At 40.5% G+C, this 144,179-nt stretch overlaps 1 protein-coding gene across 1 annotated transcript; it reads left to right on the forward strand.

Annotated features, from left to right (window-relative positions):
- The first annotated feature begins 94,031 nt into the window (after positions 1-94,031).
- On the forward strand, positions 94,032-96,084 carry CHRM2 (cholinergic receptor muscarinic 2). The gene is given in 2 exon segments (XM_032592459.1): positions 94,032-94,155; positions 94,158-96,084. Coding segments are annotated over 2 exon segments (1,398 nt in total). The 5' UTR covers positions 94,032-94,076; the 3' UTR covers positions 95,477-96,084.
- Positions 96,085-144,179: the final 48,095 nt, after the last annotated feature.

Below are 144,179 nucleotides of genomic sequence, written 5' to 3' on the forward strand. Positions count from 1 at the left end.
ATATCTTTGATGTATGCTTGTGCATTAATAGAATGGCCTGGTTTACATTAGGAAAGTATTTGGATAGATATGAAATACTCATTAAATTAGACATGTTTTCAGAAGCTTAATGTATTAAAAATGTATTAATTATAAACTTATTATAAATTAATATATTAAAATGCCAGAGAAAGGATAAAACGCGCAGGTAGCAGATCTGGGAGACTGACAGCAAATGTTTCTGTATTTGTTTTTTTTTCCCCATTATAGTTTACTGCCCACTTAAGGTTTATTTCCCGAAACTCATTTCTTTTTTTTTTTTTTTTTTTTTTTTTAAATTTTTTTTTTCAACGTTTATTTATTTTTGGGACAGAGAGAGACGGAGCATGAACGGGGGAGGGGCAGAAGAGAGGGAGACACAGAATCGGAAACAGGTTCCAGGCTCTGAGCCATCAGCCTGACGCGGGGCTCGAACTCACGGACCGCGAGATCGTGACCTGGCTGAAGTCGGACGCTTAACCGACTGCGCCACCCAGGCGCCCCCCGAAACTCATTTCTGAATGCAGAAACTATTTAGATCAGATTGGTAGCACATTGGGCCAAGAACAGTGTCATACTGTTCATTATCTGGTCGTGCATTTAAATGCCATTTCGATATATTGAATGAAAAGTCTAGACCTTTTGCAAAAGATCACACAAACAGTACAAGTGAAACTTGCCTTTAACTCCTTTCCTCTCACGCCTAACGTAATCTCCTGTCTTGCAGGATTCCAAAAATACACATGCAGTTGCTTACCTCCGCTTCCTTGTACTTCTTTTCATTATTGTTCCAGTTGTTACTCTTGTTCCCAGTTGGTGCAGTTTTTTCTCAATTGATTATGCAATCACCGAAGTGGCAACCTCAGACTCACCTACCCTCCAGCTGATGGCGAAGGATTCATAAAACAGCATCTAAAGAAAGGTTATATTTGGAAGAAAAACAATTACAGCTTTCATTTGTTATTGCATATTATAGTGGTTAGTAAAAGAATAAACCCTGTCAGCCTGCTTACTTCAGAAAGGCGGAGCAGGGCTCTTTGGAGGCTGTTGAAGGGCTTTCAGTTTGGAACCCCACCTGGGAATGACTTCACCCTCCCTGAAAGTGGAATCATGAGGAACGTCATGATTCCACTTCTGAAAGCGGAATCATGGAGGAACGTCGTGACTGCACCCGGAGGGGCCCATGAAAGGAATCAGAACAGGCCCCTTTAAAACACGGGAAATGAGGCAGAATTCTACAAGAGGAACATGGTTTTTTGCCGTTTCAGGTCCTACCTTCATAGGGTGTTGGGTAACTCTAATAAGCAGTGGAATTTTAAGCCCCAGTTTTCTCATTGGTAAAATAGAAGTATTAATCAAATGTACCTTATCTCCCATGTAGAACTATCATAGGGGGACAAATGGGATCATGCAAATGACAGGTTTTGGTGAACTGTAAGTTCCATCCAAATGTTTGTTATTATAATGAAGTAGACTCTGCGGAGTGAATGGCAAATTAAGTCCTTGGGTACTTTTAGTTCTTTTAGATAATTGCTGATTTCTTTTCAGAACGAAGAATTAAGATCCTATGTGATGCCCTAGTGGTCCAGGGGGAAGGATTAATGCTCCTACCAAAGCGTCTGCACTATATCCAGAGTATGACTTACAAACTTTTAGGAGTCAGCACCATTAATCAACCTACAGACTTCTATTACAATGCTTAGATCATTCCTGTAAGGAATGTGTTTCGGGGAGAAAAGAGATAAGTGTCGGAAGAGAGATGTATCACTATTGCAGAGCTCATTTTGAGAGTTTAGGGAAAGCTGAATACAAGGAGAGATGCCTTCGTAAAGTTTTATTACTTGCTTAAAGTCATAAAGTACATTCATGCCCTATCAATCTCTGGTTCAATGGGATTAATTAATTGAGGCTGTGCATGCACACCGTAAGATTAATTTACTGAATAATTCACTGAGGAAAGTATGTTCAATTTTCAAGTGCTTGGGACTATAATGAATCATTGATGTGACTAATTTACCTTCCCTGTATTGACTGATAGGTTTTAAATTGAAGTGATCGGTAATTTGGGCACATTGATCGCACTTTCTGTCGCGTATATTATTAAGAATTCCCAAAACTTTTAAAGGACTGGCATGTGTTTTTCTTTATAGGAAGATTGAGGAGTGTCATAACTTGTCAACTGGAATTTCTTCTTTATTTTTTTTTTAATTTTTTTAATGTTTACTTATTTTTGAGAGAGAGAGAGAGACAAAGCATGAGTGGGAGAGGGGCAGAGACAGAGGGAGACACAGAATCCAAAGCAGGCTCCAGGCTCCTAGCTGTCAGCACAGAGCCCGACATGGGGCTTGAACCCACAGACCGCGAGATCATGACCTGAGCCAAAGTCAGATGCTCAACTGACTGAGCCACCCAGTGCCCCGAGGAATTTCTTTTTTAGACTCACCTATGTCAACAAGTTCCAACTTCTCATCACAATTGATAAATCAAGGGAGAAAATTGTGTTGAGAATGATGTGCAAAATTCTCAGGATCTCAGGGAGGAAAGTGGACAAAGAAATGCCTACTGTTCTTTGTGTCAGAATTCTCATCCAAACTGCCAATGAGCAGCCTCTGAGAATTCAGGACAGCGTGACACGAAACAATAGAAAATGTGGCAAGCACAATTATGTTTCCCAAACCAAGAGACATTTCGAAAAGAAGAAACTCTTTTTTTTTTTTTTTTTTTTGGTCCTGTATGATAGCCTAAAATGTGTATTGGAGAATCTTACTCTATTACTTGGAAACAGAAGCCAGGAGGAATTAGATAGATATCCACGTTCATCTATATATAAATTCCGTCCATCTCCCAGCTTGGCCCCTTGTAGGTGCTTATATATTGGATTAATAGTGAAAGGGTCAAAAAAAAAAAAAAAGGAGCAATGAGTAATCTAAATCAGTGGTTTAGGTCCTGTTTATAGGAATCATGACTGTATTACTCTCACTATTTCTTCTGGACTAGGTGCCTCTTATTGGAGGCAGTGGTGTTCTAACTTTCCTTTTACACGATCACTGTAATTCCCATCTTGGTCATTATATCAAAATTCTTATTATTGGGAGCAATGTAAGCATATAAACGAAATCTGATCTGCTTTCTTTAGCGTCTCAATTTGAAAAAACAGCTGCATGGTTTTGAAATTGAATTTGATCTTGAAAAGAACAATAAATTAAAATAAGAACACACTTCACTGGCCTTTTGCCTGTATGTCTTAATGTTTTCCATTCCTCATTTTGGGTACTATACTATCCTCTCCAAAGAAGCATTCACTCTGTAATGGGTCTGCCTTGACTTTATTGAAGACGCTGTATTTTTTTTCAAGTTTTTAAAGAATCTTGTCTATAACGTATCTTTATGATACAGATTCTGAGGACCATGTGACTTAGTTCAACTGATGATTTATTTTATGCATATTCTCTTTTTGTTCTTTGAATGGGTATTGCTACATTTCTAGTTCTCACAATATTTTCTCCCATGTTTTTCTTTTTTTCTCCCCTCTTTACGTACATTCTACATTAAAGCTTTTTTTGGGGGGGGGCTGGGGGGGGTGGTGGGCAGTGCCTGGGTGGCTCAGTTGGTGAAGCGTCTGACTTTGGCTTAGGTCATGATCTCATGGTTTGTGGGTTCAAGCCCTCCACTGGGCTCTGTGCTGACAGCTCAGAGCCTGGAACCTGCTTCGTATTCTGTGTCTCCCTCTCTCTCTGCCCCTCCCCTGCTTGCGCTCTCTCTCTCTCTCTCTCTCTCTCTCTCTCTCTCTCAAAAATAAGTAAAAAACATTTAAAACATTGTAGTTTATTTTTCTTCACATTATCCCCTTTTATCTCCTTTCTCCTTAAATGTTCCTTTTTTAAGTTTTTCTCACGTTCAATATTATAGCATAAAATGTTTCTCTGTGTTTGTAAACAACCACTAAAAATGCTCTTTACTATATTGTATGGGGATCTTCATATAAAGACATAAAGGCTAAATCCCTATTACAATTCAGGATTAAGGGAAATGGACAGTTCCTTACATTGTTCTCTTTCTCGGAGTAAATGTGTGTGTAGGTATAGTTCTCTTGGAAGCTCAAGTTTAGAGTCAAGTTTTGATTTCTGTTGTAGAAGTTTCATTTAAAAAAAAAGATTTTTTTAATGTTTATTTTTGAAAGAGAGAGAGCACGTGCACGCAAGCAAGTTGGGGAGGGGCAGAGAGAGAGGGAGACAGAGGATCCAAAGCAGGCTCTGCACCAGCAGCAGAGGGAACCCCGAGATTATGACGTGATTAGAAGTCGGTCCCTTAACTGACTGACCACCCAGGCGCCCCATCTGCCTCCTTTTTTATGACTCCTGTTTCCTTGACCTGTGTATTGATGGGTCTACTCTATGCCTTTAGTTCATTATAAAACCTCTCCAAGTCCTTTTCAGAAATTGGTATATTATAAATTTAAAAAAAAGTGTCTACATAAAACCCAGTCACAGCTACTCTTTTTAATCTTATTCACATTTCTTTGCTTTCCTTCATATTTTTTTAGGCTTGTCCATTCATTGTCTGCCTTTCTTCTTTTCTTACATCCATTTCTCCTCTCTTCCTTCCTTGGATGTTCAAATCTTTTCTCTGTTCAGCATTTGTCTCCGTATTTTTAATTTCCTTATCCTTTCCCGTGATCTGACCCAGGGAAATAGTGTGTGAATTATAAATTTTATGTGTCTCTTCGCCTCTGATGGGTCCATAACGGTGTGAAAACATATTACTATTTGACCCATGGAAAGGAGAGGCCGGTTGCTGGCTGTCCACAGGCTCAGCATCATAAAAGAGTCCTAACAGATTAATTGGTTATGTTCTGTCTGGTTTCTCTCTGCGTCACAAAACCACAAGAGCTATTTTGCACTCATTTACTCTATTTCACAAAGAGAGAATGAGGTAAGCAAGGGTGGGTAGTAGATTTCTGATAGCTTTTGCCAGGGTTAGTGTACTATCTTCAGCATTAACACCAATTGTGGGTCAATGTCACCATCTTCCTAGAAAATACAGGATCAGATTTGGAAGAGATGTGATGTCAGAGTTTGTTTTTTTTTTTAATTTTTATTTCATCTTCCCAAAGGTTCTTATAAACAACGTTCTTCCTTCCATAATAACTACGTTAGCCAGTAACGTCAGGGTTATTAGCCTATTTAGAATAACTGTGCTTGCTTCTGAGAAGAGGAAGCTTTTAAGCAATGGGGAAAATGAATGGAGGGCACAGGAAACAGAAAGATATCAACACGTGCACGTGGAACACAATGCGCCGTCTTCCCAACGAGATGATAAATTTACTGACGTTGGGCACTGTTCACCTCAAAACGTTGTGTCCTTCAGTGTTTCGGACAGGTTTATTGAGCAAATGAAATGCACAGCAATTGCTAACACCTCAGGAGAGACTAAAGTCGAAATTCACTTAGATCAGCCCACGCATTATGCTCTCTGTTTAACGTATAGATGTTTGATGAAATTTTGCCCTAAAAATGACTAGCTACTAACAACTAGTGTCTTGGTTCCCTAACTTTCTAGAATTGATACCCCCGTGTTACTCCATCTCAGTGTTAATTATCCTCCAACTTTGATGCTCATAGAGTTCGTAATCATTTGGTGAAATCTTCCCCCGAAGTGACGTTGTCCACAAGTTTTGACATCGTCAGCAAGACTGTTGATTCTCAAGGCTGGTGTTACAGAGACATTGCCAGCAACCCAGTGATATATCTTTCTGTGGGACCTAAATGACCCTGTGCTTCATTCCTGGTCAGCGAGAGACTCACAACTTAAAGCAGATCCCGTGGGAAAGGTAACCTAGGCAACAGTCGTACCTCATTTCATTGCTGCCTCAATGATGGATAAACCATTTCCGTTGGTGGTGGTTCCTCCCCGGGAGAGCCATATACCGAGGTACTCTAATGTCATAGCATAATGAGATATGAATATGAGAAAATCATGCTGAGTGGCTTCTTAACCAAGTGGAAATCGGGGTGAATCTGGAGAAATAGCTATTACTAATGGTCCAGATACTTTTCCCAGGCAATGAACATTTATAACTTCTGTATAGCTAGCTATTTCTAAAGTGCAATGTGGCAGAAAACCGTTGGCCATTTCCTCTATATTATGCTGAATGGACAACCTTTTGAAGACCCCTAGGACATGTCATAACATTTTATTTTGCCTGTTCTCAGTTCAAAGCACTGTATGAAAACAGACATTCATCCAGCATTACTGGGGGGGGAAAAGATGTTTTTGTAAGTGAATTCCAAAAAAATGGTATTGTACTCCTTTAAACTCAAAATGTCAAAATAAGGTCATGTTAGGATCAAGAGGCTTTCATTAAAATTTTCAGTCGGGTAGAAAATATTTCTTTAAATGTTCTACATTTCCATACATTCTAAGGCTCTGACGAATATGGTTTACCTTAATTAAAAATCATTATCATACATATCAATTAGTATTAAGTAGGTGATTTCAAATGTCACATTCACATTCGTAATGAAGCTGGTGTGCTCCTTCTAACTTGCGAATCCAGTCAGATGATCCTCCTGCTTAGAATCCTTCCATAATCTCCACTACCTGTAGGAAAAGCCCAAGTCCCAGGAAGTTCTTCAAATCATGTCTCTTCTTACCACCCTGGTTGGTTTTCTGTCTCTCTCCTCACCCCTGATTCTGGAACCCTCGAGCACTGTGTGCCATCCCCCCAGTGGACCACAGCGTTGCACAGCTCTGTGCCACTGATGGCTCCATTTTTCCAGAAAGCCCTTTCTCTCCGTTTCTAACTTGTGACCACCCACTCCACTTTGAAGATCCTGTTTGTTTCACCTCCTGGACTAAGCGTTTCCTGACCCACTGCCCACTTCTACTCCTATTACCCTGGCCCTTTTGGGACTGTCATGTCCTATGCATCCTTTAGTCAAGTGGTCCTCATTCTGTGGATTGCTTATTGGTCTGGGTATTTAACTCATCGCGACTTTGTCACCTTTTTTTGTATTCCTCGGTGTTGCTCGTAAACAACACCAAGCTTAGTTTTCTTTAGTTTTCTAGAGCTTCATACCTGCTTATGGCATCAGTGAAGGCAACAGAGTGAAGCTCCCGGGGCTTTCAGAGACACGGGGGACACCTTGTCCCTAACTAAATGACCCCCGCTATTCCAATAGCTGTGTATTTTGTGACTGAGTTTTATGGCATTTGTTTGTTCTTCTTTTCCCATTTTATCAAGCTCTCGTTCATTCTCACTGCTGTCAGTGTGTACCCTTCGCTAAGATACTGAAACCCACTGCACCTCAGTTCCTTCCCTTTATAGCTGTTCGTAAAATAAGTTGGGGCAGCATCACAGAGTGATTAAACGGTTGACCATAAATGTTGACAAGTGACTCAGACTTTGAACTTAAATGAGACTTCACATCCGTTTACAGAGTGGAGACTGTGGTGTGTTCCTAATCACTATGATGAGCAGCTCATCAGCTCCACATTGTAGACCCATGCTGACCACATCTGGGAGGCTCTGCATAGCGTTTTGAAACTTCAGCTCAGAACGTTTCTGGGGAAGGTGTCCAAGCGCTGCCCCCCTACTGCCTTTTGCCTTCCAGACTAGGATATGCACCCTTCACACACTAAACCCTGAGTGTGCGTAAGCTAGATCTGCATATTAATCATGTCGGGGGAGAATAGAGTCGCCTTAAACTCGTCACATCTTAGATCTCTGTCCCTGTTTCTCAGCAGCCCACGCTGGACTATCCTTTCCCAGCTTAGCTTTCCCTGAGCTCTCGCTCGTGGCGCGCTGTGTTTCCTCTTCCCGGATACAAATGCCTCATCTACCTACTCCTGCCAAGACTTCCCTCTCTCCCCTCCAAAGTTCTCGTTTCCATTCCGAATGACTTTCCTTCCCTACAGCTCCTTCCCTGACACCTTAGTATCCCTTGAGGGCACCGCTTTCCCTGCAGCCATCTCAAACAGAGTATGCTTATCTTCTCACAACCCGGGGACCTCCGGAGCTGGAGGTGGCTGCTGGAATCCTTCAGAGCTTCCAGAATAAAAAAAATTCCTGCTCTCCTGTGGCTCATGCTGCTGCTACACCAACCCTCACTCTTTCCATTACCCTTACCTACCAACTGCCGGCCCACCCTGTCTCCTTCAGTGAAGCTCCAACTGCCCATAGTCTTCATTCCCACTTCAAGCCTCCTAGTCACCCTGGAAGGCTCTAATGTTCACCAATCTAGTAATCTGGTCCCTCAGCCCCTTCTCCTCATTTTCTCCAGTGAGGTCCATGGGGTCACCCGTGTCACGTCACCCAAGCCCACGAGAATGTCATCATCTGGAATGGTTCCGTCACCTCGTAAAATCCGAGACGCAAATATTCCGCTCTGTCTACAAGTTCCTATCCTTCTAGCTCTCTTATTCTAATAGTGTGTACTCCTCACACTATAAGGACCTTCAACAAGGTTCCCCTCCAACTTAGCCATATTACCAGCTTCCTTCTCTCTTCATTTCTCTTCCTTATTGATTTAAATTGCACAACCCATCACTTCCGCACTCTTGTCGTTACTCCAAGTCATTTTCCCTCCTGCCCTCAGCTCATGCTCATTCAGAAATATCCCCTTTTCTAATACAAACAAGTTTGCCTTCTCTGATGCTATATCCTGCCCCTGACTGACAGGTGCTCTAGAAATGTCCCTTCCATGAAGATTGGGGCCACGGGGAAGTCATGGTCTCCAGCCTCAACTGGGCCCTTGGAGATGCTCAGGAGTCTTGTTTCCACAGTCACGGTTGTTATCTGTTCTATATTCTCCTAAACCTCATTTGCTCAATTGCCAACTTTGGCATCATCCTCGACTCTTTGCTTTCTTTTAGGCAGCACATCTCATCAGTAAGAAGTCTTGTGAATTTTACTTCGCAGACAACAATTTACTTCTCCAATCTCTCTGCATTCACACTGCCACTACCTTAGTGCAGTCCTATATCATATTTCCTCTGGATTATCATAAGAACCCTATTGTTTTTCTTTACCAGACTAGCTCTCTGGTTCTGCTCTTCTCCACATAGTAACTAGTTCGATCCACTGACGATGCACCTACATCCACTGGCTTAAAGATGTCCTTCTTGTACTTCTTAGTAAAAAGCCAAGGCTGTTTCATATCACATTGAACATCCCGTGGGATCTTCTGCCATGGATTATTATCCCAGTTTAGGTCTCTCCACCCTCTATACGTCTACACAGTCCATCTACAGCTCTTCACATTCCTGCCCTCCCTGAACTCCACAGCCATCATGTTCTGGCTTCTCTCCGTATCCTGGCTACTCCCCGTTATTCCCTTGGACAGGCTTGGATAATGCCAATGTATCTTTCAGCTGTTGAATTGATGCCATTCCTCTGGGATGCAATCCTTGACTCTGCTCGGCAACTGAGAGCAATTAGAGAGTTGACTGGCACTCCGATTTTATTACCAAAGACCCTGTCTGTTGAGTTGTTTCTTCTTCTCTTGCATTTTTATGCTGAGGTATAGCCTGATTGAAGATCCTTTTGTTTTTGTTGTTTTCCAGAGAAATATACTCTTTACTAAATGATGAAAGTGACTCTTTTGTATACTTGCCAAATCCTTCCAAGCCTCACTTTACTTCTCTATTGAATAGATATTATAAAGGATATGCTAAGAGGAGCAGTGTTATGACCAAGTGATTAAATAAACTATCACATGTTAAATACCTGGGAAATATGAACCCTTACATAAAATGTAATTACATCATTTTGTAGATCGAAAAAAGCAGAGGGTTTTTAGGTCATTATTGCAAATCTGATGCCACATTTTATGTAAGATGCTTCCTTTGAGTGATCTACTAATACATCTGGCAAACACAGAGAAAAATACTAATGCTTCTTACAAAAGCAGAGGTTATAAATGATAAAACAACAACAACAACAACAACAACAACAACACTGAAACAATCATTATAAAGATGTGAGATTTCCAAGCCAGATTTTTGAGTTACGGTAATCACGCCAGGCACATGTGAAGTCCTTACGTCGTTCCAGGAATGTGTTCCTTGTTCTGCCTACGCAAACTGATTGGATAAGTCAGGTGTGGAAATTCCTTGTCAGTCAAGCAATTGGTGAGTTGTTTCCATCTAATCAGTTGTTTGTCTTCGGTCAGCCAAAGTTAGGCCCTGAGAGATGGGTGTCTTCTTCAGAAGAACCAGTCATGAGCAAAGACTCGACACAAAGAGGCTTGCATTCCATGAAGGAACCCCCAAAGCTACATGGTAGGATCTGTGTGCCGACATTTCAGTGAGCATGTGAACATACCATGTGTCCTTCATGATATTTTTACTAGTGTTGCAAATAATTTTTCATGTTGTTACTAAAAAGGGCTTTCATAATTAAAAAAGCTAATAAAAACGAAAGGAATTGCATTTTTCTGGGATTCTCCTCTCCTGCAAATAGGTAGGTTACAAATGGTTTCTCAGTACTCTAGCAAGAGATTCTAGGTTGACGGTTACTCTTAACATGCTGGGATCAGTCACCATAACACTGTAGATTTATCCATGGAATTAACCCCAACAGGTACGTAGGCAGACTCCCCACACAGTGTTGTGCACACCATGCTTGACACTTTGAATGGCAGTTTTGCCTCCGCCCACATTCTGCTTCAGTGGTAATGAAGCTCCTTTGTATGGCAACCCAAATTTTGTTTTTCATCACTTCCCCCCATTGGTCATCTTTCTACTTAATCTTAAGCAGCTTTGTGAAAGTTCGTTGTTGGTAGATCCATAATAGAAAACATGGGTGTTCTGAGAAATAGTCGTTTATGCCCCGCCAGCATCTGCAGGATCCTTTCATTGACCAGGTATTGGGAAGCTTACCATTGGCATTTCCTATAGCTGCAAAAATAGTCAAGGCTTTTTATCTGAGAGAGTTCTTGCTTCACTTTCAGGTCTCCTTGTCTTTGGTTCATTGCATCTCCTTTTCCTGTCTTGATTGCATTCCTGACACTGAATATTTCTTTATCGTGATCTGCAACCTCTACCGACTTCCTCCACACTGATGCTCGCCAGATGTACAAACACCTATTTGCCACCTGGGAGGAAGTCGCCTGCAATGTTTGGATCCCTATTCCAGGCTTTGATCTGGTTCTACCAGCCCCCATTTAAGCTTCAACTCAGATTAATTTATTCGGCGCATATTTTTGAACACGCACTATGTGTCAGACAGGGATAGAGGGCTGTTCACAGACAGGTAAAGTCATAGACACTCGGGTGCCATTACCCAGGATGGAGTACTGAGCAGTATATGTCCCGTTGTGGGAATCCTTGCTTTCTGTCCCGTCACTTAAATCTATCTTTATAGCTGTCGGATCTTGGAGTCTGCACGTCTGAAGCTTGCCAATATAGATATCAAGATATAGATATTAATATAGATATTAATATAGATACTAATGTAGACATTAAGGCAAATAAGTGAAATGAGGAGCCTACTTCTTCCAGGTCTCTTCACTGAGGCAGTGGAGTTCAGATCGCCTGTAAATGTAGCATGACACATTTCCAAGAAAGCATCGGGAATGGATGGTCGGGATGAAAGAAATCAGCTGTTTGTGGAAGAGAACTGAGTCCCAGGAGGCTGTTGTCTCTGCCTCCATTCCTCTGTAGCCTTCGGTCGGTACTGTGCTGTGAGCATCCAGGAACAAGGCTGTTGCTGCCTTTGCAATGCCTCCTGATGGTGTTCCTGCTGCAGCTGTCAGATGTATGGAGACATAATTGATGCAATTCTATTTATACCCCGGGATAAACTTAGAAAACCGAGCCATGCCGCCTAAACTAGCATATTCAGTGGATCCCCTTGCTGCAGTCTCTACCATTCAAGTGACAGTGCTGTACGTTTACTATTTGTCTCAAAGTCGCTAATTGGCTCATACCTTGGAATACACTGATCGTGCCACAGGCGTGCAGCTTCTGAAGTCAGAAGGCCTGGGTTCAAGTTTTGGCTCTGTTCGGGGTCATGATCTGTGGCACGTCTATCAACTGCTTCGTCAGTAAAATGAGAGTAATAAGTAGCGTCCCCTTTACAGTGTTGTCGAGAGGATTAAATAAGCCACGTTGTATTAAGCTCTTAAAACGGTTCCTACATACACAGGAAGAATTCAAAATCAGTTGCTCCTTTTATTCTCATTATTATTTTACCTCCAGTTCAGGCACGGGAGTGGGTATTATGCCAGAAGGTGCCTTGGTTCAGGAACCAGAACACCTGGGTTACAATCTCAGGTGTGCTACTGGTGAACTATGTGACTGTATGACCTTGGAAAAGCCATTGAACTTCTCTGAGCCTCAGTTTCCTCGTGTGTAAATGGGTGTATGTGAGGGGAATGTTACAGTGTCTTGTTTTGTTTTGTTTTGTTTTCGGTACAATGTTTTAAATTTGAAGGTTTCTTTTAGCACCAAAAGCAATCATCCTCACTATCAGTTGATGGGTCCTTAGATAATATAGCTTAAAAAAACAAGAAGATAAATATTATTGAGGAAATTATATTCTTAAAGACTCTTCAAGGGAGAATTAAAGCCTGTAGAAAATACTTATGCTAGAATATTAAATTATAGAGCAAATAATACTACAATGTTACACCTGTGGGTAGTATTTCCAATACTATGAGTATTCCAATACTCTGAGTAGTTTCATCAAATGACAAACTATTTGCTGTCAGTGTGGAGGCAAGATCAATAGAGTTCTATTTCTCAGAAGAATCAGGTAAACCACCCCCCCCACCCTGTCATTCTCATCACTAATGGAAAATTTAACTACAGGTATATGGGTGGAAATTCTAAATTCTGTGCAGAGAATTTCATCATGTCATAGGGATGTTACTTTAAGTTGGTTACTTACTCTAAGAAAGTAGACTCATGATATGAACGCTGAAAATAGGACAATGAATTTTGGAGTATTTCTCTGATATGCTGTAGTGTTTGTGGCACAAAGGATTTCTATTACTCTAAGTAGAAACTAGGCTTTATATTTTATATCTCAGATCTTTTCCCAAAAAGAACACTATTTCTTGTTCTGTGGTGTTGCTGGACAGAACTTAGCACCACGGAGTGGATCAGGAGAGGGAAAAGGAGATGTGTAAGAACAAGAAAATATTAGTCAAAAGGGGAAGAAGGAGAAGGAGAAGAAGAAAGAAAAGGTTGTTCTAAGCTGCTATAATGGTTGAACCTAGAATCAAATCCCAGCTTGCTGACTCTGTGACCTTGGGCAATTTAACTAACCTCTCGGAGCCTCATGGTTCCCATGAGTAGGTTGAAGATAGTAATATTTGGATTTTAAAGTCAATATGAAATATGTAAAGTGGCTAGCATAGAGACTGGAAAATGGTAGATGTTTAATAGCTTGTAGTGATTATTTCTGAATATTAAAGGAGGAGGTTTACACACACAATGCTATGTTGATCCTGGAGCATAGTCACATGCTTCATAATTCTTCAAAACATCAGAAGAAACTCTGTTTTTAATATTCACTCACTTCACTTGTATTCATTGGGAATAATGGAACTGATTGCCTGAGTCAGCAGGGTGGCTACTCCAGCTGCCATTTCTTTTTAAATGAGATTATTTAGTAAATATTCTTCAGAGAAGAATTCACTCATGATTTCAAGACCATAGAGCAAAGGGACCGTAGCTAGACTGTTTTGGGCAGTGTTATATATTGGTGAGAGCCCATGATTTTGAAGCAGGTATTTTGTTTGAATGTCAACTAAACCACTTACTGGCTTCTGTTTCAGGGGTAAAGCATTTAACCTCTGAGAATAAGATTATCAACTTGAGGTGGAAACGGAAACAAACCCAGCACCTGTCTCAGAGGGCTGCAGTGAGAGGGGAGTTCAGATGGATGTGGGTGTATTTCTTGAGCGGGTAGAGTGCTGTAAACATTGATGTTGATTGTTGGCCATGTCTGACCCAGGAAGGAGTTTCCCCTTCTTAGATTTTATTGTGTGCGTGAAATACAGGACGAAGTGAAGGACACCTCTTCTTTGCCCACTGTCACTACTCCTGACACTTCCAACGCCCAATATGCATGTGTGTTTTCCCCACACCAACCAATTCTGCAATCCTCTGGATACCAACTGGATGTCCTACAATTCAATTCTGACACTACCTCCCCAGAGTCAATGCGGATCGCATGGACTAAGGGCTCCGTCCTCAAAGACTTCCTCCCCCTTCAGATGCTAGCCACAGTTGGAGGCCTCCCGGGCGACTGACCACTTGGTGATAAATCGGGGTTCCCATGACCCCCTCTCAGCTTCAGTAATTTGCTATAGTGATTTACTATTACTTTATGCTTTACTATTACTGGTTTATTGTCAGATATATTAAAAGGGATACAAACAGGCAGATGAAGAGCTACACAGGGTGAGGTCCCCAGGATCCCAAGTTCAGGAGCTTCTGTTCCAGAAGAGTTGAAGTATGCCATCCTCCCAGCACGTGGATGTGTTTATTGACCCAGAAGGTCCCGAACTCTGTTGTTTAGAATTTGTTTTTTTAACGGAGGCTTCATCAGAGGCATGATTGAATATTAACTCAATCCTCAGTCCCTGTCCTCTCCCTGGAGGTTGGGAGGTGATGCTGAAAGCCCCAAGTTTCTAACCAACATTTGATCTTTCTGGGTACTAGCCCCCCAGCCTGAAGCTATCCCAGGGCCTACCAAGTGTTACCTCATTAAAACAAAAGATGCTCCTATCACCTCCATCACTTAGAACATTCCCAAGTTTCTGGAAGTTCTTGCATCAGGACCTGGGGACAGAGATACAAACTATGTGTCTTATCATGTCATAATATTGTATCTTTTTCCATGATCAACAGGTAGAATTGTTGAATCTTCAACTGTTTTACTTTTTTCTCCTACGAACCGCCTCTGTGGAAGCAACTTCCAATTTACTAACTGAACGTTAAATTTAATAACTTACTAAATTTAATAGATTTGCTGAGTCAGCCAGACTTCTCTTTTTTTCCAGCATTATCCAGATGAAACTCAAAACCACAGTGAGGTCTCATCCCGCACCTGGTAGAGTTGGCTGTTAGCAAACAGACAAGGGACAGCAAGTGCTGGGGAGGATGTGGAATAAAGGGGATCCTTGTGCACTGTTGGTGGGAATGTAAACTGGTGCAGCCACTATGGAAAACAGGATGGAGGTTCCAAACTTCTTAATTTTGGACCACATTAAAAACTGGAACTCTCTCTTTGCCTCCAAAGGCACAGTAGTTTTTCTGAATAGAGCAAGGAGAAATGTGGGTCTCACCTCCTAACTTTTGTAGACGCTGCTGTTTATTTGAGGCGGTTGTATGTTAGGCGTCAGCCCACCCAAGTTTTCACTGCCAACCCAAAGAAGCTAGAGTATAGTAGCCACCTCTCCACCTCTACTAGGTTATAGGGTAGCCTCCTTCAGGAAGTTGAGACATCAGGAAGAAGAGGGAGTCCCACTCTTGACCACACCTGCTTTTCCTAGTCCCTTTATTTCCTTCCTCCTTCTTGCCACTCTGAGACTTAATCCCTCCCAGACCAAAGCTTCAAAGTGGATGGAAGATGATAACCTGTGGGTTAATTGAACAAGGAAATCTTGAAATCGTAGAGAGAAGAAAGCTATTCATAGAGAATGTAAACAATTGTGAGACTGAAGAACAGAGCCAGTTGGGGGAAGAGTGGAATATCGGCATTCTGTTTTCAAAAGGTAGAGAAGATACATGTCTGTTTGTTGAGGAAAAATGAAGGTTACTAATTAGAGGGAGGTAGTGAACCTCCCAAGTTAACAAAGACAAAAATATAATGGATAAAATATTTATTAAGTCAGCAAAAATAACAAAAAGGATAAAGACGAAACCACCAAGGGAGAATAAATAATAATCCTGTTAAATGGAAAGATTAATACCAAGTCTCTTAGTCATTGCAATAAATATAAATGTGCTGAGTGTTCCATTAAATGATGGATTGTCAGATTGAAAGAAATGAAGAAGGGTTGATGATAAAGCACTGGCACCAGTGGCAGGGATAATCTAGCTGAATTTTCATTTGCTGTGAGTTAGAAATACGGTATATGAGTTCATATTCCATAAATGTAAAGGATACCACCTAGGCTATCTGGCCTGTAGACTGATGTAGTTTATATATTTGCATTGCTTTATTTATTCTTTTATTCAGTCAATAGTGAGTCCCACCATACAGAGGCAGAACTGCATATTGTAGCCAACTGAAAGCTTTATTTTCTCAATCTGGAAGATACTTGTGAATGATTTAGACTCTCAAATCATTTCACCTTCCCTCATCGTCTGCTACTCCGGGTGATAGGCAGAGCTGCCTATGATTTTTTTATGTGGCGCTCCCGTCATCTATTCATTTTCATAATAGACATAGCTGACAATCTTCCTTTAAACGTATGTTAAGAGTCTGAAAATAACATGTTGAATGAGAAAGGGTGTTATTAATTCAAGGAAAATTCCAGATTATTTGCCAGTTCCTTTCTCTTTATCATCTTGAACTTTAGGGCTATAACTTGCTTTTGGTATTTAAAAAGGAAATCCCTTTGGTATTTAAAAAGGAAAACCCCATTTTTCTGTTGTACTTTGCTGAATTGCTCTCTGGACCGTGCCAGCAGTCAAAGTTTCAAAAGGATCTCATTGTGCTTCAACTTCACCTGGGTCCTGCTTTCAAATGCAGATGTTTAGACCCCAGACCTTCTGGATAATAGTCTGCATTTTAGTAAGAGTCTCATCTGATTTGTTTGCACGTTAAAATTTGAGAAACACTTCTCTAGGAGATTTTGGGGGGGCTGATATATTGATTCTGCAACTAAAATTGCCATTGGTTACACAATAAAAAATAATGGCCAGGAAGGTCTTTCTCCCATATTCCCACTTTGCTTTATCTGTAGGAGTCTTGGCACTTCATAGGATGTTCCATCACAGAAATTATCTTGTCCTGTTTTCTGGTATAATCATTTCTTTATTTACATTACTGGGATACTTTAATTCATTCTTGGCTTCAGTGACTTAGATATGTGCATGGTTAATGTTCATAAACATCTTCAGAATCTTTTTGGAAGTGGGTATAAATGACAAATAGAAAAAAAGTATAAATGTGTCTTTTCTGATAAGAGAATTTAAGTATGTTGGAAAATGACAATACTTTAGCTTTCAATTCACTTGAACTACTTCGGGCACAAAGACAGAAAAGGGATTTTTGTTCCAGCAAATGCACAGCAGGAACAGCTGAAACCCGGAGAGAGATAATGCACTAAGTATAGCAGTTAAGTGATAAAGATTTTTATTCCTAAAGTGGCAAGTTCCAAGCATCAAAGCAGCAGGAACAGTTTAAGACAGCAAACAGAAATGGGAAGAATCTCCTGGAGCTATGAGGATGCCTTTGGGTATTGTCAGAGAGCGGGCCAAGTAGGATACGTCCCAAAGGGACAGATGATTACACTTGGAGGCTGTTGATTGTAGATCATGGAAAGCACCATGTTGTACTAAGATACCGAATCCAAAGATCTTTTTGAAATCATTTCTTGTTTGCTTTATGATATTACACACTCACGAACACTTCTGTTTTTCCTTCCTTGACTTTGCAGACCTGACGTACACTGTCCAGACTTGCCTTCTTGACTTGGTCTTTTGAAGACTGCGTTTTTTCTTTCTTATTAACCCCTTAAATGTCTTGTTTTAATTTCCACTTCCAAAAAAGTGACTAAAACATACATTTCAAATCCAGATATCTAGATCCCAAAACAAGAATATCCTGGATACATCTAAAATTCAGTAGGCTGATCAGAAACAAACAAACAAAAAACAAAGTTATGGTGCTTATTCCTGCATAGGAGACTTTCAAACTGTGCCCTGTAGAGCCATAGTGCTTTTTCAGGGTTGTCTCAGAAGGCCCCCAGAGACAAGGAGACCATGCCACTGAGGTTTTTGGAGGAGCTCCCTCTGTCAATTTCATCTTGGTGGTCTATGTAGATTATATTTGGTTAAGTAGTAACGATAACCATAAAAACAACGACTTAAGAAGAAATAGAGGGGCACCTGGGTGGCTCAGTTGATTAAGTGTATGACTTCAGCTCAGGTCATGATCTTGCGGTTCGTGGGTCCGAGCCCCGCGTCAGGCTCTGTGCTGATAGCTCAGAGCCTGGATCCTGCTTCGGATTCTGTGTCTCCCTCTCTCTCTGCCCCCACCCCCGCTTGCACTGTTTCTCCCTCTGTCTCTTAAAAATGAATAATGTTAAAAAAAATTAAAAAGAAGAAATAGAAATTTTGAATAGACATATGTCAAGTGTAATTAAAACCTATCCACAGCAAAAAGCCCAGCCCCAGATAACCTCACTGGAGAATTCTATTAAATGTTTAAGAGAAGAATTAAAGTCAATTATTTACCAACTCTGAAAAGACAGCAATGGAGAGAACAGTGCCCAACCTTTTCTATGAGGCCAGTGTTACCCTGACACCAAATCAGGCGAAGACATCACAAGAAAACTATAGGTCAATATCTCTTATGGATATAGACATAAAAATTCTCCACAAAATACTAGCAACTGAATCCAACAACATATACAAATTATCACACATCATGACCAAGTGAGATTTGTGTTAGGACTGCAAAACTGGTTTAACATCTGAAAAATCTGTAACACAATATCAAAACAATAAAACACACAAAAAAACACATGATCTTTTCAATAGACATAGAAAAAGCGTTTGACAAAGTCCAACGCGTCCTCATGATAAAAAAATATTAACAAAGTAGGAATACAAGGGGACACCCTCAACTTGATAAAGGGTGTCCGTGAAGAAAGCACAGGTAACATTAAACTTAACAGTAAATGTCTCACCCTGAGATCAGGAACAAGACAAGGATGTCTACTTCTATTCAGCTTTGTACAGGAAGTTCTGGCAAGGACAACTGGCCAAAGAACAAAGAAGATACACAGTTGCAAAAACCTCTGAAGAAGGAGAAGAAGAAAAATTATCTCTATTTAGAGATGACATAATCTTTATACAGAAAATTCTAAGAAATCCACTGAAAAACTATTAGATCTGTAAATGAGTTCATCAAGGATGTAGGATACAAGGTCAGCACACACAAAATCATGGTATTTCTATAAACTAGCAATGAAAAATCTGAAATGAAATTAAGAAACTAATCCATTCACAGTAACATCAAAAATAATAAAACACTCAGAAGTAAATTTAACAGAAGTGTAGAATTTGTACTGTGAAAACGACAAAACATAGTTGAAAGAAATGAAACAAGACCAGAAAATGGGAAGGTAGGTCATGTTCATGGATTAGAAGATTTAATATTGCTAAGATAGAGCTTCAACATAATCTCTTATCAGAATCCCAGATATCATTTTGCAGACATTGACAAGGTAATCCTAAAACTCATATGGAAACGCAAGGGGCCCAGGATAGCCAAAGCAATATTGAAAAAGAAAAATACAGGGGCGCCTGGGTGGCGCAGTCGGTTAAGCGTCCGACTTCAGCCAGGTCACGATCTCGCGGTCTGTGAGTTCGAGCCCCGCGTCGGGCTCTGGGCTGATGGCTCAGAGCCTGGAGGCTGTTTCCGGTTCTGTGTCTCCCTCTCTCTCTGCCCCTCCCCCATTCATGCTCTGTCTCTCTCTGTCCCAAAAATAAATAAACGTTGAAAAAAAAAATTTTTTTTTAAAAAATAAAAAAAAGAAAAAGAAAAATACAATTGAAGGACTCACTCTCTCCAATTTCAAAATTTATTAGCAGTGTGCTGTTGCATAAAGATAAACACATAGATCACAAGGAATACATTTTTGTGATCTTGGGCTAGGTAATGGTTTCTTAGTTATGACACACACAATCAATTCCTACCATTTTCTCAAGGCCCAAGTCTTCATCTTTCACCTCTATCTACCATTCCACTTGCACTTAAGTTGTATAGACTAGTTGAAAAATGTCTTACGTTTATATGCCCAAACTCTAACTTAGTGGTTCTCAACCGTGCCTGCACATTGGGATCACTGGGGAGCTTTCAAAAAAGACTCCTTTGGGTCTCACGCTCAGAGCTTGTAATTTCATTGGGATGGGGTGCAGCCTGAGCATCAAAACATCCTAAAAGTTCTCCAGGTGATTTTAGTATATAATAAAGTTTGAGAAACTTGCCCTAAGTGAACAGTAAATTCCTCATAACAGACTTGCTTTATGATTAACGATATCCCCAGCACTTAGCACAATACTGAAAATGAAACAGACGCTTACTCATTGCTGAGGAAGGAAGCATTCTTTAATTCTTTATCTTTATTATTCTGACATTCACTTCTTAAAGAAATAAATATGACCAGGTGTAAAGTCTTGAAAAAATACTATTTTAACTTCAAAGTAAGGTTAAATGTTTTGGCCTTGTATTATTTTCCTGAATCCATTCATGGGAAGAACTGGACAGCCATATTTCTTCTGTCAATACTGGAGGCACCACTGACATTGGTTACCCCTGATGCAGATTGGACACGTCGTCATTGCTACTGGACATCACTGGCTTAGTGGCCATGCTTGGTTCTGTAAACTTTCCACCCCACCCCCCACCCCATGTGATGCAAGGTAGAAATAAGAACACTTAAGAAATAGCACTTGTCTTTGAAGGGCTTGCAGTATAGTAAGAGATAGAACTCAATGAGCCCCATGACCTGGTAACATTCTACTTCATCGATTATGTTTGTAGTACTAGATGTGTTTCTCTTTAATATCAGGAGTGAAACCAGAAACCATCACAATTGCTTTGACAACATGTGGAGTTCCTGTCTAGCGTATTGAGCAAGAAAATAGAAATTAGAAGGATGAGGCTTAAACAACAACAACAAGAACAACAACAACAGGTTGAGCCTTAGAAAGTAGTAAATAAGGAGGGCCTGGGTGGCTCAGTAAGTGTCCAACTCTTGATTTTGGCTCAAGTCATGATCTCAGTTGAAGAGTTTGAGCCCTGTGTGGGGCTCTGTGGTGAGCTCCTCCAAAATCCTCTGCTCTCAAGCGCAGAGCCTGCTTGGATTTCTCCCACTGTCTCCCTCTCTGTCCCACTCCCGCTCACTCTTGTGCTCTCTCTCCCTCTCAAAATAAATAAACATTTAAAAAATCAAGTAGTAAATAAACCTCTCATTATTTACTCATATATACCTCTCATTATTTACGTAATATGATTTTTTTTACACAGGAAACACAAAACAATCTCCAGATAAATTATTAGAAATAATAGAAGAGTTTATAGTATGGTGACTGAACAAAAGACTAATATGCCAAAAGGAAGTTGCCTTTCTATGCCCCAGCAACAAATAACCAAAAAATACAATTTCAAAGAGGACATTATTTACTGTAGTATCAGAGAGTATCCTTAATCTAGAAATAAAAAAAAATGGCAAGACACGAAAAATCATGAAACTGTGTAAAAGGCATTAATGATCTCAATAAATGGAGATTCAATTTATATTCAAGGCTAAGGACACAGTATATTAAAGATATCTATTCTCCTTTAGTTGTGCGTTAGACTCAGGGAAATTCTAATTAAAATCTTTAATAGTAATTTTCATGTAACTTTGTAAGTCAATTCTAAAATTTCCTTGGAAGGATAAAAGAGCCAGGGAAACTGGACATTTCTGTTCTGCCAGATACCTCATGGCAGATTACAACTCGGTCATAGTACTTCGTTTAAGATCCTTTGTGTGTGTGTTTGTGTTTCTGAGTTTTGTGTATACATAGAAATGAAGAAAGGAAGTAACACACAACTTAAGTACAACGGCCACTTTCTTTGCTTTGCTTCTCTACGTAAATTCTCTACGATTACTTTGTGCCACCTCATAATCAGAAAATCAATTACAGTTTTCACATATCTGCAACATGCTTGTATAGGTTCTCATAGTGTGTTTGGCATTTTCTTCTATATTACCCCTTTATGTCTCTGCTTCCTTTTTTTTGTAAATTGAAAAGGCTCTAAATTGAGGTGTCTGAATATAGCTGGAGACGTTGTGTTACTGCGATTCTGTAATCTGCCCTATTTCAAACAGATCAAGGTCACACATGCCTTCAAGCCCCAAGATCAAACCGTTTCTATTAAGCCAGTCAACATGAATAGAGTTTCTTATAAGCTCAGTGATTTAAACCAGGAGTACATTGCACTTCATTACGTTGTGAATACTAATATACTTCAGCTTTTCTTGTTGTCTCCTGGCCCAAAGGCAGAGGTTTTGACTGGAATGAAAATAGGTAGATTTTGATATTTTCTTTCTGATTTACTCAGTGATCTATAGAAAGATCATAGTTTTCATTGGCCACATAAATGAAGGCATCCTCCTCATTGACTCAAACATACAGGTTCAGGGCAGTTAGAATAATGTTAGAATTACAGAGAATTTAGACTATAGTAAAAATTCCTTTTTTCTCACCTTAATTCCTATGAATGAACAAGAAGCCGCACTGAACCTAAGAACTCATTTCAGAATTTAGTAAAGCTATATCATTTCTCAATGATTTTTTTTTTAGATACGAATGACTTTTCTGAGCTCTGTCTTGCGTGTAGATTCACTTTATTCTAATACATTCACTGATGGTCACCTTTTTTATTTAATAAGCTAAAAATAAGAGATGAGGCAATGATTGTGATTGCACTGGACTCCAGCTCCTAGGGTAAAGTCTAAGCAGTTTGAATTGACATTTTGTCGTTGTCAAAAACCAACTGCTCGCCACATCCATTGGCGTAAAACACAACATCTGGTTCAGTATAATTAGGTTTTCAAGTAAGCTGATGAGAAAATGAGCCTTGTGCACTTATCCAAATGAAGAAGCATAAAGAATTTTCTTTTGATTGACATAAATACATGAGATGGAATTGCAAAATAGAGAATCAGGTCTTGGAATCACACTTGACCTCAGACATGACCGTTGCGTATCACGTAGGTGCAGGAAACAGAACTCAGGTTTGCTTTCATTACCACACACGTGCTCGGTGATGACATTTCTGGTATGAAGTGTCACGCGGGAGGATCTCCTGGGGTTGTTCTCTAATCGAGTGGTTGGCCCAGAAATAAACACGGATTGAGCCTGAAGGTTTCGTGATGGTGAGTATCAGCATTGTCACAGGCAGGGCTAGGAATGTCACTGGACGAGTGCACTTCGCTGATTGTGAGAGGGGAGCAGAGGGCATTTCTGGAGGCCGGAAGTGGCCAGCTGGGCAGAATGGGGTTGAATAGCCTGGCCCTTGCTTCTGCTTCTTGTAGAATCTGAATATGGTCTCCATGCTACTCTGGAATAGTTCATTGCTTGGAACATTGTTTCGCCCTTAGAATAGGGTCATGGAGCTGTCGAATGAGTAAATAGTTCTAGTTCTGGGAGCAGGACCACCAGACACAATGATTTTAGTTGAGGAAAACTGCCTCCCTGGATTCCTTTCACAGCATTCTGGACTTCTAATTTGGGTGACACTGGCCATCATAGGCATCCACCAGCTGGTCCCCACAGGGAAGGGGACAGCAGGAGAAGGGAAGGGACCACACAAGAGCTCTTAAAATACAATGCAAATCCCATGACTCTTTTCCCTTTATGAGAACGAGTTCTGTTTCCTTTTAGAAGAAGGACTATTTTCCCCTCTCCATTTATAGGTTTCCACAGGTGGAGAGCCCACTGAACTTGTAATTTCATTCTGGGCTTTACTGGTTTGAGTAACAATACTGTGTACTTGACTTAGACTTGAGCTCAAGTTCTAGTGTGCCCTTGTGAAGTGATGTAGATTTGGGAAATTAACCCCTGTGGCTTCAGTGTTTCTTTATCTGTAAAGATAGTATTTCTTTGCCCCAACTAACCGGTTGTGTTGAGAAACTACACAACCCCAACTTCTTGTGTAGTTGTGTTTGCCCCAACTAACTGAGAAAAAAATATGCAAAAGGACTTCTCGTATGGTAGCATTCTGTGTAAGTGTTATTACATTTTCTTCTCTAAAATACAATTCTGGGATTGACATAGCAAGTAAATAGCATTAGATGTTCTTGCATTTGTAACAACAACAGAAAAATCAAAATTAGTATAGCAGAACTTACTATCTACATTTTCCACATGAGGAGACAGAACTTCATTTAACTTAAATGAATTAAGGAAAGGTCATGTAACTGGTACAGTGGCAGGAATAAAACTCACATTTTCGTGTAGTTTAAATTGGCGTTTTGTGAAGTTTCACAGGAGAAACTAGACTGACAGTGATAATTAAGTATCGTGGAATGTAAGAAGTTTTCTGTAAGTGAGTCCATAGCCAGAAATACATTTATATCCAGAGAATGTTGATTGCATATCAGTGTTTGGGAACCAGTTGTGTTTTGTTCTGTGCTTGGTTCTTAGGCTTTGTAACACATTTATTAACGGCCAAGAGGAAACCTAGAAAGAAAGCCTCGGGGAAAACAAAAACAAAAACAAAACAAAACAAATGTAACAGGTTTACAATTTGGAGTCAGAAATCTAAGCAACATCAGTAGGTTTAAATAATGAGCCAAAACGAGCTAGGTGGTATTTGAGATAATATTCTACACACAAATATTCTAAAAATAAACCAAATAGGAAGAAGTCATATAGAAGTTTGTATGAAAGAGTCACTTAATTTGATGACAAAATCAATAAATCTGTTGCGTGATTCAGATGTCGTAAAGCCGTAAGTGCAATCTTAGGAAGTGACCTGAACAAGAAGGTAGCAGTCCCACTCTCTGACAGACCACTCCTGGACAGGAAACCTTGTATGGTGGTTCAGGATGTAGACTCCGGAAATAGATTGCCAGTTAAATCCTGGCTTTGTGACAGTCTTCTGGTCCTGTGAGTTTGGGGAAGTTCCTCAATCAGCTAGTGCCTTAGTTTCCTCAAGGGCAAAATGGAATTAACAGTAGTACATGGCTTATAGAGTTTTCATGAGGCTTAAGAGCATAGCCCAGGGGCTCAAAAATGGAACCTGGCCCAAAGTGAGTTAGCCATCATAATCATCACTGTTAATTCTGAATCACAAACTAAGAAAAGCACTCACAACCTGGACCATTTCCAGAGGAGACAAATAGGCTGGCACGAAGATAAAATTCAACACGATTTATTAAAGATTTATTAGGCTCCAAACCATAAACTACAAATAAAATAAAAGGATAAGATACAAATGTTATCCTTTCCAAAACCCTGGGGGTTGGGTATTCTTGTTTGCGCGTTGTGCATGAAACAAAATGTGAATTAGGAAGGTTATATAACACAGCCAATAAGTGATAAGATGTCTGCTTGACTTTGAAATATCTCTACCCATTAAGTAATGCGCATTTGAGGATCAGCTGACGCACTGAGGAAGTTTAACCTGGACAAGCAGGGACCAAGTAGAAGCATATTGTTCCCTGACATTTGAAGGACTGTCAAGTAGAACAGGGGTTTGACCCTGCCCAGCTAATAATACAGTCCTACAGAAAGACTCCAGGACAGGGCTCTGGTTCATCTCCTTATCTGCTCAGGCCCGGGTTTACTGCATTAACCTCTTATCTGAACTTCGTAACGCTAAGCTTTTCTTAGTACAATTCATCCTGCATCCTGTTATGAGATTAATCTTCCAAAAATACTACCACTATTATATCAGCCTCTGGCTTAAAACCCTTCCTCCATGATATGCAGGATAACGTCCAGACACCTTAACTTGGCATTCAGAATCTTCCATGAGCCGTTCAACCAACATCTAGAATCATTTACCTTTTCTGTTTTTTTTTTTCAAATTTAATTTCTTTAAATTCATTTTCTAAATTCCAGTATAATTAACATATTAATTTCAGGTGTACAATATAGTGATCCCACAATTCTGTACGTTACTCAGTGCTCACTATGGTAAGTGTCCTCTTAATGCCCTTCATCTACTTCATGCATCCCCTCTGGAAACCACCAGTTTGTTCTCATGGAGGGATCCCAGTTTGTTCTCATGGAAGGTATAATGCTGAGCGAAATGAGTCAGTCGGAGAAAGCTAAATACCATATGATTTCACTCATGTGTGGAATTTAAGAAACAAAACAAAACCAAAAATGAGACAAATAGGATCATTTACTTCCTAGACCAAAAGGTGCCTAAGATATAACGTCACCCTGCACCATCATCATGTGAGGAGAATTAAGCTCTGAAAAGTCCCCTGATTTATCAAGACCTCCCGCTGGTTGAGAGAAGAGTGTGGATGACTGTCCAATTTCTATATTATTATTGTGAACAAGACGTTCAAACTGATGACGGTGGACAGAAGCAAAGCAGAGTGCACTAACCTGGACAATAAGGGAAACTTTCCATATGCATTTCTTCCATACAACTCAGGGAGAGGTTTGTCTTTTTTTCCCCCAATTTTAAAACTTCATTTTTTTAAGCGCCGTTTCAGAATCACAGCAAAGTTGAGAGGAGGGTACAGAGGTTTCCCGTAAGTCCCCTGCCTCCGCACGTGCATGGTTTCCTCTGGTATCAGTCTAGCCCTCCAGGGTGGCACGTTACGTCAATGATTCCACACCGGAACATCGTCATCACCCAACTGTGAGGGTTGGTTCAGCCTTGGTGTTGTACATTCTGTGGGTTGGGGTGAATATATACTGCCATGTATCCACCATTACAGTGTCCTACAGACACAGGTTTTAGTGCCCTAAAAATCCTCTGTGCTCTGCCTGTCTGTCCCTCAACCCTCCCCCCCATCCTCCTGGAAACCATGGTTCTTTAATTGCCTCCATAGTCTTGCCTTTTTCTAGAATGTCATAGAGTTGGAATCATAGAGCATGCAGTCTTTTCAGCTTGGCTTCTTTTACTAAGTAATACACATTTAAGTTTCCTCTGTCTTTTCATGGCTTGAAAAGTTTATCTTTTTTTACACTCTGTTATTAATACCTTCCTTAGCTTTTCTTTGAACCTATAAATATGTCTGGACTGGTCTGCCAAAAACGTATATGTAACTCAAGGCAGAGTCAAGGTGAGTGCCATGTTATAATCACTGAGATTTTTTCTTTGCTTTTATTTTATTTAAAACTTTTAATAAACATTTTTTTAAATTTAATATTTATTCATTTTGAGAGAGAAGAGAGACGGAGCATGAGTGGTGCAGGAGCAGAGAGAGAGGGAAACACAGAATCCAAAGCAGCCTCCAGGCTCTGGTCTGTCAGCACAGAACCCAACGCAGGGCTCGAACTCATGAGACACGAGATCATGACCTGAGCTCAAGTCGAACGTTTAACTGACTGAGCCACCCAGGTGCCCCCCCCCAAATTTTTTTACTGTTTATTTATTTTTGAGAGAGAGAGAGAGAGAGAGCATGAGTATGGGAGGGGCAGAGAGAGAGGGAGACACAGAAGGAATCAGAAGTAGGCTCCAAGCTCCAGCTGTCCACACAGAGCCCCACGCAGGGCTCGAACCCACAAGCTATGAGATCATGACCTGAGCTGAAGTCAGACGCTTAACCGACTGAGCCACCCAGGTGCCCCTTTGCTTTTTATTTAATTTATTATTTGTCATTGTATCTTTGAGCCCAGTGTGAGGATGGAGAGGTATCCCAGTCGTAGTGGGTGCTTCTCCATACTTGCCAAAACTACACTTGTGGTTTAGAGAGGTAAGTGCTGGTTCTAGAACGAATCAGACAGTACAGTGTTAACACCTTGGCTCTGTCCGTTTCTACCTGAGTGACATTGGGCTAATAAGTACACCTCTTGGAGCCTCAGTTTCCTAGGCCTAACCATGGACCTTTGTATCTTATTTATTTATTTATTTATTTACTTATTTATTTATTTATTGGAGTTGCTTGCCATGTTTTATTTGTCTGTAACAAAAACTTGGTTGAATTTTCCTCCCTCCTTGTATATCTTATTTATTTACTTATTTACTTATTTAGTATTGAAGTATAATTAACATACAGTGTTATATTAGTTTCAGGTGTATAATATAGAGATTCAGCAATTCCGTACTTCACCCAGTGCTCATCATGGTAAGGATACTTGTAATCTCCTTCCTCTGTTTCACCCATCCACCCCCCCCATCCCCAACCCCCCACCTCTGGCAACCACCAGTTGCATTTAAGAGTCTGGTTTTTTGTTTGTCACTTTTTTTCTTTGTTCATTTGTTTCTCTTTTTTTTTAATGTTTTATTCATTTTTGAGAGAGAGAGACACACAGAATCTGAAGCAGACTCCAGGCTCCAAGCTGTCAGCACAGAGCCCGATGTGGGGCTTGAACTCACGCACCGTGAGATCATGACCTGAGCTAATTAAGGAGCTTAACCTACTGAGCTCCCTAGATGCCCCTTTTTTAAATTAAAAAAAAATTTTTTTTTTACTATTTGTTTCTTAAATCCATATAGGAGTGAAATCTTATGATGTTTGCCTTTCTCTGACTTATTTGACTTAGCATAATACTCTCAAGTTCCATCCATGTTGATACAAATGGCACAATTTCATTTTAATGGTTGAGTAATATTCCACTATGTATATATAGTTATATGTATGTATATATGTATATACATATATATGTATATACATATATATATAGGGTACGATAGTACTATATATGTGTGTGATGTATCTATCTATACTAGATATCTTTGTTCATTTCATCTATGGAGGGGCCTTGGGTTGATTGCATATCTTGGCTGGTGTAATAGTTGCTATAATAAACATGGAAGTACATATGTCTTTCAATCAGTGTTTTCGTTTTCTTCGGGGAGATACCCAGTAGTGGGATTACGGATCATAAAGTCATTCTGGTTTTTATTGTTGAGGAACCCTCATGCACTGTTGGGGGGAATGCAAAGTGGTGCAGGCCCTGTGGAAGGCGGTATGGAGGTTCCTCAAAAAATGAAAAATGTATCTTCTTTTTTAAAGCCTGTGATGAGGTTTTATTGGGAAAAAAATGAATTGAAAACCCCTATTTAGCCTCTGAAGACTGAGCTGAGCCTCAGCAGGAGGAGGCCTTGAGGGACAAGGAGTCCAGCTATCTTTGTGGCAGTCTTTCTTTTGAACGGCTAGCATAGGTCTTTGCACGTTACCCTAGTAAGACAATGGCATAAAAATGCCGTATTTCAGGTCTGTTGTTTTCTCTCATGGGGACCCACTGTCATCTTCCCAAAGATCCTCTCCCTCCGTGGGAGCTGGAAACTTCCCTGGGAAGACCCTCATCTGACTTCCTGCTTCATGTGTGGAAAAAACAGCCTTTTGTGTCCTGGCAGCTTCCAGAAGCTCATCTTCCTCCATCCCTTAGGAAGTGCTCCTGGCCACTGTCCTGGAGGACCCAGTAACACCCGGCACCCCTGCAGGACTCCGTTTTCAAAGTGCCTATTTTGAAAGATAAAAACACGTTTTCCTCAGGAAGCCCAAAGTGCCGCTGTCTCATCCTTCAGAACTCGCGTCCTTTTTCTGTGATGTCTGGCATTTTTAGTTCTCTTGTCCCTTTACCCTTTCATTTAACACATCACTCCTTGACAGAGGCTCACCTTCACCGTCGGGGAAGAATAACCCCAGGCAGGCCGTTTGCTCATCATCCTCTGGGGTGAAGAGGAATGCAGAGAAAGAATTTAGTTTTTCCCCAAATCTCTTTCTCCTCTTTGATTTTGTCTCATGCTTTGCTGGTTTGCAGGCATTCACTGGGGCGGCCACAGACAATGTACTGGAGGATCTTTTTTTTCTTTTTTCCATTTAGTTCTTTTCTTCTCTCTCTCTCTCTTTTTCTCTCCCTTCAAAATCTTTGTCCTTCCCGTCGGTGTCTAACCTCTGTCAGAGTCTTCGCTCCGTGCTGGGAGACGCGATGTGGTCACCTTTCCGTTTTAATCATAGCCTCTGAGGGTCGGAAGAGAACGTGGAGATCACGAAGCCCAGCTCCCATAGGGGGCTCTGTGTTCAGTTCATGTAGCCGACAGGCATTCGGCCTTTCTGTGGACATTTTCAGTGCCCGGAAGCTCATGGTTTCGTAGCGCGGCCCATCCCATTACAGGAGCACACCCGTCATCAGGGATCTTTCTTATTTTCAGCTGGCATTGGTCTCCTGGCGACATCCAGCCATCACTGAGGTGGTATCTCGGGCCATGCAGATAATCAAATCCAACGTCCCTTAGACATTTTCTCTTCGCATGTGGTCCTTTTATTCTATGCCTTCAACTATTCCTGATGCAATGTATCCTCCTGATCTGTTTTCTTTCATTTCTAGTGGAAACAATTCAGCTTACAATTACTGTTTCCCACCACCACCACCCCCCCCCCCACCCAGAGTGAAAACAAAATATACAATAGGAACATAACCGAGTTAATATTTTTTGGTTTCTTTACTAGGCGACCTAAGACGTTTTGCATTGTAATATGAATTCTCTGATTATGTTACTGTATGCATCTATGCGCAGCTAATATTTCATTGACCAAAACTCAGTTCTTCAATCAGCGATTCTTCAACTTGATATTATCTTTGGGGAACGTTTTAGGGCGAGAGGAAAAGAGGTTCTTGCAATCACAAAAAGAAAAAGAAAAAAAAGGAAGGAAGGAAAGAAGGAGGGAAAGCAAGCAAGCAGCAGAGGTAAGAACCAACAAGCTTTTAAAGGTAGTATTGTGTTTTAAATTGATTTAGTGTCAGATGATCTCACAGGAGCTCATCAGGAGAATGGAACAGCGATGAAGATGGTCTGAAAGCTTACTTACAGAGAACACAAGATATCTCAAACTAAATGTCAGGAAGAAAGAAAGAAAGAAGAAAGAAAGAAAGAAAGAAAGAAAGAGAAAGAAGAGAAGAAAAAGGAGGGAAGAAGGAAGAGACAGATAGAGAGGAAAGAGAAAGAAAGAAAAAGAAGAAAGAAAGAAGAAGAAAGAAAGAGGGGAATAAAGAAAAAGAAAGAAAGAAAGAAAAGAAAGAAAGAGAAAGAAAGAAAAGAAGAAAAAGAAAGAAAGACAGGCAGAAGTAAGAACCAACAAGCTTTTAAACATAGTATCATGTTTTAAATCGATATAGTGTCAGATGATCTCACAGGAACTCAGCAGGAGAATGGAACAGAGATGAAGATGGCCTGTAAGCTTACCTACAGAGAACACAAAATTATCCCAAGCTAAATGCCACAGAAGGAGAGTGTGCATACTCATAAACACAAGGAAAACCATTGGCGAATAGACTTCTTTCAGAGAGTTGAATACCTATAGATACCACCTTTTCGTTTTGCAAAAGGGGATATCTGGACTCATATTTAAACACCAAGTTGGCACAAACTGAAAATCACGCACAGCTCTGTGGCGTGTAGGACTTTTAGATACGTCAATGTGCTCTTGCCAGCCACGGCTACAGGAAGAGGACCAACGTGGTCCCCAAGTTGGTTTCCTCCATGGAAACGGGAGCCTCTGATAGCAGGGAATGCCGGGAGATGGCAGCTCAGCAGTTACATCCTCTAGGCCACTGAGTAGGCCATGCATTGAGAGATACCTGTCGGTAGGCATGGATTTGCAGGTGCGGATAAGCACATAGAGAGAAGCTCTAAGAGAACGATGCAGACTGGAAGTGCAAGAAATGGTGTATGTGTACGTCAGGGGTGCTGGGTAAGAGGGAGGTCAGCTAGGAGAAAGGAAATGGTCAGGAAAACAAAACCCAAAAGCCTTGACTTTGGTGTCAGTCACATGTGTAAAATGGAAAATCTTCCTGGAGACTTTCTCACCTCCGTTTTTAAGAACCTGTTTCCTTGTTGCTATTATCAGTGATTACCTTTCCGCAGTCATAGATGGGGCACTTTGCTGTGGGCCTGGTCATTTATCTCCTACAGTATCTCAGTTAATCCTTGAAAATTAATAAGGTAAATATTATTATGCTTTTGTTAGTGAAGAAGATGACGGAGATGAGAAAGTTTAAATAATTGCCCAAGATTATGCTACTAGTAACGAAAGGTTCAAACCCAGCTTGGAAATAAGATCAAAGAATTTAAGCACCGTGACATGATGCTGTATGAATATTCTTCCATATTGACCCCGATGACCTCCAAGAGTCGGGTGAATTATTCTGACCTTGCATAAATTGTATTTTATGGAATGAAAAATGGCAGTACGTTGAAATGGAAAGAGACCCAGATTGGGAACTTTGAGGCAGAGACTGTTGTCTCAGCTTTGCTTCTGGCTAAATTCGCATCAGGTAAATCATTCGACTCTTAGAATCCGTTGCCTCAGCTGGCAAATGAGAATAACAACCCATCTCAAAGGTTTTTCTGAAAATCAAGTTATAAAATGCTTATGAAGATAAAAAGTGATGTATGAAAGCAAAGCATATGGGTCATGTAATCAGCAGGCCTTCAGGCAGTTTGAACTTGGAAGCAAAATCTAATGATATAAACTGATAAATTATGCTAAATCATTTTTGTAATAATTTGTAAAGCAGTTTTGGAGTGCCCGCAAATCAGGCATTGTGCAGAGCAAAAGGAGATACGAAGATACATAAGACATAGCTCTTCCCTCAAAAGGTTTATAATCTAAAGAGTTTTTACTGATATTAGCTGCTACATTTCAGAAAATTAATTTCTTGGAACTGAAAACATAGGAAATTGAGATTTTTGTCTTGATTTTGGTTCAACTCGGTTTTATTTTTATCTGCAACTCCCAATACAGAACGTATACCTTAACTTGGTACCTCTCTTTTCTGTGCTGTATTACATTCAAATTTACAAATAGAATGCTGCTACTACTTTGTAAATATATTTATAAATCACTTGAATATGGTGATGCATAGCAATTTTAAAATACTTACATAATGATCTGCATTCAAATTAAAGGCGGAAAGGTATGAAAATATTTCTGGAGGAAGCCTTTTTCTTCAAAGAGGAAGGAAAAGACCTCAAAGGCCTCTTACTGACTCTGTAGAGCCTTCTGTTTCACTCTTGTCAGCTTCTAGGTTCTTAGTTACAGACACAGAATGGTGATGGGTAGAATTATTACAGTTACTTTCTAAGACAGACTGTATGCCCAGGGTAGCAAAAAATAATAATAATAATAATCCCTGGATTCCTTCTATTTAAATTCCTGCCCAAAGAAAATGTGCCATTTTATGTCAGCCAAATCGGGTTTGCTTCTCATTCCCAGTGAAAATCTGAGCAAACCATCACTGTCCCAGTAGACTGAGGAAGGGGTCAGCCCATCTTATGTCTAAAGCCAGAAAGTAGCTGGAAAACCATGAAATTACTCACTGTAAAAGTAGTTTAGGAGGTGCCTGTGTGGCTGAGTCAGTTGAGTGTCCAGTTTTTGATTTTGGCTCAGCTCATGATCCCATTGTCATGAGATTGAGCCCCCTGTCAGGCTCCAGGTTGGGCATGGAGCCTGCTTAAGATTCTCTCTCTCTCACCCTGTCCTCCTCCCATGCTTGTGTGCACTTTCTCTATGTCTCTTCACAAAACAAAGGCAGTTTAGGATGAGTTTTTAAGATGTGGAGGTTGTTGAGAAAGGAAAAAATTCAACGATATTTGATCAGAAAAAAGGTGCGTGTATACCTCTTTTTCTTAAGCTCTCCCATTTTCTTATGATCTAGGGATGGGACTATTAGAATGTTAGAAATGTTCAAATAGAATGTAAAATTGAGGAAAAAATAATACAGTATTTGAGGTATTGGGGGGGGGTTTCTACTTTGATAATAACAAAGGTTAATGTTGACGTGCAGTAAAGTGATTATGGATTTTTATCAATTTAAGTAACAACACCGTCTTGTCCATGGAAAATTTATTATAGTTCTTTCATCATTGCTGGTTTGGCCTTCTGCCCAGGAGGTGTCTTCGGTTATGTCCTGTACTGGTTAACCTGTCTGGAATTGCTGCTAAAAAGCTCTGCTTCTTTAAAGAAAATTATTTCCCCCAGGATATTGTTATCATTTATAATTTACAGATCAGGACACAGAGATCAAGGACCTTGAGGAGTCTGGAGTTGATGGGATCTGGTGGTGGGGTCGAGTGCAGCTAGAAGAGGTTGCCCTGCACAGAGTCAGGAGAAAAGATTGGGTATGATTGGAGAGAAGTCAGCGGGTGGTGAAGGTGGATGATTAGGGTTTTCTCTCTTTGTGGCCTCAGTTTCTGACAACATAAGAGACTAGAGACGATAGCGGGTGTTGGGGAAAATTGCGAAGAGTGGTGAAGGTTTGAAACCACTATTGAGAGAGTTTGGGTGGTGAGATGTTTAAGGAGGACCCTGGTGAAGTTGGGATCTTGTCTTGATCATGGTTCTAGTCCTCATGGCAGGGCATTCCCTGCCATGGCAATCTTCAGTCCCAGGCAGTAGTTAACTCTGCCACTGGAGCAGTGGTACACTTGCCAAGAAGAATTCTACACAATTGGAAGGAGCAAGTGATCCACATCCATCAATGGGTAAAGTAATGGACTATGGAGTGTTGTCTAACTCATTTCTAGATGGAAATGAGGAAAAGAGGTTAGGGGGGAAATTATTAACTGGTAGGAAAAGAGAGGGTCTAGTGGAGATCATGTATCAGAAAATTGTGTGTTAGAAGAAAAGGTAGTGAGTAAAGATACTAAGTTGGAGCCAGTGGCATACTAAAGTTTAAGATTTTATTTTTTTCTTTTTTTTAATATGAAATTTATTGTCAAGTTGGTTTCCATACAACACCCAGGGCTCATCCCAAAAGGTGCCCTCCTCAATACCCATCACCCACCCTCCTCTCCTCCCACCCCCCATCAACCCTCAGTTTGTTCTCAGTTTTAAGAGTCTCTTATGCTTTGGCCCTCTCCCTCTCTAACCTCTTTTTTTTTCTTCCCCTCCCCCTTAGACTTCTGTTAAGTTTCTCAGGATCCACATAAGAGTGAAAACATATGGTATCTGTCTTTCTCTGTAGGACTTATTTCACTTAGAATAACACTCTCCAGTTCCATCCACGTTGCTACAAAGGGCCATATTTCATTCTTTCTCATTGCCACGTAGTATTCCATTGTGTATATAAACCACAATTTCTTTATCCATTCGTCACTTGATGGGCATTTAGGCTCTTTCCATAATTTGGCTGTTTTTGAGAGTGCTGCTATAAACATTGGGGTACAAGTGCCCCGGTGCATCAGCACTCCTGTATCTCTTGGGTAAATTCCTAGCAGTGCTATTGCTGGGTCATAGGGTAGGTCTATTTTTAATTTTTTGAGGAACCTCCACACTGTTTTCCAGAGCGGCTGTACCAGTTTGCATTCCCACCAACAGTGCAAACGGGTTCCCGTTTCTCCACATCCTCGCCGGCATCTATAGTCTCCTGATTTGTTCATTTTAGCCACTCTGACTGGTGTGAGGTGATATCTGAGTGTGGTTTTGATTTGTATTTCCCTGATGAGGAGCGACGTTGAGCATCTTTTCAAGTGCCTCTTGGCCATCTGGATGTCTTCTTTAGAGAAGTGTCTATTCATGTTTTCTGCCCATTTCTTCACTGGATTATTTGTCTTTCGGGTGTGGATTTTTTTTAATTTTTTTTTAACATTTATATATTTTTGAGACAGAGAGAGACAGAGCATGAACGGGGGAGGGTCAGAGAGAGAGGGAGACACAGAATCTGAAATAGGCTCCAGGCTCTGAGCAGTCAGCACAGAGCCCGACGCGGGGCTCGAACTCACATACCGCGAGATCGTGACCCGAGCCAAAGTCGGACGCTCAACCGACTGAGCCACCCAGGCGCCCCCGGGTGTGGATTTTTAAAGAATGAGTCATTCTGAATCTTAACAAAGCCAAACTTGTGCCAAAGGGAGTGGATCACTGAAATCAAGGGGAAGTGAGGGCAAGTGGAATTGAAGAGGTCAAGGAAAGGTTAATCTGGGACAGTCAGTGGGTTAACTGTGCAGACATTTAAATCACCCAGCTGGTTAGTGGAATCAGAAGTGTATAAAAATGTCATGAGTCTAGAGCCAGAATCTTCTGAAAAAGTGATTGGGTAGGCATGCATTTGGCAAAGTGGAAGTAGAGGGGTTAAATGGTAAGAATGGTAAGTTTTTTCTATTTAGTTGTAAGTCTGAACGAGAGAAAGGGAGTGAAAAGTCTCTCCCGCACAGGGGAACAGAGAGCGAGAAGGTGAGCAGTCTACCGCGGATAATCCAGGGAGGTAGCATCCTTGGAGATGGGGAGTAGAAGCAAAGTTCACATGGATCCACAGAGTTTGCAGAGCAGGAAGGGAAAGGAGGAAAGCATGGAAGACAGCCAAGGTGCAATGAAAGAGGGTGGGAACTGGAGGGGCTATGATTTGAGTCAATGGTGAAAGGCATCAACAACAAGTGAGAGGATAGAATTGGCCAACTGGAGCGTTGATTTCAAGACATGTCTGCACCTAGTCGCACAGAGACCCTGGCTGGTGTCCCCAGCAAGATGGCATTTGTTGTCTGTGGTTCATTGCAAAGAGACCTGTATGACAGAAGGTAAAATAGATACTAATATTTACTGCATTGTGCACAAATTATGTCATTTAATCTTTATAAAAAGTCCAGAATGTATGCATAATTATCCTCATTTTTTTTTAAGAGATGAAGACACAGAATCTCAGAGAGGCAAAAAAATTCTTCCAAGGTTATCAGTGCCAGCAAGTGCTTAAAATGCAAGTGCCAAACTCCAAACCCAGGTTTGTCTGAACATTCTTTCTCTTGTACCAAGAACTGACATCTGGGTTTGGATCCACACTTGCTCTAGGTGAATCAATTTCTACATCTGATTCCTTACATCCAAAAAAATAGCAATAATATCAACTTTGTCTAACATTGACCATGATGCAGTGAGATGCTTGTAAAAACAGTTTCAAGTAAACAGATAAAACTATACACTCATATATTAACTCCTTCACTCACGAGTCTACTCTTTTTCTGTATCCTTAAATCCCTATGAATATAGGTAAATAACTCGTCTATTCACTAACTTGAAGTGTAATCGTGTTCCTATAGTATAAACCTGTACTACCAGGAGTTACCAGATGTACAATATAAAAATATTCCCCTTTATAGGGTAAGGCTGAATTGTTTCCTATAAAGGAAAATTTCCCCAGCGAGGTAGAAGGGATCATGCTGTGTGATTCTTTTTATTACTTGACATTGTTTTGTCAGTGGTGCCAATCTGGTGGTGGTAAAACGGTTTCTCATGGTTTGCATTTCTCTGACGGCTGCTGAGGTGAGCATCTCTTTGTTTATTGGTCATAAATGTTTTCTTTTGTATGGAATGTCTGTTAATATTTTTTAGATTTTTTTAAGTGTATGTGTTTTGAGAGAGCGCGCGCAAACGCACGCGCGTGTGCACGACAGTCAGGGAGGCGCAGAGAGAGAGGGAGAGAGAGAATCCCAAGCAGGCTCCACCCTGTCAATGCAGACCCAGAGACGGGACTCCGTGCCCCGAATCACAAGATCGGGACCCGAGCAGAGATCAGGGGTCAGATGCTTAACTGACTTAGCCACCCACGCACTCCTGTCTGTTAATATTTTTGCTCCTTCATTGCCCTTTTCTAATGAGACCCTCCAACTTCCTAAAGGTTGAGTTTGCATCAAGAACATGAATTAAGGAGTACAAAGTCGCACCGTAAATTGGTGGGAAAGCTTGAACTAAGACTGAACTGGTCCGTTTTTTTTTTTTTCACGCGATGTCATGGTCTCTTTTCCACTGAGATTCTTTCTCCTCAAACAGAGGGGCACCTGAGTGAGGCCGTTTGCATGGGACCGTGTGGGATACCCAGCTGGGATGGTTCTTGTTACTTTGGCTTCATTCTTCCCACAGAAATGAAACAAAGTGAGCCAGACACATCAATATCCAGGGAACCCTGTCAATTTTGATGATACATGGAATTTGTTGTAAAGCAACCACTAGTGCAGAACTCCCAGTCTGGGGAGAGGTGGGGGTCAATGTAGATATGATTTGAAACCTTGTGTAAGATATATGATAGGCATTAGAGAAATGACAGTTGGAGCAGAAAATATAAAATGTGACTTTGAGAGAGGCTGGCTGGCTGGTCAGCTTTAGGTTTTATTACTGCCGCCTACTCCCCCTTTGTTTCATGGTTTTAACGGACCTGATAGTTTGTCATTCTCTCTGCTCTGACTGCATACGAGAAACGGAGGATTGGGGCATTGGCATATGAGAGGACAGAGGGAAGTGATTTTTCTGTCATTTCCTAATGATATCTTCAAATAATAACCTGAGATCTGGAATGGAAGAATACGGTGGAAGTGGAATTTTGAATGAAATCACTCATTCATCAATTCATTCATTCTCTCACTCTTTCCCACCCACCCCCTCCATTCATCGTTTTAAGCACTAAATCATTGTGTGTGAACAATATGCTGAGTTGTACTAGAGGGAAATCACGTTTTACTGTTGAAATGGTGTCCTGTGGTCTACACGCATTCTTTGCCTTCCCACCTGTTAGCAGTTTCTCGGGTTCTGCCCGCCATCTGTCCTTCTTGCTCATTTCTTTCTCCTCCTTATTCAGTGGCTCTTAGATGGAGGAAAATACAGTGTCCTTGGAGCTTTTTGTGCTACTCCTTTTACTCTCCTATGAGACACCCATGGTCTGGCTCCCTAGTCCCCTAAACACTGGACTGACACCATAGATCTTCAGGGTGGTGGGAGTAGAACGTGGGGATGTGGAGAGAGAAGAAGGCAGACAATGTATGAGTAAACCTTTGAAGACATCCATTGACCTTTTCCTAATATTTGGTATAGGACAAATAGTTCTTTGTTTCTAATATGACAGTATAAAATATAATGTTTGTAATTATGCCATGTTCTATCACTACAGCGTGCAAAATACTCCTTTCAAAGCAATACTTTAGGGATGCCTGGGTGGCTCAGTTGGTTGACCCTCCAACTTCACCTCAGTTCATGATCTCACAGTTCACGGGTTCCAGCCCTGCATCGGGCTCTGTGCTGCCTCTGTTCCCCTCACTCTCTGCCCCTCCCCCACTCATGCTCGTTTTCTCTCTCTCTCTCTCTCAAAAATAAATTAAAATTCAAAGCAATACTTTAATTATCCTCCCTCATTTTTTCTTCTTCCTTCCTTCTACTGTTATTCCCATATTCTCTTTATTGAGCTAATATGAAGGTCTTATAATCCAACCATGTCATTTTAGAGAAGAGGAATTGAGGGCCAGGAACATTGTTCAGCTTGCTTAAGTTTTTAAACCCTGAAGCTCTGGACTTCTGACTTCTAGACTAGTATCCTGTATTCTTCATGACCGGAGTTGATACTCCAGGAGACTCCCTCTTAGATGACATCTTCTGACAGCCTTGTAGACTGGCTCCCTTTGTTGTTGTTGTTGCATATTTGGAGACTGAGCCCCTAAGTGCCCCTAGGTTAGTTGCCCTATGCCACTGACTTTGTGATATTGACAAATGGACCTCACAGAGATCTTACAGGATCATTATCCTCTATGATAGAGTACCAGAATGCAATTCAATATAGAGATCGCTTTTCTGATATACTTATTTTCTGGGGGTCTCCAAGATCATAAGTATCTTGATTATATGAGTGGTTTAATCTGTTTTACCTATCTTTAGGAACCCATATTTAGTAAGCTCTCACATCGAACAGGACATTTAATTATACCACAGGCACAATAATTCATTCAACTAATGTTCATTGAATACCTGTCATGAGACATTCACCTGACAGGCACTGAAAATATATAGGACAGATATTATTTTTGCCCTCAGAGAGCTTATAGGCAGAGGCAGAAATGGATGCATAAACCAAAAACTTCAACCCTGGGCCAGAGCAGGCATCATATATCCTAAGATTTAAGGAATGATCTAATGTTGTCAGGCAGACAAAGCAAGCCAGAAGGCACAGCAGCATCACAGAGGCAGTGCCTGTTGCTTGCTGGACCCCTCAGCTTGGGTCCATCAACACTGCCGACTGATGGTGGAGGCGGGAAGACAGAAGACTACCAAAGAAACAGGATTTGGCCTCAGATAGGCACACACACACAGTCTTTCATTTTCTTATCCAGTGCCCCTTCCATCCTCTCACCGTGGTGACGAGAGGAGAGCTTGGGCCAGAGCTTATCTACTCAACTATGTAACAGGAAATGAATTGTGGTGGGGAAATGGCCTCTTTAACATGGGGAGAGCCTCTAGAACTCTGTTACTTAGATAAGTCAGAAACTTGGTGTTCTTCATTTGTAGTAACACAGACTGGCAGGTTGAGAAGCTACCAAAACGGAAGAGGAAATGATCCAAGCCTACCCAGAGTTGTCTCTTCTGTTCTTTATTACACACCTCTACATGTTTTCTCCCCAGAATGTCATAATCAAAAGTTGGTGATCTGTCTGAGCAAGTGAGCCAAGTGCACATGTTTAGTTTTGTGTGAAATCTCAAACTTTCACTATTCTTTCTTTTACTTTGGTTCATCATACTTCCAGAATCAAAAGAATTATTCCACAGTTCTGCCAGCTTCTCCCTCCATAGTACCTGTCTTTCCATAACATCCTATGGACCTGTGTATTATCACCTACACTTATTAATTCAGCTCATTTTATTTCTTTTGACTAACCATCGTGCATTTTCCTCTTCATAGTCAATGGACTCCCTATCTGAACTCCCTTTTTGATTATTTCTCCCCATGAACCACAATGAGTTCATGGAACTACAAACAACATGGGAAAAACACGAAAGACTTGAAAAGGTAGGTGTGCTGGATATTTTATTCTCCACTCTTTCACCTTACTTAGTGCCCCAGGAAGCTGAGCCATATGGACTATATCCAATGGGTTTTCTGTTGCCACATGGGTTCCCCCAATGGGAGGTACCAGAATATGAGGGGAGTTGCCTCCTCAGGAGGCAAGAGGAGAGTTAGGTTAGGGTATTTATTACCTCATCTCTCCTTCCAGGTCAGTATGAATTGCTGCCTTCCTCTACTGAAGGCCCAAGTTCCTGTCAGGCAGTCCTTGCCACAGAATTACATCCTGGTTCCAGGAATCTCTTTCTTCTCTTCCTCCTCCAGTCCTGAGGATATTAACGAGCCCTGCTTCGTACTGTGCCCTATGTACCACACTTTTCTTTCTTGGTTCTCTTAGGGAATTCTCACAGATTGGTGTTTTACGTGGTAGGATATATGAGCCTGAGGCTCAGGATAGAAGTTCTAGAATAAAAGTGTAGATTGGTAGTTGAAGTTGGGGTTGGTGTGCAGAACCAGAACGGAAAATGGCTGAGGAGAGAAGGTTAGAGAGGGCTCATAGATTCTCTAACGGATGCCTCTTGCCATATTATCTTCTTCCCTTTTTATCCATGAGTATTTCTTCCATTCAAGAATGTGTATATAATTGCTAAGTGATAGCCATGAAAGAAACAAGTGATTCTTTAATGGGCAAAAGCAAAAGTAAAAATCTTTTTAAAAAGTTCTGATCCATAACAATCAGTCATGGCATAGGTGAATCTGTCTAATAACAAGTTTTATTATAAATTCTTTAACATGTGCTATGTATTTAGAGAAAGAAATGCTTTAGCCAGAGTCCCTTTCCGCTTATAACATTTCTCACTGGCTGCTTCAATTGTTTTCCCCTTTTTGTGGCACATTAATTCGAATGGAGCAGGTCTCACTCTTCACGATAATTGTCATTTAGTTGGATGTTAATTATTTTCACAGGTAGAGTAACCACAGGACCAACCATTTTTCACAGTTTCCTTTATTGCTCCGGTAGTCCCAATTTCCATTTAGCCATAAAAGAGTTTTAAACACTTGTGATTTCTTTAACACTGACCAGCTCCCCTTTTGAGAAAAAAAACATTATTCACCTTTCCTCCCAGTGTTTCATGACCAAATTCTAAAATGTGTCCTGACTGCTTCCTTCGCTAGCCAAGACATTTGATATTCCAGTCATAACAACACATTAATTAATTCAGGTTTTATAAATTATGTTCCTGGCCCAAATAATAATAGCATGAGTGAAGATGGCACTTTTTGTAACTGGGTTTGTGGTGGTTTTTTGTTTTGTTTTTTGTTGTTGTCGTCTTGTTTTGTTTTATTTTTGTTTTTTTATGTTTCTACTGGGTGTATATTCACGTTTACTTCCTGGGAATATTCCTGCCTTTAGTCCCTCACTTCCTGCTTCACTCCTTGTGATTTCCCCAATGACCAAGTCTCCGTTTCAATGGTAGAATAAAATGGGACGCGTTGTACTGTATGTAGCATGTGTCATTCATGTGTCATTCATCAGATTCCAACTCTGAGTTAAAGATCCACAGCCATGATGGAACACGGTTCAGCTTGACCACTTCATCCCCATGAGGAGTGTTTTGGTCTTTTTTTCCCCCCTCTTAAGGAGGCATACTTGGCTCCGTTAAGCTGTTGGAGTCCTAGAAAGTACGGCTACTGGTCTGAGCAGTTGCTTTTGCCAGTGCACTAACATTTGGGATATTCTGTATGTCCTTTGGTGCTAGGTGTTTTGGGGGGGATTGTCTGTTGGTTTGTTTGGTTGGTTGGTTTTAATACTCTCATGAGACTAAGTTGATAACAGTGAGGACCTGTTCTTTTGATGCCTGAATTTCAACTTGGCACATTAAGCATGTGTTATCTACGCAAAGTGTTATAAATTGCCATATGAACACTAACTGTACTTGTAGGCATAGATAGCGAGTTTTTATTTTAATTTTTGTCATACATTTTATTGTAAAATAAATGGGTATAATGCGTCAACTGATAATTATTGAGCACCTTATTTCATCCTTACACTCTTGGTGTTAGAAGTAGCTCAGAAGGAAAAATTCTCGGATTCTCTCTCCCCTCTGATGTAGATTTTTGGTGGGAAAAGGAGAGATACTATAATTGTCATCATAGAGAGTAGAATTTAAAAAGAGTTTTGAACAAGGGGGGGTGAGCTCGTGAAAAGAAGGAGTCTATTTCAGGATTCTGGAATGGCATAGAATATAGCATATGGCCTTTACGAGAAGAAAGAGAAAGGATTGTTAGTCAGTGGCCTTTTTGTTTTGGTTCTTCCTTAGTTTTTATGCATTCTTTTTATGTACTATTTCTTTTCTGTTTGAACTATTTTCTAGATGATCCTTAATATAAATGTACTGTTTAGGGGGAAATGCCAACTCTTAGTCATCTAGAAAAGCTGTTTCACTCTGACCTAAGATTAATGGGTATAGATAGTAACAGGAAGCCCAGATTGGAAATAGATCTGGTTTTGGAATTCTCCATTACAGAACACCAATATATTAAATAGATAGAAGTGGAGCTTATCAGTTGCAAAGGAGACAGGAAGCCTCTACCCACACCTCACACCCCACAAACGCCCAGTGGGTTTGAAAATTACTAATATACTCCCTTTTCGGTTATTTGGCCGTCTTCATATTATCCTTTATTATTAAATAAATGGGGACCGCTGACACATGAGCCTTGGCTCACCTCCCTTTGCCTGTGGTTATATAGTCAGTTGCCAGGGGGGTTGTTTAAAAGGGTAACCTGAAGTAACAAATTAATGCCTGCACGGAACAGAGAGAGGGAATGGAACCATGAGAAGTGTTTTTTCCTCTTCTTTTGTTATTATGACACCCATTTTATCAGAAGGTGTGTGCAAGCAGTAGCATGATGACCCCTTTTCCTGCCCACGCCTCAGCAGACAGTGGATATGTTCTACTTAGAGGCTACGTCTGAGATGATGGGAGGTGAGCCCCAGGACCCACTGCCCAGGACTGCCTGGGACTGTACCCTCAGGTCTCCTCAGGAGCACCTAACCGAAGAAGTCCATATTTTGGCCTGGGTTGACAGCCATCTTGGCTGGCCCTATAGACCAAGTGCCAAAACACCACTTTAATTTGTGCTGAGTAGGCAATACCGTAAGTCAGGAACTCACCAGGGCAGGAAGCCAGGGCTTTGAATGGCCATCTCTGTGACTTTTCCAGCCCATCCATTGGAGGCAGCTCACTCCCATCAACACAAAAGCTGTCATTATGCTTCCCGCCACCCCAAATAGTCTGTTAAGTAAGGAACCAAGAGTGTCATTATTGACGTGGTACTCAGTATATTCTGATTTCCAAGTGTTGACTTACTCCTGGTCCACTGGAAGATGAACCAGAAGTATAGAGTTAAACAAGCTGACAAAGACATAAGTCGGAGGAAAAATACGAGTACATTTCTCTGCTGTGCAAGGACATCCTCAGTATTATGAAAATATTGGATTGTTCTTGGACTACTGGTTAGTAACACCCAAGAAATAAGTGAGGATCTCTGACAAATGAATAACTAGCTCAGGAATACATATATTTATCTGGGAAAGCCACAAAGAGTATACCAGGACTACAAGTCTCCATAATATATTAAACATCTAGTATCTTTACCCTCAGTCATTTGAGAAGGTTTTCTTTTTCTTTTCTTTTGTTTTTTTTTTTTCTGAATATACAAGATGTTTTGTAGAATTCTGAAACTGTTTAAAAATATTATGACCCCTCAGCGACTTGGGTTACTTCATAAGAAATCTTCATGTCTAGATCAAAATGTAAAGATTTTATTGAAGCCACATCTCTAATTAATCAAACCATGTTATCAATCCAAGAATTATTAAATCAGTTCACTCAGAAGTCAAGTTAATTTTTGATACCTAATGAACCAAGCTAGAAATTTAATAACTAAATATTTGCCATTTGATCACCCATTTTGGAAACATAGCAGGTCCTTCCTTGTGGTTGCTTGATGTAATGCAGTCTCTCTGTTTGAGGGCACATCTTGAAACTGATGACACTGGTGTCATTAAAAAAAAAAAAAAACCTTTCCATTTTTCTTGTGAGAATTTGGCAAATTATTTGTATGCTAATGGGAATGAGCCAGGTGAAAAGGAGGAGAAAACTAGGAGAGAGACATCCTGGGGTAGATGAGAAAAGATGGAACCCTATTGAATGAGGGGGACGCTGTCCCTGGTTTGGATGTAGGGACGTCATCTCTGGTAGCAGCATGCCAGGAGATGCTCTGATGCTCGTAGCTGTTAAATGCACAGTGGGAGCATGTGGACGTTTCCTTTCATTAATTTCTGTTTTCTCATTGTAAGAGCAAGGGACAGGGCCATCTGCTGAAAGTGAGAACAGGTGAGGAAGTCCTGGGGGACAGGAGGAGAAGAGACACCAGTGACCCGAAACAGTCTTCTCATGGGGATAGGACAGAGGTGAGCCACCTGCTGTGTCCTCAATGCGTCTTCAGTTGACAGCATTATTATTATTATTATATTATAAGAACCTGTGTGTCACTCAGTGTAGTCTGCCCGTCTCAGTTGTTCCCTTGCCTTTGAAAGATGTCCGGAAAAGGGGCTGAGAGAGTGTTTTTATGTTTGTGCCCTGGAGACCCTGCACCTCTTCTAGGGTAGGACCCAGTGTCACAAGAACAACGGTGACCCAAGTCCTGGCCTCTCTTCCTCTCGTCCCTTTTCTCTTCTCTCCCCTTCACCTTGTCTTCCTGCCACCTTCCTCTTACCCTCTTTTCCGCACTCCTTCCCTACCCTCTTTCCTCTAATGGTGTTCTCTCTACACATCTTTCAGCTAAACATAAGAGAATTCACCCACAAATACATGTATATAGCTTATAACCAAGTAAATATGCATCTACTACTAAACTAATTTTTACATTAAAATATATCCCAAAGTAAATAAAATAAAATAAATAAAATATATCCTAAAGTATAAATTTTAAACATTTTTAAAATACTTGTTTCTTTTGAGAGAGAATGCACGCACAGGCATGCTCTAGCAAGGGAGGGGCAGAGAGAGTGGGAGAGAGAGAATCCCAAGCAGGCTGCAGGACTCGATCCCATGAACCTTGAGATCATGACCTGAGCTGAAATCAAGAATTAGATGTTTAACCAACTGAGCCACCCAGGTGGCCCTAAAGTTCACATTTAAAATTTTTTTTTTTCAACGTTTATTTCTTTTTGGGACAGAGAGAGACAGAGCATGAACGGGGGAGGGGCAGAGAGAGAGGGACACAGAATCGGAAACAGGCTCCAGGCTCTGAGCCATCAGCCCAGAGCCTGACGCGGGGCTCGAACTCACGGACCGCGAGATCGTGACCTGGCCGAAGTCGGACGCTCAACCGACTGCGCCACCCAGGCGCCCCTAAAGTTCACATTTTAAAGGGGCCTATAGGCTTCCACCCAGGATAAGTGATTTGGATGAGGGAGTAACAAGGAATTTGTTCATTGACATAAGGGTGCCTGAGAGATGTGGGTACCAATATCAGGTTCTAGGATTGCCAGTCCTACAGGCCCCGTCTGAGCTCTACCGGAGTGGAAATAGGGACATTGATGATGGGATTGTTGGGAGATCTTTACAGTGTCCCCAGAATGTGGAAGATGTACTTAAACATAGTCACAGACACCAGGGCCCACATTTGCCTGGAGATCTCTGAAGTGGATGATAAGGGACTAGAGCAAACAGTGAAGATGAAATGAAGGATGGGGGCTACCCCACCCCAGTTCCTGGATGCCTGGTGTAGTACAGTCACTGTCCCCGTGGTTCCTGTGGCTCCAGGTTCAGGGGAGCAGACAGCACAGGCAGGGCAGGAGCTGTGTGGGTGTCCTGGAGCCTGGCCACTGAGCACTGAGGCACTCAGCCCGAGAAGAGACGGAGTGAACTATTGCCGGTGGCCAAAGACAGACAAGATTGCTTCTCTATAACTGGGTCTTGGGGGATAGAAAGGGCTAGAATAAAGCGGCTCACTGCCTTAGAAAACCACCCACATCATCCACACAGGGACTGACATGTTAACAGAGGTTGCCAGAAGCCCATGGAATGAGCCTGAAGCCTCGTACATAGTTCAGGTATAAAAAACTGTGCCAGAGAATCTCCTCTTTCCCTCTTCTCTTCTTCTGACTCATCCCACTCGAGAGGAGCAAGACCCTGGGCAAAGTGGGAAGGCCAGCCCCACGACCAGAACGCCCCACCCCCTCATTCCAAGGTGCTTGAGTAGGAGTGAAATCAAGTAGTCAGGACCCCGCCCTACTCAGAAACCAGAGATACAGTCCCTCTTGGTGATGAGACATGTCTTAAAGTGGAGTGGGCCATCACAGTAACTGAGACCATCTGGGATCTCCCTAAGATAACATTAAAGAACAATTTTACCAAGCATGCTTGGGTCAATGATGAACAAAATATTTACTATTTCACGTTTAAAGCTCACTGGGTTAGACTCAATAAACCAGTTGCACAAGTATAGAACTAAACCGAGCTTAGAACCAAACTTTCAAATGACCGTCCTTTAAAATGCTATCCCAACATACTTTTAAAATGATGTGTCTTCAACCAAGTTGTTTCCACTACAAATATTTTCATTGTATATATATATTTTTTTAATTTAACTTTATTTTTTATTTTTTTAAACTTACATCCAAATTAGTTAGTATATAGTGAAGCAAGGATTTAAGTAGATTCCTTAATGCCCCTTACCCATTTAGCCCGTCCCCCCCTCCCGCAACCCCTCCAGTAACCCTCAGTTTGTTCTCCATATTTATGAGTCTCTTCTGTTTTGTCCCCCTCCCTGTTTTTATACTATTTTTGTTTCCCTTCTCTTATGTTCATCTGTTTTGTCTCTTAAAGTCCTCATATGAGTGAAGTCATAGGATTTTTGTCTTTCTCTGACTAATTTCACTTAGCTTAATGCCCTCCAGTTCCATCCACATAGTTGCAAATGGCAAGATTTCATTCTTTTTGATTGCCAAGTAATACTCCATTGTATGTGTGTATATATATATATATATATATATATATATATATATATACCACATCTTCTTTATCCATTCATCCATTGATGGACATTTGGGCTCTTTCCATACTTCGGCTATTGTTGATAGTGCTGCTATAAACATAGGGGTGCATGTGTCCCTTCGAAATAGCACACCTGTATCCCTTGGATAAATGCCTACTAGTGCAATTGCTGGGTCGTAGGGTAGTTCTATTTTTAGTGTTTTGAGGAACCTCCATACTGTTTTCCAGAGTGGCTGCACCGGCTTGCATTCCCACCAACAATGCAAAAGAGATCTTTCTCCAAATCCTCGCCAACATCTGTTGTTGCCTGAGTTGTTAATGTTAGCCATTCTGACAGGTGTGAGGTGGTATCTCATTGTGGTTTTGATTTGTATTTCCCTGATGATGAGTGATGTTGAGCATTTTTTCATGTGTCGGTTGGCCATCTGGATGTCTTCTTTGGAGAAGTGTCTATTCATGTCTTTTGCCCATTTCTTCCCTGGATTATTTGTTTTTTGCACGTTGAGTTTGATAAGTTCTTTGTAGATTTTGGATACTAACCCTTTATCTGATATGTCATTTGCAAATATCTTCTCCCATTCTGTTGGTTGCCTTTTAGTTTTGCTGATTGTTTCCTTCGCTGTGCAGAAGCTTTTTATTTTGATGAGGTCCCTTCATTGTATATTTTTAATGAAAACAAAAATATTTCTGTTCAATTAATAAATATAAAAAGTAGTATTTTAAGATATTGTTTCTTTTACTGTTTTCTCAATCTGTAAGATTCATACTTCGGAGCATATTTTAATATCAAAATTAGGACAGTAGCAGATGTATGTTTATTCATTTTTTTAATCAATTATAGAAGTTTATTGGTGAGTAAATTCTCAAAGTTTTTAACAGAGAGAGGTATCTAAATACATTTTGTTAGAGAAAAGAGTTAGGAAAAGGGGCCCAGAAAACAAGCATGAATGGAAGATAGAAGGAAAGAAATGTGAAGCAGAAAGGAATTCACAGGAAGGCTGACCATTTATATGTGGAGGGGAGAGGCCAGGCTGGGCAGGGCCAGGTGGGGTGGGGCGGGGCAAGGAAGGGAGGAAGGAGGAGGACTTGGGTCACCATTGTTCATGTGACATCAGACCATTCCCAAAAAAGGTTCAGGGTCCGGGGCATGAACATAAAAATAGCTTCTCAGTGAACTTTTTTAGACATCTGTAGAAGATAATAGGGTCTCAGGCTACACTGAGGGGCATATAGCCACGTTTTAAAAACTCTGGAGTAACAATATTATTGTCCGGTGAATGGGTGGTGCAGGGTAGAGTGGTAGGGGAAGGGGAAGAGAAATTTAGGTAAATTTAGATAAACTCTAAATAAGAACAGAAAGCCTATGCCATGGTCTCAGGGGTCACCTGTTAGGCCCTTCATATTCAGAAGGTGAAAACATCCTTTCAATTCAAAGTTCATGGAGAAGTACAATTTTTGGAAGAATAAAATCTCATTTCCTTAGAAGCGGTTTGGAAAACAACACAAAACTTACAAGATATGCTTCATCTGCTAGAGCATGGCATTGTACGGGGAGTAAACAGCAGCACCGGGTTACAAGAGCCAGTAAAGGTCTCATGAAAATCTACATTTATGCAAAGCACTTTCTGTACTCCTGAGAAGCCGCCTCCAACTGACTCAGAGTTCACTCGCAGAAAAATAATTAAATCCCTGAAAGTCAACGAGGATTTATTAAGGACTGAAATGATTCTCTACACGGTAGTAGGAACTCTGATGAAGATATAGCCCTTGCTTTCAAAAGAACTTCACCACTTGCAGGTAAATTGAAGATAGAAGTCACAGCATAGCTTAATACAACTGGATTGTGATATTACATGGATGAATGAGAGAAGGGAGCAGAAGTGGAGCAGGGAAAAAGAGAGAGAAAATTACTTTTGAGGCAAAACCTTGTCCAAGAGTTCAAGAGGAGCAAAACAAACAAATAAACAAAAACAAAAAAAAAAAAAAAAAAAGGAGGGAAGAGAGCAGAAAGTCTAGACCAGAAGAAAGAAAAAATAAAATGGGAATACCCAGAGTAATGGAGACCCCTGACGCCTCACATCTCTTTATATTTCCATTAATTAATATACTTATGGAATAAGTGTCTATCTCCAACACTTGGTGTGGGCATAGTGATAGGGAATGAAAAAGAGAGTTAAAGAAAATGTGATCCCTAGCTTGAAAGAACTTGAATGCAGGGGAGCAAAGGAGTAGAGCGATGGTTACCTCACAGCGGGTGATGGATGTTTTGCCTGAAAAAGGCGGATGGGAGCTCAGGAGGAAGTTAATTGACCCACAAGAGCTCTGTGCTGCAGGATCTCAGATGTTTTGTTTTCAAGGATGAAAACTTAGGGAAGAACGTGCTGAAATTAATGGATGACATTGACTTTTCTTTATTCGAAGCATAATTCCCCACTAAGCTAGTTTAGACAGATCAGCTGTGGGCTCATCTGTTCGTACCTAGAGGCATGGTGTCGCTAACCAGGGATCACAGCCCTGGTCTCACCTAAGAGTCACCTAACACTGATGCCTGGATCCCACGGTAGAACAGTTAAATCAGAGTCACTTGGGTGGAACCCGGGAAAAGGCATTAGTTAAAAGACTTCTCCAGATGATTCTAACGTGCTTCTGGGGTTGAGAACCAGTGCCTACACACAGACCTGGACAGACTTCCGCTATAACAGTTTACCCAGGTTTCTGACTTGGTCCCAGATGTTATAACAGAAACAGCCTCTCCTTTCGGAGGCACTTGGGTCCCCTCTTGTACTTCGTCTCTGCACACTGCACTGTTTAGTTGAGTCCATTGATGAAATAGATTAAAAGAAATTTTTAATACATTTTATTTTGTGGAAAATTCTTGTTTTAAAAGTTTGGCCCTCTGCTGCTGTGCCATATATGTTGGCCAAAATATATGACCAGTTGGCATAACTGGTCAACTAATTCCTCCCCAGGTAATATTTCGTGCAAAAAAAGTAAATTCTGACAGTGTAACATTTACATGGGAACATGATTTTCAAATAATTAATTCATATCTGTTCCTGGCAATCTCTAAGAAATGGGTAAATATATCTACGCATCAATGTATATTTTCCAAGAGGATTAGGAACAAATTAAGAACATTTCTATGGAATAATCTATAGAGGATCGCTGTGTAACAGAACACTTCAACTCCAGCTTCTTCTATCGATTTTAACTCTTTCCCCCCTGTAGATTTTGTAGGCAATGAAGACTAACCCAAATCTTGACATTCTGTGACCTCTGTGAGCTTTCTGAATGCTGCCTGGATGTTTCGTGTTATGGTCTTCTGTCGGCCTTGGCAGTTTAAGGGCTGGAAGCAAACCAGTTTTCAATTGCCTGCCTGCAAAAAATACCCAAAAATATTACGAGACCAGTGAGCATTGCCAAAATGTTTTCTTCTTTCTTTGTCCAGTCTCCCACAAGACATACAAGCTTTCTACTTCCTTTCCCTTTGCAGTTAGAAAAAAAAAAAAAAAAGGAGCTGAAGAGTCCATTAAGATAGAATTGTCCCTTTCTTCACGGGCTCTTAATCAGAGTATAACTGTCGTTTTGACTCTTCAGCACAGGCAGCCATGGAATTGGTCTCTTTTCTCTCTGTAACATCTATTCAGCTGTTTTTTTTGTTGTTTTTTTTACCTCTCCTTTCTGACCAGTGGGAAAACTACATTTAATAAAACAAGTGGAGTTTATTAAGAGTGACCAAAACTAATCGCAATTAAGCTTTTTTACCTTCTGAAACACTGAAACATAATTGGAACAGAATACTTTCTGGGTGTCATAGAATCTCACAGATATTGGAAAACTTGTTGCATAAGAGTCAGTGTTGATGCGATGCTACAGAGGTCGTACTTTGTTTCAGTAAAACAGGTATAATATGGATGGGGGACTTTCTACGTCAAGAATGATATTAAAGTATAATAATGAATTATTATGATATTGATATATGATATTGAATTATTATGATGCTGATGTATGATTTTGAATCATGATGTTGTATGTCTAATATACATACATGTATGTATGAAGCTAATATAATGTTGTATATCAGTTATAGCTCCACAAACAAAAAGAATTTGTCAGTTACATCTCTAAAACAAAGAATTATATTAAAGTATAGAAATCTAGGGGTGCCTGGGTGGCTCAGTCGGTTAAGCATCCAACTTCAGCTCAGGTTACGATCTTGTGGTCCGTGAGTTACGATCTCGCGGTCCGTGAGTTCAAGCCCCGCGTCGGGCTCTGGGCTGATGGCTCAGAGCCTGAAGCCTGCTTCCAATTCTGTGTCTCCCTCTCTCTCTGCCCCTCCCCTGTTCATGCTCTGTCTCTCTCTGTCTCAAAAATAAATAAACATTAAAAAAAATTTAAAGTATAGAAATCTATAAATTAATTCAGAGAGGCAGTGAACTTTTTTTTTTAAGTTTTCTTTTCTTTATTTTGAAAGTGAGAGAGCAAGTAGGGGAGGAGCAGAGAGAGAGAGGGAGAGAAAGAATCCCAAGCAGGCTCTGTGCTGTCAGCACAGAGCCCAACGCGGGGCTCGAACTCAAGAAACGGGAGATCGTCACCTGATCCGAAATCAAGAGTCGGACACTTAACCAAGCTGACGGAGCCACCCAGGCACCCGGCAGTATGGTGAGCTTTGAAATGATGACAAATGAATAGCGAAACAGAAGCAGTAGTGTTTATGACGGTTTATACAGACCACATGGTCAAAGTGCTTTCTTTTTTTTTTTTTTCAACGTTTATTTTTTTTTTGGGGGGACAGAGAGAGACAGAGCATGAACGGGGAGGGGCAGAGAGAGAGGGAGACACAGAATTGGAAACAGGCTCCAGGCTCTGAGCCATCAGCCCAGAGCCTGACGCGGGGCTCGAACTCACGGACCGCGAGATCGTGACCTGGCTGAAGTCGGACGCTTAACCGACTGCGCCACCCAGGCGCCCCTCAAAGTGCTTTCTTAATCTAGGTGTCCACACTGCTACAGAAACAGCATATATTAAGAGCGAAGGAATTCAAACATCTCCATATCAGTTACGACTCAATTTTTGCCAAATGGAAGCCATCTGAAAGGAAATGTCTTGTTTTACTGTCACCTACAGAGTTCAGGAGTTGAAGAAGTGGAGAATGGACTGGCTCCTCTGGATTTACTTCTCATTGACCAAGGCACACTGATCGGTGACACAAAAGCAAAAAGAAATTGGCAGAGGGAGAGGCTGTGCCATTTTAATGAGCAAAGGAAATGTCAAAACAGAAGAGGAAGCAGCAGTAAAATTGCATGTCCAGCTACTCGACAAGAAGAAATAGTTCAAAATAAATGGAGGGGTCCAACAAATAAAACGAGGACAGTCTAATTAAAAGAGAAATTAAAAAGAAAGAGAAGCTCCTACAGACACCCAAATGAATGCAAAAGGAACTTTCATCTGAGCCCATATCACAGTGGAATCAGCCCCCCGTGTCCAGCCACAGACACTTATTACAGTGGGTTCATGTGTTAAAGGGAACCTTACGATACATATACGAACTGGGACGTGAAACACAAAGACAATGATGAATACAAAACAATGGCATGTTGGAATCGTTGGAGTAGTATTTGGAGGGAAAATACCTAAATGAACTAAGATGTGGGGGAAAAAAAGGGTGAAAATGGGTGGCAAAAACAACCTGAAGCCTTTATTCTGAGAAAGCTCGAGGAGAAGCTAGGTCCCCTGCCTTTTAGAATACTGTATAATTTTCAGATTACCAAAGGGAGGTAGAACTCCAAAAATACTGTTTTGCTTCCACATTTTTCTAAGGAGAATATATGGCAAACCAGAAAGGGCAGAAGAATAGTTGATGCCAAAGAAGGGCAAGTTAGCCTGAGAAAGTCTTCTGGTTTGAATCACTGGCTTCTAAATGTTTCTCTTCTACAAAATGATAATAATAAAACAAATTCAGTTGAACTTATTTTCTAAAACTCTAATTTAACAGAGCTTCTTATTCTGATATTACTTTCGTCATTTGTTTGTTTTTTTTCCGGTTTCACATACTTTTGTTTCTGTTTTAACGAAATGATGCTGATGGCATGGGTTAGTTATCCTTATGTCGCAAAATAAAAAATTAGCAATGTTATGCTAGCTCCTATTTTTAAGTTTTATTGGTTCCCAAAGTCCAAAGACCTGGGAGTCAGTAGAGATTTTTGTTTTCAGTTTAAAACATTCCTTTGAATAAGGAATAGATACACACGATAGACATTGAAAAGGTTCATGTAGTCACGCAGTATTTTGCCTGCATTTGCACGCCAGCCTACTGTCCTCTCTGTTTCCCTCCAGAAAGGCAACCATTGCAAAAGATCCTGTATATAATTCTGCACAAGTTCTGAACTTTGCATAAAAATTGCTTGTGCTTTTGACACAAATGGCAGCACACTCAACCATCTGTACTTTGCTTTCTTCGCACAAACTGTATACACTCAGGACCTGGCCCCCGCTATTTTAATTTTGTTTGGAGTTGAAACTAAATCTAGGTACTAAAATATAATTTATTGATGTGTTTGTGGAATCAGTGTCAAAAGTTCTTGAGCAGTGCTGTAAGGATGAAAGGAGTGTCATAACACCAGGAAGATGAAAATGTTAGCTCAAGATTTCACAAAGCAGCAAAAGAAGAATTTAAGAACTTACCCCGCTGGTGAACTTGCTGTCCGTCAGGAGCAAGCTTTCCGTGTAGACTGGTGACTTAATGCACATGTGAAAATTAGGGTCCTGTGATGACTGGGAACAGTCATGAATTCATAAGACTATCAATGAAAGCTTCGTCAAGTTTTCTGAACTGATATAAGAAAAGAACATCAGACACTTTGTACATTTTGATCATAAGTAGCGATTTGGCACCATTTTTCAGGACCTGTGTCTGTGGCTGTGGAAGGTAGGGAAGGTAAAGTGCGGCCCAGAACTGATTGAACACTTTTATGCAGAAGCGATTAATTAATTACTCCTTGGAGGGGCCTTAAAGGTTCACATCCCCAATTAGAATGTTGCGAAGTTTTGCCTGTTAACGTTGTATCAACGCATTGACGACAAGGTGGGCGTGGTTAGCAGATTTGTGAATAATGCAAATAAGGAAGGAAAAGCAAATGGGTATCGTAGTTAGAATTTAAAAAGATCTTGACAATATGGAACAATAAACAAATTAAACCAAGACTTGGTTCAAAATATCAGCAGTCTATGTGCAGGCAAGTAGATCTGGCTTAATTTATATAAAGAAAAGCTGCACATTTTACAAGTTGACTACAAATACATCCTTCGTAACACACATCAGTGCCTTCCAACTTAAGGACTGAAACTTTATTTAGATCTACAAATCTTCTGGTTTTCTTTTATTACTTCCTTCCTTATGTTATTTCTGTTCTCTGTTTCTGTCATTTCTGGTAGACTTTTGTCCTAACCTTCTCCCTTTCTATTCCTGGACCCCTTTTCACTCCCTGCGTCCATGCTGTGAGCTTAGAGTTTCCCTGAAACTACACTTATACTCTGAGTAATATTCTCCTGTGATTTCCTTTCTTTTATGATATGATCCCAAATATTTGTATCCTTTAAGAATTTTGTAAAATTCTGGAACTACCAATAGCTTTCTAGCTCTGCTATGAATTTCTTTCACACACACACACACACATTTATGTTACAGCATGGGAATTTGAGAAGAAGAATAAACATCATGTTCTTTGCTCTAACTTGATCCAGTATCCATTAACATAAACCAATAACACCCAATGCATCATATGATCGATCAGATGAAAATTAATGGACATATTGTGCTCCGGAGAAGAGCAGTAATAATCATACTCATCAGAGCCTATTTGAATATTATATTCAGCTCTATGTATAATAATAGAGAATCTAAGATATATGAGGAATGTTTGAAGGAAGCAGAGATATTTCGCTTAGAAAGAGACAAGATCGTCAGCTTGAGTTATCTGAGGGGATGTTATGTAGAAGTTAAACATTTTAAATATTTGCAGAAAACAGACCTACGATCATTTTTTTTTCCTTAAGAACAAGGTGGTGGACTTTATTTTAGAATAAAGAATAACTTCTTAATAATTAGGCCTGTACCAAAAGTAGAATGAGCTACTTTCATACTTGAAAAATTCCTAGCACTAGAAATGTTCAAACAGCAACTGAGGGAGGGATGACTTTTCATGAATATTGTAAACAATAGAACATTTTTCTATCTATCAGTGCCTTCTAATTTTCCAATCCCAAGTTGTCTGTTTCTTTGGGTTCTGTCTGGCCCTAGACTGAAGATTGTTTCTCCCCTTGGATCCGTCTGACTCCTGAGTATCTGCCTCATTGCTACTTTGCCTTGAACTGTGATTTCCATGTGCCTCCAAACTCTTGACCCACCGCTTATCCAATTTTGACTCTGGACCTGGCTCAGCTGTGGACACTGAAAGCATCCATCTCAGGTGTCCCACTTGATTCCAGTAACTTCATCCCTGACCCACCCATCAGGTTTTATGTATTGTTTTGTGACTAGGCCTTTCTCTCTTGCCTGCTCAGTGCTTTCTTTTGTGTTCTGGTTCCCACAAACATTACATAATCCCCTTTCATTCTTACAAGAGGCTTCTAACGGGGCACAGCCACCAGTTTATCTTCCTTCTGTTTGGGGCGTCCTTATTTCTCGTAAACTCACATGCACCCTTTTAGCCCATTAATCTTTCAAAGTGCTACTTTAATTATTGCTATCTTCCCAAAACCACTGTCTCAAAACAAATGTTTCCCACGAGCTATCGGATGAAATCAACTTGGGATGCTGTAACAAAGTACCATAGACTGGATGGCTCAAACAATAGACGGTATTTTCTGCACAGTTTTGGAGGCTGGGACTTCCAAGAGCAAGGTGCCCATCGATTTGGTTGCTGGTGATTCTCTTCCTAACTTGCAGAGAGAGGACAAACTCTCTGGTGTTTCCTCCTATAAGGGCACTAATCCCATAGTGAGGTATGAAGGCCCTCTAGGCCTCATCTCAAATGCCATTACTCGGGGGATGAGGCTTCACCATAGGAAGTTGGGTGGGACAGAGGACACATATTCAGTCCATATCAAAGTGTATCTTTATGGTTTGCTTCCAAACTGTATTTCTAGTTTTATTTCTTTATCTCCTTTACTTAATTCTTCTACAACTAAATCTGTTCATTTGCTCTTTTGCCATGACTCCCTTGCAAGATATGCCCTCCCCTATTTTTTGTATCCTACCCATCTTTAGTTTATTATTATTTACTTAAACGGTCTCAACTCTGTATTTTATTTGACCTTCATGTGACGGTGTGGTTGGGGGGGTCGTATAATTCTTGCCCGACTGCATTGTAATTCTTGTTAAATGTAGAGACTGTGTCTTAGACTTTTTGGAATGAGCACATACATCTCAAAAAAATAATTTTTGGTTTGATTCACCCTCACTCATTCAGCAACATTTAATGACCACCTATTTTGTGCTAGCAGGCTAACTATAATTCTCCACCATGTGATCTGTGTCTCAAAATGTTTGACTCTTCCTAACTCCTGTGTCAGTATCTTAGAGAAAAAGGCCTTCCTTTCTTTTTACCTTTTTCCTTATAACTTTACGGTTAGATTGCCTTCCTCGCCTGCCCCACTGGTGACTCTCAGAAATGTCAGTTGTACCATAAGCCCAAGATCACCATCTTTCTTTCCTGTTTCTTTTGGAAAACGGAGAGGGAAGGTGAATATAATGTTCTTCTAGCTTCCTTAACTTTCAAAAGATCTGAGGAAAATAACTGGAATAATTAAGCAAGAGAACTTAATTACTCTTCTCTCCATCTTGGTTCACTTTAAACATAACCCAGTGTCGGGCAATAATGAGCACTGAAAAAATATTGAATGTTGAATGAATTGTTTCTCAAGACATTTGCCGAAATCTGCCAGCATAGAAGCTGGGAAAATTAGAATTAGGAGCAGATCTCAAAGATCATCTAGACTAACTTGTTCATTTTCTAGATGATAGAACAGAAGTCCGTAGAAGGTAAAATGTCCATCCCCAGGTCAGAGAGTAGCCAACCTAGATTTGGACTCTGTCAGATCCTACCCCATTCCAGCACTGTTTTAACTGTATCTCATAGTCTAGACCCCATGACTTCACTGTATCTAGGTGAATAACTTAAAGGTATGCTGAAGAAGCTTGGGGAAAATATGACAGAAAAGACTGTAGTTAAAAAGACCCAGGGGAAAAAATATAAAATGAAAGAGGATTGATTTACTTTTGACAAGAAGCAATTGGTGATGCCTATCTTTCTTTTATGACTTTGATAAAGTTCTGCATTAGAACCAAAGGACAAACTAAAAGAATCTTGAGTTCCTTACAAGCAAAGCATCTTTTTTTTCTTCATTTCTTTCCCCTGCATCCACTACTTGCGTCTGTATTTTTGGTGTTAATCTCTGAAAGAGGAAACAGTGGTAAAACCTGCAAACTCTCTGTTTAACTATTTGAAAACTGATGCTCTGTTTCCTTGATTCTAAAAAGGGCAAAATGGTTTGACCTGTTCCTGATTGATCTGATATTTGGACATTCTACATACTGGGCCTTAGAGGAAAAGAAACACAGTCCTTTTGGAGAATGTCAACACGACTCTATTTTACCCTGGCGTCTTTCCTAAAGTTCAATAAAGGCCATCTTTCAGAAGCACATAAATCCACTTGCAGATAAAGCAAAAGGAATTATTGTCTTTACGTGAGAATAAAATCCTTATTTATTCCTTAAACCTCTCCTACTTCCACCTTGAGGGAAGCTTCTGGTATCTGTGTTCATTTTAGGCCTGTCTCATCTGTCCTCCTTTGAATCTCTGCCTTGTTTTGTCCAACCTGGAGGATAACAACGCCTATTACTTTATATATCTTATTTCCAGAAACAATAGCCTGTGGCACTTCCATTATTTATTCTTTCTCCTTCTGTCAGTGACATAATGGTTTGCCGCTTGCCAAAAATTCTGCTTTTCCAGGCCAGTGATTCCATTCCCTCTAGCATTTTCTCAGATTTAATTTCTTGTGAGAGAAAAAAAAAAATATGGCTGATAGTTCCACCAAATGGGAAATCAGCTTTGCATGAATTGGGCTGGACTTTAGCATATGCTGGCAGCCACCGTTCGCATTACTGATGAAGGTGTAGTGGTGGTGATGAAGGTAGCAGGTGATGGTGGCAGTGGTGATGACAGTGGTGGTTGTAGGGGTGGTGATGACAGTGGTGATAATGGTGGTTGTGGTGGTGGTGATGGTGGTTATTTGATGGTGGTGGTGTTGGTAGTGGTGTCTCTTTGTTGGTCTGCCTTCTAAAGAGCTCACAGTTCTTAAGATGATTTGTTCCCATTGTAGAATAATAGAGAAAAAATATGACAATAATTTAAAAGTCTAACACGACAGCAACTAATTTATAATCACTATCATACTATTTGTCTGATTCTCGAGAGTGGAAATCATTTATTACCTTTCTTGAGAATAAAACTTAGTAATACTGCCATTTACTCTGTCTTTAGCATTGCGTGCTCATACTTTTATTAGTTTTTATATGGGAGAGCCCATAATAATATAAGAAATAAAATTGAAGGATGTCTTATGACCTGAATAAATCAGTGTCTTTACCGGAATGTACTTAATAAGCTTCTCCCAAACACTCAGCACTAATATTGGCACTGAGGGGGGGGTATCATGGCCTCTGTTTCAAGTCAGTGTATTTAGGTCAGAGGTATGATATTCATTTATCCTATACATATTTGTTGAATACCTTCTGCGTCCTAGATGCTGTGCCAAGAAGAAATGCAGTGCTTGTCCCCACAGTAATTGAGACCATGGAATTGCAAACGCCTTTGCATAGCAAGAAATCTGTTAGAATGCAAATACATAAAATGTCCTGGAAATGAGAGAAAAAAATCTAAGTTTCACTAGAGTGGTCAAGGGAGGCTTTATCTGAGGAGGAAACATTTTAGCCAAGACTTGGAGGGGAAAATTAAGCATTCAAAGAGAAAGAGCAGAATGCATAACAACAGAGCAGCTTGAGTGCGGCTGCCTTCTTACAGTATCTTTAGCTACTTCAGTGTTGCTGTAGTGTATTATTCTGTTAAGAGTGTAGCACGGGAGGAGATAGTATTGACTTGAGATGAGGCTAGGCCATCGGGCAGGAGCCATTGCATGAAAGGTCTTGTAGGACGGTCCATGTTGGGGTTTTATTCTCACTCGATGAATTTCCAACAGCAGATTGGCACAATTAACTTGGTAAGTTAGAAAGACCATTGAGTAGAGGATATATTTGAGTCAGACCGGATGCAGGGAGACCCGTTGGGGAGTCTTTAGGGTGAGAACTGATGATGAGACTCTAAACTAATGTAGTGGTGGTGATAATGCAGGGGTGGTGACTAATACACAGGGCATAAAAGACCTAGTATCTTAAGGAGTTAATTTTTGTTTTTAATATGGGAAGATTTAAGGATGATTTCCAGGTTTCTGGCTTATAATACGGGACTGAACAATGCAAGACAATGTATAATTTGTTGCTAAACTATGCAGCTTCAGAAATAAGTTCTTTAAAGCTCATAGGAGTGAGCAGTATTTGAAGACGACTCCTTGTAGAAGGTGTCAGGATGTAAGCTGAGATATCAGAAAGTAGTACATACAGCACTCTGTAAGGAAAATAATTTTCCTAAGTGACTTAGAACTCGCTGTCTTGTTTCTGACTTGTGTTCTGGAGGGTCACTTGACTTCCATAGAAGAAACCCTCTTCCCCTTACTCTGAAAAAGTCAGGTAAATGGCCCACAGCCCTTTCCCAAATAAAATTCTACGTCTAACTGGAAAGATACATAAATTCTCTATCACAGATCCCGGTAGGGAAGGACAGAGGAGGGAAGAAAAAAGAAAGGAGCTAATTAGTAATTATTTTCAGAGAGGATGGGGGAGGAGTCAGAGAGTAAGATTTCACTTTTTAGGTTGGGAAAAATTAATGTAGAGTGCCCCAATAAAACAAAATCAAGTCTAACAATAAAATAATCAGCAGCATTCTCAAATATTAAAATGTCATTTTTCACTGTTTTCAAACAAGGCCTATAATAACAAAGGAGAGATATTTTCTACTTTACTAGGAGTGCTGTAATATTTCCATTTATTTTGTCTCTTCCTTAGGCTGCATTTTTGTCAGTTGGTGCAGTGTTTAGGAAAAAAAGCACGTAAGATTAGTGCCCGTAACACAAGAGCCAACTGACAGAACAGAACAAGAAAATAGAGCGGGTTGTGTATCATCTTTTCCAACAATACCGTGGGCAGATCAGGAAGTTCTAATATTCTCAAGATTAATGGTGTCCTTGTTCATAGTTTCGAGATGGATGTGTTGAGATACGTCTGTGTGAAATGTACATCAGTACTTGGGCGTGTGAGTGCGCGCACGCGTGTGTGGTTGCGTGACTCAGTGTCGTCTTGTTTGTTTCACAAGATGCAGTATCATGACCAAAGAGACAGGAGAATGATCTTTCCAGGGAAGTCCCATTGGAAAAGACCTGAAGGAAAGTTAGAAATCTACTAGTTAAAAAGAAAGGTTATATTACAAAAAGGGAACCATTAAGTACAACGATCTCGAGGTTGGGCTAAGAGCTAAGTGTGGTTTGGGGTATACATAGGAGATCTTCAGGCCGAACTTTAGACTGAGTATCAAGGACGAGTAGGATGTAACATAGTACATGAGTTGGGTATTTTTAATGGTAGGAGTTGGGAAGATCCTAAAAGGTTTTCAGTAGGAGGAGTGAGTGGCATACTGCTTTGTGACTGATACACTATTAACATTATTAATACTATTGAGGGGCGCCTGGGTGGCTTAGTCGGTTAAGCGTCCAACTTCGGCTCAGGTCATGATCTTGCAGTCCGTGGGTTGGAGCCCCGCGTCAGGCTCTGTGCTGATGGCTCAGAGCCTGGAGCCTGTTTCGGATTCTGTGTCTGCCTCTTTCTCTGACCCTCCCCTGTTCATGCTCTCTCTCTCTCTCTGTCTCAAAAATAAACGTTAAAAAAATTTTTTTTTAAATACTAATGAAATTAATTATAGCTAGCATTTAGTGACTGCTTATTGTTATGCATGCCAGACACTTAATAACTAATTGAATCTTGATCGTCATGCCCGATGATGTAGATGATCTTATCATCGTCCCTATTTTCCAGATTTGTGACCTGAGAAAACGGCCAGGGAACCTGCACAAATGCCACAAGTAGCACGTGAGAGAGCAGGTCTGTGAACCAGGCACAGTCTGGCGGCGAGTTTGTTATTTGTAAGACAGAATGAAGGGGAAAGCGGAAGCTGAGAGACCCCTTAGGAGCCTGTATGATCGTACATCAGTCCTGAGGTGGTGAGGCACTGAGCTTTAGTGGCTACAGAGGAGGTCCATATGTGAGCCTTTAGTCTTACCTTTACTCAGAGCAAACCATGCTTTATTCGAGTCAAACTGAAGCTTGTTTGAAGGGAGAAACCCTTCAGCCCGGTTGCAGAGATGGATCTCGCCACCAGCCCTGCATCCACTTGAATCCTGGAACAATGCCCCTAATTCTCTAACTGAAGCCCAGAGCGATAGCATCTTCCCTCAAGGACATCACTTCCGCAATTCCATTCATAGAGCTTTGTTTCTAGAAATGTTGCAGTCTATTGACTATGTAAATGGTGTAGTTGCTTTTCCATGAAAATGCATAAAATTCCTATTGTACTATGTACTACTATTGGCTCCGAGGGGGGAAAAATATAAGTAGCTCAGCATCATTGTGGGAGACAGAACATCTGTTTGCTTTGGAATCCAAGAGAAGCTCTCCACATGGCTTCCCTCTAAAGCAGATTAGTAAGGAACTTGTGAATAAATTATCCCCGGGGCTGTCTTGTCCACATGAACAAGAGTTTAATGTCCCCTAGAACCAATTCCATCATTTTAGTGGTTACCTGGTAGCCATTCTCTCTGGGATAAATTTCTAATGGTAAAGGGAAGCTGTGGTTTCCTCTGATTCCCTCAACCTCTCTGGGATCTTACTGTGTCTCCTCCTGATCCGTTCAATGTCTCTGAGGATCTGCTTCCCTGAAACAGTTTTTGTTTTTCTTACTCCTCTGTTTCCCAAATATTTATTTATCAATTCCGCATACAGGGTCTTAGGAGAGGCACTACGGTTTACAATCGGGAAAAAGTGCAGCCAATCCCTTCAAATAAAAAAAAAAAAAAAGTAAGAAGGCTTGTTAAATGCTAATGTGGAGCTAGTTCACAGTGTTAAGAAATATCAGAAGAGAGACACCCCACGCAGTGTCGAAGTATCAGGAAAGGCTCCCCATAGGAAGTTGCTTTTAAGCTGGGACTTGAAAGATCTCACCCAACATAGGGACGGGGCTGGGGGTGGGGGGGCAGGTGGATTCCTAATGATAGACTGTCATTCTGGGAGAAGGAACAGTATGTACAAATGTAAGAAGGTACAAGAATTACTGGGGTGTCCAGGAAACTTCACTTATTCTAATTTGAACATCCCATCGATTTCTTGATTCCGTTAGCAAGTGTTCCCAAACTGTGGTCTGTGGCATATTTTTAATAAGATGTTAATATGTATCCTATGAGCCGAAATGTTCTCTGGTGAAATGATTTTGAGAAATACTGAAATAATCTAAATTAATGGCTTCTTTACTGCAGCATTTTTTTTAAATTTTTTTTTCAACGTTTTTATTTATTTTTGGGACAGAGAGAGACAGAGCATGAACGGGGGAGGGGCAGAGAGAGAGGGAGACACAGAATCGGAAACAGGCTCCAGGCTCCGAGCCATCAGCCCAGAGCCTGACGCGGGGCTCGAACTCACGGACCGCGAGATCGTGACCTGGCTGAAGTCGGACGCTTAACCGACTGCGCCACCCAGGCGCCCCAGACTGCAGCATTTTTAATACACCAGTGTAAATAGGGACTCACCAAAAGAAGAGTTGAGGATGCAACTTTTCCCAACTTGACAGGGAAATGGTTTGTTGAGCAGAATATTCCTTAGCAAATCGCGGAACTTGTATTCCATAGGACAAACTTTGTAACTACTTGCTTAGCATCATGGTCAGGGGTTGGAAACCGGATTCCAAATTTTTAACACCTAGTGTTGAGTTGAGAATCTGCAGATGTCCGAACATGCACATTCCAACCATATTATTTTTTGACCAGTCACTAGGATTTTAGATATTGCTATAATTATGTTTGAAAGGCATCTCTGGTATCTGCAAGAATCCTGAATCATGACGTCAGAGAAACCAACGAAGTTGGTATCAACTTAAGACAGGATTGCATTTCAGTCTTTCAAGAATGATTCCAAGGAAGAAGCTAGGTGGGCATCTTAGAGACAGTTCCCTGGAGCCTAAATTTATCTTTATGCTCAGGATATATTGTAATGTGAGCATTTTCTTAAGTTCTCTGGCAAGGACCAATGGTAAGGTAGATTTGCTGAGTTACAGGGAACTCAATTGCTCTGCGGCTCACTTTGGATGAAGAACGTGCGGTTACGTCAATATTTTCCATATTCATTTGGCAAAGACCAGCTTTCGCACTGAGGTCATTTTTAACTGATGAGGGAGGCCAGCAAAATCGAATAGCTTTTCCATAGCACGAAGGGTTGGGAGGGGATCTGGTGGATCTCATATTTTTTCTCTTTGATATAAATGGATGGATCCTCAATAACCACTTCAAGTAGCTCATCCCTTTGCCATTCCAGAAATAGATGAAAATACAGTCAACTGATTTATGACTCATTTAGGCAGTGATAGAAGTGGAGAGGAGCCCTGAACCAACCCCATGACTATTTTTTAAGTTGAATCCACGTCTGTGGAAATACCAAAGTGCTTTCTTACTTGGGAGATTTTTTTTTTTTTTTAAAGTATGAAATAGCCTACCTTTTTCACTTCTCTGGTTACTCCATTTTTTTCTCTCCGAAGCCTGGGTTATTTATACGGATACTTTCCTCCTCTGTGATTCATTCTCCAAAAAGTCTAAGCAACATGCATATGGACTCGGTCCTATTATCAACATATTCTAAGCTATAAGCTCTCACTCCCAACTTAAGAGCAAAGAAAAGCAGAGAACATATACCGATTCCACAAGATCATGATGACAGGTGAGTTCAATTCATGGTAACCTGCTTTTGCTGCCTGCCAGACACAGATCTCCTTCCTTCTCAACTTTTTAGTTCATTCGTCTTTGGCCCATTTGGATTAGCTATATTTGCTCTCCCATGATCTGCCTGATCATAATTTTGACCATGCATATCTTGTTAAAAATTTGGTCTGAATGCCCAGAGATATTCAGCTAAGAAAATGTCACTAATGCTATCCTCAACCCCTGGGCAGCTCTGTTCTTGATCAGGTTCAGTCAGGAGCACCTTATAATACATTGTCTGGGCTTCCCTTAATGGTTCCCTTGCAGGGACCCTTCCAAATTGTAGGGTGAGTGGAGGTTTTATGTTGTTCAAAATCACTCTGATTATGTACGAACTATACTAATTCTGTATTGGATTCGGGATATTCATTAGGATATTCACTCTTTCATTAACTTAGATTCTACCTGTAATCCAATGCAAAAATATCTCCCACCCTTGTATTGAGCAAAACCAAAACAAACAGGCAAAACCAGAACAAAACAAACCAGAGTGGTTTTCTCTTCTACTTACGAAAATGCACCTTCAGTGCCTTAGATGCAGTTTCTAATTGCCTTCAGGTATTGTTTCTTTTTTTTTGTTTCTCTTTCTTTTTCTTTGCCTCCTTTCTCCTGTGCTCCTTTTCCTGAAGTCCACGTTCACAACCCCTTTCCTGCCCTGCTTCAGAGCAGTATCAGGACTGTGTTAGAACAGCCACAGGCTACATTCAGGGGCACCCGGGTGGCTCAGTCAGTTAAGCATCTGCCTCTTGAGTTCGGCTCAGGTCATGATCTCACAGTTCATGAGTTTGAGTCCTGCATTGGGCTCTGTACTGACAGCATGGAGCCTCCTTGGGATTCTCTCTGCCCCTCCCCTCCTCATGCTCTCTCCCTCTCAAAATAAATAAATAAACTTTAAAAAAAGAACAGCGACATCCCACATTCAAAACATCCTTCCTTTGTCTTAGACAACCATTCAGAGGTTCCCTCTGTTGCTTCAGACTTCCTCAGACACATCTCCATCCACACCTTCCACCTTGCCAATGAGAGGTCAGAAGATGGGTCTGGAGAAAACGTCTCTTAAAGCTGTGCCCAGTGTCCCTCCTAGTCATTTGATTACCTCAACACCGTTTATTGCACACCCAGTGTTCACCTAGCATGGTCCTAGCAGCTGAAAACACAAAATCTCCAAGATTCTTAAGCGAGTGCATTTGCCACTGCACTTCACTTTGACCGCAGCTGTGCTCATGGACTGAGGCAGGGCAGTTGGATAAACTGTACATATGCATGAACGCATCAGTTAGGGCTACTGATGACCATTTCCAGAAGATTGGCCTCTTGAATTTGCATTCCTCCTTTTTTAGCCATAATCAAATTGTCCTCTTTGGGGCCATACTCTTAAGCACATTCATGCTTCAGTCAACTCTTTCTTACAGGGACTGTGTATAACACTCTTGATTGGTCTCAAAAGTTCCAACATTTCGTTACATTTTTTACAAGCAAATGAGGGGAAAATAGGGCGCATAGATTACAATTGGATTAGTATTATTTTCCCCTTCTAGAATGACAAGAAATATTGTGTATATAAATCATACCCCCAAAAATAAATTCACAGATTCTCATCACCCTGAAAAACTCAAAAAAAAAAAAAAAAAAAACAAAACATAATGTGCTATATTCTGGGAAAGGTCCAGATGGATAGGTAGATTATAGATATTATAGATTTATAGATAGATACAGGTTTATAGATCTATAGAGAGATGGATAGATCCAGAAAACTCAGATGTAGTCAGTTATAGGTTATCATTTAAAAGGAAGGAAAATTTGGGGTGCCTGGGGTGACTCGAGCTCAGTTGTTAGTGTCCTAACTCTTGATTTCAGCTCAGATCATGATCTCCCAGTTTGTGGGATCGAGCCCCACGTCAAGCCTGCTTGGGGTTCTCTCTCTCCCTCATCTCGTCTGCCCTCCCCTGCTCATTCTCTCCCTCTTCTCCTCTCTCTCTCTCTCTCTCTCTCTGTCCTCAAAATAAATAATAAATAAACCTTAAAAAATTTTAAGAAAGGAAAATAAATTAAAGAAGAGGGGAAGCAGAGGAAGAAGAGGTCAGGGGAGGGAGGGCGCGAGGGCAGGGAAGGCAAGGAGGTAGGTGCGTGACATTTTCAGCAGAAATGGAATTTTAGTGAATAATCAGCAATTTGTGTACTATAGCTATCATTGTTTTGAAGGGTACTCATTATCTGCTTGGCCTCTGGCCGCTGTACTCAGTATGCATTAATCTCATTTAATACTTTAATTGTAAGATTTCTGCATCCTGTAGAGAAGGTAACTGAGGACTGTGGAGCTTAAATAACATGTCCAGGGGTGTACACAGGTCCGACATAGAAGCCAGGGGTATGGTCCACACTCTTTTCTGCTTCACTTACAATTGTAACAGAGTAGGCACACGGAATTTAGGGGACAAATTAATTCCAGTCTGTCCTAAAGCCATTGTTTCCTTGAGAAGATGTGCAAAAAAAGAAGCAATAAAGTACCTAAAATAAATATACATTTATAGATACCATGTAAGATTGAATATTGTTATAGAATATCATATATATTAGATATGCATATATATGTAGATCTATAGATAGATAGATAGGATAGATAGATACTGAACTAACAGTCATCACCATTTTTGTCTTTCAAAATGGCTGCATATTGGCAACTTCATGTGGGCTGACCAAAATAAGTGTCTGTATATACACATATTATAAAGAGACATAAATTGATGTATTCATAATAACAAAGAATACCTATTCAGTGCATATTAGGTTTAGGAAATATTCAAACACTTTACATTTATCATTTCACATAGTCTTTCCTGTCAGACCTAGGAGCTTGTGCCATTCTTCCCATTATATAAAAATGAAAATTAAGACATGGAGAGATTGTGTAACAGAGGAAGTCACACAGTTAGGATATGATTGAGCCAAAGATCTTGTCCTCATTGGTCTGATCTGAGACCTCATTCTCTTGACCACAGTGCTCTATTGACCCCCTATTTACCGATTTATTTCTATACGTGTTAGGGGTAAGTCCACGCTGGAGTAAATGAATTATTAAGGACTCGATAAAATTTACTTTTATCACTTTTGGTTTTCTGCATCTTTCCTTCATATATCTCCTCTTTTTTATTACCATTTAAAGAAGAAATTAAGGTTAAATTAGTTGATTTATTCAAGGTCACACAATGATTAGTGACCAAAAGGAATTCAAATTTTAAGGTCATGAGGCTCTAAGGTACTTTTTCCCTCTGTGTGATACATGGTAAATTGCAAACCTTTACAAAAGCCAGATGCTTAATTTGAGAAGCAGTTTACTTAATGAGAATAAATCTGTTGTGTCCTGCAGGCTCAATGCTAAAAACGCACATCAGTGATACTCACTGTGGTCTCATTAGCCTTTTGTATGGAGTTCAAGTCCCTCTGCTTGTTGAGTTCACACTAATGATAGAAAATGCGTATGTTATCTCTGACCACCCCCTTCTCTTCCTCCCTCATTTCAATCACACATTTTAAAAGCCCATCATCTCTTTCTGGCCCTACACTTCCTGCCCTGGCTCTGTTCTTGCTGTGCATCATTGCTGTGATTCAGGTACTTGCCTCCCTGCTCCTGTCATGTCCTCTTCAAATCCAGCCCCTGCACAGTGGCCTCGTAGATCTACTTAAAATACAGATTTATTCGTTGGGCTGCCTTTTATTTGACCCTCTCATCAGGTCACGACCCTCTATAGCATAAAGTCTGGAGGTCTCTTCAGCAGGGCCGTGAGTGCTCCATAGGTCAACTTCTTTCTGACTCTCAGCTTAGACCTCCTTGACCTCTCCCAGACTCAATCTTGCACTCCCAGCACCACTGACATTAGATGCACTGCAATTTTCTTCCTCTCTAAATTTGCTCAGACTGCTCCCTTCCACATTATCGTGATCGATATTTAGTTTTTACAGCAAATTGTGAGATGGGGACTATAATTTATTCCATTTCAGAACAGTTGCCAGGCTTAGGTTAGCTTTCTGTAGCTACCATCAGCGAGGTCTGGAGGAATGCAGTACATCGAAGACATTTATACAGATTTACAGTCTTCTCCTGGTTTTCTTTCTTCGCTGATGGAAACTCTTCTCTGCCATGTCTACCTGATAAAGTTATATGCATAATCCTTTTCAGCGATGTCGTGCGAGGGGAACTTATCAAATACACTGTCTCACGAAGGCAAACTATGGTTGCTAAGATAAGAACATTTTATCGACACAACTTTACATTGCTATGAAGTCACAATAATGCTTGGAAAGATAGATGTATCAGGTCAAATTGAACGTCAGGTGCTATTATGATTTTAAACATAGCAATCAATCTAGGTTGTCATGTTAGGATATTTATTAACTTCAGCCTAAAGAGACCACCACCAACCAGAGACAAGATATTTGTTAAGATAGAGCTGCGATCCCAAATCCGGTTGATTCAACTTATCAGAAAGAGAGTCTAAACACTACTTTCAGCACCTCACTTAATATGTCAGAATGTTCTGAACTGGGACATTCTTCCCGCTGTTGAAAAACAAACCTCTGTTCCATTTGGTGCTGTTGAAAAACAAACCTCTAGGCTCTTGCTCCTTATCTGTTGACTACTTGAAGCATCAAACTTTAGTTCAGTCCCCAAAAAAAGGGAGGGATTGTGGGGGCGGAGGAGGCTAGATAAACATGTGCCAGAGGCTATCCTATTTGTAAGGAAGAGACAGGTAGGAGGGAATGAGGAAGAGAGTAAGACTGACACTGCAAAATCTCATTTAAAAAGTTGTATTTCTGGCTAAAAAAGTTGTAGATCACAGATATACAGCAACACATATATGTTTAAATTCTAATTGATGTATAATAATAATAATAATACATTATATTATAGGCCACACATATAAAGCACAGAAGACTTTCAGCGAATATTTCCATGCAGTGCTCATAGTTGACAACAGGTCAAAGGAATGAAAGAGACAACACAAATCAGTTCATCTGCACGTGTAGTATCTGCAGGCACAAACCAGTTCGAGTGGGTTCTGTAATCTCAGTGGTCAAATGCAAGCTGACAACCAAGACTTTGGACTTATATCTAACAAATAACTTGAAATATTTTCCCCAAATGAGAGGTTGAAGTGTAATAAACACAGGCTCAATCTCTTTCTGTATTGCCTTAATGCAGGTACACATTTGTAATGATCGAATTAATTCTAATAAGCTCTACTGTTAAATGGGGCATGATGTTGATATTTTTCATAAGGCTTTAGTTTCATTTTTCTATGCTGACTCAATTATTCATATTAATAAATAGAAGTTCCCTTCTTGGGGGTTGTATTGATACGGTCGTTGTATCAGTCAGGGTTCTCCAGAAAAACATAACCAGGAGGATGTGTGGATATGTGTATACAGTTGATATACATTATGTGTGGATTCCATATATGTGAATTCACATACTTGCTAAAGTTTAATGGTGACCCTCAAATCGACACTTGTGATGTTTTCGTGGTCATTTCCAGACATGCATAAGACAGTGAAAATTTGAGTCGCCTGCCATACATGTTCCCAGCTGAGGTCAAAGGAGGTGATGCTCTGTCTTCTTGTGTCCTTTTTGTGGTCCATTTAGTGCCACATGTTTCACTTTGTTGTGCTTTCTGAAAGCCATTCTGCTGTTTAAAGTGATCCTCAAGCATCATGTTGAATTTCTGTCTAATATTTATAAGCACAGAAAGCTGTGATGTGCCATATGGAGAAAATATGTGTGTTAAGCGGGCGTCATTCAGGCATGAATACAGTGCTGTCGGCTGTGAATTCAATGGTGGCAAATCAACAATGTATGTTAAATAAGATGGCTTTAGACAGAAACACACACACGCATAAAACATGGTTATGTATGGACTAATTGACAAAAATGTTGTGACCGGAGGCTTATAGGAACTTAACCCTGTATTTCCTCTAGGAGTAGTGTGTCAGTATTTACAAATTTCGCGTTCGTGTGGACTTCGTAGAATAGAACTGCCGCAGATACCAAGGATGTAATGTTTATCTTCATCTGTCAATCTGTTTATCTATTTAAGTTCATTTGAAAGAATTGGCCCATGTGATTATGGGACCAGCAAGTCTGAAATCTATAGAGCAGGTCAGCAGGCTGAACACTCGGACAGGAGCTGCTGCGGTTGTGTTTTGCTTTGTTTTGGTTTGTTTTTGTTTTTTTTTAGTTTTTGTTTTAATTCCAGTCAGTTAACATACAGTGATGTATCAGTTTTGGGTGTATGATACAGTGATTCAGCACTTCCCTGCATCACCCAGTGCTCATCAAGACAAGTACACTCCTGGGGTGCCTGGGTGGCTCAGTCGGTTAAGCGTCCGGCTTCAGCTCAGGTCATGATCTCACAGTTTGTGAGTTCGAGCCCCGCGTCGGGCTCTGTGCTGACAGCTTCCGATTCTATGTTTCCCTCTCTCTCTGCCCCTCCCCCCCATGTTCATGCTCTGTCTCTCGCTGCCTCTCAATAATAAATAAACATTAAAGAAAAAAAAGACAAGTACACTCCTTAGTCCCCATCACCTATCTAACCCATCCCTCCACTGACCTCCTCTCTGCTAACCATCAGTTTGTGTGGCTGCGCAGTTAAGATCGCATTTTACAAAAATAGGAAGAATGCTTCCAAAGTCACCCAGGCCTCTGCTGTTGTGGCCTGAGGTATTTTATGCCTCAACTTTCATTAAATTCATAATGGTTTACTTTCATAAACTCAAAATTATGGTCCTTTTGGGTTACATATATTCTACCCTTTGGAGATAGATAGATAGATAGATAGATAGATAGATAGATATCACGTTTTCTTTATCCATTCATCAATCAACAGGCAGCTTCCATATCTTGGCTATTATAAATAATGCTGCCATAAACATCGGGGTGCACATATCCTTCGGATTAGGGTCTTTGTATTCTTTGGGTACATACCAGTAGTGTCATTGCTGGATTGTAGGGTGATTCTATTTTTAACTTTTTGAGGAACTTCCATACTGTTTTCCACAGTGACTGCACCCGTTGCATTCCCACTAACAGTTAACGAGGGTTCCTTTTTCTCCACATCCTCACCAACACATATTGTCTCTTGTGTTCTTGATTTTAACCATTCTGACAGGTGTGAGTTTTGGTATCTCATTGTAGTTTTGGTTTGCATTTCCCTGATGATCAGTGATGTTGAGCATCTTTTGATGTGTCTGTTGGCCATCTGTATGACTTCTTTGGAGAAAAGTCGGTTCATGTCTTCTGCCCATTTTTTAATTGGACTACTTGTTTTTTGGGTGTTGAGTTGTGAAAGTTCTTTATGTATTTTGGATACTAACCCTTTATCAGATAATGTTATTTGCAGATTCTTCCATTCGCTAGGTTGCCTTTTAGTTTTGTTGACTGTTTCCTTCACTGTGCAGAAGCTTTTGATTTTGATGTAGTCCCAGTAGTTTATTTTTGCTTTTGTTTTCCTTGCCTCAGGAGACCTATCTAGAAAAATGTTGCTCTGGCCGATATCAGAGAAGTTACTGCCTGTGCTCTCTTCTAGGATTTTTATGGTTTCAGATCTCACAGAATTTAGGGAGTTGCTGCCATTTTGAGGCAAAATTTCTTCTTTGGGAAATCTCAGTTATTGCTCTTAAGGCATCAGCTGATTAGATGAGGCCTGCCTGAATTATTGAGAGCAGTCTTCTTTACTTAAATTCAACTAACTGTAGATGTTAACCACATCTACAGACGACCTTCGTGGCAAACATCTAGATTCATATTTGGTTAAATAAGTGGGTACTATCGCCTAACCAAGTTGACGTATAAAATTTATCATCACAGTTTTGATAGATACTGATGAACTTATAGTGAGTCCAGTCCACTGGTGTTTTTACTGATAGAGCAAGTTAAAACTGTATTTTCTCACACACACACACACACACACACACACACACACACACACACACACACAGAACACTTCTGCCAAAGTTCTATGATAGGGAACAAGTAAGCAGAGGGAATAAGTAAGTACCCTGAGGGGGAAAAAGACCCTGAATGTTTTCCACACCTGATTCTCTTTCTCCTCAAGAAGAAAGCACTCACAAAAATCAGTCCACATAGAAATCACAGCCGCCAACCGAAAAGTGAAAAATTCAGTTAAGTGAGCTCACAGACTCAATGCTAAAAACCGGGTGTGAGGACGTTGCCACAGCTTTGTTTAAAGGCTGCGTGCCACTGGGATTGTTGCAATGACATGTAATCGCAGAAGACTCAATAATGAAAGGTGAAATCGGGACCTTGCTATTCTAAACACTCTCTCTGCCTCTCTGAGTGTACCTGCTGCTGGGCTCCAACCCCTTCGCTGACCTCCCCATCACAGAGTGACAGACCTTGGGGAGAATGAGGGGACATTCTAAGACAAAAATAAACCTGTCATTTTTACAGTCAAAAGTGTCAGAGCTCAGACATCAGTGGTGATTCAAAGAGTCAATAATGTAAGCATTCTTTGTACATAGAAAGTGGCCAGATGTAAAGTAACAGCTTTCACATATAAACATGCTCTCTATACATTCTGGAGAGGTGGCCAAGTGCAAAGACTATAATTCATAGCCTATGTGAATATTGTGCCTGTGTTTACTGACGTTTAGTGCTCATTCCGTATGAAAGTTATTTGCAACGTATTCTTGCATTGCAGACTAATCAATGTTATTTCTTTGGCTTCAAAAATTACCATTTCAACCTTTCTAGACTGCACTACAAGCCACATCAATTCCTTATTTAAAACAGAGGTATTTATTGCATTAGACTGTAGTCACTTCCCACAGTACCTTCTGCTCCTTTCCAACTATGAGACATACTTAGCTTTATTGTCTTTACTCAAATAATTGTCATCATTATTAGATTATTTTTCAAGGTATGTGTGATTACAGCAAATGTATTAAGTATTTCATATATGAATTTTTTTAATTTATAAGTATCTTACATTTTTTGGATTAAAACTAACTTATGAATGGGACTGATTATAGAGGGAGATGGCTGATTTAATCAGGAAGAAGGATTGTGCAGATTTATTTGCTATATTCTTTTTTTTTTTTTTTTTTTTTTGGAAAACTTTCAGCTCTACACAGAATAAATATGGAGGCAAGATAATAGTCACCAAGTTCTTCTGATAACCCTTATTCATAGGTGAGAAGGCTGTGTAATAATATGAACTTTATGAATATATAAGCATAATTTGTCATTAATATATGAATTCTGTGTACAAAAAAAGTGGCCAGATGTAAAATAATAGCTTTCACACATAAACATATTCTATATACATTATGGAGAGGTGGCCAAATCCAAAGACAATAATTCATAGACTATATGAATTATATACGTTTTTATACATCCCAGAAATATAGTGTCAAAAATCCCATTCATTGTGCAACTAAAAATAAGGTCAGTCTTAGCAAGATCTATGCAATATACATGTACAAACAGGTCTGTAAATTTTCATGTCAGATATATTTGCAGAGAACTACAAGACATCATAGAGGGACAAAGGAGAAAACTAGAATGGATGAAAAACATTCCTGGCTGGAAAGACTTACTCCTAGACAGTTGTTAACTCTTCACAAATTAATTTATAACAGTCCAATAAAAATACCATAAAGAAAAGGAGTTTACAAAATATTTTAATGTTTATGTTGAAAGAGCATGAAAATATAGTAAAAATAAGTAAAAACAATACACAAATATATAGGATTTATAATTAGAATTTCTAAGTACATTATACAATTAAAGTAGAAAAAATAATGTTGCTGGTACAGGACAAACCAGACAAAACGATGGAATAGAATGGAAGGTCCAGAGATAGATTTAGGATTTTTTAAATATTTAGTAGATGATAAAATCATCTTTCCAAATTTGTGGAGAAGGTATAAGTTGTTCAATAAATGTTTCTGCAGTGATTTTTAAACTACTTGGAAAAAAATCAATATTAAATCTCTTCATACCTTATTGAAAATACAGTCTCATAAATTATAGTTTCAAATATAAAATATGTGAAATAGTTAAAGGATATTATCTCCAACATTTACTTATTTGGAGTGGGGAAAGTGTGAATGTTTGAATATGATGCCCTAAAGTTAAATCTTAATAGATACAACACTTTTCCGAAAATTTCCCTGAAAAAAGTGCAAACAAAAAATGCCAGTGGTCAATAAGATAGAAAATATAAAACTTCACAAATCAATAAAATGATAGCTGACATTTCAAACAGGATATTTTACTTAGCTGATTTACTATAGTTTTTAATGATAGTTCTTAGTTTTGTTAATGTGTATAGGAAAATAACATAGTGATTCATTGCTGGTGGGAATTTACTGTCAACAACAGCAAGTGTATATAATTTTGGCCAATGATGCAACTTTTAGAAATTTACCCTTAAAAAAATTTTTTTTTCTTAATGTTTACTTAGTTTTGAGAGACAGAGACAGAGCATGAGTGGGGGAGGGGTACAGAGAGAGAGGGAGACACAGAATGTGAAGCAGGCTCCAGGCTCCGAGCTGTCAGCACAGACCCCGACGTGGGGCTCGAACTCACAAACTGCGAGATCAAGACCTGAGATGAAGTTGGGTGCTTAACTGACTGATCCAGGCGCCCCTAGAAATTTATCCTAAGAATGCAATAGCGATCTATAAAAGGGAAAAAAAAAGATGTACAAAGAAGTTTACTGCACCATTCTATGCTAGAGTAAAAAGTGAAAATTGGCAATGACTTATATGTCACAAATAGAGGATTATTTAATTAAATTACAGTATGGCTACAAAACTAAACATAATATACCCCTTAAAATGATACATTAGAAAATTATGTAATGTCATAGAAAAATGTCCATGATTATCTTTTTTGAAAAAAATTTTTTAATGTTTAGTTTTGAGAGAGAGAGTAGGAAGGAGAGGGGCAGAGAGAGAGGAAGACACAGAATTCAAAGCAGGCTCCAGGCTCTGAGCTGTCAGCACAGAGCCCGACACGGGGCTTGAACTCACGGACCGCGAGATCATGGCCTGAGCTGAAGTCGGATGCTTAACTAACTGAGCCACCCAGGCGCTCCTCTTTTTCTTTTTTTTCCTTTTGGTTTACTTTCCTAATGTTTTAGCTTGAAAATCAGAAAGAAAATTCACAATAAATTTTATTTTTAACGCCCAAGGGCAGAGGGAACCGTGTCAGCAGAGCAAAAACCTATCGTAAATAAATCTCATATATTTTTGAAATGAAAAAGGTAAACACACCACTCTAGTTGAGACTTCACACAGAATTCTCTGGCTCTGAAGTCTGCTCTGTAACACAGAACATAATACAAGAGCCAATTTATTCTTGTTTGATTTTGTAATTTTGTTTAGACTTCAGGCCTCCAATGAAAATTGTCACAATACCCTTCCTTACCCTTTGCAGATTGTTGCGTATCTCAAACACACCCGCTCCGGGAGCCTCATTTCACTTCTCTGCCTTCGGCCTCCTTGCAGGGTTACTTAGGCAGCGATTATAGCGATGCTATAAAACCAGCATGCAAGTCACTGGACGACTATTTCTAGTCTGTCCACTAAATAAGTCCAGGATAAAATCAGCGGCACAGAGGTGTCAGCTAATTGAGGAATCAGACAGCCGCAGAGACCAGACGGGGCAAGAAAACACCCTTATCCCAAGGACAAACCTTTGCTCTGACATTGGAGAGAATACACAAATGAACTCGCCAAGTAAATTGCTTTCCCGCTCCAATACATGATCTCTTGCTCCGGTGCTAAAGCCACTTTTTAATGAGTTGGTAGGTAAATATGGAGCTCGATTGAGAGAATTAGTTCATGCTTGTACGTTTGCAATATTGAGAGTGAAATGAAAATACAGATAGCAATTTGAATCTAATTTTCAAGCTTGCATGGATGAAGGGTCACAGAGGGAAGCTGAGACGTACCAGGATATTGGGGGTGGGGGACATGGTGATGGTAACAAAGCAAACCAGCTGACACAAAGCAGAAGCCTCTTCAGCAAGTACAGCAAAGCCCCAGTAGTGTAAATTCAAGAGGGAGAGAGAGAGAGAGAGAGAGAGAGAGCGAGAGTGCAGTTTACTCTGTAGGTATACGCCCTTCAGTATTTAAGAATATATAGATCTAAGGCAGAAGTCGGTGACGATCATCTCTGACCTCTCAGTCGGCATCATATGAATCCTAAGAGAATTACAGTAAAATTAGAATTCTACAATGCTCTTAGAGCTGAGAGAGACGTTGGAGTCAAACGTCCTCACTGCCACAGAAGACGAAAATCAAAGTCAGGGAGGTTAAATACCAGCTCCAGGATGAGAATACAGATATTTTAACATCACAGACCCCTGTTCTTTGCGTGACTTTTAGACCAACACTGCTATCTGAAAACAAACAGATCCACGTGAGAAATGGGTGTAGGTGGAAGGAGTGGTTGTTTGAGGTCCTGAGGAAGGCACCATCTTTCGTAATTAAACATTTAGGTTTTGAGAGGACACAGATTCAAAATAAAAGCCCTAAATTAGAAAAAGAAAACAGACACACACACACACACACACACACACACACACACAGACTCAGGTGGAGAAAACGATTGGGCCTGCTATGAGTGAGTTAAAAGAGAGCATAACGGGTAGTTTGCGGGAAAGTGAGGGCAGCAGGAAAGTACCAGATTCCTCCCATTGCTATCAGACAGTATCACATCCTAAAATGAAGGGAAAACATGCACTTAGATAAAATGATGATTTGGGCCTGAGGCTTATTTCACAGGACAGGTTTGTTTAATTTAGTCATTACATTGTCCCATGAACATTCTTTTACATTCATCTTCCTCTTTCCCCATCTACTTGTTTTTCATCACATAGCTTAAAAATGTAAAGCATTTGAATCATCATTAATGATGCCATTTACTGTTTATCGTCCTTCAAAACTGCCTTCCAAAATGTATTCGTGTTTAAGCAAAAACCGTACTTGACTTATTTTTGCTCTCGATATTCACCGTGTGATGCAATTTGCTCTACATAACAGGATATGTAAACAGAACACGCAGCCCTGGCTTGTCCCGCCCCCTGCCCGCACCCCCTCTCCCCCTCCGCCCCCCATGTACACTGCCTCTATTGGGCAATTCAGGGTCAGTTTCTGGTTAATGTCAGCCAACAGGTAACAATTATTAGCAAACTTGTTTATTATATGTCTGTACAGAGTTGAGTTACAAATGGTGATTATCTGAATGTGAGAGGTTGTGACTTCATGAAAATTGTTATTGTATGGAAGAAGTAGGTGAGGGGCGCCTGGGCGGTTCAGCTGGTTGAGCGTCCGACTTTGGCTCAGGTCGTGATCTCACAGTCCGTGAGTTTGAGCCCCTTGTCGGGCTCTGTGCTGACAGCTCAGAGCCCGGAGCCTGCTTCATATTCTGTGTCTCCGTCTCTCTGACCCTCCCCTGTTCATGCTCTGTCTGTGTCTCTGTCTCTCAAAATAAATAAACATTAAAAAAATTTTTTTTAGGGGCGCCTGGGTGACTCAGTCGGTTAGGCGGCCGACTTCGGCTCAGGTCATGATCTCGCTGTCCATGAGTTCGAGCCCCGCGTCGGGCTCTGTGCGGACAGCTCAGAGCCTGGAGCCTGCTTCATATTCTGTGTCTCCCTCTCTCTGACCCTCGCCTGTTCATGCTCTGTCTCTCCCTGTCTCAAAATAAATAAACGTTAAAAAAATTAAAAAAAATTTTTTTAATGGAGGAAATCTGCATAATTCACGTGAGCTTAAGAAATTCAAGAATATGCGTTCTAAATAAGAAAAAGCAGCCACATGGCAGTTGCAACCAGACCTGTTGTATAATTAGCGATTTTACGAACTGTGAACGTAATTCTCTTTCCACTTCCCTTCCAGCCTAGCCAGGGCCTTTACTTCAGCCTTTACTTAAGTCTGTGTGTAACGGCTGAGGAGCCCAGACCAGGAGGCTCGGTTTAAATCCTTTTGTGAGTATTATCTCCTTTAATTCTCAAAATGGGTCTACTCGGCAGGCGTTGTCCCTACATAAGCAACGAGAGAACCTTACTCTTGCAAAATTTAGAACCTTCCCAAAAATCTGGAGTGGGTTTACATGCCTAGACTGGAGTTTGAGGCTGTCAAAGGGAAGACACTTAACTCAGGGTCAGAAAATCAGGTCAAGCCAGGGCTGAATCCAGAAGGAGACAACGATTCAGGCAATGGGGATGGTTGGTTCGAAAATGAAATCCGGTTAAAGATCCTTGGCAGTGAGATGGCTCTTGATAGCAGCTTGGTCGATGACATCAATAGTTTGTTTCAGTTTCTGACTGTAAGCGTTCCTCCCTGCCATGAGGTTATGTCTCCAACACAACCTGAGTCCTGTGCCATACCCGCCTTCCTCATGCCCCACCAATAACACCTGTTGCTGTTACGTCTTCACACCCACACTCGGCAGGTTGTCCTTCCCTTCAGCTTGTCGGCCATGTTTCTTTTTAAAGCAACCAAACCAAATTATTTTCAAAGACCTCCTCAAACCTTCAAATTACCCTTTTTTTTTTTTTTTCTGTGCTTTACCCTCCGGCTGCAGAATAGACGACTGTCTTACTCTCTGGCTTTTGTATCCGGAGAATTTCCATCGTATTGAAAGTAATCCGTATTTCTTAATTCGTTTAACCTCAGCAGAGGAAAATATTTTTCGGGTTCTTGACACAGGAATGGGCGGTTCATAGTGAGAGTGAAAGAGCTGGCTGGGGGCTGGGCGTTTGAAAACTTGGAATTGCGTAGAAACAGATAGTAAAGTGCATTCGAGCGGCTCCCGGGTGGAAACCCGAGGTTGTCCCATACCAAAAAGAAAAGAAAAAAAAAAAAAAAACATGCAGCAAAGCGGGTCAGGCTGTCACCTTTCAGCTTTACAGTGGCCTTTGAAAGCGACCAAACAAGGGAAGAGCCAGACAGACTGCTCGCAAGCTACATTCCTAAACGCAGACACAGCCGAGGGTGTTTTATCGTCCAGAACAGAGGCTAAGAGGCAGCTTACAAATGAGCCTGTTCTTAGAACCCTTGAGCTGAGTGTTCCCATCCTGGTAGCCACACGCGAACCGGGGTGAAGGCTGACTGACCAAGGTGCATGGGCCTCGTTTCCAGGCTCCGGATGAGAACTGCCCTGGGCCACACTGGAGAGGGCCTGTCTGGCTGACAGGCTGTGGTGGGCCATCGCATCCCCAAAGACCGTCAGTGGAGTAGGCCGGAGTCCCCTGGCTCGCTGTTACAATTCGGTCTACCCTCTGCCTGACCCCTGGATGCTAAGATGATGAGGTTGTGTCTGTTGTCTTCGGAATAATATTTCCGGATAAAATGTAAGAGTTACCATGTCGTGAACAAATCTAAGTGTCTTCCTTTGAGCCAGTCCTGGCAGGACGAACGTGACATTAGAGACTGGGAAATTGGTCTCTTCGGGGGGTTGCCTAGACAACTTAGGGCTGCACTCCTTGAAGATAGGGTGTGAGGGAGAGGCAATGCAGATAGAAGGTAAGGATTTGCATAAAGAGGTAGAGAAGTCACGCGGAAGTACGCACAGGTAAGGCAGGCTAAGGCCTGAAAAGACTCAAGAAAACCAGCACAGGGCAGAACAAACACTCTATTCTGTTGCTGTTATTGTCATAATGTATTTACCTTCAATTTTGCCTTCCTTTATAAAGCAAAACCGCTAAAATGAATTTTAAAAATAGTGTTTTTTAATTTATTACTTATTATTGTAAAAAAAAACTTAATGTTTTTTTGAGAGAGGGAGACAGATTGTGACGAGGGGAGGGGCAGAGAGGGAGAGGGAGACGCAGAATCCGAAGCAGGCTCAGAGCCTGATGCGGGGCTTGAACTCACGATCTGTGAGATCATGGCCTGAGCCGAAATTGGATGCTTCACCGACTGAGCCACCCAGGCGCCCCTATTTTTTATTTATTTTTTTTTAAAATGTTTATTTATTAAGTATTTCTTTTTAGAGAGAGAGCATGAGCAGGATAGGGGCAGAGAGGAGGGGAGACAGAGGACCTGAAGCAGGCTCTGCAGTGTCGGCACAGAGCCCAGCACGGGGCTCAAACTCACATACAGCAATATCATGACCTGAGCTGAAGTCAGACGCTTAAGCAACTGAGCCACCCAGGTGCCCCCCCCAAAATAGTTGGGTTTTTTGTTTTGTTTTTTTAACGTTTATTTATTTTAGAGACAGAGGAGCAGGGGAGGGGCAGAGAGAGAGGGAGACACAGAATCTGAAACAGGCTCCAGGCTCTGAGCTGTCAGCACAGAGCCCGACGCGGGACTCGAACTCACGGACCGTGAGATCATGACCTGAGCCGAAGTCGGCCGCCTAACCGACTGAGCCACCCAGGCGCCCCAATACTTGGTTTTTTAAACAGCACTTCGAATAACATGGTAAATGTAAGTCACAGGTTAATGTTATGCATATTCACAGATCATGTGACCATGTTGCTCTAAGCATTCACAGTTTGACATAGAATGTAATTTTGCTCCTTTTGTATTTGTTAACAAGAAATCTCTTTCACAGTTTCATTTTTTGTTCTTAATTTATGTCGGGGCAGAAATTTTTCCTAGTTCCTTAGATAATATTCTCCTCCAAAATAAACTGATCACTCTCAGCTAACAGTTAAGTACAGAATTGCTAAATAATCTTTCATAGATCTACAGCAAAAGTTTTATTTAATTTTTAAAGTTCTTTATTTGAGTATAGTTGATGCACAATGTTACATTAGTTTCAGGTATACAACATAAGTGATCCACAGATTCTACACTCTACTGTGCTCAGTATAAGCATAATTTGTCGCCAAAGAACACTGTTCCAGTATCACTGGCTATGTACCTGTTGTACAGCAGGAATGTTAAATAGAGGAAGTTAGGAAGAGAATTAGTCACTAATTGTATTTTTATTATTTTTTAACAGTTTATTTATTTTGAGAGAGAGAAACAGCTGGGAGGGGCAGAGAGAGAATCCCAAGCCTTTGACGTGGGGCTCAAACCCACAAGCCGTGAGATCGTGACCTGAGCCAAAACCAAGAGCCAGATGCTAAACAAATGAGCCACCCAGGCGCCCCAGTCACTAATTCTCAGATTGAAGTTCCTAGAAGGTTAGATAGAAGCTTCTGACCATCTCAGTGTAAGAATCGGGATACCATACAATGATCACGGGGCTTCCTAATGCTGAAGATGAATGGAAACAAATAATAAAAGTGGCATGGAATACAAAATTAAAAATTGCTGCAACTTACTTCCTTATTGGGGGAGGGGGGGACGAGAAATACAGTTCACGCTTCGTTCCTTTCTTTTTTAATGCTCTACTGGTTGGTTAGAACCACATATTAGGAGCACCTGGGTGGCTCAGTCGGTTGAGCATCCGACTTCGGCTCAGGTCATGATCTCACAGTCTGTGAGTTCGAGCCCCGCGTCGGGCTCTGTGCTGACAGCTCAGAGCCTGGAGCCTGCTTCAGATTCTGTGTCTCCCTCTCTCTCTGCCCCTCCCCTGCTCATGATCTGTGTCAAAAATAAAAAAAACATTTAAAAAAATTTTTTTAAAGAGGAAATGATATTGTTGAGTTTCTTTAGACTTAGACCTTCTTTTTTAAAATTTTTAAAAATATTTGTTTATTTTTAATTTTTTTTTAAGCTTACTTATTTATTTTTGAGAGACAGAGAGAGTGAGCAGGGGATGGGGAGGGAGAGAGTGTCAAGCTGGCTTCCTGCTGTCAGCACAGAGCCTGATGCAGGGCTTGACCTCACAAACCATGAGATCGTGACCCGAGCCGAAACCAAGAGTCAGACACTTAACCAACTGAGCCACCCAGGCGCCTCAATCTTTATTTATTTTTGAGAGAGAGAGAGAGGAGGAGGAAGGGAGAGAGAGAGGGAGACAGCATTCGAAGCAGGCTCCAGCCTCTGAGCCATCAGCACAGAACCTGATGTGGGGTCGAACTCATGAACTGGGAGATCGTGACCTGAGTGGAAGTTGCAGGCTTAACCGACTGAGCCACCCAGGTGCCCCTAGACTGAGACTTCTTAAGCGCAGAAACATTATTTCCTCCTTTTCTTCTTCAATGTGTCATTACCCTTTCCTCATCAGCTAATACACACGGTGGCTAGATGAGGGAGTCCGGGATATATCCTCTCAGCGTCCTGTTTCCTTTCACTTTGAGTTGTTTGGGGGCTTAATTAACCACAGAATTCTGCTCTAACACGTTCTCCCGGAGGTCCTGCTGCGTATAGTCCTGCCCCGAGAGAACACAGACTGCAACTGCTTTGCTGACGGTGCAGTTGTACTTGAGGGAACAAACATCCCACCCTGCAGGACAGTCACTGCACATCCTGTCTCTCTGGAGATCTCCCCTTCTCATGCACTATTCAGGTGCAGACATGGTATTTCAATACCACTATACCGCGAACTGCCTGAAGTTCAGCTGCTTTTTCTTGGATGACAAGGTGGGGCATGTAAAGCGTGCCAGGGATATTTACCAGCCAAGGCAGCTGTAATTCGAGAGGGGAGGTGTCACTTTGTCGTCCCTCTCCTCCTGGGCACAGTCAACAGAGAACCTACCTCCTGGGGGAAAAGAACAGGGCTGGCAAATCCTAGCACACTCAGAGCGAGAGATCGGATTTTCCTAAGTGTTTAGAGTCTGAAGGGCGGGAGAATTAGCTCCTTAAATATGGAAATAGGCTTGAGCTAATGGTGTCTGAAGAGGGGAGGGTAGAGGAAGGGACGATGAGGTAGCAGTGATGATGTACACGACAGGCATTCAATATGGCATGGTCCCGGTGGTTATCACCAGGAAAGTGGGTTTGTTGCGGTAAGGTAGAAGGGTTGACTGTCCTGATTTAGCACATAAAATCCTTGATTCTCTCCAACCGACTTGCTTGAAACTCCAAATTAGTGCTTTAGATACAAAAATCTTTGCTGAGTTGATGCAGCTTTTTATGTGTCCCCATCTCAATTGCCATTAGATCATTTAGTAAAGACTTTAATCTTCTCCGTGCTCTCATTTCTCACATTTGAGTGGGATAACACGGTGGTCATTTTGCTCAGTTCTAGAAATAGGCTGCAATCAGACTCTAAGGACACAATCATGTTGTCTTTCGATTGGAAACATGCTGCCCATTGCTCTGTATACCTCATTACTATTTTATTTTTATAGCTTCATTGAATCTGATATGAATCATAAGTATATGAGGCCTGTGTCATTTCTGTCATTGAAAAGTTGAAGGACACAGATTTACCCTTTATGGAGATGAATTCATTACTTGGGATTCTACTTAAATTCTAGGTGTTGTTACCAGAAGAATGATTCTGTCTGTTAAACTTACATTTATGGGTGCATTTATTTATTTGAAGAGGAAAATTATACCTAAACATAAACTTTACTTTTCATGCGTATATTTTCATGAAAAGAGCAACGATATTTTTTTTTCCTTTTGCCTTTTGTCCTTAAGCAATGTAATGTTAGAGATGTGCTTACAATACATATAGATTCCTAAGTACAACTAAGTGTCCTTTTCTCTACTTACCTGTTATAAGATGGAAATTCAGAAGGAAATTTCACTTCTATGTGTGCCCTTTAATCTTTTCACAATTTCTGGTCCCATTAATTCTTAACTATTCGAGTCTACCCTTCAAAGGAAAAATATTAACCTACAACTCTCTTAGCTTCTCCCTGACCCTAAACTGATTTTTTACTTCTGTTTTCAAACCTGTCCTTGACCTACTTACTATCCAAAGCTCCGTGTTGCCTTATGTTCCTGTCTCAGCTTCCAGTGGAAGGCACGTGCACCATTGAAAAGGATCCCTAAAGGGATGCATTGTTTGGAATTGCTCAGCTTCTCTAGAACAAGGGCTTTCATTCTAGAATTTTCTATCAGAGTCATAACAAGCCTCAAATCCTCTGCAAATTTGATTCACATGTTTAATTCAAAGCAATGAATTAACTAATTTAGAGTTATTAAACCAGCAGCCTGCCGACTTTAGGGGGAAAAAAAACAGAACAAAATGAAAAAAAGCCGACTATACAAATTTCCAACTTCTGAAGATAAGAAAGACACAGACATCGACTCAAATACAGCTGCCTAATCATATACAACTTCCAGTAGCTCTCTGAGGATTGCTTCCATTTTCCTTTCACTCTTCCTTGTCAGCGCATAATAACCTTTAGACAGAGGGCTTTCTCTAGCATTGCTCCTGTTTGCTCTAGAGCACTGTGTTTAGTCAGCACCATTTATGAGATTATGGTCATCCTCAATACTGAGTTTATGTCAGATTCCTAGGACAGAAGAGGGAGGGGGCCCCAGTGCTTACTTAGATGGAACTTCACTTCGAAAAGTCAAAAGAATGGTTTATCCCATAGCGCGTTTTGTTTATAATTGTCCAGACCTCTTTTCCTCCTCGGCAGGAGGATGTCAGTGTGTGGAAAAAATCGCTAAAATGTACCATGGACCCAACGGCAAGGACTAGATACTGGTTAAGTCACGTTAAAGTCTCTTTGCCTCTTGGGACATTTTTCTAGAGTAAGCGTTGTTTAGGATGTGTTCTGAAGAAAGGAAAAGGATAGTTTGGCGAACACGGAGTGCACGTCTGTCCAGCGTCACTAAGAATAGTACATTTGACAGTTAGCCAAAACTGCAAAATGTGTACATTGCAATAAGGGATGGGAGGTTCCGTAAGGTTTTTACATTGGAAAAAATCATGAATTCTCTTGTATTTATACTGGTGTGGGGATCAGATTGGTGTTTCTGCCACTTTCACTCTTTTTCTACCATTTGCTGTTACATTTTTTACCTTTTTACAAAAGTACAACCTGCATGGGGCGCCTGGGTGGCTCAGTGGGGTGAGCGACCGACTTCGGCTCAGGTCATGATCTCACGGTTCATGAGTTCAAGCCCCGCGTGGGGCTCTGTGCTGACAGCTCAGAGCCTGGAGCCTGCTTCGGATTCTGTGTCTCCCTCTCTCTCTGCCCCTCCCCCGTTCATGCTCTGTCTGTCTCTGTCTCAAAAATAAAAAAATAAAATTAGGGGCGCCTGGGTGGCGCAGTCGGTTAAGCGTCCGACTTCAGCCAGGTCACGATCTCGTGGTCTGTGAGTTCGAGCCCCGCGTCGGGCTCTGGGCTGATGGCTCAGAGCCTGGAGCCTGTTTCCGATTCTGTGTCCCTCTCTCTCTGCCCCTCCCCCGTTCATGCTCTGTCTCTCTCTGTCCCAAAAATAAATAAAACGTTGAAAAAAAATTTTTTAAAAAAAAAAATTAAATTAAATTTAAAAAGTACAACCTGCATACAGTAAAATGCACAAACCTTAAGGGTGCAGCTTGATAAATGCAATTTAAGTGTGGTTTTCTTTTTTCAGATATTTTACATGATGCATATCTGGTAAAGTCTGTAGTTCTGTACTGAAGTTTTCTAAACTCTACATGTTGCTTCCAAAATGCTTGTGACATATCCTCTGAGATAGACTTAAAAACCCAGCGCAGGTGACTTGATGGCCAAGTTGCATTCTATGTTTTGGAACCTACAGGTTGTCAGGCTCAGTCACTGGAGTGAACACCCACCATGAGTATATTGCACTTTTCTGAGAAATGCAATAGAATGCAGAATCTTGAGAACACAGTAAATATATATATATATATATATATATATATATACACACACATACACATATATACCTATATTATATTTATTCTATACATATGTATACATATGTACATATACATATACATCCTATATATAATATATCATATACCTATATTATATATAGACATATATAATATATATTATATACACATATATACCTATATGGTGTGTGTGTGTGTGTAATATATATATATATGTATATTTAAAATATGTAAATGTCCCACATAAACAAATGGTGAGAGGAAGGAGAAAAAGAGAGAGACAGAGAAAATAGATCTGCTAGGAAAGGCATCCAGGAAGCTTTATGTATTGTTTCACCCCATCTGCCCAGCCTTCCTCCATGGATTCTGAATCTTGACACTTGTCAGTATATTGGCCCAGAGTTTTTTTAGGTAGCTGGAAATCCCATCAGCAATGTATGTCTCCCTAAAGTTATAAGCTCCTTGTGGACAAGAATGTATTCGATTGTGTTTGGTCATGCTCTCCTCCTTCACTTCCACCTTCCAAAGCCCTTCAAGGCATCTGCAGGTCTGTTCAGGACAGAAATTCAATAAGGTGCTTTAAAATAAATTTAAAAAAAAACAGAGATAGCCCTGGTTTCCGAGCAGGGCCCCTGTTGCTCCTGTGGCCCCCAACCCACCACAGCAGCTCACATAGTAAAATTCAGGAGCTCATGAAAAATCTCTTGATCTGTATACTCACTCCTAATGTGTCCCTTGGCTAAAGGGAAGCCTTATAAAAATTGGGGGGGGGGGGAAGAGTGGAAATTTACTCCATTTCTGCCTGATGTCGTCAAAATGCTAGAATGTGGAATGTCAGTATTCAGCTGTCAGAGCTACCCTATCCCCTGAGCCCCAGGCTAGAACTCTCCTTGCTCATAAGTAAAATGGAGAGACATTCAAGATTTGTGGGGGTCATCACAATATGAGCAAACTGTGTTTTATCATTTACTGCATCAGTATCAAAACTGAGACTGTCTTTAAAGAAAGGGGACTTTGTTCCTCAGAATCTCTTAAAATCTCTCCCCATTTCTCTTGCCTTTCTTTCTTTTTCCCTCCATCGTTCATGGCAGGAGTGATTGGTCACTGATGTAGGAACAATCTCAAAGCCTATTAAATACCTCTACCGATGCCACTTATAAACTAACGGCATGCACTGAATGTTTAGAAGATCTAAAACAGAATATAGACTTTATGCCCCAATGGTCACGTCTCCAATGTCAGGGAAATTTTATAGTTAGAATCTCATTCACCAGATTATTATATAATAGGTTATATGTGTTTTTAAATATATAAATTGAAAATAAAGGAGCTCCATTTGCTTTCTAATTGATGATAACACAGCGTCAGATTACCACGTCTCACTCTTAAGGCAGAGAGGAGATGAAGGGAAAATCTCTGCTCATTAGGCAGTCTTGCTCCCAATGAGGGTCTCGTGTTTCACCACGATACTAGATGGTATCATCCTTATGTTTTTCAAGTTTTTTCTAATAGCAATATTTTTTACTGAAAGCTAGATATCTAGGCATCATATTGTTGAAGTAAACTTTTAATTATCTCAAGACCGATTGCGTGTTTAGCCCTGACATGTCCAAGTTAAAACGGTGCCAGGGGCCTGAACTGCTGTAGCAGTTGAAGGACTTTCAGGCACCCCCGGTGAGGATTGATGATTTCATCCCTCGTGGTTGCTCAACAGCGAGGCTGTGCCTCAGAGCTCAGTGCGAAAGACACGGACAAAGAGCCCTCAGAACACCCTGCCATTTTTGGTAATGTGTTCAAATGGCAGCAGAAATTAGAAATCTATAAAAAGTAACATACACCGAGATTACGTTTTAAAAACACAAGTTAAATAAATATAAACAATTATAAAGTCAACTTCATGTGAATTCCTCTTGATTTCTTGTTCTCAAATTTTGCTGTATAATTACATATCTTCTCTCTGGATTCCAGTTATCAATCGTGGACTACCCCCGCTCCTTTTTTTTTTTTTTTTTTTTTTGCTGACTTTTCTCATTCTAGAAAACTTTCTTTTTTTTATTCAATCAAGTTTGGTGTCACGGTGTAACATAGTGGGAAGAATATGGCCCTATGAGCCAGATGCCTAAATTCCATCAATGACCTCAGTACTTGCTGGCTGTCTCATCAGTTGTCATCTGTACAACTGAAAAAGATGATAATTCTTTTAAGGGTTATTGTGATAATTAAATAAAATAACACGCAAAAAATTCTAACACTTAGGTCCCTCACGTATTGAACTAATTTATGATTAGCTTATTACACGTGGCCGCACTTATGAAGAGACCATTTTATATCTGGCATGCTGCCTGGCTTGGGCAGAGTATGGAGAAAATCCCATGTTTTAATAATAATTTCCATTGTGTGTCTAAATACACATCAGAATTTATTTTTTTAGTCATTTTAGTTAGCATTCCCTCTAACTTCAGAAAAATATTATTGTAAATGTTTAGAACTTCTGTGTAACTGATATGAATACTTCTGTGAGAGGTTCTATATTAATTCACATGGTGACGTGTTTTTTGTGATGATTGCTTTTAGGAAAATGTTTTAAATCTTAAATGTCATGTATTTACATAATCAGGAATCTTACTTACTATTCTGTATCTTATTGTGAACACGTCCTGTCCAAAGTCACAATTTTAGCCTGGACAAGATGATCCTCTGTTGTGTAAACCAAGGACCCAGCTTGAATTTGGGGAAAAAGACTTAGTCATGGCAGGTTAGAGTAATAAATACTTGGGGTACATATTGGCTGCCGAGTAAGATTGTTCCTCAGGCAAACAATAAATACTTGTAGCAGACTCTGGAGTCAGGAACTCAGGGGTTTGAACCTCAAATAACTTAATTCTTTGATCTTTAGTTCAACATGTATGAAAAAGCATATCACAGTCATAGTCACCTCAGGAGTTGTTGTGGAGAGGAATCAGGCTCAGTACCTGTGAACTATTATCAATATTATCATTAATGATTTCATGTTCTTGATAACGGTATTCTTGATAATGATCATTTGTATCACCCCTACCACTATATCCTACACATTCTCACTCCTACCCTATTTCGTCTACACACGCCCGATTTTCTGTTAACTAATAAGAAAAATGACTAATTTATACCCATTTACCAAATGTAAATATTAACGGCATTTGCGTTAACATTTATAGATCATGGTTCAAAGACATGATTTCACTTTGATGTTTCCCACAACTCTAGAAGAAAAATAGGGTTATTAATATTCCTGTTTGAAAAAAAAAAAGAAAAGAAAGCTTCATGGAAGTGTTTAGTGACATGATCAGACTCTCACAGCTAATAATTCAGAGCAGAGATTAGCACTCAAACTTTGCAAGGTTAATATGAAACCGTGATACATTTCTCCCTGCTACATACAGAGACTCAAGTAGTAAAGAAACTAAGGCCAGAAAATTGTTTTCTTGTAAATTTCCAGAATACTTTCAAAACTTGGTCATAAACTAACATGGTAAATACCAAGTAGATTACTGTGCACTTGCCGTTTTAAGATGTTGAATCCTGAGGGTCATCTGCATTGTTTAGTCTGTTGCGATTACGGCATTTCATCCATGAAGTAACAATCTTTGCTTTAATAAAACCCTATGATGCCACACCAGAAGTAAAAACTTTTACAGAGATGTAAACAGCAGAGGAGGCAAGGGGTTGACAAAAAGAAGTATTTTCTTTAACAGGAGAGGAACACCCCCCCCCCCCCCGCAGCTCGTGCATCATGAGGGGAGAAAAGAATGCCATCCCTCAGACATTTGTGCTTGCTTCTAAGTGAAATGCTTTCTATTTTTATATATGGCATTACTATGAACAAGCAAATATTAGAACTCTGAGAATTTAGGGGATATGGTTATCATTATATAGTATGTTACCATTATATAGATTTGCTATGTCTACCTGGGTAACAATTCCAAGCCCCCCAGACAGAACCTGGCTCAGCCAGCAACCTCTGGGTAAAGTGTAACTCTTTACCCATAGGGTAACTGAGAGGTTACCCAGAAGGGACACTGAGAAAGAGTATCTAACTCAGAGGTAAGGATGGTAGTTTTAGTGGCAGAGTTTTTGCTCACTAACCTTGAAACTGAGAGTGATCACTTAAACCCCTACTGTGGACTCAGCTTCTGTCTTCAGATCAAGGGGGTGATTGGATGTGTTTATATATTTTACAGAGCTGTTAATAGAAGGTGAGATAACATATGTTTGAGAGTCCTAAGACTGTTGTTTTTTTGGTTTTTTAGTTTTTTGGATTCTTTGATTTTGGGGGTTTTTGTTGTTGTTGTTTTTAAAGTTTATTTATTTTTGAGAGGCAGAGACAGAGACAGAGAATCCCAAGCAGGCTCCATGCTGTCAGCACAAAGCCCGATGTGGGACTCGAACTTATGAGCCACGAGACCATGACCTGAGCTGAAATCAAGAGTCCAATGCTTAACTGACTGAGCCACCCAGGCACCCCTTGTTTTTTAGTTGAAATGTAATGCATGCTCACTGTAAACAAGAAGAGGGAAAGAGGAGAAAGGAGGAAAATTAACAAATAAATAAATAGAATCATACAGCTTTATGTTACTGTGATATTTTAGAATAGTAACACGTATTATTATTAGCATAAATGATGGCAAGAGCCATGTGACTATGGATAAATCACTTACTCTTATGCTTTCTTAATCCATAAAATAAAAGATCAAACTAGTTTATTTTTGAACATAAATGTTATATTTCTACATTTTTTTTGAGAGGAAGTCACCAAAAAGCTTTTTAAAACTAAAATAAATATAGTCCTATGTTTTATTAAATGAATGTGAAGAATAAAGTATCAATAGGATGTTCAGAAGGTAAATCTTTGGTATTTTTTCAATCAAAATTTATTAAATGAGCGATTTGTGAACAGGTAATATAACTCAATCAAATATGTCAGTGAATTTAATGAACAGACAAAAGCGAGCTTATAAGAAGTCAGGATTCTGTCTTACAGTTACCTTAGCTATAAAGAATCATTGGAATTATGATTGGATTAGTGAAATTACTTTGTTCAAATAAATTTCATGAATAAACAGTTGTATGAATCATGACCAAAAAAAAAAAAAAAAGGGGGGTGCTGTTACAGAGAAATTCTATTGAGCCAATTCCACTGGGTAAGTAAATAGAGGCTGAATTAATAATATTAATTGTTAATCCTGTTTTGATTCAATAACATTTTTGAGCACCAGTTACATTTGAGGCAGTGAGCTGGATGGTACAGCTAAAAAGACTAAGAAGCCAACATTCACTGCTTTTCTAGTGAAGGAGGAAAATCATAGATGGGGTGTATCGATCGGTGTCCTAGGTCAAAGCCATGAACAGGGGATCTACAAAGGTGGAAACCTGAGGGCTACTAACTGCAATATTCCCCCCTTATTTATTGGGGGATACATTTCAAGACCCCCCAGTAGATGTCTATTGTGTTATGCTTTAACAAAACCAAACTCTCCGTAATACCCAGTGAGGAATAAAATATTGAAGAAAGCATTTCCTCCAAAGTGTAACACGCAAGACTTACCTGGAATGTTTATGTGATGGATGAGGACCAAGCCAACAGAAAAAGTTGTGGTATCCAATGGTGGGATGATACATAGTGGGCCAGATTTTAAAACAGATAACACAGGGGTGGCTTCAAAAGTGTTTCCTAACATGCCTTGTAATTCTGAATCGGGAGGTCTGGAGTCAGCCTGAACATCTGCATTTTTGTGTAATTATAAACAAGATATATTCATAATGAAGCATTGAACAGTATTCTGAAGCGTACGATATCAAAAGTAAATGATGCTTTGTAAGTGCCTTTTCCTTGGAGCAGTAACTGCCACCTCGTGTATAATTTCGGAAGGCAAAATGGTAAGTGGCATTTCATTAAACATCATTACCTTGATTAAACTCTTCAATGTTTCCTCAAGACCTACAAATTCATTTCATGTATGTAATCGCCTTTCTGCTTAATTAGAAACTATATTCTATAACATTCTGAGTCTTGCTCTGATCATATCAACTTCTAACCGTATAACTTTCCACAAACAAGGCCAGAACACATATCTACCTCGCTTTAACACCTGCGTACTATTCCATTGTAAGGGTATTCCATCATATATTTACCAATCCTTTGTCAGTGAGTTGTTTTTTAATATTTCTGGGGGGGGGGGGTTTCTACTGTAGCATTTCTGAATGAGCATCCTTGAGTAGACCTTTTTGTGTATCTTTGTAACTATAGCTGAAATGTAACTTCCTATGTGTGAGGCTGGCACCAGACTTTGGTGATATTATCTGAAAAATGATAATTATGTGTTTATTTAAACACTGAAGGGTTTGGCAACAGAAAGTATACTCAGTTTTAATAATTGCTTCTTTAGCAGCCATCCCTACCCCCAGAGCATATGCCTCTCAGAGGCAGGGACCTTGTCTTAATCGTCACCGAATATCCCGCATACATCAAATGCCTAATCCAGAGAAGTTGCTCGATAGGGATGTGAGGACACAGTGAATGAGTAAATTCTTAAACAGGTTTGTTCCTAGGCTCATTTTTCTGATTGACTCGATATGTGACCTTATATAAATGACTCTTTCTGGACTGCAGTTCTCTCTTCTGACAAACGAATATAAATCCTAGCCTGACTGTACCAAATATTTGGCAGGACGAACAGTAGAACAATAAATTTTGTGGTGACTTGAAAGATAAAACATTCAGAAAATTCATGTGGTTATCAATACACAGTTAATAAATGACTTATTTTGCAGGATATAGAACATTGGAAATGTTAGCTATGTGATACTACAAGGGCAAAATGGAGATCAGAGAAGAATAATTCTCATTAGTGGAAGTGTACTGGCTAATTCGTTATTATTATTATCTTATTTTGGTTACAATCAGTATCAGTATTATTATGAAAAAGGCTTATTTAAAGCTACCAGATGGAAAGATGCTATAGACTATAAAAGTCACCCACTCCACACTGTAAGTTTTATGCTTTCTTCCTCGCATTGGTTTATTAATTTTTATGTCTATACCAGAAACCTCTTGATGCTTTGGAAGGTCTTATGTATAATCCTAGTTTATTTAGTTTAATCCATCAGTAGTATACTCAGCTAAATTGATTGATGACAGACGGACAGACAGATACCACATCTAGGTATGGATGCTTTCAAAGTGTTTTCAGACTTCAAATACATTGCCAGTCTGAAAGGATCTTTCGCATCCTCCATTTAATGTCTTTGCTTTTAGGTGGGGAATCGGGCAGATAGCTACAATAAACATGGAGGGGAAGAATGAGGATTTTTTGGAGAAAAAGTCGTGGTTCAAAAGGAAGAAATCTGATATATTTAAAGCAATGTTTATGTCATATCTGTTCATTCTTTTCTATGTCCCTGCAGGTTTCAATGCGTGTTTGGCTACTTGCTTCTGATTGAGAGAACACAAAATGAATAACTCAACAAACTCCTCTAACAATGGCCTGGCTCTGACCAGTCCTTATAAGACATTTGAAGTGGTGTTCATTGTCCTGTGGCTGGATCCCTCAGTTTGGTCACTATCATTGGGAATATTCTGGTCATGGTCTCCATTAAAGTCAACCGCCACCTCCAGACCGTCAACAATTACTTTTTGTTCAGCTTGGCCTGTGCTGACCTCATCATTGGTGTTTTCTCCATGAACTTGTACACCCTCTACACCGTGATTGGCTACTGGCCTTTGGGACCTGTGGTATGTGACCTTTGGCTAGCCCTGGACTACGTGGTCAGCAACGCCTCGGTGATGAATCTGCTCATTATCAGCTTTGACAGGTACTTCTGTGTCACCAAACCGCTCACCTACCCAGTCAAGCGGACCACGAAAATGGCAGGTATGATGATTGCAGCTGCCTGGGTCCTCTCCTTTATCCTGTGGGCCCCGGCCATTCTCTTCTGGCAGTTCATTGTAGGGGTGAGGACTGTAGAGGATGGGGAATGCTACATTCAGTTTTTCTCCAACGCCGCTGTCACCTTTGGTACCGCCATTGCAGCCTTCTATTTGCCTGTGATCATCATGACTGTGCTATACTGGCACATATCCCGAGCCAGCAAGAGCAGGATAAAGAAGGACAAGAAGGAGCCTGTGGCCAACCAAGAGCCAGTTTCTCCAAGTCTGGTACAAGGAAGGATAGTGAGGCCAAACAACAACACCACACCTGGCAGTGACGGTAGCCTGGAGCACAACAAAATCCAGAATGGCAAAGCCCCCAGAGATGCTGTGACTGAAAACTGTGTCCAGGGAGAGGAGAAGGAGAGCTCCAATGATTCCACCTCAGTCAGTGCGGTAGCCTCTAATATGAGAGATGATGAAATAACCCAGGATGAGAACACAGTCTCCACTTCCCTGGGCCACTCCAAAGACGAGAACTCAAAGCAGACGTGCATCAAAATTGTCACCAAGACCCCAAAAGGTGACTCATGTACCCCAGCTAATACCACTGTGGAGCTAGTTGGTTCTGCAGGTCAGAACGGAGACGAAAAACAGAACATCGTCGCTCGTAAGATTGTGAAGATGACGAAGCAGCCTGCCAAAAAGAAGCCTCCTCCTTCTCGGGAAAAGAAAGTGACCAGGACGATCTTGGCTATCCTGTTGGCTTTCATCATCACTTGGGCACCATACAATGTCATGGTGCTCATCAACACCTTCTGTGCACCCTGCATCCCCAACACAGTGTGGACAATTGGTTATTGGCTCTGTTACATCAATAGCACTATCAACCCCGCCTGCTATGCACTTTGTAATGCCACCTTCAAGAAGACCTTTAAACATCTTCTCATGTGTCACTATAAGAACATCGGCGCTACGAGGTAAAACACCTTTGTAGAGAAGGAAGGTGGTCGGGGGAGCTTGGGAAAAAGAAAAGGGATAAAAAAAAAAACCTCCCAGTTTTAAAAATCTCTGCCATTGCACTTTATAGTCTTATTATGGAATGTGCAATTAAGGAGCCCGACAGTGACACTTTTATTGTGCCTATGCTCCAGTTTGAGAAACCCACACCTTATCATCCCTGTCAGTTTCAGAGCGATGAGACCATGAAAGAGACATTTTGGAATTAATGGATTTAAGGAACAATCCACATGTTCTCGTACTCTCTTGAAGAAGGGCTTCTGAATCTACAGTTTTATCTCTGCACAAGAAGAATAATAACCTCGCTCCTTTTTATTCCCATTTTTTTTTTGTTCCCGTGTGTCCATATGAGGATGAAATGCCACAGCTAACATGGAGACTTAAACATAAAAAAATAGACGTCACACAATGGACAAGTGAAGGAAGAGGATCAAAAAAATATATATATAGAAATGGTCTCCATAGTGTTAAGTGCTAAGCATATATTATTCTTTTGTTACAGTTTTATTTGGAGAATTGCAATGTAATCAATGCTTTGGATTTTCTTTTTTTTTTTTTTTTTTTTTTTTTACCTTTCCCTCTTCCCACCATCAAAGGAAAGCAAACACACAAAAACCCCAACTAGACCATAACATTATTTTTCTTATTATGGCACTGGTTTTTGTACATCCCCATTCTACATTGTGTAAGGACAAAATCTGCAAGACTTTTGCTAAATACAACCAGAAACAGCCATGAACATGGGCATTTCACCCCTGCCCACTGTGTCCTTTGCATTCTGTGGGGATATAAAAGCCTATAAAGTGTTAGTTAGTTTGCTTATGATCCTGTAGGTGAAATGTTTTCACCAATCTGGTTTTCTCCTAAACTAGTGTCTTAAGTTATTGGGCTAGCCTACCTAATACATAAACACGCTTGAGAACCAAAGTCATTTTTTAAAGTGAGGTTTTGTCAAATTAAATAGTGGTCGTCTTTAGTTGGAGAGAGTTTACTGAGGCCAGATGAATTTTGAAATAAGAAAATAGAAGACTGAGAGGGCATTCTGTTTTCAACCTGAATCTGCCTGACCCATCTATGAGATGCTAACTTGTAAACCATGAACTTCTGGCCTTTGTCAGCGGGAAGAAGCTGCTTTATTCATTTGGAATCGTAAGTAGGATTAGCATACTCTGGTGGCACCAATGACTTCTGGGTCACTCCCAGGAGAATAAGACGTTCTCTTCAATGCCTGCTAACAAATTATATTCAATTTATAGTCCAGTGAGGTTTTTTTATAACCATCCTATATCCCACTGGAGGAGGAAAAAAATAGTTAAAAAAACATTTCCTGGAACCACATGTTCCATGTTCCTCAAATTGTCAATTCTCTCTAAAATTTTTTAACTTCAAAAGTCTGTCCATAGAGGTAATCTTTGTGGCAAGAACGTAGTGGATAACTAACAGAGGCCAAGTGAGATCAGCAAACTGTGAGGAAGAATGCAGGTAGCTGTGCCTGTGTCCTTTCTCATTGTTTCTTTAATTCTAGACCATAAAAAGTCCTATCAGGAACTGTTATTAGCCAAACGGTAGCTTGTTGTAGAATCTCGTCCGTGTAGAGACTTTTCATTTCATACCCCTCATAAACATATGATCGTATTGATCCACATTTAGCTGTGTTTATCCCTCAACTTTCTTTCTTACTGTATTTGCTATAGTCTTAAAATCAGATTTTCTGAAGACGGCCCAATCAATAGAAGTCAAGTTTATAAAACCCACTTCAGATTTCATATTTTGCATTTCAAATGTATGGGCCTTATGCTGTCTTGACCAGTAACATCAATGTGAGTAGCATGTTTAATTTGTCAGTATTAAACCTTAGCACTTTAGAGTTGGTGTGTGTGTGTGTGTGTGTGTGCGCGCGTGTGACTTGCCTCACTGATGGCATCTCAACAACTTTGAGAATTAAAAAAAAGCACAAGGTAAACAATAAAGAAAGGACAGTCAGTAAGAGGCAAACTGCCCACAGTAGTTGGATGTAACTTACCCTTTATAAAAATAACTTCTTGTTTGAATAACTTCAGTCACTCCCGCCCATAAACCTTCTGCGTGTAAACCTATGACATCAGTTCATGCAGATTCCTTTACTCCACAGTTACTTCAATGTAAGTGTTAAATCCGTATGTATTTTTATTTTATTTCTTCAAATTAGTGAATCAATTGAATGGAAGGGACATCAAGCCAATGGGCTGTTTGGTTGGCTGTAAACAAAACGATGGCTGGCTGAATACTTACTAACTTGTACTGTTATGATGTAGATTCAGCTTTAGTTGGGATGAACTCTTTGGATGCAAGGATTCATGATTCTGGATTTGGGTCTTTTTGGTCTGCTCTAACAATTCAACTCACCATGAATCAAACTGCCTCTTACTCTTCATTGCCATCACACCGTCCCTTTCTTCCTTCTATTCTTGATCTTCGCCATAGCCACCACAACCTTGTTGAAAGAGAAACCATCGCGCATTACAGAGAGGAAGTGACTGTAGACCGACACATCGTGAAAGCTTTGTCAGCTGGAATCAGAGACACGGGAAGAATACTGAAAATGGTAGATGATTAGAAAGATATGGAGATTGTATTCAAAGGTTTGCATTAGCTATGGCTGGATTTGTCTATTTCAGTGGCTCTCACACAGGAACAGTTTTGCTCCCCGGGGGACATTTCACATTGTGTGGAGACATTTTGGGTGGTCACAACGTGGGGGAGAGCTACTGGCATCTGGCAGATAGAGGCCAGGGATGCTGCTAACAGCTTTCAGTGCACAGGCCAACTTTCCCTCACATACACAACTAAGAATTATTTGGCTCAGAGTGTCAATAGTGCCAAAGCTGAGAAACTCTCATCTGTTTTAAGGAATTCTAGCGCTTGCTTTGTAAAAACGGGGAAATGATCCTGTATCACTATTAGAATATCAACGCAAATTGCTCACCTGTTTGTAAAAGGTAATGTTCACCAATTGTGTATCAGACATTGTCACCCATGAGTCTGGTGTATGTGTAGTTCACAGATTGGGAACACAGGAGACATCTACACATCCAAAGTCACCAGACCATGCACGTAGCACATTGTTTCCAACATCTTAATGTCCCATCACGATTGCCATAGAGTCCAGTCAGTTGAGGTTGCCGGTCATTGACCATTAAATGATTGGAGTTGAAGTGGTCAGTTTCTGTTGGAGCTGCCATTTTTTCTTTCAGAAACATCAGGAGTCTCTTTCAGAAACAGTATGATTCATCTCTGTTATTTTCACTGGAAAGGTAGATAGCTGTCAAGAATTTCTTCTCTCCTCAAAGCAATAATGTAAATATTCCAGAGTGGTCTTATAAGAAGAGGAGATTAAGAATGTCAAAAAGCCAGTTCATTTCTTCAAAAAAAGAGAAATGATCACCCCTTTACCGGATCACATGAATTTAATACCAGCTCCCAAGGGTTAGGACAAAGTCACCAATATAATAAGTCACATGGGATAAGCTTTCCCATTTGAGTGTGGAGGCTGGAGGACCCACATACTTCTTCTCTTTGTCCATTCACTGCTTTTTTGATCCTGGAGATCTGACATTGGGGAACATGGGAGTTCAAAATGATGGCAACATATACTTAGAAATGCGATCTACTTTTATTTTCTCTTAGTTCATTGGTAGTTGCCTTCTCCCAGTTTGATAATCTCCCTGTCAACAACCACAGCACTGATGTTGCAAATAGATTAGGGAAGCACCCAAAGCTGGATGAATTGTGCCAAGTGTATTTTCAGCATGTACATACAATACCACGCCTCTTAAATATGCTTCTTTTAAAAGGGTGCACGCTGCAGCATGAACTGTGTGCGTATTTAATGTATCTTTCTGGAATATGCTGTGTGCTTAATATACATATTCTATAAATAAAGTAATGAAATGTATAATAGAAATACATATTTCTGTATGCAAATAAATATATTATACACAAAATCTTAATACGCAATATGGTATATGTTGCTTCAGAGTAACAAGACTAGGTTTTGTAGGCCCAGTTTTTTAAAGTAGTTTTGGTTTTTGAAGGAGAGGGTTTGAGAACAGCCAAAATCCTACCCGTATTACTGTTAAGCTATTTTATAATCTTTGAAAGCATGGCACTGGTTTTAAATATCTCTTGGAGGAATATATTCATAAATCTTGGCTGGTGTCACCCCACATGACCAGAATGCTCTTTGCTCCTGTGCTCCCGACTGGCCTGTGACTAGAATCTTTCTGGCTGTTACTGTTCCAACAGCTGTGTTGATCTCACGTCTGATTGCCTGATGAGATTGCAACCAATTCATTGACATACAGCTTTGCTCTCCTCCAAGTTAACTGATTTTAGTCAAATAAAAAATAATCATGCAAGGAGGAAAGGATGACCTTCAGAATGTTTTTCATTCTGGAAAACAGGTAAAAAGTTGTACAAGCAGTGTATTTTATGAGCCACTCTTTTCAGTTTGAGCCCAATACAGCATCCCATACATTAAATGCCAGAAATTTCTAGTGTAGTATGATACTCTAAGTTTTCTCCAAGAAATTATGAAATAGGTGCCTTCTTTTTTATTTTTAATTTCAACTTTTTTTAACGTTGATTCCTTTTTGAGAGACAGAGACTGAGTGAGAGTGGGGGAGGGGCAGAGAGAGAGAGGGACACACAAAATCCAAAGCAGGCTCCAGGCTCTGAGCTGTCAGCACAGAGCCCGACGTGGGGCTCGAACTCACGAACCACAAGATCGTGACCTGAGCCGAAGTCGGAGCCTTAACCGAGTCACCAAGATGCCCCATAGGTGGTTTGTTTCTGAATGCCCTACATTTTCTTTATAGCACTTCTTTTCCTTCCCTTGTTACCGACTCAACTACCCACGTTCCCCAGAACATCTTCTTTGGCTCATTAGCATGAGTTCCTAGTTAGCAATTACTGCTATGATTTTAATTGATCCTGGGCACGCCATCCCAAGAGACACTTGCATTTTAATAGAAGAGCATAAGCACCGAACATCTCAAAGAGTCCTATTTATCGTCTTTAGTTGCCAAGGTATGCAAGGTGTTCAGTGAATTCTAGTTTTCTATGCAAATTTTATGACCTGCTTCACCATCTATACACTTCCTAAATTTTACCTGTTATTCCATAATCCACCCGGGTGCATTGTTGCTTCTTATCTGAACCAAAATCATCTCTGGAAAAAAAATGGAGTTTTCTGTCAATTCTCATTAGTGTCTTATTGTTCCGGTGAAATGTTCTCATTACATTTTTTAGAATGTGATTGCATACTGTATCGATGAATTGTCAAATGTTATTCCTTACGAAGTGGTTGCAAATGCTGAGGCAGGAAAAATATCTTACCATCACAGAGGAAGAATTTTCCACATTATAACACATGTCAGTCTTTTTTGATCAAAAATTGAAACAACAACGCGGTAAGTTGTGGAATGTACATACTTATTAAGTAAGTGACATTCTATAAATTCTGTTCTTTGGCTTCCTAAACACACACACAAGTCATGGGAAATGACAGAGAAAAAAAGTCATCCATTTTCTTTATTTGCACCATTTACCGTGCAGCTCATCTGAATCCTTACACTGGACCTTTGCTGGAAACATGCATGTCCTCGGAGAGCTTGTTGAAGTATTTTTTTAAAATGAGTATCTTTTTTGGAGTCATTATTATTGGAAGATAAGGGATAGTGTTAAGGGATAAATTGTGTGCATGCATCCAGGAAGAATTAAAATAGATTGCAGAGCCAGTTCAAATCTGGATAAGAGTTGAGCTGTTTGTACGAAAAGACAAACATTATGTATGATTCAACTGGATGCTTAAAGCAATTTTCTTCACGCTGGGAATCTTACTCTTCCTACTGCCTTTGTATAGAGAGCAGGTGCTTACATTTGTGAGGACGCGAGTATCTTTGCCGGGGCCATATTATATTTTGCCACATGTCAAACTTCAGCCTGATGTAGAATCACCTGCAGATTGTTGGGCCTCACCAGTAGGTCTGAAGTGGCGTCTGAGAATTTGTGTTTCTAACAAGTTCCCAAGTGATCCTGATGGGAACCACACTTTGAGAACAATTGCCTTCTTTGGTCTAATGAAAATTTTTACCAAAGCATTATGATGTCTTTGCAAGACGTCTGTTACTAATGGCGAAAACATTACATTTAACGAACTATCCGCAGGAGAGGATACTTTTTCTTGGACGTAAAGTTTGTTGCTTACTTACAAACAGGCTGTTCGTATTTTCTGTCTCTTCGGAAACTTTTAGTGCGATGATCTTAACACCAGTGATTAAAAATAACCATATTGATAAATTTACTTGAGGAACCATTAACATATCAAAGTTTAAAGATAAATATAGCAGAAGCTTGAATTCTGTGATATCTCCAAATGCATCTTTAATGTTTAAATTTTTTTTCAATGTTCATTTATTTTTGAGAGCGAGAGAGCACGAGTGGGGGGAGGGGCAGAGAGAGAGAGGGAGACACAGAATCTGAAGAAGTCCAGGCTCTAAGCTGTCAGCACAGAGCTCGACATGGGGCTCGAACCCATGAACTGTGAGATCATGACCTGAGCGGAAGTCGGAGGCTTAACTGACTGAGCAACCCAGGTGCCCCTTTAATGTTTATTTTTGAGACAGTGTGGGTGGGGGAGGGGCAGAGAGAGAGAGGGAGACCCAGAATCTGAAACAGGCTCCAGGCTCCCAGCTGTCAACACACAGCCCAATGCGGGGCTCGAACTCACAAACCGCGAGATCGTGACCTGAGCTGAAGTCGGACGCTTAACCGACGGAGTCCCCTAGGTGCCCCACTTTAAACATGCATTATATGGGGCATCTAGGTGGCTCCGTCGGTTAAGCGTCCGACTTTGGCTCAGGTCACGATCTCGCGGTTCCTGAGTTCGAGCCCTGTGTCGAGCCCCTGCGTCAGGCTCTGTGCAGGCAGCTCAGAGCCTGGAGCCTGCATTGGATTCTGTGTCTCCCTCTCTCTCTGCCCCTTCCCTGTTCATGCTCTATCCCACTCTGTCTCAAAAATAAAGCATTAAAAAATTTCTTCAAATGCATTTTATTATAGTCTCCTGCATATATTTTTGCATAGTCTATATATACAAACACATTCTCCTCTTATGAGTATTTAAAATGAATCATTCCATTATTCTGTTGAGAAGTAATGTTAATAAAAAATATTTGCATTCTAGAAGAAATTCTTCAACCTCTTCTTAACACACACACTCATGTACATAAACACATATGCACGCTCATATACACACATGTACAAATACAAACACATAAACACAAGTTTCACCTTAAATATCTTGACTGTGCTCAGAGGCATAACCTTCCCACTACTTTCAAAAGCATTTGGAACTCAGCTAGAGGAGACATTGAACTCCGGTCAGACAAGTAGTACTAAAGAAAAAATTCTGTGCTGTGGCCAGTAAATTGCAGAATGTTCTCAAAGCTCCTAGGGTCAGTAAGTTCCAGCTTTGTGTCTGCCACCAACATACCCCCGTTGTCTGAAGAAAATCTCTCTGAAAGTCAACAATTACATTGAGTCGTGGTGAGGAAACATGCCTGAAATACATGATCATGATGATGCCTGGAGGACACGTGTACAAATATCGACCTTCATGAGGGGTACCCCAAGATCACCAAGCAGATTATTTTGTTTTTCTTGGGATCCTCACCATTCTGTTTATTAGTGAACAAGTAGAAGAGGTCATTTATAGTCCCGATATTAAATGGCTGAAGAAAACCATTTTATTTTTTCTCAACCCTCCCCATTGGGTAACATATCTTACACAGAATAACAATCTGAACAACTCTGCATTTAAGCAGAAAAGACAACCATAAAGAATAAAGTTAAGACTAAAATAGGAGCAATATGAATATGACATCCACGTGAGAAAAAAAAACACATACGCCTAAGCTCTCTCGAAATAACAATAAATATCTAACAGAAATGCTTTTCTTTTTTCCAGGTTCTTTGTATTTTTTTTTTCTTCATCTATTTTTAGTATTTTTGCTCCAGGTTTTACTAATGCTGCTGTAAAAGTAAATTTTATAAATGTTCTGCGTGGCAAACACAAAAATTACTGTTTCCTTAGACCTCATCTTTAATTGTGTTGTAATTGACATTGCTATTGCAGAAAGCCAAAAGACATTTAAAACAACAACAACAGCTGACAATGACACATGCTTTCACTATCCAAACAAAACAAACGTAGCCAAAATATGGATAAAGGGCAAAACCACGGCTTTAAATGAAAAAAAAAAAAAAATCTGCGTACGTGATGGCTTCCCAATGTAAATATTTCCAAACAACATGGCATCTATTTCCTCTGTGTTCTCGAGGGCTTTCCCGCCACTGTTCACAGTGCGGTGGACGGACGCGGGCCCTTGGTCACTCGGAGAAGAGCTCAGGGCATATCAATGTGCTGTTTGAAACAGGCCCTGTGGGGACACGAGCAGGCACTTGTCACGATTAAGTATGGGACGTAAACCAAGAAGTGAAAGGCTGTTAAGCTGTTGTTAGAAAAGCCGTTCCATATGACGGAAAAGGGAGTTAAACCAATACTCAGTATACACACATCTGTTAGGAAGCACATTTGAGCAGACAAACACGATTCCTTGGCCGTGCACAGGTGAGATAGTTTACGTAACTGAAAAATTAGGATGATAGCTTATGTTACCTATAACAATTGCTAAAAATTCCATTATGGTCAAGGAACCTGGTATCCTTGTTTCCCCCTTTGCTTTTTATTGAAGAGTAAGGAATACAACGTTCGTTAGAAACACACAAGAGTGTAGAGTCCCAGTGTTTTTGAAAATCTTACATTAAAAGACAGTTATTTAAGTGTATGTGAACTTGAGAGCCTCTTTAACGATAATCTCCTTTATATATATATTGGATGAAAGATATCTATAGTGTTGCTATAAATTATACATATTTAAACAAGCCTGCATAATTATATTATACATTTTATTTATAAAAGAAAAGAATGCGTTTAAAGACATGGTTGTAGGAATTTAATGGAAAGCGATGCACAAAAATGCAAGGAATACCAGTGGAAAATACTCAACATACCAGAGGAGTGTTGGCTTAGATGTTGCTGATGCGCGTATGCAGAAACATCCCAGCTTCCAAAATCAGCGCGGAGGAAATCACACGTGGTGTCCTTGGATGTGTTTTTGCCAAGCTGTATTCCTAAATAAAGCATTGTAGCAGTCGGAGAATTCAACAATAAAATTTTTTTCATTGTAATTCACCACATTTAGAACACATTTGTGAACATTTTGGAAGTCAGACGCTACCGTACTCCTGGGCACTCTTTACGAAAGAATACCAACTGGTACAAAGCCCTCCCTTGAAAAAGTACTAATTGTAACATGAATTACTGTGAGCTCTGGCTCTCCCCTTGAAAACTTTCACCTCACTTTCTCCATCTACCAGATGAAAAGTGCTCCAGAGCATTCCTTCTGTCCTCTGCTTTCCATTTCTTAAATAGCGAACGTATTGGAAAGAGAGATTCCAGAGTCGTTCCGGATTCTAGAAATACTCGGTGGGCTAGGTGTGTAGGGAAGCTTTCCTTTTTTGTGTATGATTTCCCCAAATAACTGACTTGGAGACCTTGATCTGGAATTCCTTTCCTCCTTCCAAACAAGGGGAAGCAAGTCAAAACTCACACAAACTAATGAATGCCAAATGATGTCCTCAAACTACATAGGCCAGGAGGTACCATGGTAAATGGATTGTGAGAAATTACTGGCCTTGCCAGTGAGGTAGGGCCAACTCCAGCTGGAGGAAAACATTTCCTTCAGATATTTTCACACTCAAGCTTATGGGAAACTTAGATTATTTGGTTCTCAGGGTTGATCGAATGTCATTTGCCGCCTATTCTCACCTCCATCTAAAAGCAGGAATTCTTGTGGCCTCCACCATGGTCATAGACACTTCACGTTATGCAATGCACAGTTCCTTAAGGCTCCATACTCCGCTCTCTCTCATCTCATTATTCTTTCCTGACACCAGCCCATCCACACCTTCAGCTTTGGTTATCATCTTAAATCTGATGAGATATAATATCATCTCCATCCCACTCTTCTCCACCATCTACGTCAGAACCCGTCTTGGATACCACAAACGTACCTCAGACACCCCACGTCCAAGCTCGCATTCATGATTTCACCAACGACACTGGCCCCATTCTGCTGTCTCTTAGCCCATCCTCTACTGCGCAGACAAAACGGACACCACGCTCTGTCATCCTTGACTTTCACCCCAATCGCCCTTCCAGTCCTCCCAGTTTTACCTCCTAAGTATCAAATGTGTCAGATCTGCCCGCCAACTTCTCCCATTGTCACTGGTGCCACCTCGTCGTGCAAGCGATCTCACTGATTTTGCCACATCCGGTCCGATCCCGTCCCATCTGGCTGGTACCTGCGGGCAGAGCCAGCCTTTCAGAAGACAAATCATATCACATCACTCCTCTACTTAAAACTTGTTAGTGAGTTCTTCTGACCGCGTCCACCTGTCTTTATCTGACCCGCAAGCCCTTCATGGACTAAGCCCCTCCCGCCTCTCCAACCTCGCCTTCCAGCACACTCCCCGGTGATTTCACTGCTGTTGCATCACTGCCAAAAGCCACCCTCGCCACCCCCCCCATCATGTCCTCTCCTGCCAATAGATTTTAGCACATGAGCTTCGCACAACTTTGCCTGGAAAGCCCCCCTGACCCTTCGCTACCTGCTTAGCTCCTAATAATCCTTTAAATCTCAGTCAAATATGACGCTTGCAGAAATGTCTCCCCTGACTTGTCGGGCGACATCAATTCCTCCAGTGTGACTCCCATAAGGCTTTTCACGATCGCAACCTTATTTGGGGTTGTAGGATTGTTTGAATAAATTCTGGTCTCTGTTCGTAGACTGTAAACTTTGTAAGTCCAAAGACCACATTCGGATGTGTCTACCTGAGACAGTGCCTGATACATAGTCACTGTTCCCTCTCTGCAACATTTTTTTCCTCCACTCACTAGTCATACGACCTTGCGAAAATCATGGAGTTGTTTCAGATATAGGTCACCTATATTTACATGTATACAATATTGCGATAAATTACACATATTTATATAAGGAATATTTAGAAGATTGGAAATAACCACGTAGTTCCTAGCAGCATGCTCAACAAAGAAGGGTACTCAATAAAAGATGTGTTTGTAACACTTCTTATAGTGGAAGTCTGTGGTACAGACAAAAGATGCCATAGCCTCTCAGACTGCACTTTGCTGAGCCCTGAGTGTCCCATCAAGCCAGTCGGTGCTTTACGAGGACAAATGGGACCTTTGGACCCTCGGGCTCTCGTCTCCCAAATAGCGAATGAACACTGAAACACCCGAAGTGCAATTATTCTGTCCTTCTGAGACATGGCTCAAATTCTTTAGTTTCTTTTTGCTACATATCGCAGTAATAAGATTATTGGTATCTTACATGGATCTGGTTCATTTTACATGACAGGCATTTTATTACTTAGATGTGGCTCGAATCATAGGAGGAGTTATTATTATATTCATATTTTAAATAAGGAACCAGAGAGGCTCCATGAAACCAAGTAATTACCCAAGGCCATAGCTGGTATTGGTACAGCCAGGCTCAAATCTCAAAAGTGGTTTAGCGAAAGCAGGAAGCCTATAGAAGCAGCCTGACCCGGTTTCCTGGGTCCAGGCCTGGTTTACACTGGCTGCCTGATTCATTCATTATGCATTCTTCCCCCCCTTCCTGCAAGAATGTCAGCTTGGAAAATATAGTGTATGGTTAACCCTTCATTTTGGGGACTGGAGGGGGCACCAGGCCAGCTAGCAGTTGAAGAATGGTTTTCTGGTCCCCATTCTGTCATTTCTTAGCTGTAAAATCTCAGGAAGTCTCATTTGTTTGCTTTAGCCAGAATATAGTGTTACCCTAAGCGCTTTCCAGATTAAACAAATTACTGTCAGAAATATTTTATAGATTAGAATTGATGCTTAGAGGTTGATTTCCGTAGTCTGTAGATGCTTTAGGCAGCTGCCTGGGCTCATCTGATCTGAGGGTTTGAGATTGATCTGTGTGTGTCTGCGTTTAGAGTGGACACACCACGAGGTGAGCCTTTCTGAGAATTGATGCTGTGGAGAATCTTTTATTTTGTGTAGTAAGTTGGAAGATTCGTTGAGACAGTTAAGTGGAATGGTTCCTAGAGCAAATTCATTCATCTCTTTTCTGCCTAAAAGTATGATAGAGGCCACATCTAAATAATATCTAAAGAAGTATGAGTATCTCAAGTACACAAACAGAAGAGGATGAGAAATGAAAGGTAAACTCAGTTTGCACTAGAAGCAAGGAAAAGCAGGGCGATGCACCATCTGCTATTTCAACCAAGGCTTAATTTCACCCTCTTGGTTATACCTAGCTGTGAGAGGTGAGATAAACTTTATATATCTGCTTTCAGGAACTTTGTATGTCAGTACTAAACATCAGAAATATAGATAAATCATACAGGAAAGAAAAAGAAAAATATATATAGTTATTCTTATATATATATATATATAATAATCATATAAATGGGAATGTTTACTGGATCCCATCAGGACCAACATGTGTGGGATGGGGCTGAGGGGCAGGAGCTGGGTCATGGGTCTCTTCCCTTTTTGGGCCTGCTGGGGGATGAAAATAGCGAGCCCTCCACTCCCCAGGGACTGCAGCAGTGACACAGCTGGTGGAGGGCTCTCGGGAAAGAAAGAGGTACCTTCTTGCCAGGGCCCTGGTTTTTAACTTTACTCTTTTGTAGAAGGATTCTGAAAGAAAACCAATAAAATGCACTTAAGCCAAAAACAACACTATAATATATATACACACACACAAACATTATATATTATTATATATATTAATACATAATATATAATAATATATAATAAATATATATAATATATATATAGTTCCCTTCCAGGAAAGTAAATAATACATAACATATAATAAATATAAATATATATAATATATACTTATATATTTCTGTATTGACACCCCACCAATATTGTGTTCCACAGTGATGCTCTTAGGAGTCTGAAGGTTTTGATAAGGCCGAACAGGTTTTGTTTTTTTTTTCCTTTTTCCCCCTTAAACCCTCCCATGTATCTTACAGTTACTAAAATTTGGGGAATTTTTACAATTCCTAGATACTCTGGGGCGCCTGGGTGGCTCAGTCGGTTAAGCGTCCCACTTCAGCTCAGGTCATGATCTCCCGGTTTGTGGGTTCAAGCCCTGTATCTGGCCCTGTGCTGACGGCTTGGAGCCTGGAGCCTGTTTCAGGTTCTGCGTCTCCCTCCCTCCCTGCCCCTCCCCTGCTTGTGCACTGTCTATCTGTCTCTCAAAACTAAATAAACATTAAAAAATAATTTTAAAAAGATTGTCAGGTACTCTGGCATTAGTCTTCAAACAAAACGGTCCCTGCTCACCTCAAACAAAACAGTGGAAGCATCATTAGGGAAACAAAATGTCCCTTCATAAAATGCCTACTGACTTTTTCAGGGGACTTCACGCATTTTACCAAGCCAATCCCTATACCTCCTCCTGGAAGGGGTCACTGTCATCCCCTTTCCCAGATGAAGAATATGTGGGTCATGAGGTTAAATGATTTGGCCTACACCAGTCTGATTGCCTGCAAATAAGGAAATACGTTGCTCTTTCCTATTTAAAGGGCACACTCAGGCAGTTAGAAAACTAGCAGACGAGGGATTTCGTACGCACTGAAGGGGGAGGATATTGTACTTTCCTTCCCTAATGAGTTGAAATTTGTAAGGAAAGTCTTTTAGGGACTGCTCTCAGGGATGAGTCAAGAATTTCAGGGTATTGTCACAAGGCAAGCATCCTGAGGTCATGTCAATGCAGTCCACTGGGCTCTGTTGTCCCCAAATGGTGCCGGGAGGGGCCAGCTATAGGTTCCATCGGTTTAAAATTTTAACTTATTTCAAAAGAGCGTACCCATTCGAGGGAGTACTATATTTGCTTTTCAAAATAGTTCAAGTATCATTAAGATCTGTTAGGTATTTTCCTAACTATAACCCAACTTGCTAAAATGAAACTCTTTCCTTTTTTTTTGGTGTGGTGTGGTGAAAAAAATCATAGTCATCTTTAAAGATATTCTAGGATAAATTTTGAGACGCTGCTTGAGGTTTTCAACTTAAATCATTGAATATGACAGCCGAGGCTTTAATTTTCTATCTCCCTTATTCACTTTCAAGAGGTCTAATTTTAATTTTCGTTTATTTTTGAGAGAGACAGAGTGCGAGCAGGGGAGGGGCCGAGAGAGAGGGAGACGCAGAATCCGAAGCAGGCCCCAGGCTCCGAGCTGTCAGCGCAGAGCCCCACGCGGGGCTCGAACCCACGAGCCTTGAGATCATGACCTGAGCCGAAGTTGGTTGCTTCGCGGACTCAGCCACCCAGGCGCCCCGAGAGTTCTAATCATAGTTGTTACACTAACTACCTTAAGAGGCAGCCACGAGTTTTCAATTCCAAGTAAAGTGGGACCTGCAAGCAAAAGCCTCCAGGTTGAAGAGAGAGCTCAGAGCCGACGGCTGGAGCTAACAAACTGTCCAGGGAGATCCTGTGAGTGACTGTCGTGGAGCCAGAGCAGACGGTTGAAGAGAGCAGTAGATGTAAATTTCTCTCAGGTAAGAGGTCGGCCTGGTGCCGGAAGCGCAATAAGGAGCCTTTATCACCGGTCATTAGGCAGAATCCTGACATCTGGACCCTGACAACATGGAACAGGCCCACGAGATATTTTTCTGGAGCCCCTCCCAACCCACGACCTTCTCCATTCTGCTCTGTGGCTTCTGAGAAGCTGACCTGTATGCACCGAATTAGCACGTTCCTCTCCCTTCTCATTTCAAGTCGGAGGTTTCCAGGGGACCTTGCAAGCTGTCAGAGGATAAGGGGAGAACGAGATCGTAATATGCCTTCCCCTGAGCTCCCTTCCATGTGATACACCTTTACTTGGCTGTGTCCCTCTGCAAGGGATCAAATGGATGGCCTCTTTGGGTTCGGCACCTCACCCACCCCCCATCCCTGGTGTTCTAGTTTTGGGGTGGTATAGATGCTTCACCGTTACTCCATGCTACTATAAGACCCAAGGTCTTGCGCTATGCTATGTTGGATTTCCTAAACACCACCCCCACCTTTGTACCTCGAACCTTTGTTAAACTTTCTTCCAAGTATCTATTTTTAGTAGATTGTCTGTTACCTACTGTGTTCCTAAGTGATAAGCACTGGATGTGAATTAAAGTAAAAGCAGAGTAAATGTCTCTAATTTCCATGAAACGCTTAAAAGTGTAACTTAGGACCCCGGTTCTTAAGCGATGGATTTCTCTCTTTTTTTTTTCTTCAGTTTTTTTAATGTTTATTTATTTTTGAGAGAGAGAGTGAGCCAGAGACGGAGTGTAAGCAGGGAAGGGGCAGAGAAAGCCAGAGACGCAGAATCTGGGCTGTCAGCACAGAGCCTCGCACGGGGCTTGAACTCACAAACCGCGAGATCATGACCCGAGATCAACCGACTGAGCCACCCAGGCACCCCTTAAGCGATGGATTCCAAAGGCGGAACAGCAAGACAGGGACTAAGGAATGAGAATCATTTGGCATCCGTTGCTTTTTTTAGAACTTTGGTCTAATGTGATGGATTGGCCACACAAATCAGCAGCCAATTATTATTAATTCTTCCATTTGTTCATAATCTTAGTTATTCAGCAAATAGTGATTGAGTGGAATCTCTATGCCTCTCTGTGTACTAGGTGCTTAAGACCCAGAACTATACAGGAAACAAGGGGAAATTGGTCTCTCCATCATGGAATGAGTCTGGCTCAAGAAGAGTGAGTGCACAGAAGTCTGGGAGATGGTCTATGGAGGCCCTTATCTTTGGAGATGTGAGGCCATACTTCAGATTTTCAACTGTCTCCTAAGCTATTAATGGGTTTTGAAGGGGCATATGATCAGGTTTGAGATTTTAAAACACTACTCGTATAGCAGTGTAGACAATGGGTGGTGGACCCAGAATGACCCGTGAGAGGATTATTATAGTAGTTAAGATTTCTGCCTGGAACAAGGGAGTGATTGGAAATGCACTTTGCTGACAGAGTTAATGTTATTTCTTGGGAATGTCTGATGTTCACAGAAACATCTAAAATGGAAGCACTAACCATGGTGACTTTAACTCTCCCCAGCTTGTGACAGAAACACATTACCTCTAATGGGTTCAATGTTTTGCTGTTCTTAGTGTTGTTTCCTGTGAAGCATTTTTAATGAAATATATAGAAAAAGAAAAGTTTAAACAAAGTCTCAGTGATTATTGATGAGACTATTTGGAAATACTCATTCACTATTCTAATGTGAAATCACATAAGATGAACTATCTTCCCTAAAACAGAAGAATGTATTAGCTCTAAATAAACAATGACGATGAATAACATGCAAGGATCAGGGAACCACCATTCAAATCTTCCTAAGATGTCTATTGGTGATCTAAATATAATACGATCTGCTGTTTGGATTGGCATGTTGAGCAGAGCAGTGAGAACCATGAGAAACGACTGGGAAACTCGGATTTTGAGAATTTGGAGTTATTGCATTATTTAAGCAACACATTGACACTTTCTTAAAACCCAAACGTGTTTATTATCCAATTCAGCAACTACATTTCTGACCACTTAATCCCAGAGAAATGAAGACTTGAGTTCACACAAGTCTTGTGTGAACAATATCCTGTACACGAATGTTTATAGCAGCGTTGTTTGTAATGGCCCCAAACGGGAAACAACCCAGACGTCCTTCAACAGGTCCACAAACTGCGGTATGCCCATATCATGGGAAACTACTCAGCCATAAAAGGAATGAACTATTCAAACACACAACAATTTGGATGAATCCTCAGAGAATCATCCTCACTGAAAAAAAAAAAAAATCCAGTCCCAAAGGGTTATAAACTCATATGTATATAACATTCTTGAAATGACAAAATTGTAGAAATGGAGACCAGGTGAGTGGTTGCCAGGGTTTGAGAGGAAGTGAAATAGAGAGGAAAGTGACTAGGGATATCCCAGGGTCGCATGAGGGAATCTCACATGAGGGGTGTGTAAATGGTCCATCTTGACTGTATCAATTTCAGTATTGCAGCTGTGTTATTGTACTACGGTTTTATAAGATAGTATCATTGGAGCAAATGGGGTAAAGGGGAAGTCGGGTCTTTCTATATTATCTCTTAAACTGAAAATGAATCTAAGACGATTTCAAAATAAAAAGGTTATATGCGTACATTTTCCCATAAATGTAAACAGATGAAACTCATAAGCTTTCTTCTCTCAGGAAGAGGAAAATAATTGGTAAGCATCTAGGTATCTCCTCCACAGTCTATCATTTTAACCAGCTGGTCACCAAATATCCACTTCCCTTTCGCTTCCTTTCTTGAAATCGACCAACCTCTTCCCCAAGGAGGATAACCATCCCTTCGATGCAACCAGCCCCCCCACAAAGATCTGTGTGTGATAGATAGTCCTTCCTTTATCTGGCAACCTCTGGACAAAAATAAATCAAGTTGTCGGTACCCACGTACTTCAATCCCCTCTCTGCTGCACACATCACACTTGCAGTGACGGAGTGGAAACAGGATGGCCATCACAAAATTCCGGGAAAGTAGGAATGGGGGTGGATGGGAGGCACACAGCTCTTCTATGGTCCCCCTGGGCAGCATAAAAGCCCTATTCTGGCAGCAAAAGGCGTTCCTAGATTCTGCTCTAAGGGAGCAATTCTCCTGGGTTTTGTTTAACAAGGCTACTGGTTCCATCTTCAGGGAGGAGCATCCTTGTCTCCTATTTACTGGAACTCATGTAAAATGTAGATGAGCCTGCTGGATTTGCCCTCCTGGGAGCCTGTCTCCTGCCAATCTAGGGAGCTTAACTTTTTTTGTTTCCGTTTTGTATGTCACGCTGAACAAAGAATTTTTGGTCCTGACTCCTAGTCTCTTTGGAAATATAATTCATTCATTGCCATGTCAGAATAACCAGACCCGGCATTCTTTCTGAAACATCATAAACAAATATATTGTTTCTTCTTCTTTTTTTTTCTTTTCTTCCTTTTTCACTAAAGTTATTTTGTTTCTCCATTAATTCCCAACTCATTTTAAGCTACCTGGCAAGACAAGTGAAAAGATCACATCTTATCTCTGTCCGCATCACTTTATTCGTGGGAGACGTTACCAGGGCTCCCCTGCTCAAAGCTTTTAAACATGTATTTCTTTCAACTTGGAGCTCTAAAAGCACATAGCTTTTCATCTGCAAAGTCCTGAACTTGAATTTTTCATTCCTTTCATTTTTTGCTTACACAATGGCCAATTACTTTGGGGACCAACTCTTTCTAGAAATACCTTACCAACATCACCAACACATTCTAACCCCTTCTAGATTTCCCCTGGAGCTGTGAGCTCAAAAGGTGTGCTTTCTGCCTATGAGTCATTGCAAGCATCCATTGTTTTTGTTGTTTAACATGAACTTCCTTCTTCCAGCCCCTGATAGTGGCTTTTCAGCCACTCGTGTCTAAGTGAGTAAATGAGATACATGATCTGTGTAACTTTATTTTGCCTTCATAATAACCATTTGGGTTTGGTACTGTTATCCTCACTTTACATTGAAGGAAATTCTGGGTCATCAGTATTGAAAGTTTGGCCAAGATCCCTTAGCTAGTTAACATAGGAGCCAGTAGTCAGTTTCCTATTTGTATGGCTTCAGAGAGCCTGGTTTTAGTTAGCTGCCATCTCCCTCGTCTTCGGAGTCTTAACATTGAGCTTCTCCATCTTATTTCCTGGCACAGGCCTTAAAGAAGCACACTAGGGTGTTATGTTCTTTTTTTTCCTACACATCGATTCAATAAACAATACGAGTCTTAAGAAATCGTGGAAAGGAAAGGAGAATATACAAAAAAAAATATTATATACGGATGCTGAATACAAAAGTTATTTTTATATGTTTCTACATTTTATACATTTAGAGCAATATTGCTACATTAATTGTATCATTCATTTGTTTTTAAAAAGCAGCATAAGGTTGAGGACTAGTTACAATTATCTCAGTACCATTGTTCCTGGGTCTATTCTAGGACCCACACTTCTTGGTTCTAGAATGGGAGTTTGATGCGGAAAGCCCAAGCCAACAGGATGCACCAAAAATGCCAGCCCAGAGAGGCAGCATATCACCTAGAGGTAGCTTAGCAATTACCCTGTGTCTGTATTGTCGAGGGACAATTTAGCATCAATACTTTCCCATTGCTGACTTGTGCTTTTGCCTTCATAGTTACCATCTACATCTAGCGATGTTTGCTCAAACTTTATAGCTTTTGTTTTGGGTTGCAAACATTTTCATGCATTGACAGGGCTTCTGGCTTCACATCGTCAATCTGTAGTCACTTGTCTTTGAAATCTAACTAAAAACGAACTTCTTTCCAAAGGATTTTCCCAATTACCCACTCCCTTCTGAATACTTTATTCTGTGTACCCTAGGAGTTAAGAAATAATCCTTAATCTATGCTGTCACTTCTCGGCAGGCTTTTGCCTACTGGTATCATTGTCTTTGTGTTCCCTTAAGGGCTTGTGTTGACTGTTGTCACTATTATCTAGATACTATTAGGGTTCAACAAATAGCTCAATCACTGCAGAAATTAATCTATCTATCATCTATCTATGTATCTATCTACCATCTATCTCCCTCTTCTTTGGAAGGAGCAAGCATAACCTTTTTGTCTTCCATGTCCCTAAAATGTGTGAAATTAAACTGCACATTTTGCTAAACGCAGACTATACACAGATTCCTTCTGCAACGTTGTCTACATTTCTTTTCTTTCTTTGTCACCTTTTGATCTGTGATGGATGGTTGGTGTTGCTTTCTTAAATCCCAATTCACTACAGAAAGTATTGCCTCACTACACTGTCAAACACCTCAATGTCTCAATGCCATTATAAATATTTCATAACTTCCCATGTGTACACACACCCTAACTCCTTGTCTTATTTTAGTAACCTCCAAAATGTCTGCATGATTCTCTTTGGGGCAATTTCTTCTCCCATTTTCAATTTTCTTTCCTATTCTCTACCTACATATTGTGAGATTCCACCCCACCCCCACCCCCGCCAAGAAAATTGCCTCTGTGTACAAGATCTTGCTATCTTGGGTAAAATGGTCAAAAAGCACAAACTGCAATCTGGTCCTTTCTAAGGGGAGATCTAATTACCCAGCTGGTGCTGGAGAATACAAACATTTTCACTCTGGACAATGTTTATCTGTTTTTTTGCAAGTACATCACTTTGGAAAGCTACTTGCTCAGCTAATCTGTAACTGTCATGGAAATGTGATTTTTTTTTTTCCCTCCTCCAAACCGATAACGGGCACCTGGTAAGACTGCCTTATGCACCCAAGCATTCAAGTCTAACTGTTTCCATGGGAACATATAAAACTCTGTCTGCAAGTTCCCCAGCATCCTGCCACATGTCCCTTTTCTCTACTCTGCTCTCTCTCTCCATTCCTTCAGTGTACGCGCATGAGATTACATTGCTTTGCAACAACTCTGTAATAGACTTCTTTTCCATTCTTGCCATTGTCGGTGATTTCATTCTTGCCATGTAGGAGGGCAGAGCGTGTGAGTCTATTTCAGCTGTGTAACTTCCTCAACACTGAGTCCAGTGCCTTAGACTTAATGGGCACTCAAAGCCTATTTGTTGAATTGCTTTGGATTAAGGGCTTATTGCCTTAGTCAGTTTTACTTTTGTGATATCTGAAACATGCTCATTAAGAGCTTCCTCAGCAGAATAATTGGAAAGATAAAAAGAGCCTGCTGAATACAGAGTTTAAACCACCAATTTGTATATTTACAAACTAAACATGAATTTTCAGCTCTCTCTCAAATCTTGAAAATTTTTGAGTCTATAAACTTTAGAAATAAAGGAAAGCAAATTAATATTTATTCAGCAACTACCAACTATCAAGCATTTTCATATTCTTTCCCCTCTGAATTGAGTATTATCACCCATTGGATCTGAGTATTAAAACCTTAGCATGTGGGGCACCTGGGTGGCTCAATCGGTTAAGCGTCCAACACTTGATTTCTGCTCAGGTCATGATCTCACAGTTTGTGAGTCTGAGCTCCACCCTGGGCTCTGCAACTGACAGTGTAGAGTCTGCTTGGCGTTCTCTCTCTCCCCTCTCTTTCTGCCCTTCCCTTTCTTGCTCTCTCTCCATTTCAAAATAAATAAGTAAACTTAAAAAAAATAAATAAATAAACCCTTAGGATGTTCCGCACATGCAATTTGTGTTATATTTTACATACTTAACCTTATGATCTCTTTAAATATCCATGCTGGCACAGACTTTGAGATCATGCATTTGTAAATAATGAGGGTTAAGAATATTAGGAAAAAAGAAGGGAGTATAAAACTTAGGACCTCATTGTATGAAAAGATGAAACAGTCTGAAAAAAATTCTGAAAAAATTTGAAGGATTACTGATAGCAGAAGCTAAAAGTGAAATCTGAGACATTCAAGAGACATTGCCTTAAATTGGAGGTAAACCGACACTTAAGAACAATAATTACTACTCTGAAGTGTGAAACAACAATACACAAGAATGTACACAGTATTGGTAAAGGATGATCAGAATCAAAGAATTCTAAAGCACTGGTATTGGGGCACCTGAGTGGCTCAGTTGGCTAAGCATCCAACTTCAGCTCAGGTAATGATCTTGCAGTTCATGAGTTCGAGCCCCATGTCAGGCTCTGTGCTGACAGCTCGGAGTTTGGAGTCTGGAGCCTGCTTTGGATTTTGTGTATCCCTCTCTCTCTCTCTCTGCCCCTTCCCTACCCGTGCTCTGTCTCTCTCTCTCAAAAATAAACATTAAAAATTTTATGGTGGGAGGGAGGGGTGGGTGGGTGATAGGTACTGAGGAGGGCACCTGCTGGGATGAGCACTGGGTGTTGTATGGAAACCAACTTGACAATAAATTTCATACTAAAAAAATTTTTTTTAAATAAAGCATTGGTATTTATGACAGGAGGCGCAAAACAACTATATTGATATTGAAAAAGGGAATATGATTTGAGATGTCACAAGCCTGCTGTCCTCTAGAAGACCTAGTGGAGGTAAGTGTTTATGCTCTGCTCAGGAGCAAGGAGACCTCCTCCAGGAAGTGTCAGCAGCTACCACACAGAGAGGCTGTACCCTCAACCCCTCAGTGGTAATGAGGTGTCCTTCTCCTTCTCTGTAGGCGATCAGAGGACACCCAGAGCCAGTGGAGAGTCAAGACTTTCATCGTTGCTCAGCAGTAACAAGGCCCCCCCCCCCCCCCCCCCGCATGGTGTTAGTAGAGGTCGGATTGGGGAAAGGAAGATGACTTCCTAGGCAGATTGGCATCAGCACAAGCCTCGCTGGAGCCTGAACTCCCAATCTTGCCATCCCTGCTCCAACAGTGACAAGATGTCTTTCTGCCTTAGATGTCAGCAGAGGCTTGGGAGAGAAACAAGAATCGCACCCCCATCTAACATAATGAGGTAATGAGGTGGTACCTCCCTTCAACCACAGGGGCAGTGTTAGAAGAAGCATATTAAAACAGAATATTTCAATAAAATCCAGAGTCTGGTAACATAGTACCCAAACTATCCAGGTATCAGTTGAAAATCACTAGTTATACCAAGAACAAAGATGACCTCGATCAGAGTTAAAAAAAAAAAAAAAAAAAAAGATAGTGAATGGATACTAAAACTGAGATGACAGGATTGTTAGAATTACCTAATGAGAATTTTAAAACAGCCATCATTTATTATTTTTTAATGTTTTTTTAATTTATTTTTGAGAAAGAGAGAGAAAAAGAGAGAGGGAGAGAGAGGAGGGGCGGAGAGACAGGGAGACACAGAATCGGAAGTAGGCTCCAGGCTCTGGGCTGTCCGCACAGAGCCTGACCCGGGGTTCAAACTCATGAACCCTGAGATCATGACCTGAGCTGAAGTGGGAGGCTTCACGGACTGAGCCACCCAGGCGCCCCCAAAACACCCATCATTTTTAAAAGTCCCAACAAGCAGGTATAAACGCGTTTGAAACAACATGTTTAAAACTCTCGACAGAGAAATAGAAGATATAAAGGAAGACTAAGGGGGCAATTTCATAAATAAAAATGCCTAAAAGTCAAAACTGACCACACCAAACGTGGGCAAGAAAGTACTCTCACACGCTGCTGATGGGAATACAAAACGGCGCAGCCACTGGGAGACAAGTGAAATAAAACACGTACCCAGAGATGTGAACGTGCAATGTTCCCGGCGGCTTTATTTGGACTGGAAACAGCACGAATGTTCATCCACGCGAAACGCGTGCAGAAGCAATGTGCTGGGTCCGTACGGTGGAATACTACTCGGCCCTAAAAAATAACCTGTTGATAGACACACGGATGAGTGTTAAGATAATTCTGTGGCGTGAGAGACGCCTGACAAAAATAAGAGCATATCCGTTTATATCCCACCTAGAGAATGCAACTCAATATACAAGGACAGACACCGGATCGGCGCCGGCGGCGGGGATGGTCAGGGACGGGAGGAAGGGATGAAAAGGTGGCACAAGGAGAGGCTCCGGGCGCACGCGTTAGTTCTCCACGGACCGTTTGTGCTGCGCGCCTAGGAAGCGTGGGGTGGCCATTTGCCTGGCGGACGGAGTACGGGTCCCGGGCGGGCTCCTGCGGAAGTTCATGCACCGCTGGCAGAGGCGCCTTGGCTCTGGTTGTCGACGTCCTCTTCGCGAGTCGCTCCTGGAGCCGGACCCGTCCGGAGCTGACGCCGGATCCCCCGCGTGGCCTCCTCAGCGCCTGTGTGACCTCCTTGTCCCCGGGATGTGGCAACAACGCCTGACTGCTGTGGCCGGTGAGGTCGACAGTCCTTGGTGAAACATCAAAGAAAGGTTGCCGCTCCAGCCGCAACTGCATCTGGTTTCACGAAGTATTTGTTCACCTCGTCCTACTTTAAGGCTTCAGGACGCCAGGGGAGGAGATCACGGGGTTGTATGGTGACAGATGGCAGCTACATCTGGGCTGAGCGTAGCATAGTAGAAAGGTGTCGGATCACTGTGTTATACACCCGAAACTAATGGAACACTGTGTGTCGACTCGACTCAAAGAAATATTTAAAAAAGATATCATTTTGGCAGTTCTCTCTAACTAGTCTCCTTTTATGTAAATCGAAACTTTCTTCAATTAAATATGACTACCAACCCTGAAGGCATTTTTGACCGGCAAGGTTAGCTCCAAGGCTCTTAAAACTTTGATGGCTCATACTAGGATCTGCTGTTGCTGGTGTCTGTGCAGCCCAAAGGACTCTTGATCAGTGGAACTATATACTTGACCTTAGTGACCATAAATGGGTTGTGCCTGACGTTGCGTGGGAGATTAATGAGTACATCTAATTGAGGGGAAATTAGAAAAGCCCGCTTAATTCAGAGGGCCTTGCAAAGTTGGCACCTGATTTTGACAAGGTGGTTAAAAGCCTCAGCTTGTGGAAGGTTCATTGGAAAAATGGCATTGAGCACAACAGATCACAGTTCTGAAAGGGGCAGCATTACAGAAAGGGGCTCCTTGGTGAGCTCACTGTCTTACAAGAGCAAATTCAAGAGCACAAGGAGGAAGTGTGCAGAGCAGCTGGCCAGTGTCGCATGAGCCCCAGCTGAAACGTAAGGTGTCAGAGAAAGTTGACCAACTTCAAAAGAAACTTCTGCATATTCAAAGTACCAGGGGATGTTGGAATAGCTAGAAAAGGACAACAAAGAAATAAGAAAATCAGTATTATAGAAAGATGACAAAGAAAGCCGTCGTAGAAAGCTTAGGAAACCTTTGATTGATGTGTATTCTGAAGTCCTTGATGTTCTGTCTGATTATGATGGCCATTATAATGCACAAGATCATCTGCCAAGGACTGCTGTGGTTGAACTGGGGAGGCTAAGGCAGGAGGGTCCCTCGGGCCCAGGAGCTCTGGGCTATAATGTGTTATTTCTATAAGATGTCTGCACTAAATTTGGCATCAGCGTGATGACCTCCGGGAACTGGGGGCCACCAGGTTGCCTCATGAGGAGGGAATAGGCTCAGGGCAGAAAGGGAGCAGATTGTGGGGCACCTGGGTGGCTCAGCTGGTTAAGTGTCTGACTTCAGCTCAGATCATGATCTCACTGCGCGTGAGTTAGAGCCCCCTATGTTGGGCTCTGTGCTGACAGCTCAGAACCTAGAGCCTGCTTCAGATTCTGTGTCTCCCTCTGTCTCGCTCTCTCTACCCCTTCCTTGCTCACACTCTGTCCCTCTGTCTCTCTTTCTCGAAAATAAACATTGAAAAAAAAAAAAGAAAGGGAGCAGATCAAAACTCTCCTGCTGATCAGTAGTGGGATTGCAGCTATGAATCATCACTGTACTCCAGTTTAAATTAAAAAGTGGTATGAGGAAACTTTTTGGCGTGATGGATATGTCTCGATCGTGGTGATGGTCTCATGGGTGTTTACATATATCAAAACATTAAGTTGTAAACTTTATTACATCTCAGTTACACCTTAACAAAGCTGTTAAATTTTTTTACTTATATGCCTATTAAAAGACTTAGTTTTCAAATTAATAAACTAATTTTTTATGATATCAATTTCTATTCTATCAGATAGCCTTATTAAAAGATGTCTAAAGGGACCTTCATTTGAAATGATTCCGTTGTTTAGAAACTCCTAACCAATGAAAGAAAGCTTAATTTTTTTTTTTCATTTCTATTCTAAGACTCCACTTAAGTGGAACACTTTACCAACGTCAAAAGTTCTTAAAAGAGGCCAGTGTAAATGAATAGCATCTTGATGTTGAACTTTCACTTTTATTTGAATTGACAACTATTGTGGCCATAATAAAAAAAACAGGAAGAAAAGGCTTGAGTTTGGGGAGAACAAAAAGGGAGCTGATGTTTACAATTGGAGAAATCTATATCAGATTCAAACAAGCAGATTCTGTTTATGAATGGAAGGACAAAATGGCTAATGGCTTCTCACCCCCAAATTTCCAAATGTCCACAAAGTATCAGAATTAACTCCTGTTGTCTGCTACCTGATAGAAATCTCCAAATGGTCAGGCCATGGTATCAAAGGCCAGATTACTCTAGGTATCATTTGGAACAAATAACCAGCTGGGCACAAATCAGAATTATAACCAGAAACAAACTTAACCAAGAAATATACTTAGCACAGTCAAGGTGAAGTATTGAATTACTGCAGATGAGACTTAGCAAAGGAGCCAAGAGAAATCGAGCCCCTTGAAGTGCACAATTTAATTGGCTACAATTTTAGAATTGAGGTCAATAATGTTTCAGTGAAAACTCCAGAAATAAATTGTCAGAGGGCAACTCAGAGATACTGAGTTAGTTATATGCATGCTAATAATTTACTCATATGTAGGAAGAGGGACATTAGGCTGCTGTCTGCAAAAGCAGACACATAAGGAAAAGAAAGAGGGGAAAGAATCTAGGAAGAGTGAGTTTTGTTTTTATGCATTTGCAGCTAGCAGAAAGGCCAGTTGCAGCACAAAGATCTTGAGCAGACTGGTGAGGGTCATCAAAGGAAGCCATTTCAGTTCTTCATGGATTCTTCAGGAACACTTGAGAGAGTTTAGCTGGGGGCACACAGATTAGTGGAGATACAGTTGGATTTGTCCCTTGAGTGGTTGCAAGATGAGAGCTAATTTTTTTTTTTCTTACTAAGTTCTATTTACTCAGTAAAAAATATAGATAGAACTGTCATCTGCAGGTTGGGTTATGAGATGAATGTCATAGAGGAATGTAGGAAGAAACTTGATTAGAAAAAGGAAAGTATGAAATAATCATCTTACAAAATTGAAAAGCAGAATCACTACAGAAATACGGCAGGATTGAACAGAATTTCCCAATGAAGTATTTTTTTATTCCAGTAGAATTTTGTTTTCTTTATTCTTAATTTTACTGTGAAATCTGTTTTCCCCAGATAAGTTAATTTCAGGTGTAATAAAAACCCCAACTGTGTATACGTAATACAGATTTCATCTTTCACAGTGTTTTAGTTCATGTGGTAAGAATCTCCTCTTAGCATCATCCCCTTTGTCTCCTGCAACCTTCTCTGTATAGTCATTACTCTAATTCTTTTTTTTTAATTAATGTTTTTATTTATTTTTGAGAGAGAGAGAAACAGAGTGCGAGTAGGGCAGGGGCAGAGAGAGAGGGAAACACAGAGTGTGAGGCAGGCTCCAGGCTCTGAGTTGTCAGCACAGAGCCTGATGTGGGGCTCAAACTTGTGAACTTCATGACTTGAGCTGAAATCCTATGCTCAACCAACTGACCCACCCAGGCACCCCTCTAATTCTCTTTAAAGGAATCTGTGGCCGGGGCACCTGGGTGGCGCAGTCGGTTAAGCGTCCGACTTCAGCCAGGTCACGATCTTGCGGTCCGGGAGTTCGAGCCCCGCATCAGGCTCTGGGCTGATGGCTCAGAGCCTGGAGCCTGTTTCGGATTCTGGGTCTCCCTCTCTCTCTGCCCCTCCCCCGTTCATGCTCTGTCTCTCTCTGTCTTAAAAATAAATAAACGTTGGAAAAAAAAATTAAAAAAAAAAAATAAAGGAATCTGTGGCCATCATGGATTAACCCTTTCCCATAACCCTTTATACTGACTCTTTTAAATAAATCTTATTTGTCATGCCTTTTTCTTTTTAAAGTAAAATTCTATTTCATAATCGTTATAGATAATTGGCAACACTTCAAATAGGACCAAAATGTGTGCAACAAATGTAAGGTTCCTGCCCATCTTTGTGCTTCAGTTCTACCCACTGCTTTTAGTTTCTTATTATCCCTCCTCAAACAAGCTGGCACCAAATACGTACTTGGTTGTGTGTGTGTGTGTGTGTGTGTGTGTGTGTATACAAATAGTCCTCTTTACATAACAAATTATAGCATACTGTATATAATGTTTGGCATCTTGCATTTTTAATTTAAAAATATATATAAGCCCTCATCATAACATGATGAGTAGAACACAAATAAAGGCAAATAAAATTCAGTGTTGCCTGATAAGGGGGTTAATGAAATGACTGGGGTGACACTATCCAGATTGGTCTTTAGGGAGTAAGGGCCTAGACCTTCCTGGCCTCAGTTGGGGTTTGCCCCAGCCCTGGTGGCAATTTTCTGTTTCCACTTAAATGTCAAAGGAAGATTCCAGACCCCGTGGCCGGCTAAACTGTTCACTAAATCTATTTGGCTCCTATTTTGTCAGCCTGGTCCAGAGGGCTTTGGCCAAGAAAACAGGGGCCAAAGACACCTACTTTTCACACTGGGGTTGCTTGCCGTCCGTGCAGCAGGCACTACTCTCTTCTCATGTCTTCCTCCCCCAGATGAGCAATTCAGGCCACCCATTTTGTGCTGTCTGGAAGCCAATAGCTAACAGCCAATCAAATGAGGTTTTCCTAGAGCTGTTTATTATTGTTGTTATTTCTAGTTTACCAAGCGTATTATTTCGTATCAGTAAATATAGATACACCTCATTCTTTCAATGGCCGTATAGTTCTCTATCATATAGACGAAGAATGGGCAGTCAGCCAGATAGATTTGTTTTACTTTCCAGACAACATCTCTGAGGCTGATCAATAATGTAGATGCTTTTTAATGGTGCCAACTTTTTCAGGGCAGGTCGAGGCTTTTAATATGCCATGTGTACTGTTGCTGGAAATTTATGGATGAGCTTCTCTGGTGTTTAATTTAGAGCATCTATAGTCTGCATTTTGTCAATATTCGCAATTATTTCCGTCTCTCTTCCTGTTCCTATCTAGACTGGTTTTTCTCTAGTCCTGCTGTACAGCTGCCATCTTTAGACATCTCTCCACCACCCTCTTGAATTGGATTCATTCTTTCCTGCACCCATTTCTCTTCATTTTCTGATTTGGCAAACGCAGTCTCTAGGATCTTCCTAAGGAAAGATTCGTGGGAAGATAATCACATAAATACCTAAATGGCTAAAAATATATTTATTCCGTCCTCCTATTAGTTGGGTGAGGTGTAGGTTTCTAAATTGAAAGCACGGTTTTCACCAAAATGTTTAAAACACACACCTAATTTTTGTTGTCCGGGATGGTCAGTTGACCTGTTTATTGTCTATGTTTATACTTTTCCGTTATCTTTCTAATTCCATTTTTATTTTTACCAAAGCACTACCGGTGTATAATAAAGTGTGTAATTTTATAAGTCTCATATTGAAAACAGAGCATTCCCCTATTCCATTCCTCCCCCACCCACCCAATTCCTATTCTCCACAGTCAACTACTTTCAGTTCTTTTAGTTGTTGCTTCTGGTATTTATAGAAACTTCCCTACACTGTGTGGTCTCGGGCTTCTTTTGTGTCCATAAGGAGCAGGGAAAGCAGTTGAGTTAGAACGGCAGTAGTCACTAGAAGCCCATCAGGCATTGTCAAGGGAATGAACTTCAATGACTCCTAATTAAAGAACCAGCTTCTACGTAGATATTAGTTGGTAGGGAAATAGAAGAGGCAAAGCAACACAAATATGCCTACACTGGTTTATTTAAACACACAAGGAACTGAGCTAAAGAAACAACAGACTGGAGCATGCTAGAAATAATCCAATTTGCATGCTTACAGCTCCATCTTCATTAAAAACAACAGTGGCAATAACAAAAGGCTCCCCGTTTCCCCATTAGTCCTTGTATCGATTCCTCTTTAATTTTCACTACTACCTGATGGTCTCTGGCCCTGCCTCCTTTCATGACTAAATTAGGTTCATTAATTCTCCTTGTATCACCATATCATTACTTCATCGGATTTTTTTTTTTTTTTTGGTGTGTGCTAACTGGTTTTCTTCTAAGCCTGTGCCAGCCAAACTGTACCTCTATAATCCAAATTATGCACAGAACTGAATATGTATCTTTCGTGATGTCCTGTAGACACTGGTTGGTTTTAAATTGTGGTATTTTTTTCCCCTGCTTTTGCTTTTTGTGTTTGTGTGCAAATATTTCCCTCCTCATTTGTTTTATGGTCAGTTTTACCAATTTACCATTTTATCATCCAACATTTATAACTAATATTTCCTATTTTTCAGGTTTACATATTATCTCTCTCTCTCTTTTTAGATGTTTATTTACTTTTGAGAGAGAGAGTGCACACGCACAAGCGGGGGAGGGGCAGAGAGCGAGGGAGACAGAGAATCCCAAGCAGGCTCTGTGCTGACAGTGCAGAACCTGATGTGAGGCGTGAACTCACAAACAGTGAGATCATGACCTGTGCCAAAATCAGGAGTTGGATGTTCAACCGACTGAGCCACCCAGGTGCCCCGATATTATTTCTTAATGTCCTAATGTGAAAAATGAGAATGTAGAAGCTCGCTCCCTGTATTCAGAATATAGTTACCAGCCCCTTTGGTTACACCAATATTTGCTGTTTATGTCTGAATAACACATCGATTTCAGCTATCTCTGGTCAGCTATGACAGTTCCCAGTTGTACATCTTTTTATTCTTTTTTTACACCTCCCAAAAGGTCATAGGGCTCATGCAGAGCAGCAGAACCATAACGAGTGACATGGAGTAGGCCTTTGGTATAGAGATCAGGTCTCACAATTACAGGAGCTGGTGAAGGTGCCTATGGAAGGCTGCTGCCTGTGTGTCTCCCAGTATTGCCCAACTGCTGCAGGCCAGAAGGGCTAACAGTTGGGAAGAAACACCGAAGAAGAAGCAGAAGACACCAAGGACAAACTTGAACCCATGAGGAAAAACTGTCACCTGACTCTGATCTCCTCTGGCCACAATGACCCATCCGCTGCAGAAAAACCGGTACCTTTTGTCATACTGCAGATGTCTCTGGTCCAGGACTTAGAGAGTTTGAAGAAAGAGATCTGGCAGAAGCTGGAAGCTATGTGGCTCAGCAACCAAGATTAGCCAGCAGGTCACTGACAACATTTGTGAGCTGCACTTGGTACCTGATACTGATCAAGGCTAACCTAGCACAATAGAGGAAAGGGAATTCTGGGAAGCATAGTCCCGACTTAAATTTATTGACAAGAAAAACCCCTACAGACATTCAGAGAGACCAAAAAAAAAAAAAAAATTGGATCCATGGAAGAAAACATAATATTAAAAAATCAAACAGTTGATTTAAAAAATAACTTCAGAAAAATAAGAATATTATAGTTGATTTTTGTAATTCAGTGTATCATAAATTTTAGATGTGACACTTTTCAAAAGATTGGGACAGTAAACAAAGAGAAGAAAAACTGGAGAGGGGGGGAAAAAAGAATATTCACAGGATCAAGCTAAGATATTCAAACAACTAGATTTCGAGAGAGAAAGAACGGGAGCTCCAGTGGCGCAATCGGTTAGTGCACGGTACTTATACGAGAGAGACAGAATAGAGAGAATCAGGAGGAGGAAACCCTTTAGTCTACAGGTAGGAGAAACCATTGACTCCACTGACATCCAGGACCTTACTTTCTTTTTTTTTTTTAATTTTTTTTTTAAATTAAAAAAAAAATTTTTTAAGTTTATTCGTTTTTCAGAGACAGAGAGACAGAGCATGAGCAGGGAGGGGCAGAGAAAGAGGGAGACACAGAATCCGAAACAGGCTCCAGGCTCTGAGCTGTCAGTACAGAACCCGACGCAGGGCTTGAACTCCCAAACCACAAGATCGTGACCTGAGCCGAAGTCGGACGCTCCACTGACTGGGCCAGCCAGGCACCCCCAAGACCTTACTTTCTCGCAGAGAAGTCTGAGAAATCATGGAAATAAAACAAATATGTTCCCAATTGGTCTGACACCATAAAAGTCTGGAGAGCTCTACCTTTTGTCAGCTTCTCTCTTGGAAGATGGGCTCATTTAACGTGGATACTCACCCTTGCAAAGGCAGACACAGTGATAACGAGGCAGCGTAAATACAAGTGTTTCCAGCTACAGAATACTGGCTTACAACAATTAAACGCAGAAATTGGGGAAACCATAGACAAGTCTCCAGCTGAGAGCTCTGCAGGGTCCTTCGTGTCAGCCAGTGAGGACACCATGTGCTCAACCTTTGCTCTTGACTAAGTTCCCCCTTATCCACGGTTTAGCTTTCCATAGTTTCGGTTATTTGCCATCAACCACAGTCCAGGGGCAGATGATCCTCCTTCTGAAGAGTCTTCGGAAGGCTGTTAGTAGACTAACAATAGGTCACTGTGCCCACGTCATTCACCTGACATCAGCTCATCACGCAGGCATTTCATCATCACGCAGCAAGGGGAAGGGTGAGTGTAATACAATAAGATATTCTGAGAGAGAGGGAGACCAATTCACATAACCTTTATTACAGTATATTGTTACAATTGTTCTATTTTATTAGTAGATATTGTTGTTAATCTCTTACGGTGCCTAACTTGTAAATTAAACTGTATCATAGGTATGTATGTATATATAGGAAAAAAGCATAGTATAAACAGGGTTCATTACTATCAGTAGTTTTGGGCATCCACGGGGGCCCTGGAATGTACTTCCTGCAGTTAAGGGGGGACTGCTGTATTACAGACATAAGAACCAACTGCTCTACAGCATGTCTTAGGATGTCTGTTGCCACTGAATTTCTTGTACTTCACAGCAAACACCTAGTTTTAATTCCAGTGTTCTTCTAGTGTATTCTCACCAGATGGTATTTTTTCAGGCTGACTCCTCAGTTTGTCCCCTCCTGAAGGCTGCTTGGAGCCCCATCACCCAGTGAACCGGCCCTGTTCACTGGGCGTCAGAGAACAGGAATGGTGCATCTACCTCAGGAATTGACCCCTTGACTCATTACTAGAATTTTACGTGGACTCTTTATACTGAGAGTTATAGGTCAGAATTTAGGATTTGTAACTCATAAGTTCCCTGCCTGAATTCTCACAGAATGCCATCTTACGGAATGGCTACTAAATGTTGGCCCCTTTCTCAATGGGGAAGATAACCTGGGTTTGAGGGGAATTGAGGCAAATAAGGACATTTAGTTAGTTTACCCAGTTTATCCACTTTGAAGATTCTGAAATCATCTTTCTCAATTTTGCTGTAAAATTTTTCCACATTTTATGGAATGACAGAAGTAGTGGTTGGTTCAATGACCTAATTTGGCCAAATAAAAATTCAGTGGCCAAAAGAGAAAAATAAATTAGCTACCATATATCATTTTTTCAAATATCGAATCAAAGTCCTGATGACGGTGTGTCCCCCTCACTATGTCGGGAAGAACCATCTCTTCCCATATATTACATTTCAAAGCTGACTGTATTTTCCCCCCAAAACTACACAACTTCGTCTTAAATATAAATTAAAGTCTGAAACGTAATTGATTAAAAGGGTATATATAAAACAACCGAGATTTGGACAAGACTTCATTCTTCAGCTGAAAAAATTCTGTAAAAGTTTCTATACCGATTAACAAGTTATACTACTCTGTCTCCCTAGTTACATGTCTGAGAGGCAGCGAGAGCCACACACAAGTCCAGCCTTCAGGGTCTGGCTCCGCCTCTTCATCAGCCTTATTTCCTGTCAATCTTTACCATCTTTGTGAAGCCACAGTGGCATGGGACTCCTTTCATGTTCTTGAACGTACCCAGATGAGGCCTCCCTTAGGGCCTTCACAGTGCCATTCGGTTCTCTTGAACTACGTTTTTCCCCCCAAATTGTATACTAACTTTCTAGCAGTTTTCCTTTTCCATAATAGACGTATCATAATTGCTCCATAAATGAACAAATGAATTTGTGGTATACGTCAACATACAAGCTAGACGACAGATCAGAGGAAGAGTAACGATGGGGTTTCAGTGGGGTAAAACGGGAAGAGATCAACTATAGGATTATTTCTCACGTAAATAAGGATACAAGGTATTATTTACTCTTGACTGGAATAGCTGTTGCTATATATAGATAATTTGAAGATACCCAGCAGATGGACTGTTTCCTCCCCATTTACATATTCTGCCCAGAACCCTTTTAGCTTGTTGGAATTTCTTTTAAGAATTCCAGTTTTCCAGCAATGATTTTCCAAGCCCACAGTTTTTGCTGACATACATTATAAATACGTTTAATGCCAAGCTCTCATACCGAGCTAGATGACAATTTTGCATGTCTAACTCTGAGTCAGATGGAGGCATTTCACACGCCTGTGTGGCAGCAGTGGGCGTCCAAGCTGTTGAGCTCACTGGTCCTTTAGCATTTATCTTCTTGTGGAAATTTTAAAAAGCATAAAAATGCTGAAAAAGCTAACCTTTAGGTCTGGCATGGTGATTTCTAACCCCAGATCTGACAATCATTTGTGGGAAAGATTACGGTATGAATTGCTAGGGGCTTTAAAAAGATTGGAAACTTGATGAGTCCCTAAACCTTTCTTCTGGTTTCACGTTGAGAACGAGCAGAGGGCACTTTTCTAGGAGAAATTTCACAGCACCCCCAAAGTGCCAGCACTTTAATTAGAACAATATTTCAAGTGTCAGTGGATATGGCTACTAAATAAAGCAGACGGATAAGCTGGTGGAGGTGAGAAAGTCCTTGAAGGCATTTTAAGCTCTATGGAGAATAAAGAAATGTGTAATACACATCATAGAAGAGGAGGACAATTAAATATCGTTTATATTCCTTGGTCTCAGTATAATCCAATGTCATTTTATTTTCCTCACTAATGGACTTCTGTTTTGTTTTCAGTGATTGTGTTGACAGTGCGTTACATTTTTTTTACAGGCGGTGAATTGTTTAGCTTATTTCTTTTTTTACATTACCACTTTCTCCATTGTATCTTATGTGGACTCTAGATCTAGACCCATAGACACGGAAGAGACATGCTGTTGGCTGTATGTAGAACGTCCTTTCCTCTTTCCTTAACTGCTTCTTCACTAAGACTAAATATTGCATGTTCTTTGGAACTCAGCTTGAGTCTCCTCCACAGAGTCTTGTTATGATACTGGAATTGCCCTCCCTCCGAACGCCATAACCACCAAGTTTCTTCGTGTCCTACCACTTGGTGAACTATGCTTCTCGGTTTATTTCTGAGTTTCTACCAGGAAGCTGTAAACCCCTACATTGTCATAGCTAAAAGATTGGACTCTAGAGCCAAAATATATCTATATTGTTTTCTTTGTAGATAAGTAGCTCTGTGACCTTGGAAAAGTTACTTAACCTCTCTGTGCTTTAATTTTTCATCTGTAAAATGGAAATGATAACTGACTGTTTCACAAGACTGCCATGATAACAGAATGAAGTAATGCACATGAAGGACTTAACACGGTGCTTGGCTAAGCAGATGGCCCAAAATGTTTTTAGTGTTTTACTATTATCATTATTTTCCTTGATGACAGGAACAGTGTTTTATACCTAGCACCTGGTTCATAGTAAAGGCCTGAAAATGTTGAATAAATAAGTAACATTTCTTTTTTCTCTTCCTATTCCATAAACAAGAAAAAGTCATTTGAAATTAAAAAACAAAACAAAACAAAAAGACTAAAAACAAACAAAAGACCCTTCCCCTATACTCCTAGGAAATTTGGGAATAAAATAGATAATATATACATAGAAGACATTCACATTAAGTAGATGTCCCTTGCATTAATATCAATGCAATAAAGACCATTCTCATGAAAATTTATAAAAAGGATCCCTGGCTGGGAGGTCTGTTTTTAGGTCATTATAGTGAATATCTGTATTTGGTTTGAATTACATGCTTTCTGAAATATTTTATATACTTACATTCAGATACACAGCATTTCAAAGTACTCAATATTTTAGATATTCCATTTTCTGCTTTTGTTGCATGAATAAATTCTCTCTCCTCACAATAAGAACCTGCCTGTCCATGACAGGCAAGATATCCAGAAGTTCTGAGTCATTACCTGAGAGGGTGTTTGTAAATCAGCGATTATTCTCCTAGTTTGGATACCACTGTGGAAGAGTCATACCTATTTGGGAGGAAAATTGTTTACCAGCAAAAAGGAAACAAAAGGAAAATAAGATTTCCTGTAGTTTTCCTTGTTGCCAGTATGTGAAATTTCCTGTTGCTTATTTCATTAAGTCTCAAGTTTACCACCTGGTTTTCAAAACCATAATGTTAACGAAAATTATTTAACCTTACATTCATGTACTGCTTTGCAGTTTACAGTGTTTAACAGCAATCCGTTTTCTCTTGGCATTTCAGTCTGGATGGAGACAAACCATCATAGACCCATGAGCCTTCTGGGATATAATTGGTCCTGCCAGAATTGCTTTGGAGGTATTACGAGGTGGCATAATCGAACTTCAAAAATATTGGTAAGTTGTCGAGGAGGGTAGGTTGGTCACTGTATCAAAGAGTGTTCTATTTTGGAAGACCCACAGAGGAAAAGTCTTACTACTATAAGCTAGGAAATAACTGCTTCTCTAAAGCCAGTTTTTCATATAGACCTTGTGTGCTATGACATTGATCAGAGCCCTTCCACGTGTTAGCTGGTAAAATGACAAAATCCAGTTTTATTGAAAACTAGTAGCAAAGACAGGGCTTACAGCAGCCTCATTCTTGGTTATCTTACACATCTCCATACTTTCTTTTTCTCATCTCTTTCAAATTTTTGGTATCTTGCCACATTTTATGTGTGACTATAAACTACTTTAAATCCTTTTTAAATAAGGTAGGATATACATTATTAAAGTGTTTTCACATATAATATTCTGTTGGATTCTCATATCAGCCCTGTGAAATAGGCATATTACAAACCCAATTTTAACTATCCATCCGTATTTCTCACTATTTTTCTTCCAAACAGACATTTTCAGCAAAGTTTGAGCCTGAGAGAACAGCCCTGGATCCTGCTTTGTATAATAGATCCCAAATGTAGGCTTATGCAAGCAGGCAGCCCAGAATCTGTGCCAGGAGTATGTCTCTCCAGCACTGATTAATTCCTGTGTCTAAAAGCCATGTGTTCATTGTGGATGATAAGCTTGTTGCACAAACACAAGCTAACCACACTGAAGAAGTTTGGCATTAGTTCTGCACAAACCCCAGTGAGGATATTTGCCAAAAGGAAGGAGAAAATTCCTGCCAGTTTAGACATGAATGAAATGTTTTGAGGCATCTGTAGACTTTTACATACTAACGAGAGAAAACATACATTTATAACACTGATTGGAATTTATTCAACCAAACTTGTGCTGAGGAATCCCGGATTCTAGGCTTGGGAAGTGGTCTAGCCCTGTCCTTACAAGCAGATGCACACAACATACAAGTACATACAAAATCACTAAAAGGTCAAAACATGCTGGTGTGCTAAATCTGGTCTAAATAATCACATACAAAGACAATGACATTATTTTGCAGGGTACCAAAATGTGGTTTTTGTGGATGTAATAAAAGCCTGAAAGTTTCTAGATCAACTTTTTTTTTCCAAGGAAGGAAGGAAGGAAAGGAGGGAGGGAGGGTGGGAAGGAAAGAAGGAAGGAAGGGAGGAAGGGAGGGAAGGAAGGGTGGAAGGGAGGAAGGAAGGGAGGAAGGGAAGGAAGGAAGGAAGGGCAGAAGGGAGGAAGGGAGGGAGGGAGGGAGGGAAAAGAAAAATCTGTGAAGGAACCCGAACTACATTGTGAACAATGAATGCCATCATATATTGGATCACCTGGAGAATCACTCTGTGTTCTGGTTTTACTTTTTGTTTTAACTTAGGACAAATTCTACCCTTTTATCTCTCAAAAAGATTTATTTTCATATTTCTGGAAATGAAAGATGAAGTGAAGCCATGTGTGTGTGTGTGGCCCCTTTAGAAACGTAGAGTTTCGAGCTTTAGAAATGCCCCTTGAGATTACTGGGTCTTCTCACCTGGGGCAGAAAGTCTCCCTACTGTGTGTCTAACATGTGGGCGTTGAGCTGCTGCTAGAAAACCCCAGCCATGAGGGACTCAGCACAGCCCTAGGACCACCACTGCCGTGAGGGAGGAGGTTTGTCCACCCTATATTCCTGTTGACAGCCTTTTTTTTTTTTTTTTTTTTTTTTACATACATGTATGGAATTTTTTTAGCCCCATCACTTTTGATTGTTCTTGTTCTTTGGAGCATCAAAGGACAAACCTATCCCTTCTGCTGTGTGACCGTCCTCTGAATAAATGGAAGAGCTTTACAGACTGCCCTGTTACGATCCTAAGATAAACCGATGTGTTTTTCTTCATCTCTTCCACCCGTAGTATGATTTCCAGAACTTTCGTCAGTCTGGTCACTCTCCTCTGAGAAGAACCAACTTGTTCATGTTTTCCCTAAGACATCATTCTCAGGTGGGGTTGGATTGGTTCAGGCTTCGGTGGTACCATGACCTCCTTACGTTATACAGCATTTCCACGGGTGTGGCCTAGGACTGCCTTTCCTTTTAGTAGCTTTACCAACATGAGCAGCTTTTGTGAGAATTAGAGTCACATAAACTCTAAAATGTCTACATTTTTCCATATAAACATGTTTAGCCAATTATAGTAATGGGAGGAATCACATGCTAAATCTAATAAAAGTTTTCAGAACTGCATGTCAGCCAACAGCCGCCCCCCCCCCAAAAAAAAAGGTTGGGTTTGAGCAAGAATTAAATGATCTGGCCTTTGTAGATGTGTCTTGTTTTGAGTCATCTTTGTGTGTCCTAAATATTTCTAGGTACCTGAGGAATCTCTAATTGATATCTTATTCAGACACGGTAGCAATAGCTACCCCTAATGATAATATGCATGTAACCAGGATATTGAGCAGGGATAACAATATGAAGACGTTTTCTTTCTATTTTTCCTCATTATTGTTTTATAAACTCACTCACTCTAACAGACTTCCCTCTTTCCTGTCCTTGTCAATTCCATTGTCAACTTTCTTGGCTTTCCTGTCAGTTTCAATTAATAAACATTCTGTTTAAAACACCTTTCCACTCCCACTTAAATGTCATCTCTTTCCCTCCCACTACTGCCAAGGAGGCCTAAGCCTGAGGGACCTGGAATGGGCAGGATGCTTTTTCTCTCCTCAGTTCCTCGGAGGGAAGGGATAGGAAAGGCAGGGTTGATTTGGGACACTGGTTATTCTCCTGTATCAGTACCTAACTTCTCTGGTGTTGAGGGCTGTTATAGGGCATGATGGAGGAGGGGTGATGCCATTTACATGATTTTCCATGGTTGTCATTCCTTTGCCTAATACCGACTGCCACATGATGGTCCTTGGAGGCAAGTGGCTACATATTGTATCCGGCGTGGAGCACTGCACAATTCCCTCACGTCAGGTGGGAGATCTCTTTGCGGCTGGATCCATTTCACCATCCTCATAGATCCCACAACTGGCCAAGATTTCACACCATCTTAACTCTTAGCATGCCTTCAACCTGGCAGGCAGTTTTCTTAGTTGTGTTTTCTGTATGGCAACTCACATACCACTTGAACTACGCAAACATCACATATCCCTCGTGTGCCAAAGAGTAAGCAAGCAGGCCATTCACTGCTGCTCCTTCTCTCTACACAGCAACCTTCCTCCAAGTGGAGAGAGTCGAAGTCCTGTTTCTAAGGCACTTCAGCAAGTATGTTGCCTGATACAGGTCTACCTGGAGAATGAGAAGCTAGTAGCATCTGCTCATAGTCGTCTCCAATCTTGAGCGAAATTTTTGAAATCTCTTTTCCTTCGATTTGGGAAGGAGACAGCACCCCCTGCCCCCCACCATTTACCATGGGGAAGAGAGAAAACTGTGTCTTAGCAGAAGTACTGCATTTGTCATAAGGGCCATGAACTTACGGCTCTCTTGTTTGCTTCTCTCCCATTGTCTACATGTATAAGGAAGGAAGTTGGTTGGAGTAGTGGAGGTTATTCTGATTTTCTCTGTGTGTGTTGCGGGGGCGGCGGGGGGGGGGTGTCTCTCCTAATCATGTAAGTTTCTCTTCAGGTTGTAAGGTACATAACTTTTTTTTTTTTTTTTTTTTTTTTTATTTTTGGGACAGAGAGAGACAGAGCATGAACGGGCGAGGGGCAGAGAGAGAGGGAGACACAGAATCGGAAACAGGCTCCAGGCTCTGAGCCATCAGCCCAGAGCCCGACGCGGGGCTCGAACTCACGGACCGCGAGATCGTGACCTGGCTGAAGTCGGACGCTTAACCGACTGCGCCACCTAGGCGCCCCAGGTACATAACTTTTGATCATCATCTGTTAGCTCCTGTTAACTCCAAGGAAATAGAAACTAACCAAATCTGCCTGGTCCCTGTCGCAATTTGTATTTCTCATTACATTTCTTAAAGAAATACACATTTACAGTGATTCTGATTATATGGTTTTAAGTGGGTCCCAGGAGTATATGAGGATTCTTGTTTGCATCTCAACCTCATTGGTTCTGAGAAGTCTAAGGAACTGTGCTGTGGTAAGCCATTTCTGCTCTGTATCTCGTGCTTCCTGGTAGATACAGGGCAGCTTTATTCCCTTCAGTCTCCTTTGGTGTATCCAGAGAATCCAGGCAAAGACTTTTTGTTTTAAAGTCCCATCTCTCAAAGAGTCCTACTAGTGTTCTGACAAGTTGCACGTGGTGTTCTTTCACAACGCTTTATTTCTTCCTTATCTCATGTTGGTCTCCATTTTCATATCCAACCTTGAATATTTTTGTTGTTTCTCTCTTGCGCTGTCTTTCCCTTTTTCTTCCTCTTCTCCTTATCTCTCCTCCTTATTCCCATCGTCTGCATCTGGGTAGTGATAGTGATTTAGCAAGAGACCTGTCTGCACGTGAAGGAGCCTGGGGATCAGTTGTTCCTCCTCCTAGCACTTGTCTATCAGGCAAGCGTAGTGATAAAGCACAGAAGCATCTAGGACAGTGTGTGGTTGAGCACATCAGTTGTCAGTGCTTGTCAGTGCTTGGGACACATGCTCAAAATTATAGACCTGTTTAGTCTGTCTAGCCCAACACTCTTCATGTTGATTATATCTTGCTTAATTTTTAAGAGCATATATGAGCATAAAGTACCTTCTTTAATAAAAAATGTTAAGATTCAATTGTATTTTTCAATAATCAGAGCCTAACGTCCTATACAGCTAATTCCTCATTCCATTATTGTTTATTTTCATTCAGTATTTGATAGCTCAGTCCCACCTTTTCACTGCCTCGTTTCCCACAGACAGGAATAAGAGAGGAAACATATTTCCTGTTCACATCTGTGAACATATTTCTGGGCTGTGCTATGTGAATAACAACTTGACAACGTGCAGAATTCTGGTTCACCCTGCACGTTCTGGGCTCTTCCTCATTTTCTTCTGACAGCGAGTACTGCGGAGGGAAGGCCTCATCTTCACACTCTCTGGTACCGCTGCTCTGGCAAGAGGGCCCTTCTCTGTTTAAACCCTAACAAATCTGATGAACGGTAACTAGAGAAGATGCAAAAATATTGACTACTGGGAATAAGAAAGAAGACATAGCCACAGATAGAGAAGAAGTTATAGGGTTACTTGCACATCAAAATACCACATGCAACTCTGTTCCAACCCATACGAAAAATCTAAAGGAAATGCTTTCCTAAGCAATTCTCATTTAGCAAAACTGACCCAGGTGGAAATTGGTAGCTTAAGTAGCTCAATTTCATATAAGAGATTGGAAAGGAGATTATGATTAGAATATATATGCCAAGATAGACTCCCTGCCAGAACTATCTCCTCCTCGTAGAAAGTGAAATTGTTTACACGGAATCATCCTGCAATGAAACTCAATGGTTGTGTACAGTGAGGCTCTTGGGAATGGCACATTTAGGGCTTCAGAAACCTGATAGCCCTCTGTGTGCATTAGCCACAGAGATATTTGAATAGAGAACAGTTTCAACAACCAAAGTTAAGAGACTTTTCATCCGTTAGGATAAGTAAAAAAGCAAGAAATAAGAAAATTGTTTCCCTTTATGGAATTTTCAAGGGCAAACGAGAACACTAGGAGTGTTTACAGTTTGGAATTAGTGAGAAATTGTTACTTGGTATTGTTTTCTCTAAGAGGTCTTTATATGTTTTTCTTTCTTTAAGCTAAGTAATGTGAAGTCCAATTATTTTAATAAATATTGAAGAATATTAATTATTAATCTTGGTCAATTTGATATATTTAATTATAATCAATATAATGTAATTATAATTAACTATTGATATTAATTAAGGTGAGTTTGCAAATTCCCAAAAGTAGTGATTTCCTTTGGACCTAATACAGCACTTTGCTGGGGCCCCTGGGTGGCTCAGTTGATTAAACGTACAACTCTTGATTTCGGCTCAGGTCACGATCTCACAGTTTTATGAGTTGGAGCCCTGCGTCAGGCTCCATTGACAGTGCAGAGCCTGCATGGCATTCTATGTCTCCCTCTCTCTCTGCCTCTCCTGGTTTCTCTCTCAAAAATAAACATGTTAACATTATAAAAAAATACAGCACTTTGCTTTAAAGGATTGCACAGAAGGGCATCAATGCAGAGTGCACGGATTTGTTGAGCTAGAATTTCCATGTTAAGCTAAGTGAAAGTGGTACAGAAGGCCAGGACATCCCTTGTCTTTTATTAGGGCAATAGTCTTATCTCAGTTGCTACCTTTTCGGACCAGCTTGTAAACCAATCACGAAATGCTTGACATTATCACAGCTTGGCCACCTCTGCATAGAAGCATCTTAGTCTAACGCCACTTACGACAAAGTACCAGTCCAGACCAGAGCCGGGGTCTGGTTTGGCCAGTGTGATTTTAATGCACCCACCCACCCAATCTATGAGGGCTGTTTGCAGCTTTACCCACGATAGACCCCTCTGTTTTCTTATAAATCTGTCTGCAGTATTTCATCATTTAATTAATTAATTAATTTGTTTATTTAGTGTATAACTATAATTATTACATTATCAATACATAAAATGTACACACACACACACACACACACACACACATTTTTTTAAGTTTATTTATTTTGAGAGCAAGAGAGAGAGAGAGCACAAAGAGGAAAGGGCAGAGAGAGAGCTCTTTCATTCTATCAGGAGGTAGCTGGCATTGTTGATTCCTGTGTTGAACCAGGATGCCCATTGCCAACCTATGATTCCATTTTCTTACATTTGCTAAATCGTAACTGATTTAGCACTCACCCGTCTGCTTTCAACTTCCAAAAGTTTATTGCCTTTGCCTCTTTCCCAGCTGTTTTAGGTCTTTTAGATTCCCGATGGCTTTTTAAAATCCCTTCACTCTCAAAAAAAAAAAAAAAAAAAAAAAAATCCCTTCACTCTCAAAAAAAAAAAAACTAAAATAAAATAAAGTAAAATAAAAAGATGGGATGAGATAAAATAAAATATAAAATAAAATCCCTTCACTCTCATCTTAGTGGAATTTGGGAGGTAGGCCAGAGTATGTATGTGCATATAACCCATCATTTGTAACCAAGATTCCCAAGAATATATATTGATAAAGAAAAGCATTGAGGATATGTTGCTATGAAAAATAATGTATCTTTTTATTTTCAAAAGTTGTATATAATACTGCTAGTTTTATGCATAGAGAGAATATGGAAAGGACTGGATTAAAAATTGCTAGAGTAGGATTTCAAGTGAATTTTTATTTTATTCCTTTTGCTTATCTCAATTGCCAGTTTTTATAGGGACAAATATTAATTTTTAAAAATGAAAAAAGGTGTATAAAAACTACATCATAACAAGATCAAATAACTCATATATTTTGATTGGTTTCGTAGTGGATGACCAGAATGCCAGAATTAAAAGTTACTAAGAATATGAGACGGAGTTCATATCATTTCAAGTGATATACCCCATTTTAATTATAAGTTTGCTGTTCCTGAATGACAAGTCCCTTCGTCATTAGGAAATGTGTGGTATGACTGCAGTAGAGAACAAAACTCCCTAACTCCATTCTAAGAATGATTGCCATTCCCCATCATGTAAAAAATGCAAAGTCTAGCCCAACCAGGAAAGGTAACTTACCGTCTGTTCCTTAATGGACAGTGAGCTTTTTGTCTTAGGCAAACTATAGCTTCCAAACCGTGGCTGCCAGGTAGATGAGACAAAAGCAGTCCATCAGGCATAGCTGAATCTGATTTTGAATAGATCTCCATCCATAACGAATTCAGCAACACACTTGGAAGGAGAAGGGAAATCATGAGACCTTTATTTAAAAATTTCAAAGGGCTCGATGGCCCCCAGTTCTGCTCTCTGATTGTCTGCCAACAAGAGCCCAATGCCAGGGGACACGGAAATCATGTTCATTTGCCCTCTCTCCTGATCAGAGACTGGCAGATAGGACATGCGGTTTCAAGGATTTGCTACTGTATTTCATTATTTCAAGTCTGCATCAAAGTCTAATAATGATATGATACTTGGAGAATTGTAAATTTCCAAGAGGAAACGGGGCTAGGGAATCAAGCTTTCAGATGGCTGGGAACACAGATTGTATAGACCCACGTCTACATGGGTTACAAGAACTACCTTGCTTCCTACTTCATTGCCCTTCCAAGTTAAGGCCAGATGTCCCTCTGGATCTCCACTTTCAGACGATCTGACCTTGAATCAGGGAATAAAACCCTGACTCACAGACTTTTCAGCTTAGCATCAATTTCCATTTTTCCTATTGATGGCCTGTACTTTCTGCTGAAGCCTTTTAACTAGCACCTGACTGCTTCCTGCCCCAGATTTTCTGCAAGTTTGCTAATCTTTTAGTTTCCATTCTCCTACTGTGGTGCCCATTCTAGGCCACAATTATCCTATACTATGGAAGTCTTACTGACTTAAATTAATTTCATCTATCTGTTCCTCTTAGCTGCCTTCTCTGAACATAATCCTAGAGTTGTGCTGTTTACTGAACCACGGCTAAAAGTGACACTCTCTGCCAGTGACTAACTAAGCAAGTCCCAGTTATCTTTGGACATTCCATGTAAAATCCTTATATATAAACTCAAGAGGGAGAAAGCAAGCAAGCATCTCTTTCCTTAGAGCAAATAATCTGGAGCAATTCTTGTACTTGGATTTCCTTTGATTATAGGTCTTTGAATCACCCAGGTCCTAGATGATAGTGTTTATCAACTGTGTCTAATCTATCTCACATGGGTGGGGTGCAGGCCACAAACTGAACCTACTCGAGGAGCATTCCATGCAGATCCCCGAAACCTCAGCTCAATTAAGTTTCCAGATGAGCTAGTCTCTACAGTTTATCCTTCTGTGGGGCTATGTGGGATCAGGGATACAATGGTTCTATTCACCTGGAACAAACACTCGTCTTCCCCAACATCCTGTCAGCTAACCATATACCTGCCCCCATTCTCCCACCCTACCCAATTACCTTCATTCTTAAAAGTGCCCTAATTCGGATTATAAAATATAGAATGAGCTTTTTATAGAAACTTATTGTCATTTTTCCATGTAAATATCCAAAGACTTTGTCTTTGATCATTGAATTTTAACTCTGATGTATGACTAGTTTTGCTATGCTTTAAGAATAAGAAAGATTCATTATTTGAATAAATCATAAATTGGGATTAACCTTTATAATCTGATCTGGAGGATTTTGGTTAATCAGCCATTCTGATCAATAGATCATTGTTGATGTATTACTCAACGTTAAAAGCTTCTTTCAGGGGCGCCTGGGTGGCGCAGTCGGTTAAGCGTCCGACTTCAGCCAGGTCACGATCTCGCGGTTCGCGAGTTCGAGCCCCGCGTCAGGCTCTGGGCTGATGGCTCAGAGCCTGGAGCCTGTTTCCGATTCTGTGTCTCCCTCTCTCTCTGCCCCTCCCCTGTTCATGCTCTGTCTCTCTCTGTCCCGAAAATAAATAAACGTTGAAAAAAAAATTTAAAAAAAAAAAAAAAGCTTCTTTCAACATACATTTGAAATATTTCTAATGTTCAAAGCAGTTTTCTGAGAACTCAAGTGTTCTATAAATGTAAAATGGACATGGGCACATTAATAAGGGGCTATTAGAAGATTACCAAGTATTTATCAGGATAAAATAAATACTCATTGTACTTATGATTAATATCTTTCTAGGTGTCAAGAACCTTACAGACATTATCCTAATTCTCACTACAAACTTGCTAAATAAGTAGTGAATGTACAAAGAGGTTGAGTAACCTGAACAATGAGTACACCTGAAACATGGTGAGAGCAGATATAAATCCAAGTCTCTTTGACTTCAAAGCCAGAGATTTTTGGTGATTATTGAAAATACTGATTTATAAAATGGATCAAATACAGAGATGCAGTGGTAAAGAAAATTAACTTGTTCAGAAGACCTTTTCATAAAAAGCCACGTTCTCCTTTCCCTACCCATCTCTATCCCAGTTCCACTCTAATTCCTAAGAGTCTTTTCATAGTTCCCTAAGAGTCTTTCCATAGTTTGCTCTGTACTAATTTAATCCTGGATGGATAGATAGATTTCTGGTTTTTAAATGCCCATTTTACCAAAATGGAAAGATCTCACAGGCAATTTTATGTACCTTGCTTTTCTTACTCAACAAATCTTATGAAAGTCACTCTATATCATGTCATGTAAATATAAGTCACTTCTAATTTCCATAAAATATTGTATATTTTTAATGTTTATTTATTTATTTTGAGAGAGAGAGAGAGAGAGACCAAGCAGTGGAGGGGCAGAGAGGGAGGGAGAGACAGAAAATTCAGTGCTGTCAGCACAGAGCCCGAGGCAGGGTGCTAATCTCACAAACCGTGAGATCATGATCTGAGTCAAAATGAAAAGTGGGACCATTAACTGACTGAGCCACCCAGGTGCCCTTACATAAAATATTTTATACATACATGTACTGACATATATCCAATAATTCCCCTGTTGATAGGCATTTGGTTTGTAAGCAGTTCTTGACTACTTTGCACAATGCTGCTGTAGTAATCTTTAAATACAGATATTTGGAAATTATTACTTTTAGTTTTTTAATGTTTTTATTTATTTTTGAGACAGAGAGAGACAGAGTGTGAGCAAGGGAGGGGCAGAGAGAGAGGGAGTCACAGAATCTGAAGCAGGCTCCAGGCCTGAGCTGTCAGTGCAAAGCCTGATGCGGGGCTCGAACCCATGGACTGTGAGATCATGACCTGAGCTGAAGTCGGACGCTTAACCAACTGAGCCACCCAGGCGCCCCTACTTTTATTTTTATGAAGTAGATTTACAAGAGTGGAATTGTTGGATCAAAATACCTGCGTGTTACTAATGTTGTTAGATATTTCCAGGTAGTCTTCCATAGAGACAGTAGCACTTCTGATTTCTTTCATCAGTGAATGCCATTACATATACACATGCTTCCTTGGAAATATGTCTGATAGATCTCTACATATATGTTTTGCCAGCATGATGTGCAAAATCATTATGTTACTGTTCCTTCCATTTCTTTTTATATTTGATGAGCTTTTTCTTTTATATTATTTTATAACTTAAAACAATATGATCACTCCTATAAGAGGACACTTTGACCAGTTGGGTACATGTGTACAGCCATGCAATTACCACAAAAACAAAGTTCTGTCTGGGACCAACTATATAATACGTGGGTCCCCGTGTAAAATGGAAATACAGGCATCTTTTTTCCAATATTAAAAATTTCAAAATGTTGGCAGCTGAGTGTGAAACCAAGAGTAGGGCATGAGACTGCACAGGTCACGCCCATGACACTGGCCCTATTCCATCACCTTGGAAAAAAAAAACCCTTACTCCTTTTCAGCTAATTTCTGGCATCAGGCAACCACAGCTCTACTTTTTGCCCTTCCAGACTTGCCTTTTCTAGAATTTCATAAAAACAGAATCTATAGGATATAGTCTTTTGTGTCTAGATTTTGGTTTCATTAATTTCCCCTATCACTTGTCTACTTTTTATTGCATTGATTTCCTTTATGATGTTTATTATTTCTTCTACTTTCTTCTACTAAATTACTCTAGATTTAAAGCTTTTTATAGCTTCCTAATGTAAATGCTGAGATCTGTTTTTGTTGTTGTTGTTGTTTTGTTTTGTCTTCTAAGTATTGATAGCTTTAAATGCCCCTGTATTTAAGTTTGATGTGGATTTAGCTGGATTTCACAAAGTTTGATACGTTGTGTTTTCATTTCCATTTAGTTCAAGATATTTTATAATTTCCCTTGTGAATTATTCTTCTTTTATTTCTGGTATATTTAGAAAATATGCTTGCTAATTAAAAACTTTCTACATATTGGGTGATTTGCCAGATTTCTTTTGTTACTGATTTCTGATTTAATTCTGTTAATTTCTAGAACATATTCCAAATGCATTTAATCCCTTTTAATTTATTGGGACATCTTCTCTGGCATAGCATTTGTTCTATACTGGTTAATGTTCTATGGGTACTTGGAAAGTACTGTTGCTGGGTGTTTGATACACATGACTTAGAACCAGTTGATTGATTGCATTGTTCAAGTCGTCTGTATCCTATTGGTTTTTGGTCTACTTGATGTATCTGTTATGTGGGGAGGAATATTAAAAATCCTTGCTGAATGTTGTCAGTTTATTAGTTTTCTTTTTTCAATTCTGTTAGTTTTTGTTTCGTATATTTTTGAGCTTTTGGTTGGAAGTGTATGCATGTATAATTGTTATATCATCTGTTGTATTGACTCATATCCTTATTGAAT

The sequence above is a fragment of the Lynx canadensis genome, chromosome A2, assembly GCF_007474595.2.
Source record: "Lynx canadensis isolate LIC74 chromosome A2, mLynCan4.pri.v2, whole genome shotgun sequence".
Classification (NCBI taxonomy): Eukaryota; Metazoa; Chordata; class Mammalia; order Carnivora; family Felidae; genus Lynx; species Lynx canadensis.